Here is a 135,671-nt window from a genome sequence, read left to right as displayed (position 1 = left end):
AACGGATCATCCTCGCAATTTCGGCTGATTAATCTTGAGATCGCTCCGATCCAGCCAGCCCCAAGGAAAAACTAAGCTACGAGCATTAGATTTCTTGGAAGAAGGATCAAATGTATATGAAACAAGGACAGAAAAACGGACGATGCCACACAAATATAAATACAAAAAACAATAATAGTAATATGTATGTATATGTATATATATATATACAAAGATTGTTTTATGGCAAACCATGGAAAGGCCACTCACACAAATCTCTTCAACAGCACAGTCTTGCCTGCAATGCTATACACATGTGAGACTTAGGCCTTGATGAAGAAAGAATAACAATACCTGCTTACAGAGCAGAGAGCCATGGAAAGGTCAATGTTGGGAATCTTGCTACGAGATCACATCTAGAATAAAGAGACGAGGGATAGAACTGGAGTGAAGGACATCATCGCAGAATATCACCACGCAAAGCTATGATGGGCTGGTCCTGTTGTAAGGTTCACTGACAATCGGTGGACCTGCGCAGTTGTGCTCGAGTGGTACCGGCGCAAGCAGAAGAGACCACTCAGAAGACCTCCAATCAGGTGGGAAGATGATTTAAGAAAATTGTTTGGAACTATGTGGAGGAGAATGGTGAGAAAAGGAGGGGAATGGAAGGAATGCTGGGACCAGTGGAGCTGACTCAGCACCAGACGGACTGGCTGATCACCATCACCTAGAAACGGTTGACAACTCCCAATGGATTTAATTCTAAACGGTTGTAGACTACATGTTGCATAAAAGCTTCTAAATATCTCACCACTCCTATATCTTGACCCTATCTCACCACTCCTATATCTTGACCCTATCTCACCACTCCTATATCTTGACCCTATCTCACCACTCCTATGTCTTGACCCTAACTATTTTCCTCTGCTTCTCTCTAAATTATATTAGGCTTAATAAGATATGTATTTTCTTCTTAACTCATTCTGCCATAAATATAACATAAGGAAACAATGTAATTATTTTAGTTTCTAGTATTGATATAAATTTGTTTTAAGAAAAGGTTTATCCTTTATGTGAAGGTGTGTGGCTTAGTGGTTAGGGCATTTGGCTTGCGATTGTAAAGTCGTGAGTTCGATTCCCGGCGACGCGTTGTGTCCTTGAGCAAGACACTTTATTTCATGTTGCTCCAGTCCACTAAGCTGGCAAAAATTAGTGATACCTGTATTTCAAAGGGCCAGCCTTGTCACATTCTGTGTCACACTGAATCTCCCTGAGAAACTACATTAAGGGTACACGTGTCTGTGGATTGCTCAGTCACTTGCACATTAATTTCACAACCAGGCTGTTCCATTGATCATATCCGCTGGGACCCTCGTCATCGTAATCGACAGAGTGCTCCTATCCTTTATGTTGGAAATCTATACGGTCATCTACATCTGAGGAGAGCAATTTCTTTCAAATTGATGTAATGTTTTCATTGATCAATTAAATGGAGCCTTTCAAAACAGCCATAATTGTTTTGATACCTGGACATCCTTGTTACTTATTTACATTCTGTTCACCTAACTTGGAGCTGTCTGGATTATTCCGAACTGGCTTGGTGCCTCAATTTAAGTACCTAATTCAACTGAATCTTAATTATATATATATATATATATATATGTAGCTTTTCTTCTCTTAAACTAATACTTATCTATATTTCCCTTCAATATCAATATTCAGCATTTTTAAAGAAATATTAATTGCAAAAACTTCAATATTTCTGCGCTTTACTTTACTCTTCTTCATTTTAGTGATGAGGACATCAATAATTAAAAGCAGGGGTGGTGGTGGTGGTGGTGTATCTGAATTTCCTTTTAGAATATTCATACAAAGATTACCAACTTTTTACATTCTGTTATAGAAGTGAAAGCATAAACTATAATCACTTCAGTTACTATCATACATACATAGCTTTTTTTGAAGATCAGCTATCATCTCACTCATTCTGTTTTGTGTAGCATTGTTGTAATTAATCAGCAAGTATAACGAGGCGCTGCCATTAATTTATAAGGTTCTTAATTGTAAACTATTCCTTTTTCTCTCTCTTTCTCTTTCCTTGTCTCTAATATTCATTCTTACAGAATTTTTACATTTCAACTGAAAATTTAAACAAATCTAATTTCGCACAAATACTCGATAAAACCTGATAGAATTAAGAAAAATATCTTTCCTTAAACTTAGCATTTGTCTAGACTGGAAGCAGAGTCTATGGTTAGTCCTGAATAAACACCAAAATAGATACAGACCAGTTACTACATGTTTCATATTAGACAGGAACATATAAAACTGACTGCACAGGTAATACATTTTCTATAATTCAATCATGATCAGCTGTAATAGGTAACCTTAAAACATCTTTCCGTTTATATTCATGGCTGTATGAAGAATTATATCTTTACATAAAAGTGCTTTATTTCCATATTCTCCCCCTTTTAGTTCATGAAAGGTAATACCTGCAACATCATCAATATTATAATCATATTCAGCTCATCCATAACAAAAAAAAAAAAAGACAGGTGGTCTCATAATCTACTCTAATAAAAGAGTTTTGGAAACATCACAAAGTCAAATCTGCTATCTATGAACAGAGAAAAGCTGCCTTGAAATGAGTATCAAAGATTGTTTTATGTCTAATTTGAAGAAAAAAAAAAGATTGTTCATCTTCTCCATCATTCCCCCAAACAAACCATTTTAATCTCTAAATGGCAACACAAAAGACAAGGTTATTATCCTTATTGAAGATCTTACTGCTCTATAAATGATTAATTTCAGAAATGCAGACATGTAAATTATTCAGAGCCATAGATGGTTGTGACAAAACGGACTATCAACCAGATGGTCAAGGAATCAAGGAATCATGTCTAGCCATTAGTATTATACAGTGTTGTTCTCTGATTCTCTCTAGTTCAGTCAACCTATCTGTAATATAGATACCATGATGCCTGTGCAGCTTACTGCTTGAAGCATTGGATATAATTAAGCTGTTTAATTAATTAGCTTGCATTTAAGTTCAAGTTTTGCTATTGGGTTGGTGAGAGCAACAGAAACCCTCTCCAGTGTATATTTCCCTGAAAAAGTTTGTTGACTCTTCTACAACTTTCAATTGTGGAAACAAAATCATTTTGATCAATTTTCTTCTTTTCATTGCCTTTTATTCAACCATGTACAGAATCTGCAACATTAATTTCATTTCATAATGCAAACTGCTTTTATTAAAAAAGGAAGAGTTTTTGAATCTCTCATCACCTGAACTAATAATTGTGATGAAATAATTTCGATTTCATTACCTAGAAACAAGAACCTCTGGTTGTAACTGGTACTGAAATCATTTGAACTCAGATTGCAATCTGAGAAAGGAGTGGAATTTCATTTTTTTTTTTTCTTTCATTTATTTATTTGTCGCTCCTGTTAATGTCACTGCTTCTGTGGTATTTCAAGAGTGTATTATTAAATTTTGTGTTTTTTATCTTCAAAGTATAGAATAGTTTTTGGAGTTGGTTCATTTGAATTCTCATTTTAAGACTTGATTTCATGGGCAGAATTGATAAAGTGTGATTGTTATAAGCATTGGCAATATGTGGTATTTGGAACATTTTTGTCTTTTTTTTTTCTTTTTTTTAAATTTTTAAATTCTTTGTATTTTAATCTGTCTCATTTTAACTTAGTCTTTACCTTTTGTAATTACTACCAAAGTTTACAGATAACCAGAGGGAGCAGCAAAATCAGTGACTCATTGTAAAATTTTTCCTTGTTAGTTAACATCCCTCTCTCTTTATTTAACGGGTTTTAGTTCCCACTTTGCCATCAGATTGTTCTATATTGTAATTTTGTAAACGTGGGTGTTTAAGCGTGTCTTCTTTAGCAAATTAGGTATTGTTACTCAATCTGTCTCCCTTGGTCACTGGAGACTTATATGCAAACATAAAGTTGAATGCAGGAGCCAAATATCTAATAAAAGCCTTGTTGCCAGGGAAATATGCATTCAATATCAAATCTCCACATTCTTCCGCAATTATTTGTATTTCATACAAAGCATCATGCTAGTTAATAAGCTCTCTTTGATTAACTGTCTCAAATCCCATTCTATTTATTTTCACGCTCTACAAAGATCATTCATTTCCAAAGGACTTTACCAGCATCCAATTTTTCGACGATGCTACAAATGTTGCTGAGTTTTAAAGCTGATTACTTTAAAAAACAACAAAAAAAACAAACAAACAAAAAAATTCAGTGAATTTTTTCCCCCCTTCTTTCAATGTTGGAAATCAGCTGGATTTTTAAAATTTCCAATGTTAAACTTAAAACCATTTCCAATTTTTTTTTTTTTTACATTGTTGTAAAATTTCAAAGTTTTTTGGGGAATTTTTTTTTTTTCAGTAACACTCCTAAACTGCATGGCATTATTTTTAAATTCATATTAATGTTTTTGACTATTACTATGTATTTTACATAGTTGTGAGTATGGCTAATGTTTACATTCATTGGATAAAATTGCAAAGCTAAAATGCAACCTAAAATCATAAACAAAAATTGTTAAAAAAATATATAAATCATTAATTAATATAAAAAAAAACAGCAAAATATTAATTTCAAGAAGCATTGTTTCGAACTACTAATTGTATATTGGTGTATGTATGGTATTGTAGTAAGTTGTAATGTTTTCCTGATAATTAGTGTTGGTCATATCAGTTATTCATTTAATTGCACAGGAATTTAAGAATAAATAGTATTCTTGAATAAACTTTTTCCCTGAACATCGAAAGCCATTTTTTAAAACCTCCCCTCCATGTACAAGAAGGTAGATTATAGTAATGCTTAAAGTTATACAATGAAATATGATCAGGGGAAAATTAAACAATGATTTGAGAAAGATTCTTGAGATGAAGCTGAGTATAATAGTAAATAATTGAAAAATTCACTGAAATTTATTTCTGATAATAAATAGAGTAGGTTTCGCTTAAACTAAATAGATAAAGAAATAATATAATTTAGTGAAGTAAGAATGAATTTAATTAAGATTAGCATCAAACAGGTCCAACTGTTATGCCTTTATCTATTCCATCTCTGACAGTGCGGATAATATGTTTAAACAGATTCTATTTCAAAGACAATATACTTTAATCTCCGTAAACAATTCCAGCTGCAACATCTGTGACACTGACTCAACAATTTGGTTTTATGGCCTTTTTAACTCGAAATAATTGTTAATGAACAAAATGAAAATTTCAGGAAGAAAAAAAAAATCATTAAAAAAAACTCCTCAGCTTGAACCTGTTGTTGTTGTTGTTTTCTCTTCTTCCAAGTTTTGATGCCTTATTAATTATGTCACACTAATGACTATAATGAAACGAGTCTTTTTTCAAGAAAGAAAGAAAAAGACAATAAGTTAAAGCTATTATTAAATACAGGGCAAAGAATATTCCAGTAACAAACTGAGATTTAACCCTTCTTTAAATATGCAACCATAATAAAGAATGATTTATTTTTAATGTGTGACTCTTCTCAGAATGATTGATTTCAAATGATGTTTTGATATAAGTGAAAAAAACAACAAAAAAACAAACAAACAAAAAATTCAGTAAATTTATAATGATATTTGCTGTCTGCAGAATAAATCACTATAAGTTGTATTCCTGTGTAATATAACAACCCTTAGTTAGTCCAGAATAAAAAAAGATGTAATTTATTTATGATAATTAGTAGCTCATAATTATTTCAGTTTTTACATATCCATAATAGCATAGCTATAAAATTGACAATGGTGACAAATAGGCTCTTCCTTTCTCCCTACAAATTCTCTTTTATAAGTTTTTGTGAACTTCATTTTGGATATATGTATTTATTAATCCAGGTAATGGATGCTAATGAAATAATAAAAATCTAAATTTTTTTCATTCATTTTTAATAAAATTTTCTTTTTCTCTTTTAATGAAAACCTCAAACTTATTTTTCCTCCTCCTCCCCATCAATTTTCAACTGTTTCTTCATTGATATTTTCAACTGTTCTTACATTCGACTACTGCTCAGATTCTTTTCATATTCTCTATTCTGATTTTCTTGAATTTAATAAATTTGAAGAAGAAATATTACCTGAACGAATGAATTGTTTTTATATCGTTCTTCATTTTTACCTTTTTTTTTTCAGCATGTGCATCAATTTATGGTTGGTATTTCAGCCCTGTTTTCTTTTCATAAAAAAAGATTTATATTTTATTGAATGTCTAATCAGTACACCACACTTCACAGCCACATACAAGTCAATATGAGAGCCTCTACTTGGCTGCTTAATCTACTAGAAATAGCTGCAAAATCCTCCTGAAATGATACCTTGTCATCTTGGGTGAAAAATGGCGCAAAGGATAATACAATCCTCAACTTCTTATTGATGGGAAAAAGACTGGTCACAACTGAAATGTCTGTTCAATGAAGACTGACCTGGAGTTAATCAACAACCTATTACCAGCATCTGAGCCCTCAGATACAGCAAGTCATCTAACTGGTTGAAGCCCTGCAAGTTCTTTGTCAACTACCTCTGTATGTTTCACTGCTGATCCATCTGAGACAGTTACGCAAAATATGTTTCGTAAACCTTCACATAACCAAAGCCCACAATCCACTGGTGATTTATCTATGAGGAAGTCATCTACTACGCCCCACTGAGAGGCTTTTACTCATCACCACAACAATGAGCCTTCATTATCTTTTAACATTTATCTTCTTTGCTAATGTAGGCTGAATGGTTTGTGAAGATCCAACAAGTCAAAGGACATATTGTACTGCAATATCTGCTTCGGCATGGTTCTATGGTTGGATGGCCTTCCTAATGTCAACCATTTTACCAAGTGTACCGGGTAAATTTTTTGATGATCCCAGTATTAGTGAAGCCACCATGTAGCTCACAAGATGAACAATCCCCTTTTACTAAGTAGGATTATAGTAGTGAGGGATGTAGCTTTATGCTAGATGGTGAGCATTAGGAAGACGAAAAAATTCCTTCATACATTGCACATCCTGCGAGTTTTCTACACCAGAATTCCTGCAATCTTCTAGACTTTTGCAAATGGCTCCTCCTTTGGGAGGATCAATAAGATAAAGTACAAGGACTGATGTAATCTATTTGCCCCATCTTCCCTCAGTCATTGCTGGCCTTGTGTCAAAATTTGAAATTATCATTGTGTTGAACATTAGAGTTTTGGGAAAATGCCTTGCAGCCCTTTATGTTCTGGGCCCAAATCCTGCTGAAGTTAAATTCACCTTTCACCCCTCTAGGACTGATACAAAATAGTACCAGTCAAATAAGATGGGGTGAAGCAATCAACTATACCCTTTCCTCAAAGCTGTTGGCCTTGTGCTTAAATTAGAAACCATTGTTATAGTATGTTATTTCATTTACATATCAACTTTTCCTTTCTACTATTTAATAAAATAGTAAATAATTTTTTTGCCTGGTAGATATTTATTGTTTAATGTAATACATAGAGAGATTGAATCAGGATTCTGTATCACATTTGCTAAAGATAGTTTTCTTGTTTTTTGCTCTCTTCAATGTAAATCATAGCATAAAGGTTCAAATCTAGCTAAAGTGAAGCATTCCAGTCTCTATTGTTTTTATTTATTTATTTGTTTTCCTTATGCCTCATACTTACTTTATATGGCACCCGTGTTAATACACATAAAAAGCATATACCATCCATGCAAAAAGCAGTTGGCATTATGAAGGGCATCTAGCCATAGAAACCAGGCCAAATCAGGCTGAAACCTGGTACTGCTCCCCAGCTTACCAGCTCTGATCAAACTGTTCAACCCATGCCAGCATGGAAAGTGGACATTAAATGATAATGAAGATATATCTCATAGGAAAATTAGGGAATTTAAGATAACGTTAAATGTATAAATGTAAGCATATAGAAAGAATGAAATGAAATTAAGATGCAATCATATATATTCTTAGTTCACCAAGCTGGACACATTTAGAAAAATGTCAATACCTTTCATTGGGGAAGTTCAATCAAACTGTTAAGTTTTATTTTATATATAATGAAATTATTGTATACAGTGCTCAGGTGCACCACAACTTGTCAGAAAGTGCATATAAAGTATATGCAGTAATGTACAAATGTCTGGAAAGCGAACAGTGTATGAGTCAGATACATACTTGTGTGTGTATGGAGGGGAGAAAATCAGGTGTAGTGTTGGCGAATCTCAGGAAGCATGGAAGTTTTAAAGGATGCAGTGCTCCGACAACTAACAACTGATGCCAGCAGTCTATTCCATGCTTCAGCAACTCTTAGTGTGAAAAAATGTTTCCGAAAGTCATGGGAGCTGTTCTGTTTTCTGGCTTTGTAAACATGTCCACGGGTGTTAGACAGGTGGAGTTTGAAAAGGAGTTATTTTGTCTAAATAAAACAAACATTTCTGCTTTGTAGTAGAATCATGTATTCTAACATGTAGCAATCAGCAGCTAAAAGGTGCTTGTAGTTGGAAATACAGTTGAAATTCTTTGTAATTTGAGTTCTTGATCCAAAATGAAGTTAATATAGCATGTTGCAGTATTCACACAACATCATATCTTTTACACTGAAGATTAATGCAGTTAATAAGAAAAAAGTGATCCTTCTCATATATACAATTGAGATGTATAGCATAGAGCAGGGGTTCCCAGCCATCAAAGAATTTGGACCTGGAGATCTCCATTTCCAGCGACTTCAAGGGCCACCTCCCAGTGGTGTTGAGCGTCAATGAAGAGCCCTCGACTACAACAAGACGACCAAAGTTTTTTTTTTTCCCAAGGTCTGGGGTCTCCTGCCCCTAAGCCCTAGACCATCACCTAGTCACCTTTACCTGTCTTGTAGCTTAACAACAACAACAGCCATCAAACCATGGATTATTTAGCATTGGGTCACATTTTATTGTTTTGTTATGCACAAGATTTCCCAGTCCGTCTTGCATGAAACCAATCTATGGTGCAAAAATGATTATGGACTGCTGAGCACTGTATGCCAAATCTGGAGGGTGCAAAATTCCAGCCAGATCAAGGATGTCATAGTGGTGAAACAGTGAAGTAGACAGAGCCATAAAAGCAGAGACAGACTTTGAAAGACTAGAAGAATGGAGGAAGAGAATAATATCAGCTAGTTTGATGGGGAGCTAAGTTTGCTTAGCAAGGGTAGAAGCAGAAATTAAGAACAAGAAGGTGGAAACTAGAAAGAAAAGAAGCAAACATACTCTGCTGGATGTGCAGTGTCAGTGTACATGAAAGTTAGAATACAAATGTGTTGAGAGAAAAACTGGACATACGAAGAATCAGATGTGGTATGCAAAAAAAGAAGATTGCACTGTTATAGGCATGTGATTCATATGGTCAGCTGTGATTACTGAATATGGAGATCCAAAAAGACAGAGTAGAAGTGGTTAGTGAAGATGTTGAGTCTCACAGATATGACAAAGGACCGCCAATATGTTGTGCTTGAGAAGATCCATCCATCATGGCAAAAGCAGAGCCCTAAAAGCATTATGTTTATTGATATATATATATATATATATATATATATTAGAAGGTTTGGAGATGATGTACAGGTATTATATATTAGAAGAAATGAGGTACTCAGAAATTTGGATGGTTTTATATTTACAGATATTTATTAGTATGTTACATGTTTTTATAAATCATATATCATATATTAGCGCTTTCGTCCACTCTAGTGGAGTTTAGATAACTGTAAATATAAAACCATCCAGATTTCTGAGTACCTCATTTCTTCTAAATATATATCATCATCATCATCTTTTAACGTCCATTTTCCCTGCTAGGATGAGTTGGATGGTTCGACCAGGGTCTGTGAAGCCAGGAAGCTGCACCAGGCTCCAGTCTGATCTGGCAGTGTTTCTACAGCTGGATGCCCTTCCTAACGCCAACCACTCCGTGAGTGTAGTGGGTGCTTTTTACGTGCCAATGGCACAGGTGCCAGGGGAGTCTGGCAGCGATCACGATCGGTTTGTACTTTTTATGTGCCACTGGCACAGAAGCCAGTCGAGGCGGTGCTGGCAACGGCCACGTTCGGATGGTGCTTTTTACGTGCCACCGGCACAGGTATCACAACTACTATTTCCATTTGATATTTATTTCGATGTTCATGTACTTAACTCAACAAGTCTCCTCAAGCACAGCAGGTTGTTCTGAAATCCAAGGTACTTTGAATGGGCTGGGGCTATGCGGAACTGGTGCAGGAAGCAGCCCGGGTCTTTGCAGTCACAGCATATCTCCAGAGATCTCGGTCCTTCGTCATTGCCTCTGTGAAGTCTAAAACTCTGAGGTCATGCTTGACCACCTCATCCCATGTTTTCCTGGGTCTACTTCTCCCCCTGATACCTTCAACTGTTTGGGAGCGGCACTTCTTCACACATCTCTCCTCATCCATCCGCAGTACATGATCATACCATCGCAAGCGTCGCTCTTGCACACCACATCTGATGCTTCTTATGTCCAGCATTTCTCTCAGGGTGCTTACACTCTGTCGTGCGTGCACACTGACATTCCACATCCAGCGGATCATGCTAGCTTCATTTCTTTCAAGTCTACGCATGTCCTCTGCAGTCACGGCCCACGTTTCACTGCCGTGAAGCATGGCAGTTCGCACACATGCATCATACAACCTACCTTTCGCTCTGAGCGAGAGACCCTTTGTCGCCAATATATATAGGCACAACTTTGCCTGTGGCTAATTTGTCCCTGTCAAGCCTTCCCCCATCCTCTCATCTTTCTGTATTTTTCTGCTGCTGTAATTGAATGAGAGCATAAATACATGTTTCACCTCCTTTCTGTGCGACCATCCATCCCTCCCGACCCTTATTTTCCACTGACCATGCTTTCTGAGCTCCCAGTAATCTCCTCCTCTTCCCTGAACTGCATCTTATTGATGCTCATACTTCATTCTTAACGTTCCCTCACATCTGCCAATAATCACCACCAACACCACCTATTTCTTATTTCTTTATTGCCCACAAGGGGCTAAACATAGAGGGGACAAACAAGGACAGACAAAGGGATTAAGTTGATTACATCGACCCCAGTGCGTAACTGGTACTTAATTTATTGACCCCTAAAGGATGAAAGGCAAAGCCGACCTCGGCATAACAACCGATACTGGTGTGTTTACGTCCCGGTAACTTAGCAGTTCAGCAAAAGAGACCAATAGAATAAGTACTAGGCTTACAAAGAATAAGTCCTGGAGTCGATTTGCTCGACTAAAGGCGGTGCTCCAGCATGGCCACAGTCAAATGACTGAAACAATTAAAAGAGTATTGCTTTGAATACTGGCATTCCGTCAGTTATGATGAGGGTTCCAGTTGATCCAATCAATGGAACCTGCTCGTGAAATTAACATGCAAGTGGCTGAGCACTCCACAGACACATGTACTCTTAATGTAGTTCTCAAGGGAGATTCAGCATGACACAGAATGTGACAAGGCTGGCCCTTTGAAATACAGATACTACTTATTTTTGCCAGCTGAATGAACTAGAGCGATGTAAAATAAAGTATTTTGCTCAAGGACACAAGGCATTGCCAGGAACTGAACTCATGACCTTACGATCATGAGTCGAATGCTCTAACCACTAAGCCACACACATTTTGAATAAATCATGAATTATTCTGTAGCTCTGAGATTTCAATGATGCAATTGTTTACTTTTAGAATGACAGTGTAGGGTAGGTATGAAACGCTAGACCTGGCCAGTTAGAACAAAATACAGATTGAATATTTGGGCCAGATATGGCTAGTTTGAATGCTAAAGGATTAAGGGTATGTCCTGACACTTGGTCTCCTCTGTCTTTATCTTTCATTCCAGCTCCAATCCAACTATTTCCACTTATCCTAATATAATGTAGGGTAGCCATGTCACTATCCTCTACAGCAAGAAACTTGTTCCTGTCTCTCTCTCATTCTTGAACCTTTCATCACTTAACATAAAGCCATCTCCCTTTTTCTACTCCCACTCAGTTAAAAGGAATTTTCCCTTTGTCTTGCAAGTTACAAGATGACTTCACCAGTGCCAGTGTCATGAAAAAGCACCCAGTAGCCCCTGTGAAGTGGTTAGCATTAGGAGTCATCCAGTACCCCCTGTGAAGTGGTTAGCATTAGGAAAGGCATCCAGTACCCCATGTGAGGTGGTTAGCATTAGGAAAGGCATCCAGTACCCCCTGTGAAGTGGTTAACATTAGGAAAGGCATCCAGTACCCCATGTGAGGTGGTTAGCATTAGGAAAGGCATCCAGTACCCCCTGTGAAGTGGTCAGCATTAGGAAAGGCATCCAGCCATAGAAACCATGCAAAGAAGACACTGGAGCTTAAGATAGTCCTCTTGTTTATCAGATCTTGTCAAATCAACCAACCCATGCTAACATGGAAGACCGGCATTACATAGAGATGATGGTCATGTAATACACAGAGATTGTCTAAGAGAAACTGACCACTGAAAGACAAAAATAGAAAAAATATGCAATTTATTCAAACAAAAATAAAATACATCAACCAAAGCAATAAGAGCCATATTAAAAACTGTTTCTAGTCTTTTGTATTTACTGAATTTCATTACCTTTGTTGTTCAGCTCTCATTTTGTATTTCAAAGCTACATACAACTTCATTTATCTCTCTCTTTCTCTTTCCCACTCTCTCTCTCTCTCTCTCCACACACACACACACACACACAGACACCCATTGAACATATGCTTTTTTCGGTTTGTTATTTAGACAGATATACATGTATTTTCAGTGTGTAAAATGTATATGAAATAGTAAAGTGAAGGAGCAGTGATAAAAAGTGACTTTTTGAAACTTAAGTTAAAATTAGAAAAAAAAAAAAAGCTTGTTACAAAATTGACCAAAAATTAATTCAGAATAGCTCTTATTACTTATGACAAATTTTACTGTAAAGTGGGTCCAGTTTAAATATAGATAAACTATTGTTTGATTAACTCCGAGTCTGTGGAATTTATTCTGTCTTTCTTTTAAGTGAGCATTATCATTGTAAATAAACATTTCATTAAAATATGAAATTTACTGACAGAAAAATCAAGCAATATCTCAAATGAATATCCCCATCTTCATTTTTTTTTTGTTTTGTTTTGTTACTAAATTATATAATACAGTTGTTATCGCTTGATTTTGTTTTACAAATGTACTTTAAACAATAATAGTGTAATACTGTTGTTGGAACAAATCAAAGCATTTCTATACAAATTTATTTACATATTAACAGAGAAACTGGTTGCAAAAAAAAAAAAATCTGTTAGATTTTATATATATATATATATATATATATAATCGACTACTAGCTTAAAAAATAATTAGAGCAGATTATTTATTTTTTATTTCACAATTAAATTCTCAACTACAATAAATATTAACTGCATATGGGAAGTTTTTAGATTGAACTTAATAAAAATTATTGAAAGTTACTTGCTTTTCTGAAATAAAATAAGGCTTGGTTTTAAAATGCCATTATTTTCAATTTTAGACTAATGATATTGAAGCCAAAAGACAGAGATTAGCAGCAGGCAGCATCAAGTCTTAAAAATTGACTGAAAAATCAAAAATGATCCAATGCCAATTTGGCAATATATTCAATAGGAATAACTATTTTAATTATAATTTTACAGATTTAAAAAGAATAACCTTTTTTGTTTTCTCCTTGTTTTTCTTTTTTTTTTTTTTTAATTGAAATATGTTCTGGTCCATCTTTCTTGTAATAGATAAAGATGTTAAAAAAAATATTCAATACCTGTGAATTTAGAAAATAAGCTGCACATTAAGAAAATATATTTATATAATGTGCCGGATAGTTTAATTTGAAATGGAAATATATATTGAAAATAACATTGGAGTAACAAATGGCAGACACTGTTCGTTTTTCCTTTTTTTTTTTTTTGCCTTTAGAAGATGCCATTGAAATCATACAGAAACAACTTAAGTGAAGAAATTTCTGAAAATAAAAATGCTTTTCAAAAAAAAAAAAAAAATTTTTTTAAATGTTGATATTAAACTGAAATGTAGATAAAAATGTTATACCAATATAAAGACAGCTAGCTTTCCCTCTGGTTATATATAATCCCTCAGCATTAGGATTACCATTTTTATGACGGCAAATAATAAACCAATGGTTTGAACATTTAAGACCCAATACATGTAGATTATTAATATATATATATATATATATTAATAGGTCATATCACTTATAAATATAAAGAAATATCAAACATTAAGAGGAAATTACATATATCATTGCTGGAAATGAAAGGTGTATTTTCAATTATATTTGAATTTTAGATGCAGTTTAAAAAATTTTTTGTTGTTTTAGTAGCACAAAAACCACATTTTTAAGAATGGATTACAGTCAATTAAATCAAACAACAATACACATCTGATACAAATGTTTAACAAACACAGAGGGTTAAGTGAAAGGCGGAGCCAACCTCAATAAGAATCAAGTCCAGAACATGGAGGATTAAACTAAATACAGTAAGGCAAATAGTCAAACACTCTACTGCTCGGTTGAATTTGAATTTTATTAAGTGTAAAGTATTATAGGCTGTCTTCTGGTAAGTCGTCAGTGATTCCCATATTTCAGTAATGTTTTCTGAATAAACCAGAGAACATTTCTCTAGACAAATGAAGAGTTCCTAATTAAAGAATTTGTACATCAAATGATAAAAATTTACATATACATATATATGTATATACATGTATGTATATAGATATCTATATGTGTGTGTGTGTATATATATATATGTATATATATTAATAATAATAGTATGACAACAAAAGAATGAATGAGACCTCGATATTATGTAAATAGAGAATTTATCTGTAATATGTGACAATTATTCAGTTGCCATAATAAAACTCCAAGTTTTGGATGCCAGGGTGGAAATCTGCTCTGGCATCTCGTCAGTTATTAAGACAAACAAAAATGCTATGAAAATGACTGTTAAACAAAGGTAAATTACTACGTAAATGACCGTTATGAAGACAAACAAAAGAGCTATTAGAATGACTTAAATAAATAGCTCTTTCGTTTGTCTTAATAACAGTCATTTACATAGTAATTTCCCTTGTTTAGCGGTCATTTTCATAGCATTTTTGTTTGTCTTAATAACTGACGAGATGCCAGAGCATCTGAAACTCGGAGTTTTATTATGGCAACCGAATAATTGTCACATATTATATTACAGATATATATATATATATATGTTATATATATATATATATATATATGTTTATATATATATGTTTATATATATATATATGTTTATATATGTATATATATATGTATATGTATATATATATGTATATATATATATATGTATATATATATATATGTATATATATATATAATGTATATATATATATATGCATATATATATATGTATATACATATATATGTATATATATATATATGTTAATATATATGTATATATATATATGCGTATATATACATATATATGCGTATATATACATATATATATATATATGCATATATATATATATACATGTATATATATATATATATATATATATATACATATTTATATATATGTACATTTATATATGTATATATACGTTTATATATATGTGTATATATATATGTGTGTGTGTGTGTTGTGTGTGTATATATATATGTTTTTATATATATTTGTATATATGTACATGTGTATATATATATATATATATAATATTTAATTGGCACTTGAGTCACTTTGTAACTTCTGTGAATTAAATATATAAAAATACATATACTGATGTTTTTGTGTTCTATACTCTTGCTTGAGCAATGATTACTGTTTGTGCTAATGGAATATAGAATCCTTCAACATCACATAGTAACCAATGAGTCCTTATTAAATTTTTTTCTGATAATATCTTTTGTAAGAATTCCAGAAAATTTATAAAATTAGAAAAATACCATTTCAGTGTATGTGAATATTTGACACATAACCATTTACTCACTAAGAAGTCAGATAATTCTTATTTGTAAACATGAAGGTGACAAGTTCTGTTACCAAAATATACATAAATTCCAATGGTTTAATAATTTTTTACTACTTCGTTTTACAATATAAAAGAGGTAACAAAATAAAATTGAATTTAAGCCCAATGGTTAGAAATCATATGGATGATCATAAAAGGAATTAACAACATTCTTCAGAGGTTTCAAATTTTCTTTTTAAAAACAAAATAAATCTTAAATTCATAACTGAGAATTTGGTTGTGGTGCTTTTAGAACTGTAAATTATATATGCATATATATATATACATACATATACATCTATATATATATATGCATATATATATATATATATATATATATATATATATATATACACGGAGTGGTTGGCGTTAGGAAGGGCATCCAGCCGTAGAAACACTGCCAGATTTGACTGGGCCTGATGAAGCCTTCTGGCTTCACAGACCCCAGTAGAACCGTCCAACCCATGCTAGCATGGAAAATGGACGCTAAATGATGATGATGATGATGATGATGACATCTATATATACATATATATATATGCATATATATATATATATATATATATATGTATATATGCATGCATATATATATATGTATATATGCGCATATATATATATATGCACATATATATATGCATGCATATATATATATGCACATATATATATGCATGCATATATATATATGCACATATATATATATATATGCATATATATAGAGATAGATATATGTGCATATATATATATATAATGCATATACATATATATATGCATATATATGAACACAACAGTAAGGAATTACAGAAAGACTTCTTGAACAAATAATTAATGATTAGGATTAATTAACTAATGGTATCAAACTGAAATTTTTAATTATAATCTATCTGTTGAAATAAGAACCTAACTATTGTTTTTGTTTTTTTTTTCATCCTAGAAACCTGAGAATCAGTTGAAAAGCTCATCAATTCAGAATTCTGGCCTGAGTACACATGCACTGATTTGTATGTATGTGCAAGATAGACAGATGGTTAGGTAGATTTTAATTAAGAAAAATAGAGGATACAAATATAAATAAAAATGTTTACACTTGAATGATGAATATGATGAACTTTTAACTTTACAATTAACAAAATTACTAATAATAATAATAATAATAATAATAACAAGACATGAAATATTGATACATTTGTTAATAAGTCGAATGCAACAACTTTTAAAAGCATCAATTCAAAAATATAAAGCATCAGATAAACTGATGAGTGAACAATTGTTGTATTTTAATGGAGAGCTTAACTTAGAAATATAAGTGATTTTCATTCTCTTGAATAGAATATAGCAGGGCTTTTTTTGATATCAATTATTGTCTCTTGAAAATGAAAATATATTAAAAATAAAATTAAATTAAAAAAAAAGAATGTATAAGTTTATATCATCAGTTAATAAATCTGTTTGTTCAACAGTTAAAATTCTCTGTTGTGATAGTGATGAATATATGTCAGTTCAATTAGCTTTAAGTAGAGGGGTGGTGGTGGTGGTAGAGAGGAAGGGATAAAGGAAAGCTGCATATATATATATATATATATACGTATATATATATATATAAACATACACTTTGATTACTCTTCTTGGTCAGCATAGCTTGTAGACAGATTGACCAGCAACAGCCAACAAGTAATGGCTACTCATGTGAGTCAGAGTTAGAATCAAGATGGCAATCTCTTTTTATCTGGCCAGCTCAAACAATAGTGGACTATATGACATAATGTTGCCAGTTCAGCGTCATGAATGTCCGTCTTCCAGAAAACGTACTGTGGTCGATTGAGTTGAGGGATTCGGATCAATCTGAAAGACAAATTGGATAACACTGAAGACAAAAACAAATAAACTAAAACAGAAAACAAAATTGGTTAGGCCCGGGCATGGTTGTAGCTTTGGGTTCAGTTCCACTGTGTGGCTCCAGGCTAACAAATGCCTTGTGAATGAATTTGGAAAAGCCAAGGAAAATCAGTCATAAAAAACAACCATGCTGGTGACATGTAAAAGGCACCTGTGCTGGTGACACTTGACTGGGCTCCAGTACACCCTGTGGAGTGGGTTAGTGTTAGGAAGGGTATCCAGCCATAGAAACCAAGCCAAAACAAGCTGAAGCCTGGTGCAGCTCTCTGGCTTGCAAGTTCCAGTCAAACCATCTAACCCATGCCAGCATGGAAAATAGATGTTAACTGATGATGATGAAACTATAGCAACACATCATATGTGCCTTCATTCTCCACTACTGCTTGGCAACTGGTGCTGGTTTGTTTACATCACAGTAACTTAGCAGTTCAGCAAAAGACTTAAAATAAGTACTGGGGGTGATTTGTTCAACTAAATCCAAGCAGGGCTGTAGTCCAATGACTGAAACAAGTTAAGGATAGATCCTGAAAAGAAGATACAATTTTGTTTTACACATTTTATCAATCTCATGTTGCTGCAATTTTCAGCAGAGATTAATGCTGACCTGATACAAATGCATGATCGTTAAATGATAATAGTATAGAAACACTGGTTCAAACCACACTAAGCAATAGATATAGCAGTGTTGTCTTGAGAAATGGACAACCGTTCCACTTACAGTTATGGTGACAGGCATTTTGGTAAGATATCCATCTGTAAAATTCTGGAGGTAGTTGTGAAGGAAAATCAATTGCAGTGTCTAACGGTTACTTTATATTATCAATCCCATCATGATGAGAAACAAAATTAGGGCCAGCAGAAATGGGACTCAGATCAAAAAGAGACATAACTAAATACCGTAAAGCATTTAGTGTGGTATTCTTTCTACCATATAACTGGTTGAGTCAAAATAACAACAATGATAATGATAACAATGGTTTCAAATTTTGGCACAACGCCAGCAGGTTTGAGGGAGGGATTTAAGTCAATTACATCAACCCCAATACTCAACTGGTACTTATTTTATTGACTCTGAAAGAATAGAAAGCAAAGTTGACTTTGACAGAATTTGAACTCAGAACACAAAGACAGACGAAATGCAGCTAAGCAGTTTGTTCGGTATGCTAACAATTCTGCTTGCTGGCCAACTTAAATGATGATAGTAGTAGTAGTAGTAGTAGTAGTAGTAAAATTGCAACAAAATTTGAAACTACTATTATCTTTAGTAAGATAGTAAGCTGGCAGAGTCATCAGCTCATCAAACAAAATGCTTAGTGGCATTTTTTCTAGCTCTTTATGTTCTGAGTTCAAATTTCATCAGGGTCAACTTCAACCTTTCATCATTTCAAGTCAATAAAATAAAATATCAGTAATTGACCATCCACCTCTCTCTAAAATTGCTGGCCTTGTGTAAAAATTTGAAACCTTCATTATCATTATTATTATTATTATATACTTCAAGGCATTTCATCCAATGCTCCAGTGAATCTATCTGTCAATCCGTGAAATGTTACAAGTAGAAATGTTTTGAAATAAAACATGAACTAGATGAAGCAGGTACTGAAACAAGAGCTTAATTCAAAAAGTTAAACCAAAGTAAAACAACACCACAGCAAGATCCCTAATAATATAGATGGGACTACTACAAAAAGTTTTAGTTGGAAATTAGAAAATAATTAAAATAAAACCAGCAGAACACTTATGACTTGATAGAATACACAAACTAAAATCAGCAATCCACAGATTGTATGTATTAAAAAAATGGAACACAAGTGGCAGGGTCCAAGAATAGATAAAGACAGCTGTTCTTGGATTAAAGCCTTTGGCATTCACATTATTCTATCAAAGTTATGCTCATTCATTCACATCGTTTTGAATGAGCCATTTTGTACTTTGAGATTTTGATGAGGTAACTGTTAAATTATAGAATGATATTGTAGGGTTAGTGCGAGAGGCCAGACCTGGCCAGTTTGAACAAAAAAGAGGTAGAACATTTTGACCAGATATGGCTGGTTTAAATGCTTAAGGGTCAAACTTCTGTAAATGATGAGATAAAAGATTAAACAAACAAATCTTGGGATTTCAACTAAGAATGGAAAGGGACATAACTATAAACTGCAACAACAACCTGCAAAACACAAAAAATAAGTTTTATAAAATTTGGGCAGAGGAGTGTACTCCAGGTAAATTTACCTTAGTATATGACTGGTACTTATTTTATTCACCCCAGAGAGATGAGAGTGCAAAAGTCAATGCCAGTAAGGTTTGAACTTAAAATATAAAGAAACCATAACTAAAAACATTGCATTTAGTCTGACCCTATTATTTTACTAATAGTTCCTAATTAAGATTTCTTATGAATGAAGCTGCTAAACTATAAGAGGTAAAATATAATTGATTTAATATTGATTAATTTAATTAACAGCATGTTCCTGGCTCTCTTTCAGTTAATTCCCCTTCTATGGTGCGTTCATTATATCTGAGTTTCATGGAAATGCTAAAGTGTTTAATTAGATGAGATGAGACATTTTGAATATCACTGAGTTTACTGAATTTTGTGGGACTAAAACAACGTAAACAATCCCTGGCTAATATCAATGCTGTCTGACACAACTGGAAGGAGCAAAACTGTCACAAGACACTGAAACAACTTTGATCTGCAGTTGAGAGCTGATGAAGGGAATGCCCTGCACTGCAAGCTGGATATAAAACCATATATATATATATATATATATGAAAGAAGGTTTGAAAATGCAATTTTAAAGATGTTTATTGATTTGACCGGTTTCACTTTTTTAGAAATGGGGGTCTACTAGAATAAAATAATAATCAAAAGGGTCCATAGGTAAAAAATGGTTGAAAACCCCTGGGCTAGAGTAACAAAACACTCTACTCCACTGAACTTTACACTGAATGAGATCAACTGGACAGACCTATCACCAGTTTCCACGGATTCCAGATTTTACCTTTATTTTTATTTTTAGACCCTCACTCAAAGTGAAACAATATTTCATTCTCAATAATAGAAGTTTTTGCTTTCTCTTTTCATGAAGCTGTTGTTAAAATGTTGTTAGCTCAGTGAACCAGTTAAAACTTCAGCAGCTCTTTACAGTATTTGTATGTATCTAATATATATCAGTGTCATCATCATTTCAAAACCCAATTTTCCATGCCTGCATGGCTCAAATGAAATTTGAAGAGGCAGATGTTCTTCCTGTCACTGATCCTCACCTGTTTCTGAATAAGGTTAATATGTCCCCTAATCCTTCAAATATGAACATTACAATGGCTGGACATGTTTTCTGGAGAAGAGTGCAAACAAACACCATCACCAGTATAACGGTACCTTCATCTACAATTAGCATGTGATGTCAAGACAAAGCTGCATGAACACACTCACAGATACAGAGAACTTCTTTCAGCTTCCACCTACCTCCATATATACACCTCTGAATGTGCAAACAAGAGAAAAACGTGCTTGATACGGTCTGTAGAGTTTATTCATAAACTTGAAACTGAGTCTTCACTGTCCGTTGTTATACTAGGTCTCTGCTGCTTATAACTGGGAACTCATAGTAACTTCAGCTTTGAATAAATAGGTACCAATACACACGCACACATAAAAGACCATTACATCAAACCAATGAACAAGAGAAAAAGATTTGAAATTTACCTCTGAATAGGCTGGTGGAGGTCTGTAATCGTATACATATGTATACATTGGTGTATAAGTGAGATCTCCCATATTACATGTTAGATCATCATCTTCATCGCGAATATCAACTGCACCGCCAACACTCTCAGCATATGTTGGAGGTTCTGCAAGAAAGAAAGGAAAAATATATAATAATAATAATGAAATTTTTGTATACAGTGCTCAGGTACACCACAACTTGTCACAAGAGCATATAAAGCATATGCAGTAATGTACAAATGTCTGGGAAGTGAACAGTGTATGAGTCAGATACTTGCTTGTGTGTGTATGGAGGGGAGAAAATCAGGTGTAGTGTTGGCGAATCTCAGGAAGCATGGAAGTTTTGAAGGATGCAGTGCTCCGACAACTAACAACTGATGACGGCAGTTTGTTCCATGCTTCAGCAACTCTTAGCAAGAAAAAATGTTCCCGAAAGTCATGGGAGCTGTGCTGTTTTCTGACTTTGTAAACATGTCCATGGGTGTTAGACATATAAATGTAAATAGAATTTATTTACAAAATTTTTTATAACTTAATCAGAAGAAGAAAGATAGTGCCTATGACAGTTTCTGCAGTGTTTCCATGATTAGGGGAAGTTGAAGAGGAAGATGAAAACATGATTTATAGATTGGTGAGATGGCAGAAACGTTAGCACGCCAGGTGAAATGCTTAGTGGTATTTCGTCTGCCGCTACGTTCTGAGTTCAAATTCCGCTGAGGTCGACTTTGTCTTTCATCCTTTCGTGTTCGATAAATTAAGTAGCAGTTGTGCACTGGGGTCGATGTAATCAACTTAATCCCTGTCTGTCCTTGTTTGTCCCCTCTATGTTTAGCCCCTTGTGGGCAATAAATAAATAAAATTATCAATAGGCCAAAAACTTGGTACAGTGAAAACAAGAAGATATGCTGTCCTTTATACCAGCAGTCTCCAAACATTTTTGCACCATGGACCAGTTCCATGCAAGACAATTCTTCCACAGACTGAGAAAATATGAGGAAAACAAAACACAACAAACTGCATAAAATATGATTTAATTATTACATATAACGAGGCAAAACCACTTTGCAGACTGCAACAGAAATAAAATTTGAAAATATATTCTTTCTGTGCAGCCCGGTACCAAATGATCCACAGCCTGGAACAGATCTGCAGCCAGGTGGTTGAGGATCCCTACCTTACACCACTTTTACTGTTCTTAGATTAGGTCATTGGGTGCAGATTGCATGCAGTGACAACAGCAACCTCATTGTTGTTTCCATCACTATGCTAATTCAAATACGAAAGATGACTGGAAATTTTGAATGATGTCAATCTACACCTAGTCAGAGCAGGGCAAACAAACTCTGGCAGAAACCCAAAGTGCTACTGCATACAACTGAGATTTTCAGAGATAAAAGTAGTAGTGCACTCTCTCTCTCTCACTCCTCACACACAAGAGAGAGAGAGAGAGAGAGGAGAGAGAGAGACCATCATCAACATCATCCAAATAGCTTATTTCCCACATCATGGATTTGCCATTCTCTGAAAGACAGCTACATATACACTTTTTCTTTTTACTCTTTTTACTTGTTTCAGTCATTTGACTGTGGCCATGCTGGAGCACCACCTTTAGTCGAGCAAATCGACCCTAGGACTTATTCTTTGTAAGCCTAGTACTTATTCTATCAGTCTATTTTGCCGAACCACTAAGTTATGGGGACGAAAACACACCGCCATCGGTTGTCAAGCGATGTTGGGGCGACAAACACAGACACACATATATATATATATATATATATATATATATATATATATATACATATATATGATAGGCTTCTTTCAGTTTCTGTCTACCAAATCCACTCACAAGGATTTGGTCGGACCGAGGCTATAGTAGAAGACACCTGCCCAAGGTGCCACGCAGTAGGAGTGAACCCGGAACCATGGAGAACAAAAAAAAAAACACTTATGAATCATATCTCAATGTGTTTGTTAATATTTTTGCTTATACGTTGTCATGCTACTTCCCTTCTTCATTCAATTAAATAATCAGCATTGTGAAACTCAAAGGAACAATTCAAGTGGCTTCAGCTACTAACAATATATACATCCATATATTTGTTTTTGTGTTTGTTTTTCTCATGTCAGCATGGGTTATATAAATATGTTACTTTAACAGTGTTTGTTGGATGCCCTTCCTGATACTAACTTTGACCTGTTTTTCTAGCAACAGATTTCTTATTCCATCCAGCACTGAAGACATGAAATACGCAAATGATTTATTAGAGGGGAAGTGCCAACAACAACATTACTCAGATGTTGTGACTTTCATATAATTGAGAACAGATGTAAACAAAGAGAGGCGCGCACACACACACACACACAACACACACACACACACACACACACACAAGTGCAAGCATGGCTGTGTGGTTAAGGTGTTCACTTCCCAATCACATGGTTTCAGGTTCAGTCCCACTGCGCAGTATTTTTGGCAAGTGTTCTTTACTAAGGCCCCAGGCCAACCAAAAGCCTTCTAAATGGATTTGGTAGAAGGGAGAGGCAGATGAACAAACTACAGAAGTTTTCAACAGTAAACAAAACCACACACACACACACACACACGCATGCACATTGCATAACATTTTAAAAAGAAAATTATTCTAATAACTCTAACCTATTAACTGTATTTTGAACATTTACTATAATTCAACTAATTGTTGATTCAAGCAATTGTTTCTTCAATTGATTGCTGTTTCATTTAACTATTTCTAATCAATTGTATTTTCACTCAACTATTTTCAATAATTTGACATCAAACCCTAAAACACTGGGTATTACAAAAGGAACAATGCACACCTTTGGACCCTCTCGGGACACCCAGGCCGATTGATCAGCACAAGTGATACAAGCTGAAAGGAGTTTGAGGCAGATCCATTGGCCCACTGGAATAAATATTGTGAATGGTTGGTCTTGAAAGCTAATCAGAGACTGTCTTTCAGTAGATGTATCTCAACAGGAATAAAATTTTGGTCTTTTTGGCTTCTTTTTTTCTCTTTCTTTTACTGGTTTCAGTCATTTGACTGTGGCCATGCTGGAGCACCGCCTTTAGTCGAGCAAATCGACCCCGGGACTTATTCTTTGTAAGCCCAGTACTTATTCTATCAGTCTTCTTTGCCAAACCGCTAAGTGACAGGGACGTAAACACACCAGCATCGGTTGTCAAGCAATGCTAGGGGGACAAACACAGACACACTAACACATACACACACATACATACATATATATATATATATATATACATATATACGACAGGCTTCTTTCAGTTTCCGTCTACCAAATCCACTCACAAGGCATTGGTCGGCCCGGGGCTATAGCAGAAGACACTTGTCCAAGATGCCACGCAGTGGGACTGAACCCGGAACCATGGCAAGCTACTTACCACACAGCCACTCCTGCGCCTATATTCTTGCATATATTCTTTTTTCAAAAATGTTAATATGACAATACAAAGCTACAAAATTCAGGTGATAACTTGTCTCTTTCTCTCAGTAACAGCTTTTCTTTCAGACATGCTAGCCTCCTCCTATGTTTCAGCTACGCTTTTACTAAACAACACTTAGTTTCACACATGAAATCGAATTTCTAATATCATCATCGTTTTAACATTCGTATTCCATGCATATATGTATCTTTTATCATTTACCTATAACTTGTTTCAGTCATTAGACCAGTGTTTCTCAACATTTTTACCCTTGCGTAACCCTTAAAATAAATTACATGTCTCAAGGAACCCCTGCACAAAAAAAAATTATATACCATATCTTTCTCATATTTTTCATCATCATACTTCACATGGTAAATATCATGATTAATTCTTGATTTTTATCTAATTTTCATCTGTCTTAATAATGAAATTATTGTATACAGTGCTCAGGTGCACCACAACTTGTCAAAAGTACGTATAAAGTACATGCAGTAATGTAGAAATGTCTAGAAAGCGAACAATGTATGAGTCAGATACATGCTTGTGTGTGTATGGAGGGGAGAAAATCAAGTGTAGTGTTGGTGAATCTCAGGAAGCATGGAAGTTTTGAAGGATGCAGTGCTCCGACAACTAACAACCGATGCCGGCAGTTTGTTCCATGCTTCAGCAACTCTCAGCGTGAAAAAATGTTTCCTGAAGTCATGGGAGCTGTGCTGTTTTCTTACTTTGTAAATATGTCCATGGGTGTTAGATGGGTGGAGTTTGAAGAGGTGCTCAGAGTTATTGTTTGTGTGATGGTTGATAATTTTATGGGTGTCTGCCAAGTCAGCTTCCAGACGTCGGAGTTTCAATGTGTCCATGCCAGGGAAGTAAGGCGTTCAGGATATGGCAAATGCCTGATGGAGGGTATTCTTTTGGTTGCATGTCGCTGAACAGCTTCCAGACGATTGATGTCCTGGGCAAGATAGGGGTTCCAGACCGGTGATGCAAATTCCAGGTGAGGTCTTACCATAGCTATATAAAGCCGCAGATAGATAGCCGGAGAGCGGCTCACAAAGGATTTGGTGAGTGATGCCAAGACACCCTCAGCCTTCTTGACAATTTTAGCGATGTGTTTTGTCCAACGCAAATCACTGTCTTGCCCGCTTATGTTCTGGTGTTCGCTGAATTTTCTCTGGAGAACATTTTTTCTTTGTAGTTAGATCATATGTGATCTTCTTCTAGCGTATGGTTATCCACCTAGTGGTTTCCCTAAATATACACATGTATTGAAATTTTCTCTGATTTTTCAGATTTTTTATACACTAGGCTACTGGTTCGAAATTGATATTGATTAAATTAATAGTCAATTTATCTCCCTTATTATTTAAACATATATATATATATTTCTGTCACCGACCAGGCTATCAGATATTGCTACACGTCGCTGGTCACAATGCGCTTCACATTGTTTTAGCCTTCAAATGATGCCACCCCACTGGCTAAGCGAGCAGGCCTACAGAAGAAAGAGTGAGAGAAAGTTGTGGCGAAAGAGTACAGCAGGGATCGCCACCATCCCCTGCCACAGCCACGTGGAGCTTTAGGTGTTTTCGCTCAATAAACACTCACAACGCCCAGTCTGGGAATCGAAACCGCGATCCTACAACCGCGAGTCCGCTGCCCTAACCACTGGGCCATTGCGCCTCCACATATATATATATATATATATATATACACATATATATAAATCATCATTTAATATCCATCAACCATGTTGGTATGGGTTTGATGGTTTGACCACAGCTGGCAAGCTGAAGGGGCTGCACTAGACTCCAGTCTGATTTGGCATGGTCTCTACAGCTGGATGCCCTTTCTAACACCAACCACTTTACAGAGTGTGCTGGATGCTTTTACGTGGCACCACACGGGCACTTTTACCATAAGTACTTTGTAAGTGTTTGCGCCTCTTAACAGAAAGGAAGGATATATACATAACCTCCCTTTCTGTTAGGATAGTCTGAACCCAAAATCACATGGCTGAAACCCAAATTCTTAAATACAGTGTCATGCATGCACCTGTCTACCCACACACTTCAGCAAAGCATGCAGATCATTTAAGTGAAAATTAAGTTAATACCAGGAAATATTTTACACTTCGAATAAAAATTTACAATAGGTGTAGCAACCAATTTATTAGCAATACTCCCAACTGACCAACTTACCTTCGAATGGAGGTGGTGGGGTAACAGTTTCTCTGTAAGGTGGCGGTAAAGGTAACAGGTTTAGGCTACATGTTTGTGGTTGGAGTGGTCGGCAGTATCGAGGTTCGGAAGAGTAGTGATAAGGACGTGCTCTTCGATAAGGAACAGTACCTATCACTACAGGTAGCTGTAGTGTCAGATTGTATGATCCTGGGATGTGTAATGCAACCTGAAAATAGGAAGATAAAAAAGAAAAGAAACTTTATATATTATTTGACTTAGATCTCATTCATATTAGTCTGCATAGATTCAGTTTTGACAATAAATGCTTTAACATTCAAACTAGCTGAACTTGGTCTCTCAGTATGTTACTTTTGATAGGAGCCAGCTCTATTAAATCCACATAAATCAACCTTTTATTTTATTTATTTGTGTGGTAAGAAGCTTGCTTCCCCACCACATGGTTCAAGGTTCAAACAAAATAAGTGCTGGGGTCAATTTAAAAAATAAATGCACCCTTTTAAAGCCTAGCCAGGTTCATGGGCCCGCACAAGGTGGTTTCCCCAATGTGGCCACAGTCAAATGACTGAAACAAGTAAGAGCAGATATTTAACACTGATACTCATTTGGTAGAAAACTTCAGTCAGATGAAGAAATCATTTTTTTAATGTCATTGCTGCTACACACAAAAATATTAAAAAACGCCTTTTAAATGAACCAGCTGGTAAGGAGAAAACAAAGGACCTAGTTTTGAAGAAATGTTTTTCAATTCCTTAAAAATTCTTCAGGACAGTGTTTCTCAACTAATTTTTTAGCTATGGACCCCTTTGATTCCTATTTTATTCAGATGGATCCTTCTAGCCATTCCATGTTTTAAAAAGACCTTATTATATTTTTAAAATTAAATATTATTACAAATTACTTTTCAAAAATTGTTAAAATATTTTGCATGTTGTAGAAATATAACCAATCTATTTGCACATATATTTTAACAACAAAACTCTTATATAGACCCCTAAGGGCCATATGGATCCCAGTTGAAAACCACTGCTTTAGGACAACAAATGGTTTGCGCAAGTATGCTGCCAGACATAAATCGTCTGTAAGAATTTTGTCATACCATTTTTAAAAAATGTGAAAATTTTATTCTTAATATATATTTCGGTTTTGGATTTGGTTTGCAAGATTCTTTATGTGAGTTCACATGTTGAAGCATATTCTGTCGTGTCTGGGGAGAGTCATTTTCTTTTTGTGCATTATAATTTAACACAAGACTCTTGAAAAGGTTGCAAGATGTAACGAAAATTTTAGGAAAATAAAAATAAATTAGTGGAAATTTTGCCAGTGAGTGTGTTAAATTTTAAAATATTAATTTTCACAATATGATGTTTAAAAGCAAGAATTTTGCAACCATATTCAACCCTTTCATTACTGTATTTCTTTTGAGATGCTCTGTGTTTCTTCCAATTAATTTTAAATATAACAAAGAATTTAATAAAATAACTTAGTTATCATTAAGCTAGTGTTAGGAACCTAAATTGTGATTAAGGTTTGGTGGAAGATTTTAATTCAGAACTTATGAAAACAAGGCATTTGTACTACAGAGCCAGAGGCGGTTTCAGCCGGGTTGTTATCAAAAGGGTTAAAAAACATTTTGTGATACTTTCATCTAGCCATTTGTTGTCCTAAAGCAGTGGTTTTCAACTGGGATCCATATGGCCCTTAGGGGTCTATATAAGAGTTTTGTTGTTAAAATATATGTGCAAATAGATTGGTTATATTTCTACAACATGCAAAACCCATTTGTAACCTTCAGAAATACACTACCTTTGTTTCAATTAATTTTGAAAAGAGTGAAGAATTTAGTAAAATTACTTAGTCGTTATTAAACTGGTGTTTGGAAATTAAATTAATGTGAAATGTTGCTGGCAAGTTTTAATTTAAATCTCTTTAAAACAAGAAGGTTTTATCATAAGACGAAGAACATGCTCATGCAGGTTGGTATCAAAGGGATTTTAAAGAGGTAATATAGGGAATACTAAAGAATTTAGCAATATTCACTTGGCATCACTGATTCCAGAATACATCTGTCAGCTTTAACAAAGCTCATTCATGCAGATGAAACCACTTTAAGCTCCTCCCTAACCAATACGAAGATCAAAACCCAGCTGTGATCAAACAGGGTCTTCTCTAACCTTCTCTACGGCTGTGAGTCCCAGCTTCTCAATAAGACACCAGAGAGAAAAGTGAACATCTTTCAGTAAAGATGCTTGCGTAACATTCACTACATTTCATAGAGACTGTGTCACAACCTCATCATTGTCATCATCGCTTTCCATGCTGGCATAGGTTGGAAGGTGTGACTGAGGACTGGTGAGCCAGATGGCTGCACCAGGCTCCAATCTGATCTGGCAGAATTTCTACAGCTGGATGCCCTTCCTAACACCAACCACTCTGAGAGTATAGTGGGTGCTTTTACATGCCACCGGCACGAGGGCCAGTCAGGCAGTACTGGCGATGGCCACACTCAAATGGTCTTTTTTGTGTGCCACCTGCACAGGAGCCAGTCCAGCGGCACTGGCAATGACCTCACTTGAATGTTGTTTTTCACGTGCCACCAGCACAAGTGCCAGTAAGGTGATGCTGGTAATGATCACGCTTGAATGGTGCTTTCTATGTTCCTCCAGCATGAGAGCCAGTCAGTGGCCCTGGCAACAATCACGCTTGGATGTTACTTTTAACATTCCACTGGCACAGGTGCCAGTCATGCGGTGCTGTCATTGGCCACATCAGCAAATTTGATTTTGAATGTGATTTCACTTGCCTCAACAAGTCTTTGCAAACAACACATAAGTAGGCTGGTTATACTGCTGGCATAGGCCACGGGTTATGGTCTCACTTTGCTTGCCAAGTCTTCTCAAGCACAGCATATTTCCAAAGGTTTCAGTCACTAGTCATTGCTTCGGTGAGGCCTAATGTTCAAAGGTTGTGCTTCACCACCTCATCCCAGGTCTTCCTGGGTCTACCTCTTCCACAGGTTCCCTCAACTGCTAGGGTGTGACACTTTTTCACACAGCTGTCCTCATCCATTTGCACCACATGTCCATACCAGTGCAGTCATACCAAAATTTAGGTTCTCATGTTATGTCAGTTGGTAGCCAGCAGAGGATAAAGTGGCTTGGATATGTGACCAGGATGGATACTCCTATCTTCCACACCAGTGTCTGCAGTGGTCTCTGCAGGATCCCAAGAAGAAAGAGTGTCCAGGAAGAAATGGCTGGCAGTAGTGAAACAAGATCTCATGTGACGACAAGAGCTAGAACAAGGCTTGGGACCTGGCATTTGGCAAAGATGACTGGAAAGCTCAGGTAGCCTGATGTTCTTTGAACAGGAGGGCCAAGTTTACTAACAAACTAACTATTTACACACAGACATTTACATGCAACCAAGACAACTCATATTAAATGTGCCCTGCCTCCATGAATGGATATTTCAAAACCATAGTCTTAACAGAAACATGACAAACAGGTTTTCTTCAACAATACAAAGACCGAATCACTGCTCATATCAAGCAAACAGTATTTATACTTCACGGTTTCTAGACTTGGATGAGTGTTGTATACAATAATTTCATTAGTAAAGCTAAAACATTTAAACGTTGTGGTATCGAACATTTGATACAATTTCTGTGGACCTCTCTTGGCAACCCTACATACACAGCACATCTAAAACTTGTGTCCCAAAAACTAGTGCTTCTTTTCAGGGCCAGAAATTACTTCACTCTCGATTACTTGCTGACTATCAACAAAACCCAGGATCCACAATGGAAAAACATTCAAGACTACATTCGAAAGAAAGTCAACAGACCAGTTGATAAAGGCTTACTCACCAACACATTAAAATCTGGCCCATAAATATATTGACCCCTCACTCTGCCAATTCTATGCACTATAACAACCTCTACTCCGTTGAACTAGTTGTCCGTATATCATCTCTACCCAAGCCCACCCAATGCTCTTCTTATCCTTTTCTCTCACCAACAAGCTCCTGCACTAATAACTATACACAATCCTTTCACTACAAAATGTCAGTCCTCTGAAATTACCATTCTCATCCATGTTCCATCCTATTTCATTATGTCCGTCTTAGTAAGGATGGAGGTATTGTTTTCAGTCGCGTTTGTTTGTCTGTGGACAAGATATCTCAAGAACTGCTTGATGGATTTGGGTGAAACTTTCAAAACTGCTTGGACTTGTGACTGGCATGAACTGATTAGATTTTGGGATCAATCTGGTACCGGCCAAGAAGTCTGGATTATTTTTTTCTGTTTTCTACTTAATTTTTAAGAGCAATCGGGTTCATTTTTAGTATTCTCGTTTGTGAGAGCAGTCGAGTTTATTTCTGATATTCTCATTTTAAAAATCATCTCCGGATACTCTTTGAGAGGACGTTGGTGACGCCTTGGGGGAGGTTTGCGCTCCCTGAGTGCTCCTTTTATTTATGTATTTATTCATTTACACATTCATTTATTTATTCTTTTATACTTTTACTTGTTCCACTCATTTGATTGTGGTCATGCTGGAGCATTCTTTTTAGTCAAATGATTTGATCCCAGTACTTATTTTTTGTTATGCCTCGTACTTATTCCATCAAGCGGTGATGGGGGGACAAACACAGACTCAAATACACACATACACACACACAATATATATATATATATATATATATATATATATATATATATATATATGACAGGCTTCTTTCAGTTTCTGTCTATCAAATCCACTCACAAAGGTTTGGTCAGCCCAAGGTTATAATAGAAGACACTAGCCCAAGTGGGACTGAACCCAGAACCATGTGGCTGGAAAGCAAGCTTCTTACCCCACAGCCACGCCCGTGCCTATTTATTCATTTTGAAGACATTGACTTCCAAATGATTAGGATGGACATTGATCTTGCCAGTATTGGGGAGCCAGAGAAAATCATGGGCACACACAGTTTCATTTGGCTTCTTATGCCATTAAAGAAAAATCATTAAAATCAACCCCTCTTGAGAAAGTTCAAAGACTCTAACATATTAATTTCAAATTTTGGCACAAGGCCAGTAATTTTGGAGGAGGTGTGAATCAATTACATCAACCCCAGTATTCAACTGGTACTTATTTATTGACCCTGAAAGGATGAAAAGCAAAGCGGCTGAAGTTGAACTCAGAATGTAAAGATTGATGAAATGCTGCTAAGCGTTTTGCCTGATGTGATAATGGTTTTGCCATATTCAGATAAAAATTGTCACTGGAAAGGCTGAAGACAGAAAACGATACCTTAACAAAATAATCCACCTTCATAACACAACAATTCATTATGGAAGGAGAGACTGCTGGAATTTTGAGAAGCTGAGATTCCCACATGCCACCACTGCCAGGGGAAACAGGTAAACCTGAAAAAGATGCAAGGAAACAGACACATCATTAATACATCAAGCAAATAAAAGCAATAACATTATCAATCAATATCCAATTTGTTTCATCTTTTACCTTTTACTCGAATCAATGGACTGTGATCATGCAGCAGCATGGCCTTGACAGGTTTAGTTGAAGAAGTCAAGCCCATTACTTTTCTTTATTTCTGTTCCTTATTCTATCAGTTCCCTTATACAAAACCACTAAGTTACGATGTAGACAAACAGACAATATAATATATGTATATTATTATATATATATATATATATTATATTATTATATATACATTATACGTGCCACCTTTTTACAGGTGGCACATAAAAAGCACTCACTACACTCACGGAGTGGTTGGCGTTAGAAAGGGCATCCAGCTGTAGAAACATTGCCACATAAGACTGGAGCCTGGTGCAGCCTTCTGGCTTCCCAGATCCCCAGTCGAACCGTCCAACCCATGCTAGCATGGAGAACGGACGTTAAACGATGATGATGATGATGATGACATATATATTATATTTATATTATTATATATATATATCTGTCCCTCATCCCAGAGTCTCACAGGCCCACACCTCCCACACCCTCAGAGTTGGCACACTAAAAGGTAGGTCTGGTGAGATTGTTGAGATGCTTGAACGGAGATGTGTAAATTTGTGCTGCATCCAAGAAGTAAGGTGGAGAGGAGGTTTTGCTAGGTTCCTCACAGGCAAAGAACACAGGTACAAGATTTTCTGGGCAGAGAACACTGACAGGGTCAGGGGCGTGGGTATACTTCTTGCGGAGAAATGGGTTGATAAGGTAATCAACGTAGTCAGAGTATGTGACAGAGTACTTAAGATTAGATTAGTACTTCACCATAGGTTAGCTACCTTTATATCAGCCTATGCCCCTCAACCGGGGCAGCCGGATGGGCAGAAAGACTGATTTTATGACACCCTATTGCAGATTACCTTGTTGACGAATGACAGGGACCTTCTCTTTGTGGCTGGTGATTTCCATGGACATGTTGGACAACATGCAGGGGCTTCCATGGTGTACATGGAGGCTATGGTTTTGGTTCCCGCAATGAGGAGGGAACCAGACTGCTGGAGTTCTGTGGTGCAAAAGATCTTATGGTTTGCAATACCAACTTCAGGAAACCTGCCTGTCACCTAGTCACCTACCATTCTGGCAGTCACACTAGCCAAATTGACTACATCCTCGCCAGAAAAAGGGAAAGAAGAATGCTTATAAATGCCAAAACTTTCCCAGGTGAAGAATGTAACCCTCAATATAGAGTAGTAGTTAGCGACTTTGGGATCAGGACTAAATCGATGCCCAGAAGAAGACCAGCTTGGAGGAGAAGAGTCTGGAAGCTTCAAGATCAGGCAAATGGACAGAGATTTGGAGACATATTATTCGAAGCCTTTGACGAAATAGAAGGGGATATAGCATCACATAATGTAGAAGACAACTGGAAGTTTCTACGGGACAACCTGCTGAGAGCCACTGACCAGATCTGTCGATGGTGCAAAGTCCCCTCTCGACCCAAAGTAACATGGTCATGGAACAATGTGGTTGACAGGGCTATTAGACAAAAGAAACAGGCTTGGAAGGACTGGAAGAATGGAGGTAGCAGGGAATTGTATCAGACTGCCAGAAGGGAAGCTAAGAGACAGGTTTATTTAGCCAGAGGGGAAGCATATAAGAAAAAATTTGCCAGTGTTCTGTGCCATGAGGACCAAAGACTTGAAGTATTTCGAGTTGCATATATGATGATGATGACTATTATATTCTTTTGTTTGTTTCAGTCATTTGACTGTGGCCATGTTGGAGTACAGCCTTTAGTCGAACAAATTGACCCCAGGACTTATTCTTTGTGAGCCTAGTACTTATTCTATCAAGCTCTTTTGCCAAACTGCTAAGTTACGTAAACACACCAACATCAGTTGTCAAGCGATGGTGGGGAGAGATGCACAGACACATAAACATATACATATATACATACATACATATATATATATATATATATATATATATATATAGTTAATCAAAACATGAAAACACAAAGAGAAAACACAACAATGCAAGAATGTGGAACAAGTATAGTGTTACTGGACGCTCAGGAAAGGAAAGAAAGAAGGAGGATTTAATGTTTCGAGTGGAGCTCTTCGTCAGAAACAATATAACTTGTCTTGAAAGGCACAACAATGCAGAGTGGACTATAATGGCTTTATAATTTAATTATCCACGCTCTGATATAAGGCAGCATTTAGGAAATATTATCTGGCATCCGATTGTTTTGCCATTCAAGACATGTTATATTTTACAAACAATACACAACGCTTCAACCGCTAAGTTATGGGGACGTAAACACACCAGCATCGGTTGTCAAGCAATGCTAGGGGGACAAACACAGACACACAAACACATACATATATATATATATATATATAATATATATATATATATACGACAGGCTTCTTTCAGTTTCTGTCTACCAAATCCACTCACAAAGCATTGGTCGGCCCGGGGCTATAGCAGAAGACACTTGCCCAAGATGCCACGCAGTGGGACTGAACCCGGAACCATGTGGTTGGTTAGCAAGCTACTTACCACACAGCTACTCCTGCGCCTATATATATATATATATATATATATATATAAAACTCCTGCGCCTATATATATATATATATATATAAAACACACACACACACTACAAATATTTTGCTATCTATTCACAAAAGGATTTTTGTTGTGCCGTTTATAAAGAAAACAATGATTCATGATGACAGACTAACACAGATCTGAGCTGTTGCTGCTGCCATGGCTAAGTCATAGGTTTCTACGTAGAAACAGTGATCCATGACACAACAGACAATTGACTACAGAAACGGATATTGTTCTGGAAAAGAAATTTCATGATGTCATATTTTAATGGCCTTACTGAAACACAGATTCCGAAGATAAGATTGAGCTTTTTTTTTGGATTATTTTTATTCTTGTATATTCACTGTTCCTTTGTAAAAGGATTGGTGCTGCATGGTTTTTAAAAAGAAACTGGTGATTTCTTTTAAACAAACATAAATGCCTATTCCCCCCCTCCGTACCTACCACACATTTCCATAAAGTCTTTCTGGATTCTCTCCCTTCGCTGCTGAGCCATACAGGGACAGGTTCTTAATGCTCCCATTTTGACAGCATGATTTTATCTTTCTCTCTTCTCACTATCTTCACTTCATATCCCCTTCTTCCTCCCCCATCTCATTACTCTCCTACAGGTCTTTTTTCTCTCTTTACAATTCTAACATGTCCATATATATCTTTCTCTTTCCATCCTACCTCTCTTAACTAACTCTTTTCTATCTCCACCATCGCCTCTCTTATTTCTCTCTCTCTCTCTCTCTCTCTCTCTCTCTCCTAATCTATCTATCCATCAATGTATCTATCTATATATATACACATATATCTTATTCTGACTTTACCTCATCATTTCATCTGTCTTACTCCCAAATGCCCACTCTCACACTCCATTCTTTCTGTCTCTCTTCCAGATTCTCCTTTTCCCATCTATCAAGACGTCTGATGGTTTCTATAACCTTTTATCACATTCCTTCTCATCTTGCTTCCAGATAACACAGTGTACTTAAAGCTGTAATTTTAGCATTGTACACTGTGACTGAAGATCCACAAGGAAAAGACATGAACTCCACAAGCCACAGCAAAAACAACCTGCTTAAGAGAGCTGTAACTCTGAATAAAACTAACACAACATGGAAGGGACAGTTTAGTCCTGATAAAGAAACTGTCTAGAAGTGGCGGCAAGATAAAACACACCCAATTCAAGTTGTAAAGTGGTTGGTGATAGGAGAGGCATCCAGCCTGTAAAATAATAAATAATCCAGTATATTGACAAAGCTGTATACACAGGACTAGCATTTACTCTGTTAGTGTTGTATACAGTAGTGAGGTGGACAGGAGGAACATCTGAATAAGTGCAACTACCTCTTGACCATCATCAAATAATCACACACCTCACTTCAGGTACAAAAAAACACACCTTGCCTATCAATCCATCCAACTTCAGAAATTCAGAATCATATTTGTCAATACTGACACAATGAAAGGTAGAACTGGTGAGATTAGAGTGATACCAGGGTGAAGGAATGTAGGTGTGGAGGAAAGTGGGTGCAAAGGTGTAATGGAGAAGAGTCTCAGCCAGAATCCTATCAGGTGAAGAAAACAGGTATAACTTCTTTTATGGGTAGGTAACAATGTTGGCTTAAGTGAAATAGGTATACAAGAGACAGAGAAATAGACAAATAACAAAGGATTTATGAAGCCTTATTGTGAACCACTTTGATAAATGATACTAACATCATTTTCTTTATAGGTGATTTCAATGGAAATGTTGGGTAGCATGGTGCCAGCTACTCTGGAGTACATGGTGGCTATGTATACAGTTCTCAGAATGAAAAGGGATCAAGACTGTTAACCCTTTTGATACCAACCTGGCTGAAACCACCTCTGGCTCTGTAGTACAAATGTCTTGTTTTTATAAGTTTTGAATTTAAGTCTTCCACCAAACCTTAGTCACAATTTATGATGTTCCTAATACAAGCTTAATGATAACTAAGTTATTGAACTAAATTCTTTGTTATATTTAAAATTAATTGGAAGAAACACAGAGCATCTCAACAGAAATATGGTAACAAAAAGGTTGAAGTTCTGTGATGCAAATAAAACAAACATCTACAAAACAACTTAGAAAATCAACCAGTCAGCTGCTTTCCTTCCAATCAGGCAGACATACAACCTAGACAGACTCATCAAAAGAAACAGGACAGGCACAACATAGGTACTGACTAGTGACTTTGGAATAAGAATCAGATAAACTGAGAGACAAAAGACATGCTGGAGAGAGACGGTAGAGAAAGGGAAACATCCTTCTGCTACAAATTATATGTTCAGAGCTTCTCTACATAGGTGCAGAAGTCGCTGTGCGGTAAGTAACTTGCTTACCAACCACATGGTTCCGGGTTCATTCCCACTGCGTGGCATGTTGGGCAAGTGTCTTCTACTATAGCCTTGGGCCGACCAAAGCCTTGTGAGTGGATTTGGTAGACAGAAACTGAAAGAAGCCCGTTGTCTATATATATATATATATATATATATATATATATATATATATATATATATATATACGTACGTGTGTATATATGTTTGTGTGTCTGTGTTTGTCCCCCAATGGTTGTGTGTTTACGTCCCCCGTAACTTAGCGGTTCGGCAAAAGAGACCGATAAAATAAGTACTAGGCTTCCAAAGAATAAGTCCTGGGGTCAATTTGCTTGACTAAAGGTGGTGCTCCAGCATGGCCACAGTCAAATGACTAAAACAAGTAAAAGAGTAAATAAAAGAGTAAAAGAGTATATGTTTGACATAAAGGAATTAGAAATTTATAATCTATGACACAGAAGATAACTGGGAGTTTCTTACAGTACAACTTGCTGAAAGTAAGTTCTGTGATCAGAGCCTGATGTAAGGTAACACGGTGGTAGATCAATGCTATCAACAGAGTCATAAAAGCTAACAGACAGGTATGGAAAAACTGGAAGAATGTGGATAGCAAAGAACTATATCATGTAACTAAGGGAGGAACTAGATAATAAATGCACATAACTTGAAGAGAAGTAGAAAATAGAAAGTTTGCCAGAGTTCTGTTGTGAGAAGATCAGAATCATGAGTTGTTCTGTATGTCAGAATATATTAAGATGTCATTAGGGAAAAGTATATTCAAGATAATAGCAGCTCACTTACTCTGACTAATGTTGAGAAGAAAGAAGCTTGGAAATGTTATAATGAGATGGTGCTGAATTTGGAATATGTGGGAGAAAGAGGAACTACACCAAGTCTACCCAATAGAGGGGCCAGCTATTGGACAGGTACAAGAGCAAAATGGCTGTTGAAGATATGAGGAGGTCCAACAGGTATAGTCACTAAAATACTGAAAATCTCTCTCTATATAAAGCTGAAGTTGTCTGTGTATGGCAGGTTTGGTAGCCTTCGACTGACACTATCTCTTCGAGACCCTGCAGCGCAAGTTGACCAAAATTGAGAGTATGATAGAAGAAGGCTTGCTCTTCCTTCCGTAGAAGAAAAAATTCAAATCGGACCATGTTAACACCAAAAATTATTTACATCAAAAAGGTGCTTTTTTTTTCTATGAAAATTCCTGTTTTTTACGATTTTCTGGCTGCTGCGTCGCCATCTTTCAGTGTATTTCAACCAGAAAAATGTTCACTTAAGGAGTATAACAAGCTACATAATGCAAAATTTTTACTTTTCAAAAATTCCAATTCTAAAGGGCCGAAACAAACCTGAGCAATGCTGAGCGATACTGCTAGTGTATGATAAAGAAGAGCACCAGCTAGTCACTCACATAATCAACCCGGTAAACACAGAAGTATTCATACCCAGTGACTACTGTATCAAAATAATCATCAACTGCTGCAAGGACAAAGGAGATGCTTTGAAAAGAGACAATTATTGAGGAATTAAAATGATGGATCAAGTTATGAAAGTAACAGAAAAAGTCTAGACTTTCTTGATTATGGAAAGAAGCCTCTTTAACCCATCCTCGGTTCTATGAGAAACAAACTTCCTGTTTAAAGTAGGTTAAATTAAAACCCTCCTTTGAAATTTCATGTAAATTTATATTCCAAGCAGCAGCTTAAAAATGACCAAAATATATGACTGAATTTTTCATTATCTTGAAAACTAATTCAAACAAAGGCAGCAAATTCCAACAGAAGTTTGTTAACAAAAGGGTTAAAGAGATTTGGTTCAGATTGCACTCTTTATAATGAGATATCACAAAATATTTTTTTGTAACTGAGTAAGCCTCTCTACCTAACATTTGTTGATTTGGAGAAGACTTTGGCAGCGTACCACAATCTATAGTTTAGTGATCTTGGAAAAAAAATTAAGTGTAGATGAATAGTTTGTTGCAAGCCGTGTACAGAGATGCAGTCAACAAAGTGTAAGTTTGCAATAAAACTGAGAAATTTAGGTGTTCCCCAAAGTTCAGTCTTAAGTCCCTTCCAATTTATTATAGTTCAAGCTATAACAGAGGAGTTTATGACTAGCTGTCTGAGGGAACTCCTATATGCTGATGACCTAGTAGTACCTGTGGAAGAGTTAGAGAGTAAATTCCAAATATGGAAACAAAAGCCTAGAATTGAGAAGTTTTTGAATAAATTTGGTGAAGACCAAAGTTTTAATAGGTAGAAAGAAATCAGTACTCAATACCTAGCATCATGGTGAAGGCCTTATTACCACTGTATATTCGAGCTCTCTCTTTACCTAGAAAGCAGAAACAACCTTATGTCAAGCCACCTCCTTTAGTAGCTAAAATCCCCTCACAATATCATAAAGGGACATGGATCCCCAACTGTAGTGAAAGTAACCAATTTAGGAAGTGGGTACTCTGAACAAACCCAACAGCATATGACAAAGCTTTTCTTTGGCCCTTATTGCACAAAGGAAACGTGGATGTCACATGCACAAGCAGAGGCAGCTTCTCTAGGATGAGCCAACAAGGATTTCTTTATGTGGTCACTTAAATTGCTGGAAATAGCAGCCAAATATCCCATAAATCACTCTCTGTGTCTTGTATATTACTAAAAGAAATTGACAGTCAAAATTAGAATACCTTTGATTATCGATCTGCTCAATCAAACAGCAACTCAGATTAAACACTAATAAAGAGTAGAGTGGACACTTTAACCATAGCAGACAACTTCTTTAATGCCAGAGGCATGATAAAATGCATCTAGAGCACGTTGCTATGTGATTAGTAATAAGAAGGACATTCATCTATAAAAACTATACCAAAAACAACATACAAGCAACTAAAATCATTAGTTTTTGTTTTCTCTTGTGTATAATCAGATGACAAACGGTTGCAACAAGTAGTGAGACGCTGTATTGGAACAGACCTAGTCAACCCATGGGAAAAAATAGTTGTAAAACAATGATAGTGCTGCTGCTAATGATGATGATGACAACGATGTCAACAGACCTACTTGTACTCCTTCATCATCAGTGTTAAACATATTATCAGATATCAGTTCTGTCATGTTGACATCCATTAAATATGCATAACAACCATAACATGAGACTCACACGTAAATCTTCATTAATCTCAATGTTAACAGCCTTAAAAGTAATAAAATCTGCCTACTTCAACAGGGTGGAGGCGCATGGCTTAGTAGTTAGGATGTCAGCATCATGATCTTAAGATTGTGGTTTCGATTCCTGGACCGGGCGACACGTGTTCTTGAGCAAAACACTTCATTTCACGTTGCTCCAGTCCACTCAGCTGGCAAAAATGAGTAATGCTGTGATGGACTGGCGTCCCGTCCAGCTGGGGAACACATACGCCATTGAAACCAGGAAACCAGGCCCATGAGCCTGGCTAGGCTTTAAAAGGGTGTATTTATTATTTTTTTTTTTACTTCAACAGGACTCTTTGCTCATGAAGTTGCAAGCATGTCCCTCTCATCTCTCTTTTATCTATTTTATGCATTGGGCTGCAACCATGGCGGGGCACTGCCTGGAAAGGTTTTAGTCAAACAAAACTCCAGTACTACTTTTTTTTAAGTCCAGTACTTTTTCTATTGGTCTCTTTTGCCAAACCACTAAGTTACAGAGATGTAAACAAACCAACTATTATTTTTAATGGTTTTAGAAATCCACCTGTAACCATGCCATGATTTAATTCAGGGCTTCCCAAACTGAAGTAAATCTACTACCAGGGGCAAATTTCACCTACCCAAGGGGTAAATTTGCTGATTCTGGATTTAAACAATTTTTTTTTCAATTATATCATCATCATTTAACATCCATTTTCCAGGTTGGCATGAGCTGGATGGTTTGAACAAAGCTGGCAAGCTGAGTAGCTGTACCGGGTTCCAGCCTCATTTGGTTTGGTTTCTACAGCCCTTCCTAATGCCAACCAATTTACAGAATGTGCTGGGTGCTTTTTATGAGACACCAGCATGGTTGCTTATTACATGGACTGGTACAAGTGCTTTTTATGTGGACTGGCATTTCCAGATTTAAGAAAAATCTGGAAGTGAGAACAAAATATTAAGTATTCCTATTTCGTGAAAACTGCCAATTCAATTTGGTTTTTCCAACCTCTTTTCCATTTAACAATTTGAACTGTATAGTTTTTAATTACTATATTGCTAATGAAATGCTCTTAATTTACATGACTGTGTTTCATTCTAATAGCTGGTCATCCTTACAAATACATGAAATGGCATTATGCTCTATTTTCATTGTTATCTGGACCGAAAATAATGATTTAAAAACATCTCTACTGCAAAACATTTGTTTCTATCTCTCTATAATGTCATTAACCTCTATAAAGCATTTAACCTTTAACTTGGCATACTACACACACCTCAGTTGAGGGAGGATCTTGTGAATAACTCAGTGACTGCACTAGTGCTGAAGCCACATAAAAAGCACCTTGTACATTGTGCAAAGTGGGTGGTGTTAGGAAGGGCATCCAGCTGAAGAAACCATGCCAAAGCAGACACTGGAGCTGGGTGCAGTTCCCTAGCATATCAGCTCCTGTCAAACCGTCCAATCCATGCCATCAGGGGAAACACAGACATTAAACAATGATGATGATGATCTTGCTTTGAAACAAGTTGTGGGGGGTGGGGGGACAGGAAGGGTACTGACCATAGGAAACTCTGTCCTGATATACTGATGCCTGACCCATGCAAGCATGGGAAAGTAAACATTAAAATGATAATTATTAAAATACTGTTTAAAAGCATCATTTCAAATTTCCCTTTTAGCTGTTATTTTATTATTATAAAAGTATCAGCTCAAATTGCTGTCAAAAAAAAAAAGAGGGCAGGAATAAATTTATTAACAAAATGTTGCCAGGGGACAAATGAAATGAAAATGGTTGGGAATCTTTGATTTAATTAAATCTAATCAAGTAACCATTTGCCATTTGTTCCATCCACGTCTAATTAGCCTCGATTACATTGCTCAACATTTACGTAATTCAGCCACCATTAATAAACATCTGTTCACAAACTTCTTATCCATTTTTATTCAATATCTATAACATTAATATTTCTTCTGCAAACAGAGCCAAATGATCTTCATTCCGAATTGATTTCCAAAGCAATTCTTGCCAATTCAGACTATCACTAGTCTACTATTTCCACCGACTAACCTAATAGTCCTGGCCAGTCTATTATATAGATTCTGATACAGCCTTTGTCTTTCATAAAGGTTCTTTTCAATATAATCTATCAAACAGGATGTTTCTACAAATATAGACACTTGTATGAATTACTGAGGTAAGAGGTCTACAACCAAATGGCACAGAGATGGCTGTATGGTTAAGAAGTTTGCTTTGAAACCAAATGGTTAGAAGTTCAGTTCCACTGCACAAACAATGCTAGGTGGTGTCTTCTGTTATAGCCACAGGCAGACCAATGTCCTTGTGAGTGAAATTTTGTGGATGCAAAAACAAAAACAGTCTGTCGTATACATGTATACTTGAATGCATGTGTGTGTGTGTGTGTGGAAGTGTATGCATTCAAAACAATGTGAAGGAATAAGCATCACATTTGACCCTGAATGCTAAAGGGTTAATAAATGGACTAATTACATCAGTAAACTTCAGTCTGATCAAAAAGAGAGGATTCTGAGCGGTTGTTGTTTGTACAAGAAATACAAATAAGTACAGCCAATGCCAGAGTCCAACCGATGCCAGAATGGCAGGTAGATGTTAAAAGATGATGAGGAGAAAGATGACATCAATAGACTTCAGACTGAAAGAAAAAGAGAGGCCTCTGAATAGTTGTTTTGATGTACAAGAAATAGCTAGAAGTGCAACCCATGCTAGGGTCTAGCCCATGCCGGCATGGAAGACAGGTGCTAAGAGATAATGATGAAGGGGAGGAGGAGGAGAATGACATAGTTGTAGTAGCTTGATGTATCAAAAATAGTAGCCTTAAACAAAAAGGAAAATGAAATTGATAGGGTATTCTAAGATATACTGGTTGAAATAAACTGGATGGTCTTGATTGGAAAGCCTTTGATCATAGGCTAACCCAATCAGGACGGATCTGCATCTACACATAACAACATACACTTTTCACCTCTTAGTGTAAAAGTAAGGCTCAGACTCTTTCAAGTATCCTTATCATTTCTTATATTGAATGAGTGAACAGATAAAATCAACAGAATATACAGCATATGGGAGGCTCTTATTAGCATCTCAGTCTAGATTTATAACCCTTAACATACTTTTACCATCCATTATTTCTAGTTAGGATGGCAGCAAACTGGCAGAATGATTTGCATGCCAAACAAAATGCTTTCATCCATCTTTATGTTCAAAGTTCAAATTCCATCAAAGTCAACTTTGCTGTTCATCCTTTCAGGGTTGATAAATTAAGAACCAGTGAGACACTGGGGTCGATGTAATTGACAAGTCCCCTCCCCCCAAAATTCCAGGCCTTGTATGTTTAGTAGAAAGGATTATTTCTAGTTAGGATAGCAGCAAAATAGCAGAATCATTAGCGCGCCAAACAAAATGCTTAGCGGAATTTTGTCTGTCATTATGTTCTGAGTTCTAATTCTGCCAAAGTTGTCTTTGCCTTTCATCCTTTCAGGGTTAATGTAACCTCGTCCCTTAAAATTTCAGGCCTTGTACCAAATGTGACAGTGATCACCGTGACCAACCAGGCTATCAGATGTTGCTTCACATTGCTGATCCCAATGTGCTTTGCATTGTTTTAGCCTTCAAATGACGCCACACCACTGGTCAAGCGAGCAGGCCAACAGAAGAAAGAGTGAGAGAAAGTTGTGGTGAAAGAATACAGCAGGGATTGCCACCACCCCCTGCCGGAGCCTTGTGGAGCTTTTAGGTGTTTTCACTCAATAAACACTCACAAAGCCCGGTCTGGGAATCGGAACCGCGATCCTACAACCGCGAGTCTGCTGCCCTAACCACTGGGCCATTGCGCCTCCATGTACCAACTGTAGAAAGGATTATTTCCAGTTACATTTTTCTTTAAAAAAATGGAAAGAAAAAAAAACATCAAAACTTGTTTCCAAAATTACAATAAATCATCACAAGAAAATATGAAATTCCACAGATTCTGTGAAAAAATAAAATAGAATAAAATGAAAATCAGAACATACCTGTGAGAACAGTAAATTTGGTACGGCGTACTCTAGATTTTCCATTTGCAAAAAATGCTTGTGTTTGATGCAAGGATGCATAAGGTGTGACTGTTCTTGACGACCAATTATCGAACTCGGCTGAAATCGCAATAGATTCTCCTGGAAAGATAAAACCAAAAAAAAAAAAAAAAAACTAATTTTAGATAAGTTAAAGTCTATTGTTAAACTGTAGAGGTACATGACTTAGTGGTCAGGGTGTTGGACTCATGATTGTAAAATTGTGGTTTCAATTCCTGGAAGGGTGACGTGTTGTGTTCTTGAGCCAAACACTTCATTTCATATTGCTCAGCAGGCAAAAATGAGTAATCTTGTGACAGACCAGTCTCCCATCCAGCTGAGGAATAATAATGCCATGGAAACTGGGAAACCAGCCCTTGTGAGTCTATATGACTCAGGAAGGATGTTTATCCTTTTTATCCTATGTTAAATTAATCCCTAAAATATTCCTTGCACATTATATCCAGACAATATGTAAGTTTCAAAACATTACACGCACACACACATACTGGGTCATCCCATAAATAATGCAGTCATTTATACTTCTTTATTTTTCAAAATTAAGATACACAAAGTTCTTTTTCAACCTAAGATATACTCTCCTTCATTTTCTACAATGCTCTTCCATCTATCTGGTAGACTTGCAAGGCTCCTCTCCCAAAATTCACTTGTCCATGACCTCATCTACAAAATTCATATTTTTTCCGTCCAAATAACTTTGAAGACTGCAGAATAAATGATAATCAGATGGGGCAATGTCTAGCGATTATGGTGGGTGGGGCATCGTTTCCCATTCAAACTGCTCCAGCCTTTGAAATGTTATCCTCACTGTATGTGGCCGAGTATTATCCTGATGGAACAACACCTTTCATCTTGAAACTAAAGATGGTCATTTTTCTTCCCACACTGACTTAAGCCGCTCAAGCTGCTCACAGTAGATCTCCTTTGTTATTGTTTGGTTTTGGGTTTTAAAAGTTCAAAGTGGACTAAACCTTTCATATCCCACCAAAACAGATAACACCTTATGTGGGTGAAGACCTTCTTTAGCCTAGGGTGCTGGTGTTTTCCTACTCACTGTCTTTGGTACTTGACATTTTTATAGAGAACCTATTTCTCTTCACCAGTCACTATTCAGTCCAAAAAATGTTCGTTTGTGAGACATGACAGCAAAGAAGAGCACACATTCACTCTCTGCATGTGACAAGACTTGGAAAGTTTGTGAGGAATCCATTGACACAATTTGATGACTTTTCTGATGGCACACTGGTGTCGATGAATGGTTGAATGACTAAATCCAAGCTTCTCTGCTCGTTCCTCTGCAGTTACGATGGGATTTTGTTCCACTAGGGTTTGCAGAATGTCCTCATTGAGCTCTACAGAATTGCTAGGATGAGGCTCGTCTTCTAGGCTGTAGATTCCAGCTTGGAATTTCTGGAACCATCACTGACACTGGCTTATTCTTATTGTCTGATCCCCATATACTGCATTAATATTCCTTGCACTTTCCATTGTGTTGTTGCCTTTGTTGAACTCATAAAGCAAAATATGCCAAATATGCTCCTTTGTCACTTCCATTATAGCTTTGAAAAAATAACTGTTAAAATCGAAGTGCACTCCTCAAAACTTGCACTAAGAATAAGGACAAGGTAAAATCACTAACTGCTTTTGTAGCAAGTTGATGCAGGTAGTTTATCCCATCTCCCTTCGACTTTTAGTTCATGCAGCTGAAAAAAACCACATTATTTATGAGATGACCCAATATATATATATATTCACACTTACACACACATACATACATACATACATACATACATATCAAAACAGATATCAACACAAAAGAAACAAGAACAATAGTTCAAAGCATGTTCCTAGTTACTATCATTAGGTTGATACATAGGGTGGCGATCTGGCAGAATCGTTAACATGCTGGACAAAATGCTTAGCGGTATTTCGCCCGTCACTATGTTCTGAGTTCAAATTCTGCCATGGTCGACTTTGCCTTTCATCCTTTTGGGATCAATAAGTTAAGTACCAGTTATGCACTGAGGATGATGTAACCAACTAACCCACTCCCCTAAATTTCAGCCCTTGTGCCTATAGTAGAAAGGATTATTAAGTTGATACTCACAGAAGGGAAAACATTATAAAGTAAAAATATAATGTTTTGGACAGAGTTCTTTATTGGATACTAGGTGAAAGTCTAGAGAGAGAGACAAGGAAGAGAGGAAGAGTACCAAAAAACAAAAAATGTATTTAGGTTACATTCACATGTATGACCTCTGACATATATGTCCATCTTCCATGTTGGCATGGGTCGGACAGTTTGACAGATTTGATACACACACACACAGACAACAATATCTCTAACTATGAATTCATTATGCTCTGATGATTTCCGTATGTATTCTGTCTGTGAAATAGCTTCAGCTTTCTTCAATTATTACATCTTTCCCTCTGTGCAAACATTTACCCAGAAATATACAGATTTGGCTCACCTTAGGAAACTCCCAGTTTTTCTAAACTCTAGTGAAATTGTCCTCAACAGTAAAACCTACCAAGACAAAGGAATTATCAACTAGTATCTCCTTTATTAAAACTACAGTCAGCAATCTACAATTATCCATGTTTGCATTTGTTATTTTCTATAGAACATTAACTAAGGAATTCTCTTTTATGTATCGGATATCATTTTTAATACATACTTTAAATATACCCAACTGACTAAACTCTCCCTCCCTCCCTCTATCTCTCTCTATCTCTCTGAATATATATATTACATATGAAGTTGAATAGTTGGCTTGGTACATTTTTTTTTGTAAGTCACACTATCAGCAAGTTTTTCATCTTATCACTTCAAGAGATGCAGTCAGCAATTGAGAGCCAGCCTTGGATGTGGCTAAAAAGGCATGATGACACCTGATTAGAGAAGTAATATATAGGTGTGAGGCAGGTACCTGTTTGCCCATAAAGCATGTCAGATCTGCATGACTGCACATTTAGAAGGGTGCTGATGATCCTGGGCTGAAGGAATTAAGATCGAATACCAGTCAATCAATCCAGTCGGTGGGACCTCGTATCAGTGATGGAGGGCCAGTGTGTTGTAAAGCCATCAAGAGGGAGGCCCTGAAATGGTGTCCATGCTCTCCTGATTAACCCTAAAATCTATTAGCATCCTGTATGCAGAGCTTTTGATTGACAGCACTTGTATGACAAGCTGTTTGCAAATCTCTTACATACAAATTTGATCAGTTGCCTTGGCAGATTCTTTATAAGCCACACTAGCAATGAGTTTCTCTTCACATCTCTTCAAGCATTCCTCAAGAGTATCGTATCTCCTTGCACTCATCTTCTCTTGTTAGTAACTTTCTTCCTTCTTTCTGTCAACTTAATTCTCATTTGCTGCTGACATCTCTCTATTCTTGACTATTTTTCAGGTTTCATCCACCAGAAGTCTTAACTATTTTCAAACATTGGATCTATACAATTGATCATCATTCTCCTCCTAATCATTTAACGCCTGTCTTCCATGCTGGCATCGGTTGGATGATTCGGTATGCTGCAGGGCTGTACCAAGCTCCAGTCTGACCTTTGACATGTTTGCTACAGCTTGATGTCCTACTTAATGTCAACTACTTCACAGTGTTCATAGAGTGGGTTGTTATTTCTTTTTTTTTTTTGTGCCACCGACACTAGTGAGGTTTCCAAGTAAATTGCAAGACAGGATAAGAACAAAAAAGAAAAAAAGGAAAATCCCCCCACCCACGAGGGATTGGGGGGGGTAGAGATTGGGAAGGTGAAGGGAATTGGGGAGGGAGGGGACTAAACAATTGCAATGCAATCTTTTCTTATTTCCTTATTACCCATAAGGGGCTAAATATAGAGGGGACAAACAAGGGCAGACAAAGGGATTAAGTCGATTACATCGACCCCGGTGCATAACTGGTACTTAATTTATCAACCCCGAAAGGATGAAAAGCAAAGTCAACCTTGCCGGAATTTGAACTCAGAACTTAAGGACAGACGAAATATGGCTAAGCATTTCGCCCAGCGTGCTAACCACTCTGCCAGCTGGCCGCAATGCAAGCTTTTCTAATGCAGTCGACTGATAATTGCTAAACAATTAGGGAATTTCACTTAACTTGACTACAACGAAGGAAGTCCATGGGGGGAGGGTCAAACCACTGTCCTATATAACAGATAAAAAGAGTACATGAAGATAGAAAGAAGCACAAGGTAATTATTGTGATAGGGAGCTGAAATGGTTTCAATACAGGAGGTGCAGACACAATGATGGGGTAAGAAGTTTGCTTCCCAACCACATGGCACTGGGTTCAATCCCACTGCATGGTACCTTGAACAAGTGTCTTTGAAACCTTGTATGTGGATTTGGTAGATGGAAACTGAAAGAAGCCTAATGGATGTGAGTGTGTGTGTTTGTTTTATATATGTATGCATGCATGTTTATGTGTGTTTCAAATATGGATATGTGCATGCCTGTGCGTGTACATATGTGTGTTACTGTCTCCTTGCCTTGACATCATGTTATAGTTGTTATGGTTACAAGTGAGTGTCACCATCACACAATGAAGTGTGTCATTATGACAGATTCATTTCCACTCTTCCAAGACATAACTGGTCATGAGGAAATAGCAATTTACTGGGAAACAGGTGAGGGTTGGTAACAAGAAGAGCATCCAGCAGCAGAAAATCTGTCTCAATAAACTCTGTGTGACCCATGTAAGCGTAGGAAAGCAGACCTTAAAATGATGATGACGACAATCAATATTATTTCTCTAAACCAGAAATGAAGAAAGGGTATCCAACCCCTCAAATTTTTATTGTCAGAACAATTTCACACAGCCTTTACATACATTAAACATACAAGAGCTTCTCAAAATATAAATAAATAACTTTTAAGAGTCATTAATAGTTGCATATTTATATGGACTGGTAATACATATTGCAAAATTTTCTAAATCCTAATAACATTTCTTGACTCATATCAGTTGACCTTACTTATTGTAGAGTTAATACAGTAATCCAGGATTCTAAGGACACAATCTCAGAGGCGTTGTTGTCATTGCTCTATCAATTGCAAAAAGAAAAAAAAACTATAGAAGAATGCAATTTTATGGAAATGATTGAAATTAGTGACAAAGATTAATGATAAAAACATGGCTAAAAATTATAAATTCTTCTTATAATTAAAATTTTGCTAAATCAACTTCAATAAGTGTCTAGATAAAGTAATACTAAGTTGGGATTTCATTTTCTTAAAAAACAAATGATAATTTCATGTGCAAAAAGCAACAATTTATTTGAAATTGTATGTCTGTATATCCAATTTTTGCAGCAGTGGTAAACAATTTAGGTCTAAAGTCAGGATGACTCTCATAAGAAAGCTAAATTGTATGATGTACATGAAAGAAATATATGGAACACGGCAATAAAATATGATCAAGGAGTGAAAAAGACAGGAAATTTGAAGACAGAATGACATAAGGATGATCTGTTGAACATAGAATATAAATTACAAAACAGAGGAAGAGAATTATAAGAAACATTCACTTACAAAATGAAAATATTCAAGATGTGGATGAGAACTGGGTAACAAGGTCATTGCTATTGTTTAGGTCCAAGTCATCCTTGATCAAGCAATCTTATAATCATCATTATTTCAGACACTGTGCTTTTAAAGCAACATTATTCACTCATTTTTAATACTTAGTTGTTGGTTTAAAATGATAAAATGTCAAACAATGTTGAAAGATTAAAGAATAAGTTTATCCTTTTATGGATAATAAGAGTCCATAAGGCTGATGCTTATCTCAGATTTCTGTTGCATTAAACAAATGAAAGAATAAATATTTTCGGGATACAAAATAAATCAATCACAACTAAAAACTTAAGCAGACAACTGAGGCCATTAAGGACCTTGCCAGAGACTGCTTCAAGTGCTTTGAAATGTCTGCATTTCCTAAACTTGATACCCTACCCACTCAGCTACATGCTTCTACATGATACCCTACCCACTCAGCTACATGCTTCTACATGATACCCTACCCACTCAGCTACATGCTTCTACTTGATACCCTACCCACTCAGCTACATGCTTCTACATGATACCCTACCCACTCAGCTACATGCTTCTACATGATACCCTACCCACTCAGCTACATGCTTCTACATGATACCCTACCCACTCAGCTACATGCTTCTACATGATACCCTACCCATCAGCTACATGCTTCTACATGATACCCTACCCACTCAGCTACATGCTTCTACATGATACCCTACCCACTCAGCTACATGCTTCTACATGATACCCTACCCACTCAGCTACATGCTTCTACATGATACCCTACCCACTCAGCTACATGCTTCTACATGATACCCTACCCACTCAGCTACATGCTTCTACATGATACCCTACCCACTCAGCTACATGCTTCTACATGATACCCTACCCACTCAGCTACATGCTTCTACATGATACCCTACCCACTCAGCTACATGCTTCTACATGATACCCTACCCACTCAGCTACATGCTTCTACATGATACCCTACCCACTCAGCTACATGCTTCTACATGATACCCTACCCACTCAGCTACATGCTTCTACATGATACCCTACCCACTCAGCTACATGCTTCTACATGATACCCTACCCACTCAGCTACATGCTTCTACATGATACCCTACCCACTCAGCTACATGCTTCTACATGATACCCTACCCACTCAGCTACATGCTTCTACATGATACCCTACCCACTCAGCTACATGCTTCTACATGATACCCTACCCACTCAGCTACATGCTTCTACTTGATACCCTACCCACTCAGCTACATGCTTCTACATGATACCCTACCCACTCAGCTACATGCTTCTACATGATACCCTACCCACTCAGCTACATGCTTCTACATGATACCCTACCCACTCAGCTACATGCTTCTACATGATACCCTACCCACTCAGCTACATGCTTCTACATGAAAGCATATGGTTTTGTGTAAATATGAAGGCTAACTTGAGTTTAAACATACATCGCTATATTGTAGTGGGAAATGGGAACATAATAATATACACCAGTACTTACATCTCATATTAATCCAAGATTTTAATTTTCATTACCAAATTAATTTGTATAATGAATTTGATTGAATATTATCTACTACATATTATTCAATTACCAACTAGATTCACTTTCAACATGACAATTTCTTTATTTTAAACAATGATTTTGATTTTTTAATTAAAACACATCTTTAAAAAATCATTTCGCTAGTTACGAAGTTTACTTTAGCAATCAAACAGTTGCAGGTTTGTTCTCACTTGATGGTACTTTGAGATGATCAAAGTTTTGTAAATGAAACTGCACAGATTGAAACAGTGGAAATCTCTATCAGTAGGATAGTAACTGTTCTTAGCTAGGTTTAATCTACTGACCAGTTTGAGACTACCACCACCTGGCCTTGGGGTACTTTAGTAAAGTCCACTTTGTTGCAAATATTTAAATCAGGTCTCCAACCTTAGCATAACTCAGTAACTTGAGGCACTTCTTCCTTCAGTAGCAGCCCATTAGTAATGCTTTCTTCGTCATTTCCACTCCATTAGCCACAAAAGCCATGGAAAAGGTCATGGCCTCTGACTAAGCCATAAAAATAAAAAAATTGCAGAAGCTGTAGGTGTTGAAGCAAATATCTAGAATGTGTTTACTTTCATGCAAAAAAAGAAACTTTTTAGAAAATGCCCATCAAAACAGAAAATAACTGACCTGGGCAATAGCCTTTTCGATCTGTGCGTGCAGTAATAGAAATAGGTCCTGATGTACATAACCAGCAACATAAAGTTTTTTCAATGTTATTTTCAACCTGAATCTAAATGAAAAAAAAAATTGAGATGTCAGTGATTTACAGATTTTTAAACAGAGAAAGAAAGTAATTAAATTTAAAATGAAATAAAATAAAAATTCCAAGGTATATTTCTTTGATATAAGTTAAACCTGAACGATAAAGATTATGATACATTTATATCATGAATATTAATCAAACAGTTATTTCATGTTTTTAAGATCCTTTGGTGAAACTTGAAACATTCACTGTTGTTTTCTCTTAAATCTGTGTAAAAATAAACATAAATACAACAGTTTTTCTCCTTTGTAATTTTCTAAATAAAATTTCATTATTAAAAGACTGTTACTGTAAGACTAATATATTAAGATAAGACCTCAGTTTTACTACTACAACCACAGTACAATACTTGTGAGACTAACGTACTGATGTAAAGGCTATATGGTCAAATAGCAAATCTTCATTATTACTACTACACTCACTGTATTGTTGTTCAGGATAAAAAATGTAACTACTTCCTTTAGGTTTACCTTAACCCTTTCGTGACCAACCCGGCTGAAACCAACCCTGATTCTGAGTACAAACGTCTTGTTTTCATAAGTTTTGAATTAAAATCTTCCACCAAACCTGAGTCAAAATTTATGTTCCTAACACTAGCTTAATGATAACTAAGTTATTTTACTAAATTCTTTGTTATATTTAAAGTAATTGAAAGAAACACAGAGCATCTCAACAGAAATACAGTAACAAATGGGTTAAACCAGGTAAAGCAATCTTTTTCAAGAGGTGGGCCACATGAGACATGGCTCATCATCAGGCAGGTTGCACTACTAAAAAATTTAAAGTAATTTTTCATTTAGATATGTCATTCAAAGCCTCACGAAGAGCCACAGGTTGCCTATGATTGCCTTAAATGCTACTCCTACATCAGAGTTGAATTACTAGAAGCAGAGAAAGCAACAGTCACCCTAAAAATTAAATCAATGATTCCAACAAAACAACAACCATCCATACTTAATATGGAAAGTCTGAAGGAATAGAAAGAAAAGCTAAATCAGAAAACTGATCAAGGTTATTAAAGATTTTCTGTGTTATCAGTAGAATTGCATTTCATAGCACAAGTGTCATATAAATTTGAGATAGTTTAGTTTTCTCTTAACCTAAGGCAGTTGTAGATGGTTTTCTTGTTCGCTCTGTTTACTTATTCCTTCATCATTTCTGATATCTATGCTTCTTTCTTAAAACTTGTATGTCATTACAATAGTTCCACTTTATGTAAGGTACCTAACAGACTAAATCTGTTGCCTACTTTAACACTATCCCCTAGTTCTTGGTTACCTTTTAAATCTTTTGTTACCATATTTCTGCTGAAATACACTGCCTTTATTTCAATTAATTTTGAATAGGCTGAAGAAGTTTTGTAAAATTACTTTTGTCGTTGTTAAGCTGGTGTTTAGAACATTATCATCATAATCACCATCATTTTGATATCTACTTTTCCATGCTTGTCTAGTCCAAATAAATTTACTGAGGCAGATATTCTAGAGCAGGATGTTTTCCAAGATGCCACGCAGTAGGACTGAACCTGAGACCAGATGGTTGCAAAGCAAAATTTCTCAACAGTTACATCTGTGCCAATAAATTCATTTCAAATTTTGATGGAAGGTTTAAATTTAGATCAATTTAAAAGATGAAAAAATATTTTCACAGGTCCAGGACAGCCTGGTGTTGGTTGGGATCAAAAGGGTTAATGTATTCAAACTAGGTCTCTGATCTGAGCATAACCCATAAGCCATGGCCTCTTCTTCCCTTTCTTCCTCATTAGACTCGGAGGCCATGTCAAAGGTCATGAGCACTCTGTTTCTTAGACTTAGGGCTCATAAAGCTGGTTACCTGGTTTCCATGGCATATAAGTGATGGTTATTACATCACTCCTGACAGAATGGGATGCCAATCTGTTGCAGGGTTAACTTCCCAGCCATTTCTGGAACTCATTTTCATCTGAGTAGACTCAATGGAGCAACAGAAAATAAAGTATTTTGCTCAAGAACATAACACACCGCCTGGTCCAGGAACTGAAACCACAAACACAAGACTGTGAGTGCAACATCCTAACCACAAGGCCATGTGCCTTCACTATTCTTCTCACTAAAAAAATGAAAGCCAAAAGTATTGTAGTTGCATGTGATGACCCCAGCATGGCCACAGCCTTTGGGCTGAAATGCATAAAAGAATAAAAGAATAATTATGCATTCACTGGACAAATAGAGTGGTGAGCAGTTATTTCAGTTCAGAAATTCAGTATTCTAAACAATAGAAGAATTATATTTTTGATATAATTTATTTCAATTTATTTCAAATAACTATAGAAAATAATATTCAGAAAACTGAAGGACAAGTAAGGATATAAATAGCAAATGAAATATTTCAAATGTTCAACACTCAGGTTTTGCAATGAATATTTTCTAAGAGCACAAAATAAATAAAGTGTAAAAAAAACTGCATTTTAAGAAATAAAAATAAAATGGTTTATTACAGATTTCTATTTAGAAACAAAATGGTTTACACATTCTACGACTTGGTAATCTAATAAAATAGTATATGACAGTTTAAGTGTTTAGAATAGATTTCCATGCTTAACTCTTTTGTTACCGTATTTCTGTTCAAACACACTGACTTGGTTTTTATTAATTTGAAAAAATTATTTTAAAAAGTCACTTTAGACGCAGGAGTGGCTGTGTGGTAAGTAGCTTGTTTACCAACCACGTGGTTCCGGGTTCAGTCCCACTGCGTGGCATCTTGGGCAAGTGTCTTCTGCTATAGCCCTGGGCCGACCAATGCCTTGTGAGTGGATTTGGTAGACGGAAACTGAAAGAAGCCTGTCGTATATATGTATATATATATATATATATATATATATATATATGTGTGTGTGTGTATGTGTTTGTGTGTCTGTGTTTGTCCCCCCAACATCGCTTGATAACTGATGCTGGTATGTTTACGTCCCCGTCACTTAGCGGTTCGGCAAAACAGACCGATAGAATAAGTACTGGGCTTACAAAGAATAAGTCCTGGGGTTGATTTGCTCGACTAAAAGGCGGTGCTCCAGCATGGTCGCAGTCAAATGACTGAAACAAGTAAAAGAGAGTAAAAGAGAGTTTACCATTATTAAATCTGGCATTTGGGACATAGATGAACATGAAATTTTGACGGAAGATTTTAATCGAGGTCACTTGAAAATGGGGAGTTTATGTCAGAGAACCAGAGACGGGGTTGCTGAGCAAGTTGATCTCAAAAGAGTTACAACACACTAAGAATAATAATACTGCAATTATAAACTTGACTTTTTTTTTTAAATAAGTTACGTGACTGACAACAAAGCTACTAGTTTCAATCTGGGACTTGCAAGCTTTTCATCTGCCATACCAGATATATAAAATTACTAATAATTAAACTATTACAACCGTGATAATGAAATCTCTCAGGAAGTTGCATACTAAATAGTGTGCATATCATTTGGCACTACTTCAAAATAAATCAGCATGTGGAAACAGGGTTTACATATCAAAAAGGTACTCCTGTAATTATATATATATATATATATAAGTTTGTTAAGTGCCAATGCATGAAACTCTTGGACCTTGAGTCACTCTGTTACTTCTGCTAAACATTAATAAATATATACATTATATATATATAGGCGCAGGATTGGCTGTGTGGTAAGTAGCTTGCTAACCAACCATATGGTTCCGGGTTCAGTCCCACTGCATGGCATCTTGGGCAAGTGTCTTCTGCTATAGCCCCGGGCCGACCAATGCCTTGTGAGTGGATTTGGTAGACGGAAACTGAAAGAAGCCTGTCGTATATATGTATGTATATATATGTGTGTGTATTTGTGTGTCTGTGTTTGTTTCCCTAGCATTGCTTGACAACCGATGCTGGTGTGTTTACGTCCCCGTCACTTAGCGGTTCGGTAAAAGAGACTGATAGAACAAGTACTGGGCTTACAAAGAATAAGTCCCGGGGTCGATTTGCTCGACTAAAGGCGGTGCTCCAGCATGGCCGCAGTCAAATGACCGAAACGTGTAAAAGGGTATATATACATATATATTCTTTTATTCCTTTATTTGTTTCTGTCATTTGAATGTGGCCATGATGGAGCACTGCCTTTTAGCTGAAGAAATCAACCTCAGGACTTATTCTTTGTAAGCCTGGTACTTATTCTATCAGTCTCTTTTGCTGAACTGCTAAGTTATGGGGATGTAACATACCAGCGTTGGTTGTCAAGCAAGGGTTGGGGGACAAGCACATACACACACATAAATATATATATATATATATATATGTATATATATATATATATATATATATACATACAATGGCCTTCTCTCAGTTCTGTCTACCAAACCCACTCACAAGGCTTTGGTCGACTCAAGGCTACAGTAGAAGACACTTGCCGAAAGTGCCACACAGTGGGACTGAATCCAGAACCATGTGGTTGGGAAGTAAGCTTCTTACCACACAGCCACGCCTGTGCCTATATAAATTTTTCAGCAAAGTATTTACATGTGTGTGTGTGTGTGTGTGTGTGTGTGTGTAAGATTTAAATATATGGTTTAAATTAGTTTCTTAGAGATAATACACAAATAAAAAAATATTTTTATTAAATCATTATATTAATTATATAAATTTACAATTTAAAAAAAATAAAGAAAGAAGACCCAATAATATCAGAGAACTTGAAACCGTTTCCTTATCAACAAAAATAAGCTTATAATATCAACAACAATATGGAATTTCAGCAGTTGAATCATTTTTACCATCTTACCATCATTTAAAACAATGTTCAGTTATCGCATACAGCAGTGTTTCCCAACATTTTTATTCTTGCAGAACTCTTGAAATATATTACATATCTCAGGGAAGCACTACATAAAAATAATTATGTTTCTTTATTAATCCTTTTGTTTCTCTTTCATAAAGTTAAATTCCATAAGAGATTAAATGGATCATAAAAATGTCTTTGAATGGTTTGGTAGTGTTAAATTTGTCAAATGCTACAAAGAAGGCTCAAGAAATTTAGTCTTAATCAAGATCTTGTTTAGACCAAATTTTCCTACAATCCCAATAAGAAGGTTATTTTATTTTTCCAGTGGGGTGTTTCTTACTACCTATATGTACCAGAATTTCCCTACTTCAGGAAATATGCCTTGCATGTATAATAAAATTACATATAAAGAATTACTTGATCTTTGTACAGAATTATTAAGTTACTGGAAGTTTTGAAGCATTTTCTGACTGTGAGGAGAAGCTCAGTCTTCGTAATGTTGAAGATGTGAGATTACCAAGAGAGATCATAAGAGATGGTGAGGCCAAGCATTTGAAGCAAATTCTGTTGCATATTGTTCATGTTTAGGGGAGGGTGGGATACTAGGTTGCTTTCTTGATATGTGTAGTGACTGTAACTTTGTACAGTTGAAAGAGACAAAAACTGACATGGTTTCCATCAAAGCATGTTTCTGAAGTCTCTTCTCATAGAAGTGCAAGTTTGGCATGAAGTGATTAGGATTCATAGGGAAGACATTTAGGTGTGGAAAGTTAAGGAGTGAAGGGTGGTATCATCGACATAAGAAGTGGGTGTTGTTGACAGTGTATAAGAGAAATAGCATGAGAGACAATGCCCCAGCATTGGGGTACACCAAGGTCAGGTCAATAATGTGGTAGAGAGAGGAAGAGAGAGCTTTGTCAGTGCATGCTGCACTGTTAAGAGAGAGTGTTCTATCAGCACAGATGGTAATTGAAAGCCTCCAACTCAAGAAACAAGAAACGACTGGAACTTATAGAGAGACAATTTAGCTGTGTTTTGAACATCAGATGCAATCAAATGCAACATTAATTTTACGGAATTTCGTGAGGGTTATGAGCCGACTATAGGAGAGCAGATCCCTTGTAGATCTGGCTTGACAGAAGCTGTATTGATAGTTATTAAAGGGGGGAAAGGATACAAGGTGCCAAAGAATGTGGCTGTTAATGACTGACCCCAGTACTTTTGAAATGTTGGCAGTGGTGGGAGTGATGTGTTGAGTTGGTAAGATCAGAAGATTTGCCTTTCTTGAGAACAAGACACGTTGATTGGAGATTGGACCAATTCCTGTAGAGACTGGAGTATAATTATGCTAAATAGCTTAATTATACAGAACTTTTACGATTTAATTTATAGTTTTAATTTAAAATTATTGTCAATTATTGAAGATATTTAAAAAAGAAAAAAAATTACAATTAGCTTGTAATAGATGTTGGCAATTTCAAAATGTACTCTAAGGTGTATATAGGCATGCAAGTATGTGTGTATAAGCATGTGTATGTATACATGTATATAATTTTGAAGGATATACACAAGGGCAATTTTATAGCAGTAAACATACTGATGTTCCTCACAAAGAAAACTTATTGAAGAAATTTAAAGCTTTCAGATTCTTTATGAAACCGAATCTAAAAGAATGAAATTTAAATTGTAGATCCCAATTTATAAATTAATAAGTATTAAGAAAAAAAAGCCTTTCATAAAAGTTATGTTGAAAAAGACAATGGAGCATTAAATAGTATCTCTAAATCCTATCAAATTTATTGAAATATTTATTCCACACAGTCAACTGTAAGATGATTACTAAACAATTTTTTTTAAATTACAATTATAGAGTTTTTAAATGCTAAGGTTGAAAATATTTCTTCATATATTTGTGCATCAAAGAAATTATATGACACAAAAAAAATGGAAGAGGCAGACTGTTTTAACTGGAAAACTTTGAGAATGAAATAATTCTATTGAAAATTTTGATGGATTTGAAACAGGTACCTTCAGTAATTCTGGAAGCTCTTACATCCATGTTTTGAAGTTGCAGCTGTTTGGCTTTTTTTCTGTGAAAAACACACCAAGAATAGATCATCCTTAGGTGGTAAACTTTATTTCACTGCTTGAGTAGCAGCACTTCAATTATCTGAATGTTTGCAAGACTAATTTCTATAAAGCTCTACAAAAGTTACATAAACCATAATTTTTTTCTCTTTATTTTATTTTCAACAGAAATATTTTATGTTTTTTTTTTGTTGTTTCTTAACATAAAATATCAGGTAACTGATTCTTCTGTTTCATAACTAGATTTAATGGAGGAAAAGGTATTACAATATTAACTCTCTAAAAATGAAAACAAAGAAAAAAGAAAGAGAAAATAGCAGATGACAGACATAACATATTTTTGCAATAAAATATATTTCCCAACATTTTTTTCTAACTCACTTATCAGCAATTTTAGAATTTAATATAAACACTGAAATATATTCATTTAAAAATAACAAAAAAATGAAACTCATTGGATCATGAAATAAACACTGCATTATATTCTTTAGTTTCTAGCAAGAAACTAATCTACATATAACCTTCAAAAACATTTTTTAAATATATAATTTGAGGAGAAGTTATAAATATTTCTAAAGTTAAATATATCTACCTGATATTCAGGTTTGTTTATATCAATTGGGGATATTACAGTAAAGGCTTTTTTGGTTTTATGATTGAAAGCCCAAGGTTTGTCCATTTCTGCTTTTAGCCAATATCGGATGCTGCCATGTTTACCTTCAAATGATGTGGCAATGCCTCTGTAATATAAAATATAAATAATCAAGTTATAGTGAAAAAAATATTAAAAGCTGCAACTATTTTCATTAAAAACTTAGTAACAGCTGTATCATAAGTATTACTATGATCATTTTAGAATTATTCTGTTGTGTCTGGGGAGAGTCATTTTCTTTTTGTGCCTTATAACGTAACACACTCACTGGTAAAATTTCCACTTATTTCTTATTTTTATCTTCCTAAAATTTTCGTTGCACCTTGCAACCTTTTCAATAGTCTTGACTCTGTCCATTATTTACACTGCATACTTTTTGTTTGTTTGTGCGCATGTGTGTGGGTCAGTGTGTGTGTGTACCTATGCATGCATGCATGTACGTATGTGTGTATGTATGTATATATGCATGTGTGTGCATCTGTATGTATGTATCCTGTATATTCATGCAAACCAAATCCAAAAACGAAACATTTTAAAATCTCTTTTCCATGTTTGCATGGGTCAAAAGAAAGAGACTACCACCACATTGGAGCAGATGCCTTTCCTGATGCCAACCCTCACCTAATACCAAGTAAAGTGGAAGCACTCCGTTGGTTACGACGACGAGGGTTCCGGTTGATCCGATCAACGGAACAGCCTGCTCGTGAAATTAACGTGTAAGTGGCTGAGCACTCCACAGACACATGCACCCTTAACGTAGTTCTCAGGGATATTCAGCGTGACACAGAGAGTGACAAGGCCGGCCCTTTGAAATACAGGTACAACAGAAACAGGAAGTAAGAGTGAGAGAAAGTTGTGGTGAAAGAGTACAGCAGGGATCACCACCATCCCCTGCCGGAGCCTCGTGGAGCTTTAGGTGTTTTCGCTCAATAAACACTCACAACGCCCGGTCTGGGAATCGAAACCGCGATCCTACGACTGCAAGTCCGCTGCCCTAACCACTGGGCCATTGCACCTCCAAGCAAAGTAATGATTATTGAATTACAAACAACCCAAACATGGTTACTAAGAGAAGTAGAAACAAACAACATGGTTTGCATGAGCTGTTATTTACAACCAACAAACAGACTTAAAGAAAGAGGGAGGGAATAAAAAACACATTCACTCACACAGACATATATAGATGCGGGTGTAGCTGTGTGGTAAGAAGTTTGCTTCCCAACCACATGATTCTGTGTTCAGTTCCACTGTGTGTCACCTTGGGTGTCTTCTACTAAAGCCTGGGGCCAACCAAAGCTTAGTGAGTGGATTAGGTAGATGGAAACTGAAAGAAGCTCATTGTGTACGTGTATGTGTGTCTGTGTATGTATGTGTTCCCCACCACTGTATGACAACTAGTGTTGGTGTGTTCATGTCCCAGTAACTTAGCAGTTCAACCAGAGAAATTAAGAGAATAAGTACCAAGCTTTGAAAAAGAATGAATACTAGGCTGGATTCATTAGACTAAAATTCTTCAAGATTCATAATTGCTTTCGCTGTAACCTAAAGAGTAAACCAGATGAATCAACAGCTTCAGATTTTTATTCTCAGCCTCTCATCAAAACATGAGTAGTTATGGAGCTCAACTACAGCAAGACACCTGCTCTTCTCCCTCCTCTCATGCTGTAACTCCTCATTTCCTAGAATAATGCTCCCCCCCCCCAACCACTGGGGTTTGTAGTCTTACAAACTGCATGATATCCTCACTAGTGCTGGTGGCAAGAAAAAAACAACAACATCCAATACACACTGTGAAGTAAGTGGTTGGTGTCAGGAAGGGTGTCCATCCACCATAGAATCCAAGTCAAAACAGACACTGGTACATGATGCAATCCTTGGCCCCACCAGATCCTCTCAAACTGTCCAACCCATACCAGTATGGAACATCAACATTAAATGGCGACGACGATGATGAAGTAAACTTAGCAGGATGTAGATAAAATGTGTAATTTGCACCTTAAATTACTAACTACGCCATTTATCACAAAAATTACCAGCCTGTCTTACTGCTTAACATGTTCTATATGAAGTATGGAAATTATTTTGATCAAATACCAAAGTAAATGAAAAAAAAAAACTGTAATTTAATTCTTATATAATTAAGGTGTGCACATGAAAGTTTATTTGATACAAGACTCTACTGTCAGTTAATATGAATGATTTACAAATCAGCTTTCTCATCAAACATCTCTGATGTCATTGAAGAGTCTCTGTGAGCTGAAACCAAAGTCTAAAAACACAAAAGTAAAAACAACTTGGAATCATACCGATATAATATGAATAGTTGTTGTAATGTCAATGTAATTAACATTTGAGTATTCTATTCTTGTTTAAAGCTTGGGAGTATAATTTCAAAACGAAATTAAAAATTATAAATGAAATTAAAAATTATAAATGAAATTTATAAATTAACAAGGAGACAAGTATCTAAGCAAGCTAAATTTAACACAGTTTATCTAATTCAATTGGAATTGCATAGAATGATGAAAGATATAAATGTGAATCATTAACAAATGACAAGTCACTTCAACAATTTTGCAGAATAACTTTATTAATAATTGAAATAGTAGAAATGTAAATAAATATTTGAACAAAAAAAGTCTTGAGTACATACTAATACTTTCATGTGAGAAATACACAAGAATGCTTGACCTAAATCAGCATTGTTTTCATATGATATTAAAATACAATGGCAAAGCATACTGATGCAGATACAACTAAATGTGAACACGATAAAGAAATATCAAACACATAAATGTCTCATTTGTAGACAATATTATGCAGGAGGACATTTTAATATCTACAAAATAGAGAAATTTGCTAATCTGCTTGACCTGAATCATTATCACTTTTATATTAGAAATAAGAATTGGTGGTGAAGTATATGGAAGTAGATAAGCTAAATGTGAACAGGACAAAGAAGATACAAGATGACATTTAGAACTGACTAGGATGGTGGAAAGTAAATGATCAAAGAGAGAGATTAAAAGCAAAGCAGATTTGAAAGTTTTATTTAACTCATCACAGAAAAAAACATTCCTGACCCTGGGCATTAAGAAGAACATCATACATAGCAGCAGAAGGACTTTCTGAATTAATTTAGAACTGTCAGTTTTTTTTATCTAAAAGTTCCTAAACTTATATCATTGTGGAATCCTGGTATTCCCAGCATCACAGAAATCATATTACATGGACAGTACACACCTTAATTTTAATAAGACATTAATAAAAAATAAACTGTTTTAAAAGATAAAAATTGCATCTACATGGTGTCCCAAAAGTCACTGATGGGTTTCAATTTCTAATCACTTCTTTAACTTTACAAATAAATGCATGAAATTTTAATGCAATATAAAGGACATAATGGAAATTAATAGGCACAAGTCAAATGTTGCAACGCCACTACATCACATATGAAAAATGACATCTCTTAAATGGCAGCCCTTTTCAGTTTTGCACACCTATGCTCTTCCCAAAACTTGCACCATAATGACCTCAAGAGTTTCAGATCCCACTTCTCTGATTTCTCTATTGATGTTCTCCTTCAGTTGCACCAGGGTCTCTAATTTGTTGATGTAAACCTTCTCTTTCTGGTATCCCCACAAGAAAAAATCCAGAATAGTCAAATCTGGGGAACGTGAAGGCCATTCAAAGTAGACTTCCCACATGCTTCTAACAAGATGGGACAACTGCTCATACTACAAGAGAAACAATGCAGTTGCTATGGTCATGCTTTGTTGAGAGAATAATTTCCTGCTATAGCCATGTCAACTGGCTTTCATATTCCCCAGACTTGACTAGCCTGGATTTTTTCTTAAGGGATACCTGAAACAGACGGTTCAACTGAAGGAGAACATCAATAGAGAAATCAGAGAAGTAGGGTCTGAAACTCTTGAGGGTGTCATGGTGTAGGTTTTGCAAAGCTGAAAATGGCTGCCATTTAAACAATGTCATTTTTCATGTGATGTAGTGGTGTTGCAAAATTTGACTTGTGCATTTTAATTTCCATTATATCCTTTAATAATAAAAAAAATGTGCCCTTTTAAAGCCTAGCCAGGCTCATGGGCCTGGTTTCCCGGTTTCAGTGGTGTATGTGTTCCCCAGCTGGATGGGACGCCAGTCCATCACAGTGTTACTCATTTTTGCCAGCTGGGTGGACTGGAGCAATGTGAAATGAAGTGTTTTGCTCAAGAACACAACACGTCGCCCGGTCCAGGAATTGAAACCACAACCTTACGATCATGATGCTGACACCCTAACCATTAAGCCACATGCCTCCACATTATATCCTTTATATTCTATTAAAATTTCATGCATTTATTTGTAAGGTTAAGGAAGTTATTAAAAATTGAAACCCATCAGTGACTTTTGGGACACCCTGTATATATAAATATAAAAATATTTATTTTGAAAAGACTGAGTACCAACTCTTTATGAAAGAAAGTTTTAGGAAGATTTTCTAAACCCTTCTGACACCAAGTCACCCTGATTCTTTGATACAAATTTCTTGTTTTAACCCTTTAAAATTTAAAGCAGACAGAAGGAGTAGGAAAGAAAGGGAAATGATGTGCAGGTGTGTAGATTGTTAAGAATGTGTGAGAAAAGATGACATAGTGTGTGGGGAGAGAGATGTAAAGTGATAGGAGCAAGTCAACAGGATGTTGCTCAGGAGAGAGGAAGTGATAATTTAGTAGCTCAAAAAGGCGATCAGTGTAAAATGTAAGAGGAGAGTGACAATGTTAAGAATGAAGGATGAATGCCAAGTGAAGAGGTTATGATAAAAAGACAAGGAAATATTGTGCATTCATTTAATTACAGCAGTAAAATGCTGCAGTTTGGCAAGTGATGGACAGATCTATGATAGAAAGACAAGGGATGGATGGTGAGGAAGGTTTGATGAACAAATTGGGCAAGAAGCCCAGTTATGTATATAAAGATGATACTTTCAGATGAGATAGATGGCTATCCCAGCAGGAACAAGAGAAAGGATGGTGGAAATCAGGTGAAAGGATTATACTCTCAAGGTACAAGAAAGTGAAGAGAGAGAGAGAGAGAGAGAATAGGAGCAGAGAATCAAGGAGGTGAAGGAGAGAGACACATAGGGGGAATGTAAGGACAATGTGTGATATATATATATATATATATATATATAAAAGGTGAGGTTGGAGAACAATACAATAAAACTGTAGATAGATAAGAAATAGTGAAATAAAATGACATGTGGGAGAGAGAGAGAGAGAGAGAGAGAGAGAGAGAGATGCAGTGACAGAGAACAGACAGAAATCCCAAATGGAGCATTGGTGGAAGATCTGAGAGGATGTTCATGGAAAAGGGAACTTTCAGAGGATATACAGTGGCAAGGGATGTTGTTGGGAACACAGGATGAATGGCAGAGGAAGTGATTCCAAGAAGCAGGATTACTGGTAGCTCAAAAAAAAAAAAAAAAGGGAGGAGTATGTGCAATTATGTTCTTGTATAGTTACAGCAGCTGAGAAATAGTGCCATAGTTAGAAGGGTGGCGGAAGGGTGAGTGTCTTTTGAAAGTCTTGACAAGAACATACTTAATGTGGAAGTATAGACATTAACGATGTGTCGGAGATAGACAGGTCTTCTCCAGCAGAGTGAATCATCATTCATCTTGGTCCTTTGTCATGCCCCCCATGAAGCTCAACAACACCAAAGTCAGACTTCACTACTTCATCCCATGTCTTCCTGGGTCTCCTTCTTTCATCATGAGTTCCATCTATATTTAGAAGTTGGCATGTCTTCATGCAGCTGGAGTCAACTATTTGCATCACATGACCATACCAACACAGTCTTCTCTTTTGCCTCTTATGCCCAATTTTTCTCTCAAAACAAATTTGCACCTTGCTGTATATGTACACTGACATTGCACATCCAGTGAAGCATGCTAGCTTTGTTTCTTTCTAGGCTTTGTATGTCCTCTGTATTCACAGTGCACATTGCTGTTACTACACAAGCATCATACAATCTGCCATTCACCCTCTGAGAGAGGCCTTTTCTTACAAACAGAAGAAATGGCTCTCTGAACTTTCTTCAGCCAGTTCATATTCTAGCAATTATACTTTCAGAGCACCCTTCTAATTAGGTCACCTAAGTAACAGAAAACGTCAACTACCTCTAAGGATCTGGGCATTCAAGAAATGTGATATGCATGTATGCACGGTGTCTGCACAACAGGTTCTATTCACAAGAAACTGGGTAACTGATGACTATGGTAGAAGACATTTGGTGAAGGTGTCATGGAATTGAACCCAGAATCACAGGGTTGTGAAGCAAGCATTTTAACCATACAGCCATGTTAACAAATGAAAGTAGATGAATAGATTGGGGGACAAAAAGATTCATGGAGATCCTATTTAGAAAGAGTAAAATGATATCTTTAATGAGTATGAAATCCTACCATATTTCTAATTAATATTGAAATATCTACTAAAAGCTTTGGTAATTATTGATTTCATCATCAGAAGACACCAGTAACGATATTACAGAAACGAGGAGAATGAATGGAGGGAGGAGCTTCCCCTAATTAATTAGCTCACCGAGACAGCATTATTATCTATCTACCTTGAAATTCACATGAAAATCAAAAGTAGTTACAAGGCTTAAATTAAAATATTTTTCCCTTTCTCTTTTTTTCTCTTCTTCTTTGCTTGTTTCTGATTCAAACAGTGTGTTTAATACACCCTTTTGTTTCACACTCGTACAAAACCAAACTTGTCTGAACAGATACAAGGACCTTGACAATATTAATAATCAATATTAAATAAACAAGTTTAATAATCAAATAGGCGAACTTGATGTTAGTGTTGTTTTCTCTCTCTTATCACCATGACCACAGTTTTTCCTGATAGGTGTAAAATAATAATGATAATCCTTTCTACTATGGGCACAAGGCCTGGATTTCTGTGGGAAGGAAGACAAACAATCACATCAACCCCCAGTACTTGACTGGTACTTAATTTATCGACCCTGAAAGGATGAAAGACAAAGTTGACCTCAGAGGAACTTAAGCTCAGAATGTAGTGACAGGTGAAATACCACTAAGCTTTTCACCCAAATGAGCTAATGACTGCCAGCACACCACCTTAATAATAATAATAATAATAATAATAATCCTTTCTACTATAGCCACAAGGCCTGAAATTTGAGGAAAGGGACAAGTTAACTACATTGATCCCAGTGTTCCACTGGTGCTTAATTTATCGACCCTGAAGAGATGAAAGGCAAAACTGACTTCAGCAGAATTTGAACTCAAAACATAAAGATGGATGAAATGCTGCTAAGCATTTTGCCCAGTATGCTAACGATTCTGCCAGCTTGCCACCTTAATAATAATAATAATAATAATAATAATAATAATTCATTTTACTAAAGGCACAAGGCCTGAAATTTTTGTGGGGAAGGGGTTTGTCGATTACATCAACCCCAGTACTTTACTGGCACTTGTTTCATCAACCCCAAAAAGATGAAAGGTGAAGTCAACCTCAGCAGAATTTGAACTCAGAACCTAAGAACAGACAAAATGCTGCTAAGCATTGTACCCACCATGCTAACGGTTCCGCCAGCTTGCAGTCTCCAAATAGTCCTTTCTACTATAGGCACAAGGCCTGAAATTTCGGGGAGGGGGATAGTTGATTACATCAACCCCAGTGTGTAACTGCTACTTACTTTATCAACCCCAAAAGGATGAAAGGTAACTCTTTACTTGTTTCAGTCATTTGACTGTAGCCATGCTGGAGCACTACCTTTATTCGAGCAAATTGACCCCAGGACTTATTCTATCGGTCTCTTTTGCCGAACCGCTAAGTTACGGGGATGTATACACACCAGCATCAGTTGTCAAGCGATGTTGGGGGGACAAACACAGACACACAAACAAACATACACATATATATATACATATATATGACGGGCTTCTTTCAGCTTCCGTCTACCAAATCCACTCACAAAGGCTTTGGTCGACCCGAGGCTATAGCAGAAGACACTTGCCCAAAGTGCCATGCAGTGGGACTGAACCCGGAACCATGTGGTTGGTAAACAAGCTACATACCACACAGCCACTCCTGCGCATACTTTGACAGAATTTGAACTCAGAACACAGTGATGAGCGAAATGCTACTAAACATTTTGTCTGGCATGCTAACAATTCAGCCGGTGCACCACCTGAACAATAATGATAGTTTCAAATTTTGCCACAAGGGCAGCAATTTTGGTGGGAGGGGATGAGTCGATTACATCGACCCAGTGCGTAACTGGTACTTAATTTATCAACTCCAAAAGGATGAAAGGCAAAGTTGACCTCAGCAGAATTTAAACTCAGAATGTAGCAACAGATGAAATACCTATTTCTTTACTACCCACAAGGGGCTAAACACAGAGAGGACAAACAAGGAGAGACAAACGGATTAAGTCGATTATATCGACCCCAGTGCATAACTGGTACTTATTTAATCGACCCTGAAAGGATGAAAGGCAAAGTCGACCTCGGCAGAATTTGAACTCAGAACGTAGCGGCAGACGAAATACCGCTAAGCATTTCTCCCAGCATGCTAACAATTCTCCCAGCTCGCCACCTAAATAATAATAATAATAATGCAAGGTAGCTCTTCTTTGTGGAATTTTATTTTGAAAACAGAACAACAGCACATTTTACCATGAAGTTTCCTTGTAGATCTCATATGTTATATACAAGAGTATAGAAAAGCTGTGCAATGATTTATCGGCAAGCTCTATTCATCAATCATCAATCCAAATCTATAAAATTAATAGCTCTTGTTTCAAATAGATTCTGACTATCTATCATGTCTAGCAATGTGTGATATCAATTTTTTTTTTTTTTTTTTTACTGTAAGCTAGCTACGAGGTTGCTATTGTCAAGTCCTAGCAACAGCATCTTGCCTGTTGCTTCTTCGATATTGAACACACTTTCATTTATTTATTTATCTGTCTAGTTGTATGGCCTCGACATGTATTACTTACTTACTGCTTTCAGTAACTGGACTGTGGCCATGCTGGGGTACCACCATCAAGGTGAACACCAGTTTTTGAAAAGGTACAAATATAAACATACACATAAACAGACATACATACAATATATATATACAGTAATACTTCACTTTACAAGGACCCACTTTATGAGACCCCAGGTTTATGAGTTTTATTTCATAATAAATATAAAAATCCAAATTTTGAACAAAGTGCAAGAGTGTCTACTATCGTAACAAATGCTTCTGCGTGTTACTAAGAAATTTATATAGAGTTAAAGAAAGATTCTAAACAAACAACTTTAGACTTGTTTTTTTAAAAAGAAATCTACAAGTCCATCTCTTTACTTCACATAAAATATTCTTTACACTCTACTGTTGTTTTATTGCCATTTATTTATAAGTATTATGTGGCTGTGTGGTAAGTAGCCTGCTTACAAACCACATGGTTCCAGATTCAGTGCCACTGCGTGACAACTTGGGCAAATGTCTTCTACTATAGCCTCGGGCTGACTAAAGCCTTGTGAGTGGATTTGGGAGACGGAAACTGAAAGAAGCCTGTAGTGTATATATATGTATGTATGTGTGTGTGTGTGTATATGTTTGTGTTTGACCCCCAACATCGCCTGACAACCAATGCTGGTATGTTTATGTCCCTGTAACTTAGCAGTTTGGCAAAAGAGACTGATAGAATAAGTAACAGGCTTACAAAGAATAAGTCCTGGAGTCGATTTGCTGGACTAAAGGCCGTGCTCCAGCATGGCCACAGTCAAATGACTGAAACAAGTTAAAGAGTAAAGAATATTTTTCTAAGAACAAATTACAATTTATAACATTGCTACTATGGGAAATTATTGCTCTGTTTTATGAGTGGTCTCCAAGAACAAATTAACTCGAATATCAAGGCATTACTGTGTATGTATGTATATGTACGTATGTATATATATATATATATATAATATATATATATATATATATATACATACACATATATACATATGCATATATCACAATTGTTGCAACATCCCTTTTTCCATGCTTGCATAGATCAGACAAAATTCATTGAGGCAGATTTTCTGTGATTTCCTGTGACTGGATAACTTTCCTGTCACCAGCTCTCATCTGTTTCCAAGCAACATAAATATTTCCCCATGCACAGATGTGTTTTCATGGAAGATTTGAAATGAATGACACTGCTTGCATGACAGTGACACACATTTACAACTACTGGGTGACGTCAAGGCAAGGAGACACCAACATACACACACATATACATACATAGGTTTCCGGCTATCAAATCCACTCACAAGGCTGTGGTCATCATGGGGCTATAGTAGAAGATTCTTGCCCACTGTGTGTGTGTGCGCATGCATATATATATATGTGATGGTGCATGGCTCAGTGATTAGAGCATCGGATTCACAATGATGAGGTAGTGAGTTCGATTACCGGACCGGGCTGCGTGTTGTGTTCTTGAGCAAGACACTTTATTTCACGTTGTTCCAGCTCATTCAGCCACAGAAATGAATTGCGATGTCATTGGTGCCAAGCTGTATCGGCCCTTGCCTTTCCCTTGGATAACATCAGTGGCGTGGAGAGGGGAGGCCGGTATGCATGGATGACTGCTGGTCTTCCATAAACAACCGCGTCCAAAATTGTGCCTCAGAGAGGAACTTTCTCAGTGCAATCCCAGGGTCATTCATGACCGAAGGGGGTGTTTACCCTTTTATTTACACACACACACACACACACACACACACACACACAGGCATATATATAATGTGTGTGTATATATGTGTGTGTGTGCATGGATGTTAAATTTCCACCTGGCTGAAAGCCACTGTTGTTTATACTTTGCTACTTTATGTCCTGTGACTTAGCACTTTGACAAATAGAGCCTGATTAACTAAGTTACTAAACTGAAACAAGCACTGATGGGGTGAGGTTCCATTATGATTGACTGAACACCTAGAAGTTGGTGCCCCAGTCCATGGCTGCAGTCCAATAACAAAAAATAGTAAAAGAGGGGTAAATGTAGGTGCAGGTATAGCCAGGTCGTTAAGAAGGTTGCTTTGGAACCACACAGTTTCAGGTTCAGTCTCACTACACAGCACTGTGGTAAAATCTCTTCTACTACAGTCCCAGATTAACCAATGTCCTATGAGTGAATTTACTAGATGGAAACTGTGAGGAAGCATACTGTGCATGTATGTGAGTGTATGTATGCATGTGTGTGTGAATATGTCTGTGTGTGTGTGTGTGTGTCTTTCTATTTGTCATACACACACACACACACACCCTGATAATGCTTGACAACTGGTGTTGGTTTGTTTACATCTCCACAACTTAGTGGCTCAGCGAAAGAGACCCAACAGAACAAGTACCAAACTTTAAAAAAATAAGTAAGTACTGAAGTTGATTTCTTTGACTAAAACCCTTCGAGGTGTTGCCCCAGCATGGCCACAATCGAATGACTAAAGCAAGTAAGAGAGAAAAAGACAAAAGGCAAAAAACGGTAGAAGCCATATAAAAAGATAAACGAATGAAAGAAAGAAAGAAAGAAGTGTTTGAAAGAAAATCAGCCAACGAGATGTGACAGTGAAGACTACAATGGTAGCTTCCTCATAACTTGATTATGCTTAAAAATTAATGTCGCAGAATTCTACACATTTGTCTATGTATGTATGTATATGTACATGTATGGTATTAAAATTTTGAGTGAATGTGTATACATGTCAGAGTGTATGTATGTGTATATAAATTCAATATTAAAATTTTGAATGCATGTGTATACATTATATATATATTTATTTATTTACATGTACATACACACACAAATGTGTGTGTGTGTGTGTGTGTGTAACATATACACCTATACACACATATATTTATATACATACATACACTACATGCATAACCCATGTCAGCATGGAAAACAGATGTTAATGATAATGATGAGGATGTATACATATATATATACACATACACGCATGCACACATATGTAGCATGTATATACATACATTTATATACACACACATATATATATATATATATATATATATATATATGCAAAGTTATACACACACATATATTTATATACATACAACAGCATGGAAAATGCATGTTAAATGATGATGATGATACACATATACATACATACACATATATACATACACACACATGTACATATACATACAACACATACACATACAATTACAAATTATAGTCTTATGCACAGTTTCCATGTCCCAAATTCTAGCCAATGCAAGGCTAGAGCAAGATACACTCACCAAGGTTCTACACTGAGATCGAACCCAGAACCACATGGTTCCAAAGCAAACTTCTTTACCACACAAATTAATTTTATATATTTATCTATCTTTTACTTGTTTCGGTCATTAGACTGTGGCCATGCTGGGGCACCACCTTGAAGAATTTCTAGTCAAATTAATCTGCCCCAGTACTTATTTTTAGTCTGGTACTTATTCTATTGGTCTCTTTTGCCAAACGCTAAGTTACAGGGATGTAAACACACCAACACCAGTTATCAAATGGTGGTGGTGGGACAAACACACATGCACATATACACAACAGGCTTCTTTCAGTTTCCATCTACCAAATCCACTCACAAGGCTTTGGCTGACCTGAGGCTATAGTAGAAGACACTTGCCAAAGGTTCTACGCAGTGGGACTGAACCTGGAACCATGTGGTTAGGAAGTGAAGTTCTTATCACATGCCACACCTGCACCTATTTGTTACCTTAATTTTTTTAGTTCTCCCATAAAAAGCATAGTTTGATCTTCAAGTAAATATTTCACATCTGAACTATCTTGTAGTAAGTGAAGGCATATGGCTCAGTAGGTTAGTGTGTTGCACTCACAACTGCAAGATTGCTGTTTCAGTTCCTGAACTGGGTGGTGTGGTGTGTTCTTAAACAAAGCTCTTCATTTCACATTGCTTCAGTTCACTCAGCTGTAAGTGGGTACCTTTCAGTTCACTGGGTTACTGTTCAAAGAGTGTTGTGATCTCGGTCACTTATGTGTCATGGAAACCCAGTAAACAGCATTATAAGTCCTAGGACATGAGACAGAAATGTTCAGGGGACTTTTTTTTTTATATTCAGTAGTAAAGTATCTTGCAAGTTACTTGGTTACCTTGCCAGTGCTGCTGCCATCTAAAAAGCATCCGGTCCACACTGTTAAGTGGGTGACATTCGGAAGGGCATCCAGCTGTAACAACCTATTTCTTTACTACCCACAAGGGGCTAAACACAGAGGGGACAAACAAGGACAGACAAACGGATTAAGTCGATTATATCGACCCCAGTGCGTGACTGGTACTTATTTAATCGACCCTGAAAGGATGAAAGGCAAAGTTGACCTCGGCGGAATTTGAACTCAAAACATAGCAGCAGACAAAATACTGTTAAGCATTTCGCCTGGCGTGCTAACCACTCTGCCAGCTCACCGCCTTTAAAATAACCATGCCAAAACTGACCTTGCCTGTGCTGGTGCCACGTAAAAAGCACTCAGTCCACTCCTATAGAGTGGTTGGTGTTAGGAAAGGCACCCAGCCGTAAAAACCATACCAAAACAGACATGGAAGTATGGCGCAGTCTTCTGCCTGGCCAGCTCCTTTCAAACCATCCAACCCATGCCAGCATGGAAGGCGGATGTTAAACAATGATGAGTAAACTGTATCACGATAGTAAATCATAAACCATATTTCTCACCTAACCTAGAAGACTAAAGGGAAAATAAGAAGATAGAGGGTTTCAATTTGTATGGGAACATATCATTCGCATAATATATTTTTCACATTCAGAAATAAGCTACATGCCGAAAGTGTAAATAATTTTTAAAAAGAAGAAACAAAAACGATATCAAAACCAAAATAAATTAACCAAAAACTATCTACCATCTTTCTAAACAGTCGTGCTTAAATAACATACAGGCACAAATTGTTTACCTTTCCTCTGTCATCACCCGTTATCAACTTCAAGAATATATGTGTGTGTATGTATATGTGTGTATGTATATATATGTATATATATATATATATATATATATATATATATATAGGTAATATTTTGGAATATGAAAATATTACATAATTATTTAGATAAATATTCACGAGGAAAAAAAACTGCAGTTAACCCTACTGTACTCATATCACACCAATGCTGGGCAAAATATAGCCCTGAATTAAGAAATAATGAGATGCTTGTTTTTTTTTTCCATGCTACCCTGGGCTGGATGAATATGTACTGAGGCACTGTTTTACAGCCAGCTACTCTTCTTGTTGCTTACATGTTTTTCAAGAAATGTTTGTATTTTTATTTTTCATTGCACCAGTCTTCCGAATTTGAGAAGGGCACTGTTAGCGCTACCAACCTTAATGTTAACTTCTTTCTCCACATCTCCATTACAACTGGATGTTACTGCCAAGGTATGTGAATTCTTCACATTCTTCTACGTGATCATCTACAGAGATTGAGTTCTTAATAGATCATTGCCCATCTCATTACTTCGATTTTTTTCAACACTAATGGTCAAACCTAGTTTTTTCAGCAATAAGCTGTTGGTCATTTCTGCTTTGCCTTCAGCAATAAGCGCCAACTTACAGTGAAATGCAGTCCATGCAAGTCCATTGTGATGACCTAGAAACTTTAGCAGAATATAATCAACAACAAGAGTGAATTAAAAGGATGAGAGTATGCAACCTTGTCTCACACCTGACTGAACTGAAAAAAAAGTCAGTGTCACCTGTCCCTGTTCATACACAATATTTTCAATTTGAGATCCTTAATGAATCTCTAAAACACACAACATCAGTAGGAAGGTCAAAATCCAGCTGTTCCCAAGCATCATATTTTCTAACTTCCTCTATGGCTGTCAGTCATGGCTTCTGACTAAGGCACTAGACAGGAAATTGAACATCTTCCATCCAACCACTGCAGGACAAGGTGATGAAAGATCCAAGTAAGAGAACTGAGTGTTGAAATCACCACCATGAAGCTGCCAGAAAGCCATATGCTTTGGCCATACCTCGGGAAATGGTCAGAAGTGGTTGTTGGAGAATTTCTACAATTCTACCAGTTCCAATTTCTGGCCTCCTAATTCCTTTGATTGTAATCCGATGGATTATTATGTGTGGGATGCAGCTGAGAAAGACACCAACCGTCCTACTTGAAATATCAAGGCTGAGCTGATGGACAAGACCAGGGAGGTGTTTGAAGAGCTTCCCAGGGGGACACACAGTGAGGAGCACATGCACCAGGTTCAAGAGCCAACTTCAGGCCATGTTGAAAGCTGAGGGTGGCTACTTGGATTCAACTGCTGTCTCCCAGCCATAATCTAGTTGACAATTTTCTGATTTTTTCAAAAATATTTTTATCTTTGGATGACATTGTTTCTTTTCCCTTATGTGCAAACTGTCAAATTTAGCCCAAACACTCTGCAGCCAGCCCAGATATTCTATCTGTTTTATGTTCAAACTGGCTAGATCCAAGCTGTCACACATACCCTACAATGTCATTCTAAAAATAAACAATCACGTCAGTGAAATCTTGAAACTACGAGATAATTTATGATTAATTCAAAGCAGTGTGAATAAATAAGTATTACATTTGGCAGAGTAATCTGAATGATGAAGGGTTAAGCCATTACAGAAGAATTATTTAGGAACAATCAAAATAACTCTTTCACAATGTAACTAATTCAGTTTCAACATACAATCCAAGACCAGGTCATTTGCCAAATAAGTAGATTTTCAAAATTTAAGTTGTTAGAATTTTAGAAATATTTTCAAGTTTTACTAAAAGCAGAATAAAATTAAATTCAGTATAAGTTATTTGGCTTTTTTTTTTTTTTTAACAAAACAAATATCTATATAATCATAATAATTTACAGAAAATTTACCCCATTGGGAGATCAAAAGCAAAATTGAACTCATGCCTTCCTTCAGTTAATGTTTCTCTCCCCTCAGACACTTCTGCAATAGAGAAAAATAAATGAATAAATAAATATATAAATAAACATACCATACATAAAAACAACAAAAACAAATAAACAAAAGTGAAAATTAACAAACAAAAAATAAATAAGATAAAGAAATATATTTTTGATAATGCATTCATGTTAGCCACACGTAAATTGTTTTATATGAATTGGCTGACACTGAGAATGCAAAATATGAATAGAATGGACACAAGGAACCAGGAATCATTACAAACAATTGCAGAGTTTTTGATGGGTTTGCTTTTTTTTCTATTATTCAGTCACTGATCACATTTAAAATATCAATACCTGGTGGTCATCCACCAATACAATAACAATACCACCATGTTTCACCGGCATTTCTTTTGAATTCCACACATTATTCATTTGAAATGTACAAAAAAATAAAATAAAACAAAACAAAGGAAAAAAAGGTTAAAAAAAAAAAAAGCTCCACTACTTCTATCCTCAATTGGACAATGACATCCTTCATAAACCATTAGTAATTAACTAATTAACATATATTGCAATCACTAAAACAACTGAAGTTGACTGCTTTTCTAAACAGAAAAATACAAAATCAATGGTGTATGCTCACTTTGCTAGAAATAGCAGATGATTGTTTCTCAAATCCCATCCTACAGCTTAAATGAAAAGGAAGGACACATTGGCTAGCACATAGTCCTAGATACACTGTCTGAATAAAAGATGGGATGGACATGGGTGGAACACCTTGATGATAGGTCTGTCTGTTCTATCAAGGCAACCTGGACAAACAGCAGCAAAAACAAAAAAAAATATTAACTATAATATTAACATAGGCGCAGGAGTGGCTGTGTGGTAAGTAGCTTGCCTACCAACCACATGGTTCTGGGTTCAGTCCCACTGCGTGGCATCTTGGGCAATGTCTTCTGCTATAGCCTCGGGCCAACCAAAGCCTTGTGAGTGGATTTGGTAGACAGAAACTGAAAGAAGCCTGTCGTATATATGTATATATATATGTATGTGTGTGTGTGTGTGTGTTTGTGTTTGTCCCCCTAGCATTGCTTGACCACCGATGCTGGTGTGTTTACGTCCCCGTCACTTAGCGGTTCGGCAAAAGAGACCAATAGAATAAGTAGTGGGCTTACAAAGAATAAGTCCCGGGGTCAATTTGCTCGACTAAAGGTGGTGCTCCAGCATGGCCGCAGTCCAATGACTGAAACAAGTAAAAGAGTAAAAGAGATAAAGGAACAATGGCGAAGCAGATGTGAGCTTAGGACAGCAAACCCTTCAGTAATAAAGGAAAGAACTACCTGTTCAGACAAATACACTGGCTAACACACAGCATAATGGAGTGGACAGTGCAGACTCAAGCTAAACTGGAGAATCCTATGAGCACAGGACTGACCTTACAGATTTTCACCAACACTTTCGGGGATACATATATATACATAAATGTATATATACATATATATATATATATATATATCTTTATATATACAAAACTGAGAATGTGTGTCTGTCTGTGTGTTTCCCTAAAACTTGAGAACTACATAACCAATTTCATTCAAATTTTACACATGCCTTACTTAGGGTCCATGTTCAACTTCTTGTCTAGAGCGAGCCCATAGCAATATCATATCTTCTCCACTATTTCAGTATTACGTGTTAAAAGTGAAACAAAAACATTTCTCTATTTTATGTCAGATACTTTCACTTTAACAATAAAAATAATAATAACAATTGAATTATATGTAGTAAGTAATAATTAAAATCAAACTAAAGTATAATATAATCGTAACATAAAAAAAAAAGTAAAAATAGCAATTGGTATAAAATTGCATCAATGATTTTAACTTGAATAAATGGTTTCACATGAATGGAAATAAATTAAAAATAAAATTAGCGTGCAGAAATGGAATAGTCCAGATGGATAATAAAAAATTAAATTAAAGAAAAGATTATTGTCTATAAAGTATACAACGTAGAGAAAAAAGAAGAGCTAACAATTCCAGTCTGTTATATATTTTGAGTATTGTTATCACTAGCGATATCAAGATATAACTTTGTATTTTGCATTTTATGTGTAGATGTATATATAGATATACATGTAATATGTACACACATATATACACATATATACATGCACTAGCACTATGACCCGGCAACGACGGGTCTTTAACATATATATATATATATATAGCAATTAAGGACAACTACTTAATAAGGAAAACTTAACAAGAAATTGTCAGGTAGATAGCGTGAAAACCTCATAAGAGAATAAATTTCGAAAATAATTATTTCTTATTGAAATTGCATTCGGTGGGATTAGTAATATTTTTGGTAGAAATGACTAATTGTCCCTCTTAGCGTGTGGCATGTATGTATAATGCTCTCTGGCATGTATGTATAATGCCCTCTATATATAAATATATATATATATATATGTACACATATATATACATATATATATATATACACATATATACATATGTTTTCACATATATATATATACATATATATACACACACATTTGTTTTTACTGTGTTATTCTCTTTGTTCTGTCTCTTACTGTTTTTACTTTTATTGTTTTTACTTGTTGTTTTGTCCTTACTGTCCTGTTCTTGTTACTAGTTTTACCCCTCCACAAAAAAATCCCAAATTTTATTTAATTTGCTTTGCGGGAAGGACTGCTTCAACAAAGTCGCATCTTGTCCTTACCTTCAGAACGCGGAGTAGACGAAACAGGGACAACTGAAGAAGGGGAATATTCCCTGTGTTGTATGTCTTGTACTCTGATTTTTCATTGTTTGATAAAAAGTTGGTTTCTATGTTTTCATTTCTCATTGTGTTCAACGTTTTTTTTTTTTTGATGTCCTGTACCCATATATGCATGTATATATACATATAGATGTAGGTATGTACGTATATATACATATATTAATATATTATTTATATTATATGATCGAACGCCACGCATCCTTTTCCAAGTATATATACATACATATATATATATATATATATATATATGTATATGTACATATATTAATATATTATTTATATTATATGATCGAATGCCACGCATCCTTTTCCATGTATATATACATACATATATATACATATATATATATATATATATATATATATATATATATATATATATATATATATACATTCATATATCTATATATATAAAGATGAGAATGTGTGTCTGTCTGTGTATCTGTGTGAATCCCTAAAACTTGAGAACTACACAAGCAATTTCATTCAAATTTTACACATGCCTTACTTAGGGTCCATGTAGTGTCATAGGCAAAAAAATTTCTTAACTTCTTGCCTAGTGCGAGCCCACAGCAGTATCATATCTTCTCCACTATTTCAGTATTACATGTCAAAAGTGAAACAATAACATCTCTCTATCATAATGTCAGATACTTTAACTTTAATAGTTTTAATTTAATACTGAAACTATTAAAGTGAAACTAATATCTCACATATATACAGGTATACATACATATATATGATATATTATATATTATGTATGTATATATATATATATATGCATACATCTGCACAAATGTATATATATACGTGTATATATATATAGATGTGTATATATTCATGTATATGTATAGATGTGTATGTATACATGTATATTTATAGCTGTATATGTATAGATGGATATGTATAGATGTATTTCTATAGATATAGATGTTTACATGTATATATGTACATGTATATATATATATATAGAGAGAGAGATGTACATGTAATATGTACACATATATATACACATATATACATGCATACATATATACACCAGTGTATATATGTATGTATGTTAGTTGTTTTCATACTGGAGTTGTATAGCACTTGTCATCGAATCAAGTTTTCTTTATACTTTTGACGTGGGACGAAGAGAATTTGGTAGAAAAATTATTAAACTTTATTATTGATTATTGTTTGGCTTCCTGTTTTGTATCCAAGCCAGCTTACGCAACAGGACAACCAACTGCTCCATCACAATCAATCGCACAACATTGATACATATATATATATATATATACATACATACATATATGTATGTATAAACACACACACACACACTCATGTATTGAATTCTATTCTGATCATTCAACTAAACATTTTATATATATATATATATATATATATATATATATATATATCTTGATGATGTGTAGATATAGAAGAAAGTATAATCAATAATATCTGCATCTGTCATCAACATTATTCACATTGAATATTCTCTGCTCTGGATATTTTCTTTATTCTTTTCCTCTGCTAGTCTGTCTTCTGTTACGCCTAACTTCCTTCGGATTATTGTGATCTTTCTCCAAGTTATCTTCGACCTAACTTTCGGTTAGAAGAAAACCCCTCCCAGACATGCAAGATTTTATGTGGTTGGTTGGTTGTTGTTGTCCCCGTTTTGACACCTACAGACTCTGGTGTCTACAGGAAAAAATATGGACAGGAAAGGAATTCTACAATGCAGAAATTCTAGGCAGGAAGGACTGAGAAAACAGTTCTGTGCAAAAAAAAAAAAAAATGAAGAAAAAAAAAGGAAGAAAAAAAAAAACCTCAGGGAGTGAAACACAATAGGAGTGAGAAGAGACAGATGTTCCAGATGGGTCTGGGTGGAAAGGGAATTTAACCAGTTCAGAGGAACAAAAGCCTTTGCAATTGTTGTAGAAGTATTTGTGAGCTTGTGTTTGTGGCAAAGTAATAATGACTGAATGTTTGCCAATCAGCTGAATGGATGTTGTGTGTGTGTAGCAGTAGCTCTGCTCTACACGTACTAACCATACTTGCAGTATGTTTAGGCTTTGTATTAAGTAAGAAATTGATCAGGACTGAAGTACTTATTGTCTCTAACCTAATCTTTGGGATGCAATTTTCGTCAGTCTGAGAAATCATGTAATATCTTGGTAGCTTTGGGGATTTTATTTGTGGTTTATGTATAGAGAGGGTGTAAAAGAATTATTGAAATAATTATTCCCTTAATATCATCATCATCATTATCATCATCATCATTTAGCGTCCGCTTTCCATGCTAGCATGGGTTGGACGGTTCAACTGGGGTCTGTGAAGCTGGAAGGCTTCATCAGGCCCAGTCAGATCTGGCAGTGTTTCTACGGCTGGATGCCCTTCCTAACGCCAACCACTCCGCGAGTGTAGTTATGGGTAGGAATTATGTCTTTGTGCTGTTGAAAGGGACTAGGTGGTTATGTTCCAATTGAAGGGTATTTTCAAAGTAATTTTAATAATGAATATCTAAGATGTCTGTGAATGATGGTTGCATCAAAGAGGAAAAAAAAAGAAGAAAAAACCCCAGAAAATAGTTATGTCATCCGCATAAGTGTGTATTGTTTGTTAGACAGGATAGCTTGTAGGTCATTACTAATTGTAGAGAAGAAAAGGTGAGGGTGCATAACTGAAACTTGGGATACACCAGCCTTAACCCCTTAGCATTTGGATTACTTTATCAAATGTAGTAATGCTTATTTATTCACACTGTCTTGAATTATTCATGTATTATCTCAGAGTTTCGAGATTTTGCTGATCTGCTTGATTATATTTGGAATGACATTGTAGAGTAGGTGCGAGAGGCCAGACCTGGCTGGTCTGAAGATAAAACAGGTAGAGTATTTGGGCAGCATGTGGCTGGTTTAAATGCTAAAGGGTTTATAGAATGTAGGTTAGAGATAGTTCTGGCAACATAAGCTATTCTAGAGAGATCTGTGAGGAAATTACAAAAAAAAAAAAAGGATGAAGAAAAGAGCACAGATACAAGATTTGCTTTGAAAAAAAAAAAGGGCAGCAAGTTATATTAAAATTCAAATAACAGAAAATATTGCAGACCAAATAGTAAACGTATCACGATTATTATTTTAATATCTGCTTTTCGAGGATGCTAACATGGAAGGCAGACATTAAACGGTGACAATGATGATGATGTACAGGTCAGATAGGGTTTATTGAAACAGATTTTCTATGGCCAGATACCCTTCTTATTATCAGCTCTCATCTGTTTCCAAGCAAGATATTTCCCTTGGTCAAACATATTTTCACAGAATATTAAAATGAATGACACTGATTCTATGAAAGTGATACTCTTTACAACAATAATATGATATCATAAGGAGACACAAACATACACGTGTACTCATACATACACATATGTTGGGCTTCTTTCAGATTCCATCTTCCAAATTCACTCACAAGGCTTTGACCAAACTAGAGCTATGGTAGAGAACACTTGGTCAAAGTGCCACACAGTAGGATTAAACCCAAAACCACATGGCTGAGAAGTAAAGATCTCAAGTTGATCTAAAGCAAATCCTGTTCTTTGAAAGACAAAGGTAGCTAGTTTGAAAATAAATGAAATGATAGCACTTTCATAATAGCTAACCTTAACATGGTCGGTTGATAGGTACCCAGAGAGCTATTTTTGTGTTTTAATAGAAATAGAACAATAAATATAAAGCACAATAGTTGTGTAATATATATCATGGCATTCAAAACATGAGTTGAACAACTGGTTACCTACAAGTTAGTAAAGATAATCCACACCAAATTAGTTATCTTAGATAAACCTCAACGAATAATGTCAATGACACATCGAAGATAATAACAATACCAAGAACTAAAACTAATTAACTCTTATTGTTGCTAATGTTTAGGTGAGACAAGGATGTCTTGGTTACGAACAAAAAGATTTCTCTGCACTACAAACACTATTGAGTCAGATCAATCCGTGTGCAGAGGAGTGTCTCCGTACAAAAACTAAAACCAAAACTAACATTTTGTAAAGAAAACTACCTTCAGCTGACACCTTTCCAAAAATTGCAATTTAGAGAAGCCAAGTCAGCACTCGGAGGTGGAGGACTAGAAGAGATTCAGTACAAATGAAAATGGTGATTCATGTTACAAAAATCGAGTAAGAGGACAACATATTTAAGATATTTAAAACTTGCAAGAGAGATTCAATATCTTTTCGACTGTAAAAGTGACACTGCATGGTGGCATTCATGGAAAATGCCATGCAAGTAAGAATGGGGTAGGGTGAAATATCAATACTTGGTAAATTAATTGATTGGAAAAAAAAAAAAAACTTCATCAACATGCAGCAGCTACTAACTCATAGATACTGTTTCATCTCTCTGACTATTTTACCAAGACAGCAATGGTTCCTGTAAACTAGATACCTGTATACCGTCTCCATGCAAACCTATCTGACATACTTCCTCTTCTTACTCCTACCAAGTCTTAAACTCAATGCCCCACCCCACCTCCCTTGATCTTGCACTAAATGCTTTTTTCCAAAACTGCTGCCTTCTGGAAGTACAGTAGCAACTGAAGTAAAATATTAAATATGTTTACATTATAAGAAGTAAATTATTTTAACCCAACTTTCTACACACTATTATTTATAGCTTTATCCACTTTGAGTCCCACTGTTAAGGTATAATTTATTTCAGGTTTTCCCAGGTTTCTAAATTCTTATACTATAAACATCTTATAATTCTTGCTGGTAAGAACAAAGCTCCTAAAAAGGACGGAGGAAATTCAAAGTGTTGCTTTGGTATAATAGGACATCTCTCATGTTTAAAGTTGTGGGTTCAAGTCCCATGAGCAACCCTTTACATTTTTTCATCAAAGGAGTATTTTAACCCAATATTCTACAAGCTGTTATTTATAGTTTCATCTACTTTAAGTTCCATTGTTACAAAATAATTTACTTCATTAAATACAATGTTTCATTTGAAAGTGTGACACAGGCACAAGTACACTTTTGTATCAGAGTAAAATTTACCCTTTAGCATTTAAATTGGTCATATTCAGCCAAATCAGTCTAACTGTTTTACATGACCAGATCCAATCTCTCACACCTACCGTACATTGTCACTTTAAACATAAACAATCACATCATTGAAATCACAAAGCCTCTAGATAATCCATGATTAATTCAAAACAACGTGAATAAATAAGCGTTATATTTGACAGAGTAATCTGAATGCTAAAGAGTTAAACAAAACTATTTTCCTTATTTCTTTACTTCCCACAAGGGGCTAAAAACAGAGGGGACAAACAAGGACAGACAAAGGGATTAAGTCGATTACATCGACCCCAGTGTGTAACTGGTACTTAATTTATCGACCCCAAAAGGATGAAAGGCAAAGTTGCTCTCAGTGGAATTTGAACTCAGAACGTAATGGCAGACGAAATAACTGCTAAGCATTTCGCCTGGTGTGCTAACGTTTCTGCCAGCTCGCTGCCTTAGTTAAACAAAGCTATTTAACTAGTTAAACAAAAATATTTAAACAAAACTATTTTCCTTTAAGTTCATATACTTACAGACAAGGAGTGAGGAATCTTTCTCATCTGCTGGAAAAATTTTTATCTAGATTCACATTTGAAACAACCCACTAAAATCCCTTAAAACACCAGAAAAAATGGTTAAAACAACCATAACAGTTACCACTACCACTGTCACCACCACCACCACCATCATCATCATTTTAATGTCCTCCTTTTCCATGCTTGCAAAAATCAGACAGAATTTGCTCTGACAGATTTTTCTATGGCTAGATGCCCTTCTTTTTGCCAGCCCTCACCTGTTTCCAAGCAAGATAATATTTCTCCCATGACTAAACAGGATTCCATGGAAGATAGAAAACAAATGATACTGCCAGTAAGATGGTAACACTCACTTATAACCATCATGTGATTATATGATGTCAAAACAAAGACATGCAAACATATATATATATATATATATTAAAGGCTTCTTTCATAAGGTTTTGGTCCGTCTGGGTCTTTAGTGGAAGACACATGACCAAAGTGCCACACAGTGGGATTGAACCCAAAACTATGTGGCTATGACAATTTAATATTAAAAATTTACAAATGTATGAATTTGTAGAATTTAAGGTTCGTTATTTTTCTTAGAACACATGTGCCCCCAACTCCACTTAGGTTCCTATATTGTTGCAATTCACCCCCATCCTCAATTCTACAAAGGCAACCCTACCTATATTCTAGACTATCAAAATGGACTTAGACATGGTTGAATGGTTAAAAAGTTTGCTTGACAACCATGAAGTCCTGATTTCAATTCCAGTATGTAGTGAGTTAAGCAAGTATCTTTACCAGAACCTTGAGAGTGAAACCAGATAGATAGAACCTGCAGGAGCCTGTCAAATGAACTATACTGGTGATTCAAAAAAAGTAAAGCTTTGTTAAAATGTATCATACCAATTCTACCTGAAAATTACATTAAAAGGTACATGCCTGTGGGATACTCAACCACTTTACATGTTAATTCAATGAGTAGGTCATTCAGCTGATCAAACAATGAGATGTGACAAGTGAAAAATCGATAGGAAAACTTAACCAGCGATCAAAAGATTCATCCCAATCTATAAGAGTTTTCTTGTTAGAATTTCACTCAATGCTTTTGCTGTTCTATAACTTTCTGATTCAGGCACAAGGCCAGCAAATATGAAAGAAATGGGGTTAATCAATATCATTAACCCCAGTACATGACTGATACTTAATTTGATTACTCTTTTCTGTCTTTTATTTTTTACTTGTTTCAGTCACTTGACTGTGGGTGTGAATAAAAGGGTAAACACCCCCTTCGGTCATGAATGACCATGAGATTGCACCTAGAAAGTTCCTCTCTGAGGCACAAGTCTGGGCAAGGTTGTTTATGGAAGACCAGCAGTCGCCCATGCATACCAGCCTCCTCTCTCCACACCACTGATGTAATCCAAGGGAAAGGCAAAGGCTGATCAATACAGCTTGGCACCAGTGACGTCACAACTCATTTCTACAGCTGAGTGAACTGGAGCAACATGAAATTAAGTGTCTTGCTCAAGAACACAACGTGCAGCCCAGTCTGGGAATCGAACTCACAATTGTAAGCTCGACACTCTAACCACATAGATATATATGTATATATATGATGGACTTTTTTGAGTTTCCATCTACCAAATCCACTCACAAGGCTTTAGTCAGCCTGGGGTTATAGTAGAAGACATTTGCCCAAGATGCCACACAGTAGGACTGAACCTGGAACCATATAGTTGGGAAGCAAGCTTCTTACCACACAGCCACACCAGCTTGCCAACCCTCTTGCTATTTTGTAATACTATTGGTCCAAGTGTCATATATTTAACCTTTTCCACACAAAATGTCGCTTTATGAAAAGTTAGTGAAAAACATCTTATCCTCACTATAGATCTTAACCATTACATTCAGCAGGAGCATTGATTAAGATAAAGAGCACAACAAAGAAATATTCTCTTGAAAGAGCTACATTATTGCAATTCATGGCCTTTACAAATGGGTTGAATTCACTACCTACTGCATAGTGTATTGTGAACATTTAGAGTGCAACTATTTTGGCAATCTGCTAAAAATATTACTACACTTTACAGGAACACATTGATTGCATTGTTTATACAGCAGAGAGCTTATATATATATAAATACATGTATGTATGTGTATGTATATATATATATACATTTCCTATATCTAAAGAAACCTGCTCCTTGATGCTTCAGATCTGTTGAAGTCACTCACTAAAACCCTTGCCTTTGTCATATTCACTTGATTACTTTAGTCTCAAGTTTTCTTTCTCTACAACAAAATGATTTCTAAAGTCTTCTCATAAATTCATTCATTAATAGCAATAATTGTTAGCTGAACAGAATTATTCTGAACATCTGAGCATGAATGAGTTTGTTGAATTTCATAACTAATGGACACAGAATAGAATCTTAATCAATGCTTAATAGTAGCGCAAATTTATTGCTTAATAATTCCTCAATTTAGCTCCAATTTTTATTAATTCAACTCTTTTGTTATAAAATTTCTACTGAAATATACTGCTTTTGTTTCAGTTTCTTTTGAAAATAAAGAAGAATTTAATAAAATAAACTGCTATAAATAAGCTGGCAAGGAATTTTGAGGGAAGGTTTTAATTTAGATCATTTTAATTCAGGAAGTTTACATCATAGAACCAAAGATGGTCTCAAATATGTTAGCATCAAAAAAGGTTAATGTATACCTTAACACTTTTTAATCACAGCTAAGCACTTATTATACCCAGGCAAACAAAAACCTGCAATTATTTCCACTCTGTTAAGTAATATAATATACTACTTATACTAAACCAAACATTACTTCTTTGACAGTTCCATACTGCAATACGAAAATAAATACTAACCTACCTTTATAATTACTCTACATAATACCTTCATTATGTGCTCTATTAGTTCAGTACCACATAGTTTACTTCCTTCAGCACATTGTTCTAAATTTAATAACAGTTTTATACAAGAACAGATATATAGGAATAAAAAAAAAGACACATCTAGCAGTACTTAATAATAATCCAACTACCATTGTCATTGATATTAATTAATATTTATATATAACAAAGACTAAAATTAATTTAACCCATATCAACCCTATTTGAATTACCTGTCTGTAACTACCATTGTAAATCAAACATAAGAATTAACAATTTTGTTGTTGTTGTTGTTGCAAATATGTATAATTCACTGCTGTAAATATGGAAATAAATATTATTCAGCTGAAATGTACCTGAAATTCCTTCCTTCTTACAAACAACCATGTAATCATTGTACACAATATACAAAGAGGGTGGAATATTCTACAAAGAGGGTGGGACATTCTCCACAGCTGGTGACAGAGGTCTTTTGGCCAGAAAGAAATGGACAGAGAGAATGTAATATAGATTTGGCGAATTTGTTATCTCATTAATCCTGTCTCAGAAAAAAAGAAGTTGCATACAAATGTCTGATTTAGAATTCTGGGCAACATAAAAAATATAAAGTTTGGGAAAACCTGAAAGATGGAAGCTTATCTTTTATCTTTTATTTGTTTCAGGCTTTAGACTGTGGCCATGCTGGGGCACCACCTTGAAAACGTTTTAGTCAAACATATCGACCCGAAAACTTATATTTTTAAAACCTGGTATTTATTCTATCAGTATCTTTTGCCGAACCACTAAGTTATGAGATGTAAACACAGCAGCACTGGCTGTCAAGTGATGGGGGGTGGGGACAGACACAAAGACATATGCCCATACATACATATACATATATATGATAGGCTTATCTCAGCTTCCCTCTTCCAAATCCACTCACAAGGTTTTGGTCGGCCTGAGGCTATAGTAGAAGACACCTGTCCAAGGTGCCACGCAGTGGGACTGAACCCGGAACCATGTGGTTGGTAAGCAAGCTACTTACCACACAGCCACTCCTTAATTATTAAAGTTTGTTTTTGGCAGCCTTTAAAGTTTTATGCTTCCTACTGTAAATTTTATGTTTTTATAGAATTTTGTTCACTAATACATAATTTTATCAGCTTAGAAATGGTCATTTTTGTAAGTTACTACAAACACTGTTTTTATTTGATACAGCTGTGCAATTAAACATTGCACATGGTAACATACTGCTTTGTTTGTTTGTTTGTTTTTAATGTATCCCTTACTGGGGTGGGGTGCAGGTGGACGCAGAGATAAGTTAGATTCAGAAGGGGAGACGTGAACAAAATAAAAAAAATTGGGAAACCAATTCTGTAGAATATGAGCAACAGAAGTAATGGGAGTAGACAAATCATCCCAGACATAAAAATAATATTCAACAGAAGGAAATATTTGGGCCTTAGAGAGAAGCAGCAATTACTCAGGTGTGGGGTATTTTTTGGCCTTAAAAAAAAAAAAAATCTTCCGAACATAGTTTGGCATCAAACTCTATTAGTCAGCATACAGTTCAGTTCATTGTTTATAACATATATCCAAGTAATGATTCCAGAAAGTATTTAGGATGTTCTTTTATATTGTTCTGTGTAACACCTTGAACTTACAGATTATAGCCGTACTCCACATGGTTAGCAACACAATGTTTCCAACTAACTAAAAATGGTTAACTCTCTTGATACCGACCTGTCCAAGACTGCCCTTGGCTCTATGATTATAATTTGCTGTTTTAAAGTGATCTGAAAGAAAATCTTCCATCAAAATTTCATGTTAATTTATGCTCCAAACACAGCTTAATAAGGATAAAGTTATTCTAATAAAATTCTTCATTATTTTAATAATTAATTGAAACAAAGGCATTGAATTTTAACAGAAATATGGTAATGAAAGGGTTGAAGAACAAATGACCTTAACAGATTTGAAACTAATCTGCCCAAGGCTGCCTTTGGTTGTATGATACAAATTTCTTGTTTTAAACTGATTTAATTTGATTAAAACCATCCATTAAAAGTTCATGTTAATTTATATTCCAAATATCAGTTTAATAATGGCCAAGTTATTTTACTAAATTCTTCATCCTTTCCAAAATTAATTGAAACAAAAGCAGTGTATTTCTACAGAAATATAACAAAGGGGTTAAGTCAAAGGCCATACTTTCTAATTTGTTTAAAATTTATTAAAGTAGAGATTAAAATGCCTGTGAAAGATATCTGAGCAAGCCTCCCAAATAAAACGAGAAACAATATTTTTGTATGTATTGTTCTGTTTCATACACTAAATAATTTTTCTTTTTGTTTTTCACTAATTAACTATATATGTCCCATTCTAGCTCCACTCCAATATGATGTGAGGTGGCCATGTATCTCCTCTACAGCAAAAAAAAAAACAGTTTTTGTGCCTCAGTCATACTTTGACCTCTCAACACCTAGTATAAGGCTACTTTGCTAAACTTCCACTCAACCAAAGGGGATCATTAATCTTGTGAGTTACATGGTAATCCCATTAGTGCTATTGCCATGAAAAAAGTACCTAGTGCAGTCTGTAAAGTGGTTGGCATTAAGAAGAGCATTTAATCAGGGAATTCATGGCAAAGAAGACAATAGAGTTTGATGCAGTCCTCTAACTCATTAGATGCTGTTGAACCAAGCATGGAAGACAGATGTTAAATGATAATGATGATGATGATGATAAAGAATTATGATGTGAGAAGCAATGCCTTCCAAATAGGTTTTATTTTTAATTAAACACTGTCAAATGTGAGCTACAATACAATTTCTGTTGACCAATGCTTAAAAATACTGTAATTTTGATATCTCTTCATATTTTGATAATTCTTCATGATGATGATGATGATAATGATGTGAGAAGCAATACCTTTCAAAAAGGTTTTGCTTTTAATTAAACACTTTCAGATGTGAGCTACAATACAATTTCTGTTGACCAATGCTTAAAAATATTGTAATTTAATAAATCAACAATTTAAAATTTTTTCCGTTTTGATACATAAAATTTTAAAATTAAGATAATAATCTTAATGCCTAGTTAACTACTGTACACTATTTCTAAGAGCAATGATGATTTGTATAAAAAGCCATGCTGTTGCATTTTATTTAAAACCTAATAGGAGTTGTTTGTTCTATAGTAGCAGTTTTATCAACATGTGATTTATCAACATTTCTTTGCATTGAGTTGACAACTTTAAATTGTAAAAGCTGTTGAAAGAGTTTTTCAGAATTTGATATATTAAATTAGTCATAAATTAACAACACAAAAAAAAAGAAGGAAAAAAAAGTTAATCTATAGTGACATAAATTAGGAACACTATAAAAAAATTTTTTACATTCTTAATGACTCGATGAGTCAGACAAGAAATATTTTCAACACAAGTCCTAGGTACGTTGAGAATTTGAATGTTCCAAAAGAGCTAACTGGAAATGATTAAATTACTAAACATGTAACTCGGAAATTTATGACAGACAATCCAAAGAAATGAAAGACAAAGAAATGAAAGACAAAGAGAATATCAGTTCTTTTTTTCACTATGAAATAAGTGGTATCTTTTATTTGTTTCAGTCATTAGACTGTGGTCATGCTGGAGCACCACCTTGAAGAATTTTGGTCAAACGAATCGACCCCAATACTTATTTTTTATAAGCCTGATATTTATTCTATTGGTCTCTTTTAGTGAACCGTTAACTTATGGGGATGTAAACATACCAAGGCAAGTTGTCAAGTAGTGATGGTCCCAGAAGTAGGTGGAATACCAAATAAGGGTAAGAGGGCCTACTAGTGGATAAACACGGGTGGAAGAGATAAGATCCCAGAAGAATATTTGAAAATGAAAGTTGGAAAATCTATCAAGTATAACTTTCTAGCATTAATTCAGCAGGAATGGCTGTGTGGTTAAGATGTTCACTTTGCAAACCACATAGTTCTGGGTTCACTCCCATTGCATAGTAGGCATCTTGAGCAAGTGCCTTTTACTACAGCCCCAGACCAACCAATGTGTTGTGAGTAAATTTGGTAAGTGGAAACTATGTGGAAGCCCATCATGTGTGTGTGCATGTGTGTTTGTCCCCCACCACTGCTTGACAACCACTGTCAGTTTATTTACATTCCCATAACTTAACAGTTCAGCAAAAGAGACCAACAGAATACATTTGTGACCCCTTCGGTCATGAATGACCATGAGATTGCACCTAGAAAGTTACCCTCCAAGGCACAAGTCTGGGCAAGGTTGTTTATGGAAGACCAGCAGTCGCCCATACATACCAGCCTCCACTCTCCACGCCACCGATGTTATCCAAGGGAAAGGCAAAGGGGCCAATACAGTTTGGCACCAGTGACGTCGCAGCTCATTTATTAACGTGTAAATGGCTGAGCACTCCACTAACACATGCAACCTTAATGTAGTTCTCGGGGAGATTCAGCGTGACACAGAGTGTGACAAGGCTGGCCCTTTGAAATACAGGTACAACAGAAACAGGAAGTAAGCGTGAGAGAAAGTTGTGGTGAAAGAGTACAGCGGGGATCACCACCACCCCCTGCCGGAGCCTCGTGGAGCTTTAGGTGTTTTCGCTCAATAAACACTCACAATGCCCGGTCTGGGAATCGAAACCGCAATCCTACGACCGTGAGTCTGCTGCCCTAACCACTGGGCCATTGTGCCTCCACAACAGAAAACATATCAGACTTAAAATAGGTGGAGGATTCAATTTGTTCACCCAAACACTTCAAGGCAGTGCCCCAGCATGGTCGCAATCCAATGAGTGAAACAAGTAACAAATAAGAAAACGAATACTGCTTATAATTCTAAATTTCTTGATACCTTCTTTTAATAACACATGTGCTGCAGCTGCATATTATGCAACTTTTGTTGACCGATATCTAGAAACCAAATTGCATTCCAATCAGGTAGAGGATTGAAAAGACATTAATTTTTTTAAAAATAATAAAATTTTAAAATTCGTTTGTATTATAAAAATGTAGTTTCAATTTAAAGATGGAGAGGTTTCTTTTTTTTTTAGTTTTTTTTTTTGTACTCTATTTTTGTCTGTGTTTTCCATGTACACTTCTTTTTCTTTCTCTTGTCAGGCAACTAAATCCAAAAGTATAGCTGTCAGGATCTGTGGAAGTAATTTCAACTGAAGAATGTTAAGCAAAGCAATAAAAAAAAAATGAAGTATTTAAAAGCAAATTTAATGTCTAAATTACTCTGCAACTGTAGAATAAAGATTCGAAGAAATAGATTAAACTTCGGCTGAAACATGTGTTGTCAATTTACCTTTTTTTGCTTGGTTTAATAACAGAGATAACATCCTTGTTTTACTGTATGGTGTTAAACATTTAGGTAAATCAAGTGTAAAACAATTTAGGGGAGTGTCGAAAATGTACAGAATCTTCAATCTACAAAAGCATTTACAAACTTTTAAATTGTTTATTTAAAGTGAAGAGTTAAGCAATTACTACAGGTGAATAACCAAAAAGACTTGTATAGTTAGTATTGTTATATGCACCGAAGTGGACTTGTTGATGAAAGACAAATAAATATATCTTATAATACACTAAAATAAGATGTCTTCAGATACTGAAATCAATGGATGCATATTCTGATGAGAATAGAGGGAGTTGCCATTTAGTGTTTTAATGTCTGAATAGTTTTACCGCTATATATGTGAAATTAATTTTAAAAAGGTACAGGTGTGACTATCTGGTTAAGAAGCTTGCTTCCCAACCATGTTGTCATGGTGATCAATCCTACTGCATGACACCCTGGACAAGTATCTTCTACTATAGTCTTAGGCCAACCAAAGCCTTGTGAGTAGATTTGATAGATGGAAACTGAAAGAAGCCCATCATATGTGTGTGTGAGAAAGAGAGCGAGAGAGAGAGAGAGTGTGTGTGTGTGTGTGTGTGATCTCTACCACCATTTGATATCTAGAGTTTGTTTACATTCCCTTAACTTAGCAATTCATCAAAAAACATGGATAGAATATGTACCAAACCTCAAAAAAAAAAAAACTAAATAATAATAATAATATGTACTAAGGTCAATTTGTTTAAGTAAACCCTTCAAAACGGTGCCCCAGCAAGACTGCAGCCCAATAAGTGAAACAAGGAAAAGAGAAACAAACAAAAAAACAACTTTTTTTGTTTGTAACATCATTTGTGCTTATTTGTAACATTTGCAAAGAGAAAAGAAAAAGAAAAAATGAATTTTCAGACATGCACATGATGTTGAAGTCCCCCCAGACAAGGTGTAGCATGCCAAAAATGAATAAGTTCTATGTTTAAAAAAAGGGACAAAATGTGGGAGATATATATATATATATATATATATATATACCAGAGAATAAAAACCAAGTACATGTGTGAGTGTATATATATATATATATATGGTTTAAGTAATTGAGATTCAAGTGAATTCTAATGAATTCACATGAATATGGTCCTTAACTAGGATGCACCGGAAATCTATATGGTGTTAACCATACGACAAGTGGGGTGATTACAAATAGGAAAAAAGCAACAAGAATGGATTAAAATATCGGTACAATTGTTTCGTACGAGGACATCTTTAATAAGCTACAAAAAATGCAGTAAATATAGATGGCTCGTACTCGTCAGCCGAAAAAACATCAGAGATTCCCAAACATCAAACTCACACCCTCATTTGTATCTACCCCTTTTGATGTTTGGGAATCTCTGATGTTTTTTCGGCTGACGAGTACGAGCCATCTGTATTCACTGCATTTTTTGTAGCTTATTAAAGGTGTCCTCGTACGAAACAATTGTACCGATATTTTAATCCATTCTTGTTGCTTTTTTCCTATATATATATATATATATATATATATGGATATAAGAAGAAAAGGTAAGTTTGAAGCATTTCCTAATGAGGTAAGTTTTTGTGAAAGCAATGTAGACTATTAATGAATATCAATCATCTGTAATGTCTCTCATTGTATATATATATATATATATATATATTATATATAAGGGCTTAGTAAAATAAATTACTTTGCCACATACTGAACTCATTAGAAATAGCAGCTAAAGAAATTTCTTCAGCTATTTCTAATACTTAAAGAAGATCTCTTTCAGATAGTGTTAGCCTAAACCAACTCACAAAGGTATGGGGGAAAAAACATTAAAAAATCAAGTGCAATGTTTTTTCCCCCATACCTTTGTGAGTTGGTTTAGGCTAACACTATCTGAAAGAGATCTTCTTTAAGTATTAGAAATAGCTGAAGAAATTTCTTTAGCTGCTATTTCTAATGAGTTCAGTATGTGGCAAAGTAATTTATTTTACTAAGCCCTTATATATAATGTAATATTTTGAATTCGCCTAAAATGGTCCCTTTACATACTGAATACTTGGTGAAATTGATTAATAATTAATTAATTTTACCCTCAATTGTTGAAATTATAATTCATCTCTCTCTGTTAAATGCTGCGGTTTTCACCGTTAATACACGGTGTTTGTCAATTTTAACCCACGCTGGTGGAAAGGGGAGAGCAGAAATTCTTCGCTTGCATATTCGAATTTGATAGCACTTTTAGTTCGAGCAGAATTCTAGAGGTGATAAGAAGCCGAAAGGGTATGCTCCCAACTTTCAGTGTTCCCAAATCTGATTCAAGGAATTCTGAGCTGACGAAAGAAATGTCGAATTGACTAATCTAGAAACGTACGTTCTCAAATAACCTTTGCACTTGATTTTTTAATGTTTTTTCCCCCATACCTTTGTGAGTTGGTTTAGGCTAACACTATCTGAAAGAGATCTTCTTTAAGTATTAGAAATAGCTGAAGAAATTTCTTTAGCTGCTATTTCTAATGAGTTCAGTATGTGGCAAAGTAATTTATTTTACTAAGCCCTTATATATAATGTAATATTTTGAATTCGCCTAAAATGGTCCCTTTACATACTGAATACTTGGTGAAATTGATTAATAATTAATTAATTTTACCCTCAATTGTTGAAATATATATATATATATATATATATATATATATATGCAATAAGCGTGTAAGTGCTGAAATATAAAACTGCACAAACAACTATAAAGGGAGAATAACTTTAATTTAACTTAGGGGCCAATCATATTAGTGAGATCAGAAGTCAAAAGTAGAAGAACAATATTGAGAATATGGCAAGATTCTCAAGTAACAGGGTAAAAAATGCTAACAGGAATATATTTAGCTTTGTGCTAAAATAATATTGGCATTATAGCCCCTTGAAAGAACATACAGATCTGACAAATGAGCGATCTCTATTTCAACCTAGTTAGGTCTCATTCAGCTTCAGTGGAGTCAAAAGTATATTGTATCACACTGTGTCTACACCAGTCAACATCCAGAGTAAGATACCCACTGATGCAGAAACTGTATGGAAACCAAATGACATTTAAGTACGTAAAAAAGAAAAAAATTATGAGCCTTCAATAGTCAGATTTGTATATTATCCCCAGAGATTATGATTCCTTAATTATCATACAGCAAAGCTAAATATATGTTCTTATATAGAATTAATTTGTATGTTCTATAGTGGATTAAATAATTGCTCTCAAACATTAATTATAATGTCGTCTACTGTGTTACAAATACTGACTGGCATATAAATTTTCTGAGATTGTTCATAGTTTTGACTAGACCAAAGTTAAAGACTTAATTTGGTCAAAATTAGAATCCTTCAGTTGTTAGACCTATACAACTCCAACATTGTAATACAGTAAAATTTATATATGTGTGTGTACATGTGAGAGAGGGGAGGGGGCAGAGAAAGCGAGAATTGATTTAACAAAGTTTCCCTCTAGAAATGGATGTAATCGTTGGCCTTTGAAGATATTCACAGCATAGTTTGAATTTTAAGCAAGGCAAAGAGTGAACCATAGATGCCATATTGCTGGTAAGATAATTTCATGGAAATTAATTGCCTAAAAATAGCTGAATATATTGATAGTTTGTTGACCTAATCAAAATAGAACATAATTAATTTAACCAACATGCAGTGATTATAAGACTAATTAGAAAACTTGCTTTGGGTGAGTGCCTCATTTAAGATATTACAATTGCATATGGTGGTGCCAGAAATAATGTCTAGATTAATATATCAGGTGAGAAATTTTTATTAAAGGGTCCATTTGCAACACTGACGACAACAGAATATTGTAGAGGCTGTAGCAAGACAAATAGATACTGTGATTGTTATTTAGCCAGGGATAAGCTCTGATTGAGTAGGACTACAATCAAAACCTTTCAATCTGTGACGAATCCAGCCTTCTTTCAAGTAAGGATACATGACTGCTATTTCCAAAAGATTAACAGCACTATACAGAGTTTCCTTCATTGACTTGGTGAGCATGAGGAGGCTGCCATGATATGCAATAGGTATACAAACTTTAATGAGAATACTCTTTTACTTGTTTCAGTCATTTGACTGTGGCCATGCTGGAGCACTGCCTTTAGTCGAGCAAATCAACCCCAGGACTTATTCTTTGTAAATCTAGTACTTATTCTATCAGTCTCTTTTGCTGAACCGCTAAGTGACGGGGACGTAAACACACCAGCATCGGTTGTCAAGTGATGTTGGGGGAACACACAGACACAAACACACATACACATATATATACGCATACATATATACGATGGGCTTCTTTTTAGTTTCCATCTACCAAATCCACTCACAAGACTTTGGTCGGCCCGAGGCTATAGTAGAAGATACTTGCCCAAGGTGCCATGCAGTGGGACTGAACCAGGAACCATGTGGTTGGTAAGCAAGCTACTTACCACATAACCCCTCCTGCGCCTATGCTCTCAACATATCATCATCATTCGTGTTGCTTTTATGTCCTCCTTTCTTGTGCTGACATCGGCTGATCAATTTATATAAGTTAGGCTATATGATGAGCTATATCTGAAGAGTAATGTTGTATAACAGTTAAGTTTAAACTATCTTCTAGCAACAACAGAGAAATCAATTTAGCATGATTTGTTGAAAGTTAGTTGATAAATATGAAAGATAGAATTAGTGAGGATAGAACAAGAAAGATAGCGAGTATCCCAAGCATAGAATGACAGAGGCATTATGACATATGATTAAAGTGGATGATGCTTGAGTGATGAATGCTATTGATAAATAGCTCAAGTAAAAGGAATCTTGCAATGACATGGAATGCAGTAATTGAATGGCAGCACGAACTAAGAATGGAATTATTTAAGGGTTATTAATTCCTCACGAAAATATACAGGTTTGACAACAGAGAAGAGGAAGTGGGGATCACTATTTCTACCAGGTTGGCTCTCATTCAGCTTCAATGAAGTCAGGAGTGTGTACATTCTCTTGCACAATTCACCATCCAAGTGATGTAGAAACCAAAGGTCCAAATTTCAATTCTGGTATGATGAGAATGGATTATATTTGTATGACCAAATGTTGCGAATGGTAGTTGAAGATGTTAATAGCCATTGAAGTGAAAGGAAGCCAATGAAAAGTACTTTGTCTTTGAAGATTGTTTTACAATTAAATTGATTGGACAAAGGCATTTGTAAAGAATAAGAATAAATTGGAAAGATGCTGTATTGCAGACCAAGATGTACCGATGTTAGGAGAGGAATAACAATTTTTATGGATAACAAAAGTTGGACTCCTAAATTATACTTCAGTGCTTTTTTAGGTCATCTAGACAATAGAACTCGTTTTCTATTTCCAGTGAATTATTGCAACATTCCACCAAATTGTTCACAAATTGGAGAAACAATGTTTTGGTTTTACTGATGACCTAGCTTCTAAATTCAGCAATATTTTCTGGCATACCGATTGGTTGCACAGCCTACGTAATATGAAGTTCATCATTCCATTTTGTTAAAGCAAGAACAGTTAGTTCTTACAAAAAGAGATGATGATAGCTCATGAAGGAAAAGAGATAACTGACTCTCAAATAAGCTTCACAAAAAAAAAAAAGAAAGAAAGAAAAGAAACAGGATGTACTTGTCTGACTAATAGTATAATAGTGTCTTTAACCCTTTTGTTACGATAGTTTTGTTGAAATACTCTGTTTATTGCAGTTAATTTTGAAAATAATTTATCAAAACAACTTTGCTCTTGTTAAGCTGAAGTTTTGAACATCATCATCATCATCATCATCGTTTAACATCCGCTTTCCATGCTAGCATGGGTTGGACGATTTGACTGAGGTCTGGCAAACCAAATGGCTGCACCAGGCTCCAGTCTGATCTGGCAATGTTTCTACTGCTGGATGCCCTTCCTAATGCCAACCACTCCGAGTGTGTAGTGGGTGCTTTTACGTGCCACCGGCACGAGGGCCAGTCAGGTGGTACTGGCAATGGCCATGCTCAAATGGTGCTTTTTATGTGCCATCAGCACAGGAGCCAATCCAGCAGCAACGACAATGACATATTAGCATAAACATTTTGATGGGAGGTTTTAATTTAGATGACATTAAAACATGAAATTTGTACAATGGAATCAAGGGTTAGTCCCAGGTGGGTTGGTATGGAAAGGTATAATGGTAGTTTAACTTGATAAGTGTAGTCATTTCATTCTAGGAAACAATGGTTAAAATCAAACTGAACATTCAACAGCCAAAAAATCAAAGAAATAACAAGTGCCAACAAAGCATCATCAACATTTTAATTTCCACTTTTCTAGATTTGCATGGGTCATATGAAATTCATTGAGGCAGATCTTCTATGGCCAGTTGCCCTTCTTGTTACCAACTCTCTCGTTTTCAAGCAAGGTTTTATTTCTATTTCTCCATGAATAGAAGCAAACAACATGGCTTGTATGATGGTAATGCTTGTTCACAACCATTAGATGATGTCAAGACAAGGTTATATACAAATTCACACACACACACACACACACACACACACACACACACACACACGTGTTGTTGGAAGCAAGCTTCTTAACCAAACAGCCAAACATTGATGATAATCAACTTACATAGTAAATACTGGCACTATACTTTTCTTCTTTAACTAAACTTAGTCATTGGACTGTGGCCATGCTAGAGCACCAACTTCTAAGGTATAATCAATTACATTGACTTCTGGTATTAATTTTATCAACCTTGAAAAAATGAAAATTCTGGGTGGGATCTGAACTTAATGTAAAAGGATGTAACCAAATACCACAAGGTATTTTGCTTGATGCACTACTGATTCCGTCAAACAATTACCATGTCAGCTTTTACCAGTTTCATCATCATTATTTAACATCCACTATTTCATGCTTGCATAGACTGGACCGAGTTTATTTGAGGCATATTATGGCTGAATCCCCATCTCGTCACCAACCCTCGCTTATTCCTTATTCCAAAGCAAGGTAATACTCCTCCATAGCCAAACACGTTCTCATAGAATATTGGAAATGAACGACACTCTTTGTCATTTACAACTATCACGCAAGATCAAGACAAGGAGACACACGCACACACATACAACAGGCTTCTTTCAGTTTTCATTGACCAAATCCACTCACAAGTCTTTGATTGGTCCAAGACTATAATAGAAGACACTTGCCCAATGTGCCGTGAGTAGGACTGAACCTGGAATCATATGGTTGTGAAGCAAACATTTAAACTACACAGCCATGCACGTATATTAATAAATGTGATGTAATAAAGCAAAACCAAGAACTCGTTACATAAGCCAGCAAAGAGTCAATTAGTTGGTAACATGCACTAATAAACTAACTTTGAATAAACCAAGTAAAAAGATAAACAGAATCAAATAAAAAAATCAATGAAAGTGACAGAGAGAAAGAGAGACAGAGAAACAGGAAAATACTAGGCTATTGTACATGTCTGACACTAAATCTGTGGATGACAGGGGTCTTATTGGTTGTTTTTATGTTACAAGTTTGATGGAAATTAATTGTACTTTCTATGTATGAGATGTTTTTTTTATTTTTGGTTGTTTTTTGTTTTGTTTTTGGTAGTTTTTTGTTTTGTTTTTGGTTGCTTTTTGTTTTGTTTTTGTTTCTGTTTTTTCACCTTAGCTACCAAACAATTCTCTGGATGGAATTGTGTATTCTCAGCCATTCATTTTACACACTATCTAACACACAGGCACCGCACAAAAATAAAAATAAAACCCTGATCATTAACTGTTAACATTATAGAATTCACTTCCTGCCTGTGCCTTTTTTTCATGTTAGTGGACAACTTAAAGATAGTGAAAATGGACATCAATTGCCCCAGTCTCATTAGCCTCAGAGGATATAAGAAGGTTCTGGGTGAAACTCTTTTCTCTTCGTCATAATCATCAACATTTAACATGTTTTCCATTTCTGGCATAGGTTGGATGGTTTGACAATTAGCAGCAAGGCCAGGGACTGCACCAGGTTCCATTAACTGTTTTGACTTCATTTCTACAGCTGGACGCCCTTCCTTACACCAACAACTTTACAGAGTGTACTGGGTGCATTTTATGTGGCACCATCATCAGTGCCCAAGACACCACGCAGTGAGACTGAACCTGAAACCATGTGGTTGGGAAGCAAGCTTCTTACCACACAGCCACACCTGTTATAACATTTTACCTATCTTTATTATAATAATATACATAGAATATTGATTTATCCCAAGCAGACTAATCAACTGAGCAAACTCATAACATTTAGAATGTTATCAGAAAGTTTCTGGACAGCATATGCTGTGAGTGTACATACAATTCAATGGAAAATGTATGCTCATCTGATTATCATTGAATGCAAACCTACTGAGTCAATCTGCAAATAGGTTTCATGCTGTTTATTCATATTCAGTTATTACACAAGGTTTTGTAACATTGTGTTTGAATAGCTTTGTGGTTTTCATTAACGCTAATGAATTCAAGCAACATCTCACATCAAATTTTGTGTGAAATTTGGCAAACCTGTTACTGAGACCCTTGAAGCTTCTCATCAGAGTTTTTGTGAATATTCTTAAGGTTTGACAGGTTTTTCAGTGGCCCACGCATTTGAAAGCCAGCTGAGCTTCAATTCAAGACGATAAGCATTGAGAGCAACCAGTTGCAAGCAAAACCACAGTAGATGAGGGCAAATTTAGTGAACTTATACATGAGGATTGTCATTGAACAATCCAGCATCTTTCAACATAATTGAAATTGGTTGTGGACTCTGGCAATAGATTTTTCACAGAAAACCTGGACATGCATTATGTTGTGGTGATGTTTGACTTTCAGCACTTGACATGCAATCAAAAGTAGCAGTGTCTTGATATGTGCATAGTTAGCCTTCTCACAAGATTCAAAATAGATATCAAGATAGTATATTTCTATGAAAGAGAATGATCACAGCAAACACAATAAGGAAACTTTGTATAAAGCTATTAGCTATATTTCTATTTGTGAGCAGACTATGCCTAAAGAGAATCAAATAAGATTTGAAACTGGTCAGGTAGAACCATGAAAGAAGCAAAAAAGACATTTGTTTATATTTGTTATAACACAATGAGATATCCATTGCCAAAATGTTTACCTTGTATCTACACAATAGAATGAATGCTGTTTACTGCATACATTAATTTAAATGGCTCCCTGATAAAGCAAAATTTATGCAAGAACTGATTGAGCAAAATTACTATATTTAATGTCTTAGTGTAGTTACAAGTTTTGTAGGTATATCACATGGTATTCCCAGATGAAAATCAAATGAGTGCTGAAACCAGTCAAATGTAGCTACAAGCTCTGTGGATAGATCACATGGTATTCCCTGATGAAAATCAAATGAGTGCTGAAACCAGTCAAATGTAGCTACAAGCTCTGTGGATAGATCACATGGTATTCCCTGATGAAAATCAAATGAGATTTGAAACCAGTCAGGTTGAACTATTTCTTTCTGTCATTGGAGAAGAGAAAGGTATTTGTTTACATTCGTTACAACACAGTGGTGGTTTTGGTGTGTTGCAAAAATAAAAAATTTTAAAAATGATTTTTACATTACAATTCAGATATAGCAAAATTAGAAAAATCTGAAATTCGTATTACATATATCATATTTCACAAGAAAGATACTAAGCATCAGAAACATAGTTCATATACTCTTTTACTTGTTTCAGTCATTTGACTGTGGCCATGCTGGAGCACCATCTTTAGTTGGGCAAATCGACCCCAGGACTTATTCTTTGTAAACCTAGTAATTATTCTATTGGTCTCTTTTGCCAAACCACTAACTTATGGGGATGTAAACACACCAGCATCAGTTGTCAAGTGATGTTGGGGGGGGGGACAAACACAGACACACAAACATATGCACACACATACATATATAATATATATATATATATATATATATGATGGGCTTCTTTCAGTTTCCGTCTACCAAATCCACTCACAAGGCTTTGGTCGGCCCGAGGCTATAGTAGAAGACACTTGCCCAAGGTGCCATGCAGTGGGACTGGACCCAGAATCATGTGGTTGGTAAGCAAGCTACTTACCACACAGCCACTCCTACGCATATGTATAGATATTAGAAGGAATATCACTGGGGCAGGTTTGAAGAAAAAAAATATATAGCATACCAAGACAGGAAAAGGAAAATCAAAATGTATAACAGAACATTGAATTTCAATGTCACTTAAAATATTGCTCAATCTTTCTTGCACCAAAGAACCATTTTCCCATATACCAATTTTGGATTCATCCCACTGCATGATACTTACAGCACATATCTTCTACTACAGCTTCAGACAGACCATAGCCTTGTGAATAGCTTTGGTAGATGGAAATTGAAAGAAGCCCATCGTTGTACATGTGTGCACACATGTGTTTGTTTGTTTACATCCTCTTCAAATGTTGCAACTTACAAGTGATAACACTTGTCATTTCCTGTCAATAGATTTGGCTTCCCACCTTTGAAGGTGTGTGACGTTTGGGAAACAGTTAGGAGAGAGCTACATAAGGCTGTTGTCTCGATAATACACCTGTCTAACCCATGACAGCTTGGGAAAATAGCAATAAAAACAAATGAGCATTTTTATGGTAATCCTCACTGCTTTGTGTGCTTAAGCGCAGTTGCCCCTGCATACAGCCTCGCTCCTTGCAACCTCCTCCAGCTGAGCATCCCTAATCTTGTGGACACGTAAGTCCTGGTGCCATGTAAAAAGCAACCGTACTGGGGGATGCATAAAAGCATCCAGTACACTCTGTAAAGTGGTTGGAATTAGGAAGGGCATCGAGCCACAGAAACCATGCCACAACAAACATGGAGCCTGAACATCCCCCTCAGCTGGTCAGCTCCTCTCAAACTGTCCAACCCATTACCAACATGGAAAACAGATGTTAAAGGATGATAAGGAAGATGGCGGCACTCTTTCTCCTGTTTCTAAAAGTAAACATACTGCCAGCTTGGGACATAAAACGACGACGATGATGATGATGATGATGATGTGTGTGTGTGTGTGTGTGTGTGTGCATGGGTGTGTGGTAAGAAGCTTGCTTCCCAACCATATGGGATTTGGTAGGTGGAAACTGAAAGAAGCCTGTCATGTATATATATATATGTATATATATATATATATATATATATACATACATATATATATGGGTACAAGACATCACCAACTGTGCAAACAACATGAAATACATAAACAACGAGAGAAAAAATGGAAAACGGGACAAGTAAACACAGAGAAAGGACCCTTCATCAGTTGTCGGCTGTCTATCTACTCCTCATTTTGAGCATTCAACAACATGTGTGTGTATTTGTCTTTGTGTCTGTATTTCTCCCCTCCACTACTACTTGACAACCGGTGTCAGTGGGTTTACATCCCTGTAACTTAGCAGTTCAAAAAAAGATAACAATAGAATAAGTGCCAGGATTTGAAAAAATAATAATTACTGGCATCGCTACATTCAACTAAAAGAAATTCTTCAAAGCAAAGCCTCAACATGGCCACAGTCTAATAACTGAAACAAGATATACATATAATATATTTATAAATTTATATAAATAAGGATAAGATCATTATTTAAATAACGAACTTATCAAGTGGTCAGCATGGGAATAAAAACCTTCAATGGTAATAATTATTATTAAAATTATAATTTAGGGTATCTAAGAGATACCACCACGCTGGAAATAGCAGCCAAAACTTGACTCTAAAACCACATTAAAAGTTCATACAGCAGCAGGAGAGAAGACAAAGAGACAAAATAAACTAGCAAAAAAATTATTGGATTCAGTATCCAGTAATTTTTTTGCTAGTTTATTTTGTCTCTTTGTCTTCTCTCCTGCTGCTGTATGAACTTTTAATGTGGTTTTAGAGTCAAGTTTTGGCTGCTATTTCAATCGTGGTGGTATCTCTTAGATACCCTAAATTATAATTTTAATATAATATATATATATATATATATATATATATAATATATATATATATATATATATATTTCAACATGTGACCTCGTGAGCACCGCCAGCAATTCTTTTTCCTCTGTCTTCCCTTCTCGGGATCTTTCCTTCTCCTTTGTTTCAGACGAAGAGCTCCGCTCGAAACATTAAACCCTCCTTCCCTTCTTTCCTGAGCGTCCAATAATACTTTATTTGTTCCATGTCCTCGCGTTGCTGTGTTTTTTTGTGTTTTCTTGTTTGGATTAACTATATATATAATATATATATATATATATATATATATATATATATATATGTATATATATATATATATGCAGAATATGAGGGAAAGAGCTGTACTCATAAACTAACATGCTAGCTTCAAGTGGAAGGTCAGAAGATGACAGTGAAGAGTGAAGTTAAAGTAGTTAATAAAGTATTTTTAAGTGTTGAAGGTTAATTTGACAAGTGAGGTCAATAACCATAGACATTTGAAAATCCCTAACTGGAAGATCAAGATGACAAAGTGAAGTTGGTGCAGTTTGATGATAAATTTATATCTTTGCTTGTTACAGAAAGCATATAAAACAGATATATGTATTTCTGAGTTTGAAGGATTATGACAAATGTTCAGTATATTGCTTGAATAAGTAAAATGTTACTGCTAACGAGGAGGGAATAAAATGCACCAAGTGTGTTTGGCAGGTTCAAAAGAGAAACGACTCTTTTATAGAAGAGCTAAAATACAGCTCAATAACTCTCGTCAAAGGAAAGAAAATGTTTCTGAATGCTTCATACATCTTAGTACTTCATGAAAAGAAAATTCGCAGATGATTCAAATTTATCATCTTTTTAGAGCTTTCTTTTAAGTTTTCTTCCATTTCCGAAAATTATAGGTTTTTCACTCTACCAGTAAATAACTATGTTTCACGTATACAAGATAACTAGCAGTATTGCCCGGCGTTGCTCAGGTTTGTTTTGACCCTTTAGAATTGGAATTTTTGAAAAGTAAAAATTTTGCATTATGTAGCTTGTTATTCTCTTTAAGTGAACATTTTTCTGGTTGAAATACACCAAAAATTGGCAACACAGCAGTCAAAAAATCGTAAAAAATAGGGATTTTCACAGAAAAAAAGCACCTTTTTGATGTAAATAATTTTTGGCGTTAACATGGTCCAATTTGAATTTTTTCTTCTACAGAATGAAGAGCAAGCCTTCTTCTATCATACTTTCAATTTTGGTCAACATGCACAGCAGGGTCTCGGAGGAGATAGTGTTAGTTGAAGGCTACCAAACCTGCCACACACAGACAACTTCAGCTTTATATATATAGAGATATTGCAAATAAGATATCACTTTTTATATATATATAAAAACTTCCAAAAAGCAATACTAATTCCTAAATACTACTTACTTTCAACATTGCTCCAATGATTTAATCTTGAGCAGTATTACTAAAAGATCATCAAATAGACTGTTCTTCCAAGTATAACTATTATAATCCTAAAACATTTTAACTATGAAATGATATGAAGCACCAGACTTGGATCTTTTCGGTTTTTTAAAATAATTTCCACGTAACTAAACACTTTTTAACTTTGTATACTGGTAGAATGTGTTTATAAAACATCTTTTTCTTTTGGCTTTATTGAGAAAATTCTATAGTTTGTAAGATATTTGTTGTTTTTTTTTCTTCAATTTCTACAATTTCAACCAATCAATGACGTCTATTGAGGTGAAAACATTCTGTGCCATATGAATATGTCCCTCGTTTAAGAAACAGATTGGGTTTATTTACATTTCTGAAGAAAAAAGATACCCTTCCCCCCACCCCTAACACAGATTGAAATACAATAGATTGATACTAGGGTCATAATTATGGGTGACAACTTCATATGACACTGCTAGAAAAAATTGCCGTTCAAACCGAAAAGATCCCCAGACTTTTTTCCAGTAGAACATTCCCTACTAATTTACAAGCATTAGAAAGCCTCTCAGTTTTCATAAAAAAAAAAGAAAAGATTCTTCTCTGGAATATTGTAAGTAATAGCCTATTGCTCAGTTATCCAATGTTGCAAAAACAATGTAGTTTGCACACAAAAGAATTTTTAAAATTCCATTTTTCAAAAGTGCATATACTAATAATTCTGACTTGGATTGATTTGCATGTTGAACCAGACATTTTACAAAAGCATATATAAATAAAAGCATTTGATGGTGTATTGTTGATGGAACAATTTCCCTTTCTGTATGAAGTTACCATGGCATTATTTCAAAACATGAAAGAGAAAGAAGCATGTGAATGAAAAAGAAAATGAAAGCAACAATACAAATGGCTATAAAAACGTACTTAAAGAAGCAGCATGAGGTCACAGATGAAGTTTAACAGCCATTGCTTGACCATCCAGATGGTTATTTCTGTCAAACCAGAAACTGAACTTGCAAAAGGTACCTCAGGATAATCAGGCCAGTAATAATATGGAGTTCATAATCCAATCAGTATAATTGTTCTCTTTCCAATGACAAAATGGCTGACTTCAATATTGCTCACCCAATATTTCCATCATACATAAATACTGTCTTGTCTCACAACCACAAAACAATACTGAGAACACTGCATCCTTAGGTACACTGACTTAACCATTTCGTTACTGTATTTATTTTGAGATGCTCTGTGTTTCTTTCAATTATTTTACATATAACAAAGAATTTAGTAAAATAACTTGGTTATAATTAAGCTGATGTTAGGAACATAAACTGTGACTAAGGTTTGGTGGAAGATTTTAATTCAGAACTTTCGAAAACAAGACATTTGTACAACAGAACCAGAGCTGGTTTCAGCCGGGTCAGTAACAAAAGGGTTAATACTTTAGCACTGAGATTACTCAGTCAAATGTAATGCTTATTTATTCGCATTGTCTTGGATTAAATCATGATTATGCATTATCTTATAGCTTTGCGATATTGATGTTGTGAGTGTTTATTTATTTCTATAACAAAATTGTAGAGTAGGTGTGAAAGGCTGGATCTGGCCAGTTTGAACGTAAAACAGAATATTCAGGGCCGATATAAATGCTAAAGAGGTGGCTCATCAAATTAACACAGTATCAGCTCCAGTTAATTCTTCAGCAATATCGGCACAATCAAGAGCAGTGCTCCACAACTGGTATGTCACGGCACACTGGTGTGCCACGAGACGATGCTAGGTGTGCCACTGTGTAACCTGAATATAATTTTTTTTCCCTATACTTTTTAGTTATATTTTTAGTTCAGGTGTGGTGCTGGATTTTGCAAAGAACATAAGTGTACCACAAGTGGAAAAACGTTGCGGACCCTGATCTAGAGAACTGTAACTTACCTAAAATTCTTTTCTGTAAACTTGCAAATAGCATATTTTTCATTTTTCAAATTGAATTGCCAATTTGAAATTACTCTTTTTTATGTGAATGTCTTTTAATAAGAAATGGCTTATTTTCTATGATGCAACCTTCGTAAGTTAACTAAATAATGCTGTCGAGAAATGGAAACAGAAATCTATCAATCTTTATGATGCTTAATAATCTAGTTTTAAGTATTTACTTATTCATTTCACTTACACTGAATAACCAAATCTACTTTTATATATTCCTGGCTTCATCTTCTTTAATTTTCAAATCCCACACCTAAATTTATATTAGATTCACTGAAATGTCAATTTTGTAGCAACAGATTAAATGTGGAAAATAAATTCTAAATTGTTATTAATCAGCTTATTTCTTATTTTCTAGGGAGAGTCTAATAAAGCCACTTAATTTTAACAAAAAAAACAGTTCATCTGATTGATGGTCCTTCAGAAGATCCCCCTTTCCTTTCCCATTTTTTTTTTTTTCACATCAAAAGTATGTGGTAGCAAAAATGAATTTAGATAAAGCTACATGGTACCTAAAATGCTAAAAAACAAAAAATTATACAATCACTTTGTTATCTTGGTGTGATCACCTAAATATTTTTTTATTTTTTCATTAGGAGAGCAGATGTCTTTTGCTGCTTTCACTGCATTAGCTTTGGGAGAAAATCTTAAAAATTGAAGTTTTCCAAAAGCATTTGAAAACAGTAAGAGAGAAGAAAGAGAAAGAAAAGCTGAAATATTAATGATAGCTGTGATGCTCCACCATTCTTTGTCATCTACTGAAATTCAAAGCTTATACAGGACTCCAGAGAAGAGCCAGCAGAAAGACTGTCTGCATTCATCCCAGGTTTACCCAATGCAAAAGATGGCAAATTCTAGGCTATACATGGTGCTATCCAGACAAAAGCAACTCATGAAACAATCCAAGAATGTCACATTGGAGAAAGTTTTATAAACTTAGTTTTCAACAACACAAGCTCAAATTGTAGACAATACTACATTGTTTGTCACCTTCTTGCGCAACAATTTAAAAGATAGGTTCTTTGGCCCACCTGGAACACCACCTTTATCAGATTTTAAACACTGTTGAGCGCTGAACATATTTCACAGAACAGCATCGGTGCTGAAAATCAGTAATTCAATATGGCATTCAGTGGCCACAGATATGGCTTTGTGGTAAAGCACATGCTTCTCAGCACCTTGGGTAAGTGGCTTCTACTATAGCCTCAGGCCGACCAATGCCTTGTGAGTGGATTTGGTAGATGGAAACTGAAAGAAGCCTGTCGTATATATGTATATATATATATGTGTATGTGTGTCTGTGTTTGTCCCCCTAGCATTGCTTGACAACCGATGCTGGTGTGTTTATGTCCCCGTCACTTAGCGGTTCGGCAAAAGAGACCGATAGAATAAGTACTGGGCTTACAAAAAGAATAAGTACTGGGCTTACAAAAAGAATAAGTTGCTCGATTAAAGGCGGTGCTCCAGCATGGCTGCAGTCAAATGACTGAAACAAGTAAAAGAGTAAAATAAAAATGAAAACGCACCTCAAATTGCTTCTAAAGAATCATTTATATATTGCAGTGATAGATTATTTTGTGGTGTAAAGCTTGTTCTCACATCAGAAACAGAATATATTATTCTGCTTTTACGGGTCTAGTTCTGTGAAACTAATTGGTGAGATGATGCTTCTTGTTGACAGTAACACTTTGTCCATATTTATGAAAAACTGCATGGTTATAAGTTTATGGCTCTATTATAATTCAAAAAGAGGATTTATGATTTATCAGTGAAATTGTCTTTTCCTTCTGCACAAAATTCAATGAACAATATAAAAAAAAAAAAACCAGCTATAAGAGAAGTTAGAGAAAAAAAATCTCATAAAACCGGACATCAGGGGAATGAAAACTTTCGCCCACCTTTAACCCTTTCCTTACTGTATTCATTTTGAGATGATCTGTGTTTTGTTCAATTACTTTAAATATAACAAAGAATTTAGTAAAATAACTTCGTTATCATTAAGCTAGTGTTAGGAACATAAATTGTGATGAAGGTTTGGGGGAAGATTTTAATTCAAAACTTATGAAAATAAGACATTTGAACTCAGAGCCAGAGCCGGTTTTGGCCAGGTTGGTAACGAAAGGGTTAAAAGGAGACCTAAATATTGATTAACTGGCAGAATATTTTATATGTGGAGATTTCTGGTGTTTTTGTCATCATATGAAAAGTAAGGCAGCTCAAATTTCAATTTTTCTTTTTTTTTAATGGCACACCCTAATACACACATACAAACATATATAAACATATATGTATATTGTTTTTAGTTTGGTTTTTATACTGTCTTGGTTTGTGTTTGTGTATATAAGAGAATGCTTTGAAATAGGTTGAGTATGTGTGTATATATATAGATATATGTATATTTTTATTTCTCCATGTACGTGGGGGAGGATAGTATTAACTTTGTTTATGCAGCTATAGTGAATATGGTATGCAGTTTGTAATTCTCTTCTGTTCTCGAATTTATTAGTTTTGACATGTTTTTAGACATATTTCATACTTAGCTAAAGGTAAAGTGCTCTGGTTCACTTTGAGAAGGCCTTTGACAGGATTCCATGATCAAGAATATGGTAGTTTTCTAAAGAAATACAGTGTGGGGGAATGGCTTGTAAGGGATGTGTAAGCTATGTACAAAGGCACAATTAGTAAAGTGAGAATCACTGATGAATTTAGTGTAAAGGTAGGGATTCCTCAAGGTTCAGTCTTCAGCTCTCTTTTATACATCACAGTCCAATAATCAAGACTGGTTGCCCATAGAAACTCCTATATACTGATGATCTAGCTCTTATAGCTGAATCTGTAATAGAATTAGTGAAGAAATTCTGGATGTGGATATGAAACCTAGAATTGAGAGCTTTCAAGGTAAACTAAGCAAAGACTATGGTGTTAATAAGTAGGAAAGAAGATAAGACCCTTGGGTCTTCAGGGAAATAGTTTTGCTTAATAAGCAAAAACAGAGTAGGTAAGAACTCAGTCTATTGTACTCAGTGTGAGATATGGATGCTCACAAGAGGTATAATGGAATCACAGACAGGCTACAGAAGAGACAGACTTTGTATGTAAGAAGATGCACAGGGGCAACAAGTACTAACAGCATGCCAGAAACAGATTCTCTTAAATGCCCAAGAGGCTCACCAGAAATAGTTGTTAGCTTCTGTTGCCTAGATGACATGATAAGTTGTGGAGGTAGTTGTTCTGAAAGTACAGTAACCATGTTATGAACAGGTTGTAAAAAGTTCCAGGAATTATCTATTACCTCTGCTGGTAACAAAATGCTTCACTTTAGAATGAAAAGCAGATTGTATGATGCTTGCATTTGAATTGTGATGCTGCATGGTAGTGAGATAAATTATGTGTGTGTGCATGAATGCCAATGTACAAGTGAGCTGAGAGACAACGAGATATAAAGGGGAATCAGACATAGTGTAGAAGAGAGAAGGTTCTGCTGGTATAGGCGTGTGATGCGTATGGAGGATGACCACAGCATAAGGAAGTGCCATGCATTCCAAGTTCATGGAAGCTACAGAAGGGAGAGGCCAAGCATGACTTGGAACAAAGTGGAGTGGGGTTGACCTGAAGATGCTGTACCTTTCAGAGAAGATGATAAAGGACCATAATGATTAGTGATAAGCAGTGCAGCAGAAAGACACCTGTGACAAAGCATGCATTGAAATCAGGGTGGCGACAGAGATAGAAACCTGTGTGTGTATTATCATCATCTTCCTCATCACCATTCGACATCTACTTTCCATGCTGGCATGGGATGGACAGTGTGGGTGTGCATGGGGGGTGACCATTGTCCTTATCATCACTGCCATCATCATTAATGTCCACTTTTCCATGCTTCAATGGGTCATACAGAATTCACTAAGGCAATATTTTTTTTTTATGGCTGGATGCTCTTCACCTGTTTCCCAAGCAAAGTAATATTTCCACATGGGGCACTTGTTTACAGCTTTTGCATAATGTCAAAATATCAAGACAACACACACACACATACAATGGGCTTCTTTCAATTTCCATCAACCAAATCCTTCGGAAGGTTTTGGTTGGCCTGGGACTATTTCCCAAGGGGCCACACAATGGGGCTGAACCCAAATCCATGATTTGAAAGCAAATTTCTTAAACACACAGTCACACCTATGTACATAAATGTGTGTGTGTGTGTGTGTGTGTGTGTTTGTGTGTGTGTGTGTGTGTTTGTTTGTGTGTGTGTTTGTGTATACGTGTGTGGAGGGTCTCTCTCTCTCTCTCTCTCTCTCTCTCTCATAGATAGATTGACAGACAGACAGATAGATATGTTGCCAAAGCAGACCTCACCAGTGCTGGTGCCATGTAAAAAGTACTGTCTACTCTGTAGAGAAGTTGGGGTTTTAGGAAGGGCATCCAGCTGTAAAAACTATGTCAAAGTAGACAGTGGACCCTGACACAATCCTCTGGCATACCAGCTCCTGTCAAACTGTCCAACCCATGCCAGCATGGAAGATGGATGTTAAATGATAATGATGGTGAAATACACACCCTTTGTGCACTTATATAAGAGACCAAAGAAAACAGTCACTATTGAACAGCCAGAATGCTCTCCAGAAGTAGTTGTTAGTTTGCTACCTAGGTGATCTAATTAGCAGTGGCAGTGGGTGTTCAAAGAGCATACTAACCAGAGTATGAAGGGGTTTGAAAAAGTACATGGAACTATTACCTTTATTGAAAACAAAGGGCTTTATTCTAAGGGTAAAGGGCAGATTATATGACATGCATGAGTGAATTACAATGCTGCATGGTAGGAGGGCTTGGGCCTTGAGCAGGTATGAAAGAGCTGAGAAAAATATATGATATAGGGAGAATAAAATGCAGAATACAGGAGAGAAGACTGTAATGGTACAGACACACAATATATATTGAGGATGGCAGCTACATAAAGATGTGTCACGAACACAAGGTAAACGGTACAGGTGGAAGAAATAGACTAAGAAAGACTTGGGACAAAGTGGTGAAAACTGATCTCAAGATGTTGCATCTCATAGTGGAGATGACAAGAGAAAGTGGTGACTGGTGTTTCACAGTGCTGAAGGAGAACCAACCAGAGAATGTCCAAGAAGCAAGTAATACAAGCATCATGACAATCATCATCATGATCATCATTTAACGTTTGTTTTCTATGCTGGCATGGGTTGGATGCTTTGACAGAGAGCAGCCTTGGCTCCAATTGTCTGTTTTGGTATGGTTTCAACAGTTGGATGCTTTTCTTAATGCCAATCACTTTACAGAGTGTACTGGCACCAGCATGGGTACTTTTACATGGCACCAGCACGAATACCCTTACATGATACCAGCATCAGTGCTTTTTATGTGACATCGGCATGAGTACTTGTGACACGGTGTCAGTACAAGTGCTTCTTAAATGGCACTAGCATGAGCGATTACGATGTGGTGCCGGCACAGGCTGTAAAGGGCCTGCCTGTATGCATGGATGGCCACAGTTTTACTTAGCTTGACATGTCTTCTCATGAGGCTCCTTCAGAAGTCTTGGTCCTTCATCATCTCAGTGAGGCCTGTCTGGCAATCCTGTCTCACTTCTACATGATCTACTACATTCTTTGGTAACAAAGGGCCCCTTCCTCACAATGAAAGGCAGATTGTATGATGTCTGTGTACACAAAGCAGTGCTGCATGACAGTGAAACATGGGCTATGACTACTGAGGACCTGAGAAGGCTTGATAGAAATGAAGCCAGCATGTTCCACTTAATGGATAATGTCAGTGAGCATGTGGTGGAAGCACTCCGTTGGTTATGACGATGAGGGTTCTGGTTGATCCGAATCAACGGAACAGCCTGCTCGTGAAATTAACGTGTAAGTGGCTGAGCACTCCACAGACACGTGCACCCTTAACGTAGTTCTCGGGGATATTCATCGTGACACAGAGAGTGACAAGACCGGCCCTTTGAAATACAGGTATAACGGAAACAGGAAGTAAGAGTGAGAGAAAGTTTTGGTGAAAGAGTACAGCAGGGATCACCACCATCCTCTGCCGGAACCTCGTGGAGCTTTTAGGTGCTTTCGCTCAATAAACACTCACAACGCCTGGTCTGGGAATCGAAACCGCGATCCTATGACGCGCGAGTCCGCTGCCCTAACCACTGGGCCATTGCGCCTCCACCAGTGTGCCTGTATGACAGAGTGTAAACGATTTAAGAGAAAGATTGGGCATACGAGGCATCAGATGTTGCATGCAAGAGAGAAGACTGCACTGTGTATAAATGAGGAGAGCTGCATCAAGGAGGAGTGCCATTCTCTAATTGTGGAGGGAACGTGTGGAAGGGGTAGAGCCAGGAACCAAGAAGATGTGGGAGAAAGCATGGTGAATCACAGGCCATAGTAGCAGCGGCATACACTGCTATGGTATGTACCACTGCCTTTACAACTTGTTACCAGCTCATTTCCTTATCACTCACTTCCCTGATACTCTTATCTCTACCATGCGCCCAACCCCCACCACCATCATTTGTACCATTCATTAGTACAGGACCCACCTACATTCTATTCTCCCAACCATCACCCTCATCACTCCAACTTCCTGCATATCTTGAAGTCTATGTACAGGAGATCGCATAAGATGAGCTACGTCCGTCCGGTACACTCTACCTTCACCCTGCCTCCCTGTTTTGCTTGTCATCACTCCATATTTCACTGCCTACCATCAGACTCTTCCTTCTTTATACTCCCACACATCCTGGGTCACCGTTCTATCTCCTGGATCAAATTGCATTCTATCCTTCTGCGGTCCTGTTGGTTATGATGCCTTCAATATTCATACATATTTCTTAATAGTTGCAGGGGTGGTTGTGTTATGAAGAAGTTTGCTTCCCAACCACATGTGTCAAGTTCAGTCCCACTGCATGGCACCTTAAGAAAGTGTCTTCTACAATAGCCCTGAACCAACCAAAGACTTGTGAGTGGACTTGGCTGATGGAAACTGAAGAAGCCTGTCATACATACATATATATATCATCACCATCATCATTTAACGTCCACTTTCCATGCCAGCATGGGTTGGATGATTTGACTGAGGTCTGGTGAACCAGATGGCTGCACCAGGCTCCAATCTGATCTAGCAGAGTTTCTACAGCTGGATGCCCTTCCTAACACCAACCACTCCGAGAGTGTAGTGGGTGCTTTTATGTGCCACTGGCGCGAGGGCCAGTCAGGTGGTACTGGCAATGGCCATACTCAAATGGTGCTTTTTATGTGCCACCTACACAGGAGCCAGTCCAGCGACACTGGTAGCGACCTCGTGCGAATGTCTTTGCACATGCCACCAGTACAAGTGTCAGTAAGGTGACGCAGGTAACAATCACGCTCGAATGGTGCTTTTTATGTGCCACCAGTACGGAAGCCACTTTGTTGCTCTGGCAACGATCACGCTCGGACACATATTTCACATATTTCAATAAAATAGTTAAAGAGAAAGAAGTCATGTTTCTTCATTCACAGTTCAACACGCTTCTAACTTGCCATTGGGCCGATAGCGGCAAGTTATGTATATGTATATATATATATATAGAGAGAGAGAGAGAAGAGACATAGAGAGAGGGAGAAGAGCACTTTAAAAACTTTATCTCCATGTGTGTTGAATGATCAATGTTTAAATAAAACATCAACAATTCTCCTGTATTAACCACGCTAAACTTTAAAATAGAATGAATTCATTTCGCCCACCTTATATCATTTTGTATCAAAAAGAATTGTCAATGTTTTATTTAAACATCGATAATTCAACACGACTGGAGATAAAGTTTTTTAACTGCCCTTCTCCCTCTCTCTATGTCTCTATATACACATATATATACATACATATTATATATATATATATATATATATATAATATATATATATATATATATATATATATAGGGAGAATTCACAAAAAAACAAAAGACGAAGACATGTGGTGTAGACAACAAACAGATGTATTAGTATAACGCTCGGGAAAGGAAAAAGTCTTTAACATTTCGAGACTACGCTTTTCCACAGAAAGAAACGCAGAGAGAAAATAAAGAATGTGTAGTGGCTAGCGATATATCGTGGCGAATCAACAAATATATGTATGTATATATATGTATATATACATACACACATGTATATATGTGTGTGTGTTTGAATTATTATTTCCTTGCCTTGATTTCCTCTGTTGCAAGTTAACAAATGTCACTGTTATGCAAGTGGTGCCCTTTGTTTCCAATCTTCCATGAAAACATACCTGGTCAAGGGAAATATTACCTTACACAGAAACAGGTGAGGGTTGGCAACAGGAAGCGCATCTGGTCGTAGAAAAGCTGCCTCAACAAATTTCGTCATTCAAGCATGGAAACAACATCATCATCATCATTTAACGTCCGTTTTCCATGCTAGCATGGGTTGGATGGTTCGACCGGGGTCCGGGAAGCCAGGAGGCTAGACCAGGCTACAGTCTGATCTGGCAGTGTTTCCACGGCTGGACGCCCTTCCTAATGCCAACCACTCCGTGAGTGTAGTGGGTGATTTTTACATGCCACTGGCACGAGTACCACAACCACAGTTTCCATTTGATTTTTATTTTGATGTTAAACGTGGATGTTAAACAATGATGGTCAGGATGATGATGATGATGATGATGATCTCAGAGTACTGAGTATTCCTGTCATTCATTCCTGATCAACATCCCTCCTATGACACTATCATACTCTGCAAAGAAGCTGGCAAACAAGGGGACACATGGGGTCATGAGTCTCCTTCAGTTATGTCATGCGCATTGCAACTTCTATAGCAATGTCACAAAAAATGCACTCAATACATACACTTAAGTCATTGGTGTTAGGAGGGACATCCAGCCATAGAAACCAAGCCAAAAGTGAAACACGCAAGATGGGATCCTTCTACCCATAATTGAATTTATGCTGACTCCAATCAGGGCAATCCGTCCAACACATACATACAGCATAGACAGTCAACAGAAAACATTAATCAAAAATGTAATCATTTTACCACCATTTTACTCAGGTGGTAACAAGCAGACCCTTGGGATATAGCAGTCATACACACAAAAACACCCTGGTACACACACAGATAGATGCACACAAACATACATGCTTTTGCAGTGAATCTAGAAATCATGATTTGTAGATCCTTCACAGATGAAACATATGTTTGGTTGGAGAGGTTAAGTGAAACTCTGCATCTCTGCCTATTTACCTTGCTTCTCTTGTTAGTGTAGGACATGTTTTCCTACATACCTTCTATGCTGCTACAATTTAACCCTTTAGTGTTTGCATTATTCTGCCAAGATTAATGCTTTTTCATCCACTTTGTTTTGAACTAATCATGCATTATCTTGTAGCTATGAGATTTTGATGAGTTTGCTGTTAATTTTGAAAACGACATTGTAGGATTGGTGTGAGAGACCAGATCTGGCCAGTTTGAACATAAAACAGGCCGAATACTTTTGGCCGTATATGGCCAGTTTAAATGCTAAAGGGTTAAGGGACTGCCAAAGAAAAGACAGATTGTAATGACTACCACTCCTGTGGGGGGACTTATTTTGCTCCTCTTCAAAGTGATCAGTCTTCAGCTGCTATTTAACCCTTTAGCTGTATCTGACCAATACATTTTTACCTGTTTTATATTCATGCCGGATACACCCAGCCTTTCATACTGAGCCTACAATGTCATTCTAGAAATAAACAGTCATTTCATTAAAATCATGGAGCTCAGAGATAATGCAGGATTAATTCAAAACAATGTGAATAAACATTATATGAGTTGGTATCAAAGAGTTCCCAGAATGGTTCATCATCATCATCATCATCATCGTTTAGCGTCCGTTTTCCATGCTAGCATGGGTTGCCTACGCTTAAACATCCTTTGAAACAGTCACCTTCCTCTGCAATATACCAGTCCCAGCATTCCTGCCACTTTTGGAATCCAGCCTGGAAGTTGTTTTCTATAAGCAAGTTGAAGACCTTCTGCGATTCACTCTGAATCTCAACAAAGGTTTTAAAATGGTGACCTTTGAGCTGCATTTTCATCTTTGTTCTTGTTCCTTCTCAAGCCATGCCTGGCTCATATTGGGCCAGTTTCCCAGTCAATCGCAGGTGAGCTGCTAGATGCAGGAGGAAAGAGTGAGAGAAAGTTGTGACGAAAGAGTCAGCAGAAGTTCACCATTACCTTCTGCTGGAACCGCGTGGAGCGTAGGTGTTTTGCTCATAAACACACACATCGCCCGGTCTGAGATTCGAACCCGCGATCCCTCGACCGTGAGTCCGCTGCTCCAACCATTAGGCCATGTGCCTCTTTGGGAAGAGATGGAAGTCTGCAGATGCTAAATCTGGCAAATAGGGCAGGTACTGAAATGATACCATGTTGTTTTTGGTGAGATCAGTGACAGGGAGAATTGTTGTCATGAAGAATCAAATTCTCCATGCTCCACAGATCTAGTCATTTTGCTGAATATCCTCCCTCAAACACTTCAAAATGTCACAGTAGAACTCTCGATTGATGGTCTGGCCCTGGGGGATGAATTCCTGATGCACAATACTACATTTCCGAAGGTGATGCTTGTGGCAGTTCTAGATCACTCATCATCTTCCAGAGACATTCTTCTGCTTTCGAAGCACCCATGCCACTTAAAACACTGCATATGACTAGTTACCTCATCACCATAAGTTTGCCAAAGCATGCTCAATGTCTCTGTAGCAGACTTCCCAAGTTTAACGCAAAAGTTCGCGTTGGCCCTTTATTCCTGACATGACAAAATCACAGACTCCAGAACTAGTCCAGAAACTTCTAACACCACCTCATATTTGATGAAGTAATCTGAATGCTGAAGGGTTAAACTACTTCCTTGTACCTCCAGCAACCATTAACAATGACATGGGTGGCTGTAGAAGAACCTTTAGAAGTTTGAGTCACACACTTATCCTACATGTTTCAGCCATCTTAATTAATGCCTGTTTCATGTGGATTTAATGCAGCAGAGGATTTGGCTGTGTAAGTAATCTTATTTGGCCAGGTGATTGAGAGTATCTTCAGGAGAGACTGCATATTACAGGCCTCTAGGGCAATGGTCCTCAACCATTTTCTACATATGGACCCCCTTTGATTTCTATTTTTACTCAGGTGGAACCCTCTTAGCCATTCAATGTTTAAAAAATTCTATTACATTTTAATAATTAAATACCATTAGGAATTGTATAAAAATACTGTTAAAATATTTTGTGTATTACTCTTAACTCTTTTACTTGTTTCAGTCATTTGACTGCGGCCATGCAGTTGAGCAAATCGACCCCAGGACTTATTCTTTGTAAGCCTAGTACTTATTCTATCAATCTCTTTTACCAAACCACTAAGTTACGGTATTGAAGAAGTATAACCCATTTATTGCACATAAATTTTAACAAAATCTTATATGTACCACCACCCAAGGGCCATTTGGACCCCAGTTGAGAACTGAACCACTACTCCAGAGTCTCAATGCATTTGCTGTATGTCATTTATGTTCTGAATCCATTGAAGAGAGTGAATATAGTCTAACAGATGAAGAACTTAGTCTGGTGGCTTGAGGTGATTGTTTAGAAAGACTCTCTCAGCCTTCAAAAGGATATGGGAAGTGTACAGCAGGTCGTTTTAGAATATCCTCACCAGAGTGCAATCACTGGAATTTAGATACCATCGATGCTGTCTAGGTATCTAAACTAGTGGGGGTTAGGTATTGCTGTTGTACTGAGAAAGTGGAAAAGGGGAGAGTAATTGATAGATGACCTCAGGTTTCACAAGTACGCATGCACGCGCACACACCCCACACACATGCACGCACCCCACACATACATGCACACACACACACATATACAAACATATAAACATCCCCCCCCCCACCGCAAGCGCGTATCTTATGTGTGTGTGCAAGTAATCTTGTCTGACCGGGTGACTGAAAGGATCTTCTGGGAAGAGTGGCTATCAAGGGCCTCTAGGTTTAATGTGTCTGTTGTTTATCATCCATGTTCGGTTCCGATGCAGGAAAGAGAAAGCACAAACAACCTAATAGACGAGAGCCCCAGTAGTATGGAGGCTGGAATAGCTGATGATGAGGAAGCCTCTCGACGTTGCAAAGGATACGGAAGCCAGCCTCAGGCACCTTAGAATAACCCCCGTCGTTTCCCTCCACCACCACCACCAATTCAACTGCGCCCCTCCTTCTATATACCACTATATAAAGTGTGTGTGTGTGTAGAAGGGTTAGGAGAAAATACAGGGAGATAAATAAGACGCACACACAAAATCAGATGATGCACATTGAAAATCAAATATTTCTTGTCACAGCTCCGCATTGTGTGTTTTCAGTACACACACACACACACACATAGACACACATACACACACACACACACACGAATGCTTCAACCGACAAATTCCTGTTTATTAAACTCAGTCACACAAACAACAAATACTGCAACGCCCAACAAGGATGTTTCCTGTTTTCATATTTGACAGATTCAAAACAATTTATTTCAAATCAGAATCGAGAAACGCAATAGACATTTAACAAACCACGAAAACCAAAAAAAAAAAAAAAAATCCCCTATAATTAATAAGAGAAAATGCATAGAATATTAAATTAGATTATACATATGAGTGTGTGTATATATACATATATACACATACATACATACATATAAAAATTAGGTGGGGGTTGTAAAATACCAGCTCGACATATTGCTGTTGCACACCTTTTCAAATTAAAGGTAAGGTTGGAGGAAGTCTAGGTGGTCGACCGATCTGCTAGAAACAGAAGCAGAATTTCCCTCAAGAATCACACCCGAACCGTCTTCAAAAGAGAAAGATATATTTAGAGATTTTATGTAGTCCAATAAACGACTATAAGTGAAATAGAAGACGGGTATATTCGGGGTTGATCACATTCACAGGTTTTTGGGGGTTAAGCAACACCCGAGCATTCTATAAACAATAGTATGCACGTATGTGAATATATAACAGACACACACAAATACGTGTGCATGTACCTTGGTGCGTGTGTGCGCCCGAGTATGTATATATAGTATGTATATATAATTTGCATGCATATATTATGTATGCATATACATTATATACATATGTACGCACATGATACACATACAGATAGATATATATATATAATATATATAAACTAATAAGGGTGAGAAAATTGGATACTAATTTAATAGTACCATCAATTTAACACCAAGACTGATAGAATAAGTACTGGGCTTAAAAAGAATAAGTCCTGGGATTCCTCGATTTGCTCGACTAAAGACGGTGCTCCAGCATGGCCGCAGTCAAATGACTGAAACAAGTAAATATATATATATCACGTATCGTACATATTTACTACAGAATACTACAGGAATTAGTTAAATTACTCTAGCTTTCACCCGTTTGTAAAATAAAATAGTGTGTATATATGCTTGTGTATACACACACACCCATACATACATACATATATATATATTATACACACACACACATATACATATATATTACACACATACATACATATATATTATACACACACACATACATATATATATATACACACACACATACATACATATATATATTATATACACACACACATACATACATATATATTATACACACACATATATATATATATTATACACACACATACATATATATATTACACACACACACACACACATACATATATATTATATACACACACATACAAACATACATACATATATATATATATTATACACACACACATACATACATATATATTATACACACACACACACACACACACACATGTATGTATGTTATCGAACTGGATGTCAGAGGAAGAATTAGCATTAGATCGAACGGTTGAAAGATCAGGTAAATTTATTTTGAGGCGATTATTTGGGAAGAAATCTTCTCAGCCCAAAACCCAACAAGAGAAGAAGCATTCCAAGAAGCAAAGCTTCTACAATTAATAATAAAAATGTTGGTAAATATTTTTCGAGAAATCGTTTTTGGTGTTGCTTTAGTTATTGTTGCTGTGGTTGTTAATTGGGTTTTGTTTGTTGTAATTAAGGCAGAGAATAATCGTTGGTATTTGATCAGTAAATTAGTAATTATAGTAAAATTGGGGAAAGAGGTTTTTTAAATTTGTGAAGGATGAGATGTAATTAATGAATGGAAGAAGAATGATTTTTTCAACGGAAAAGCGTGAAAAAGCCAACCAAAACAGTCGAATGCAGCCATATTCCACTGTTTTTCTCTCCACTTCTGAAGGCTCGGGTGGATGTCGGGTACACATTTCCGCTGTGAACAACTCAAAACTGTCTTCGATGATCATCTATCTAATTAATTAATAAAATATTTAAGAGGCTAATTTTCGCTCGACGGGGAGAAAAGGGGGAAAGTTTTTATTAATCGTGATTTCACGACATACTTTTTTTAATTAAACAGAAACCAACAAGAATTACAGAAAAATATAAACAGAAATGTTTGGATTTGCGTCTGTAACAATTATGCGCCTTCTTGTAGACACAGACGTAGAAAATACCTCTCTCTATATATCCATAGCTGTGTATATACATATATTTATAAATGTATATACATACGTGTGTGTATATATAGATAGAGAGAGGCAGATATTTGTTGTTTCTTAAGTGATTTCTAATAAGGAAATTTCGTAAAGAGACGACTCACTTGAATGAGGTCACAATGAAAGTCAAAAGAAGAAGAAGCACAGAGAATAAAAATAAATAAATAATACAAGAAGAGGAAATTAGGAAAGAAGGAAACAATATATATATCTACCTCCGCCGAACAAGACCTGTCTCTTGAAGAAGTACTCCACTTCGGCATTGTAGTGTTCTGTGTAGGAACCAAGTCTGCTGCCAGTACTGCGAGATTCCGTCCAATGGACCTTCGCCACTCCACGCATAAATACGCGAAGGGATCGCATTTTCATGTCCCCTTTCAGTTCTACGATTACCTGACCGGTAACCCTCTCTCCTGGATGGTAAACAGACTTGTTACTGTCCAAGTAGATTTCGAAACACTTCAGTTTACCCATGATGTCAACATCCCATGCTACCATGGACGGAGGAAGCAACTCACTTTCCAAACCTCTTTCAAACACACAAACCACCAGTTTTTTTCACTTATTTCACTTATCTACACTTATCTGGGGTATATTGATATTTTTTATGTGATTTCAACTGATCTTGAAGAAAGGGGAAGCTCGAAAGTAGCAGAACATCCCATTAAGCCCTCCCTGAAAAAAAAGCGGTGGTGGCAAAACCCATACAAGCGACGACATCACACTCTCCTCCTCATTAGTTCGGAACCACAAAAATAATGACGGTGCGTTGGGAATAAAGCAGAATACAAAACTAACGGTATTCCGTTATTCGCTTAATCTCAGAATCTAAAAATAAACCCTCACTTTTAAAAACCATTAATCCAAAGAATTGTTTCTAACTTAGACTGAAAGTAAATAGGCAAAACGAATTAATAGAATTTGTTGAATTATAATTATTTTTTTTTTGTATAATTAATAAATCAATATACGCTATTTCGCTTTTTTTTTTTGACGAACTATATCCGTCAGATTGCTAATCATTAAGAAAATTAATATAATTATTTTCTTATTTTGCTTATATGAAATTAAAACATTTGTTGATTATTTGTTACCATACGGATATCGATCATTAAAAAAATACAACCAGCCAGTATAAGCAATTGTAATTATTAACAAAGGTTGTTATGTTGTCACATGAGAGAAAAAGTTCAAATGTTCCAACACTTCTACAGGCAATACCCGTATCCTTAGACAAGACACTTTACTCATCTTGCAGGTATAGAGATAAAACCGAAAATAGACCGTTGTCTACTTTACATTGGGAAAATAACAGTTGATAAGAACACCCAGCCTAAAAATAAATCATCACTGAGATTTCTCTTTTAATAACAACAATAAACAAATATCAAACATGAATATATAATTATCAGTGTCAGAAATCTTTTGAGTTATTCAAATGAATAGAAAAATGTTTCACGGATTGAAATACTTTTTTAGTATATAATAGATTTATAATATCTTATTTATTTTATATGCATAAGCACAGGTATGGCCAGTCAAGGTCTTGAGAGTGGATTTAGTTGACGGAAACTGAAAGAAGCCTGTCATCATCAACATCATCGTCATTATTTGCCATCCATTTTCCGTGTTGACATAGGTCAGGCGGTTTGTCAGGAGTCAAGTAAGCCAGAGAACTGCACCAAATTCTACTGTCTGCTTTGGTATGGTTTCTACAGCTGGATGCCTTTCCTAATGCCAGACACTTTACAGAGTGTACTGGGTGATTTTTATGTGATCCTTACAGCAGTGAGGTCACCAAGTAACTTGCAAGGCAAAAAAACCCCTCAACTGAAGAGGGAGGTGGCTTTGTGCCAGGTGATGCATGTATGTGTTCTTGTGTCTCTTTGTCTTGACATCACACATCATATCATCATCATCTTTTAACGTCTGCTTTCCATGCTAGCATGGGTTGGACGATTTGACTGAAGACTGGCGAACCAGATGGCTGCACCAGGCTCCAATCTTGATTTGGCAGAGTTTCTACAGCTGGATGCCCTTCCTAACGCTAACCACTCTGAGAGTGTAGACACAACAGTAGTAAATGAGCATCAATGTCATACAAGTGGCATCCTCTATTTCCAATCTGTGAAAACATGTCTGACCATGAGAAATATTAACATGCTTGAAAACAGGTGAGGGTTAGCAACAGGAAGGGCACCCAGATGTAGAAAATCTGCTTCAACGAATTCCCTCTGAGCCATGCAAACATAATAAAGTGAACCTTAACCCTTTAGCATTTAAACCGGCCGTATTTGGCCAAAATATTCAACCTATTTCATGTTCAAACTGACCAGATCTGGCCTCTTAAGTCTATCCTAATGTCATTCTTAAAAATAAACAATCACATCAATAAAATCTTGAAGCTACAAGTTCGTACATGATTAATTCCAAAACAATGTGAATAAATAAGCATTATCTTTGACAGAGTAATCTAAATATTAAAGGGTAAATAGATTGCTTTTTCTTTTTAGTTTTTCTTCATCCTGACATTTTACCCTAAACCTTACAAAATCAAGCAGTTGGGTGCCATTTCAAACTTCAACTCCTAAAACATGAAGAGAACCAGGATCTATTTTCAAAAGGGTTTCACTGTTCGTAGAAATGTTTAAACACTTACACTCTTGCTTCTTCATAAGACAAAACAACAGTTTTAAATATGAAGAAAAAAAGGATTACTAATGTATGAAAGAAGTATGACTTATGAAATGAAGTAAATTTAATTCACTTACTGTTGTTGTGTAGGCCCCTGGTTACTTCCTAGTTCAACTAGACTTGTTTCAGTCTTCCACACTATCAGATGTGATGGATATATCTGTTGTTTCAGATATATTATATTTCTTATTTCTTTATTGCCCACAAGGGGTTAAACATAGAGGGGACAAACAACGACAGATAAAGGGATTAAGTCGATTACATCAACCCCAGTGCATAACTTGTACTTAATTTATCGACCCCGAAAGGATGAAAGGCAAAGTCAACCTCGGCGGAATTTGAACTCAGAACGTAACGGCAGACGAAATACCACTAAGCGTCTCGCCCGGTGTGCTAACGTTTCTGCCAGCTCACCCTCCTTTTATTTTTATATAAATATATATATATATAAATATATATATATATAAATATATATATATATATTATATATATATATATATATATATATATATATATATATATATATATATATATATATATATATATATATATACATACACACACACACACACACAAAATAAGAAAATGGAGAAATACATCTAAATCAAATATCAATTACCAGATAATACTCAATCACATACTTTATTAAACCACCACATAAGAAACTGTAAGGACAAACATAATAAAGTAGAACAAAACAGTGTACATAAAAAAGTGTACATAAAAGAGTAATGTTATACAATAAGTAGAATATATATAGGAGAATATAAATATAAGTAAATATAAATATAAATATAGATATAGATATAGATTTGTGGTAAAACATTTTACCTTTGCCCATATAATACAGTAAATGAATTGATTGCATCGCAATCCGTAACATTTATGTATTAACCTTGTTGGGTACTTCACTAGCAGTATATTGGATATATGAGGGCCAGTGAGGCGGTACTGGCATATATATATATAATAGATAGATAGATAGATAGATAGACAGACAGTCAGACAGAAAAATAGATAGATAGATAGATAGATAGATTGATAGATATATACATATATATATATATATTCATTTATTTATACAGAGTACAGTGAATAAACTGTTGTAAATTTATTCAATAAAATTGCCATTAGCTTCAACCATGGCCTCCAGATGACTTCGGAATCTCCTGCAACTCTTCTAGAGAGTCTCCTTGTTTATGTTGGTGAATGCTGTCCTAATCCTTGCCTTCAGTTCATCTTTGGTGTTACAAAGAGTTTTGTTGGTCCCTAGCCCAACTGCAGAAATTTTCTGACAGCCATGAGTGGATTCTCCAGCTTGTGTGGGATGGTGCAGAGTCCTGTTGCCAGACATAGAGCCTTCCAGCAACCATCCTCTTCACCCATGGCAGCACTACTTCCTCTGGGCACTTAGTCTAAGCCTCCGTCTTGAGTCTGAGGCCACGTGGGAAGATGAATGGAGGCTGTTTTTCTCACAGACAGTGCCCAACTGACCCTACTATACTGTGTAGTTGACAAAATCAAAAACAAACAATGCACATGTGCGAAATTACTGAAACAAGTAAAAAACAATGACTGAAACAAGTAAGAGAATAAAAGAATGTATACATATATATATATTCTTTTATTCTTTTACTTGTTTCTGTCATTTGACTGCGACCATGCTGGAGCACCACCTTAAAGGGATTTTTAGTTGAAGAAATCGACCCCAAGACTTATTCTTTGTAAGCCTAGTACTTACTCTCTTTTGCTAAACTGCTCAGTTATGGGGGATGTAAACACACCAACATTGGTTGTTAGGGACAAATGCAAGCACAAAGACACACACTCACGTGGCTTTGTGGTAAGAAACTTGCTTCCTAACCACATGGTTCCGGGTTCAGTCTCGCTGTTTGGCATCTTTGGCAAGTGTCTTCTACTATAGCCTTGGGCCGATTAAAGCCTTGTGAGTGGATTTGGTAGATGGAAACTGAAAGTAGCCCATCATATGTATGTGTGTATATATATATATATATATTTATAATTGATATAGGATAAAATTTTTTTCGGGAAAAAAATTTTATCAATGGCCAGCATATCAAAAAAATGCCTTTAAAGGTAAAATTTATACATAATTTACAAGATAAGGGCAGAAGAAAAATTCTGATGCCAGATACGCGGAAACAAAAAATTGTCGATAACCATTAAATTTATGCGTCTCGAAACAAACCGATAGAAATCTCTAAAAAATTCGTTATTACCGTATTGGTCCAATTTCGGGGTTAATTCATAAGAAATTTTCCCCTCTTCAGCGGCAAATACGCGAGATATAAATGAAATACTTATTCATACCCACAGAAGAAGCAAGCACCAAGTCCCGAGCAGACTTAAGTACCCCAAATATATCCAAATAGAAAAATCTTCGGCACACCTTGAGACACATGTGATTCGAACTAGAAACTTTTACAGAGTGACAGAATCCGGAAGTGAACCCTAATCTATTTATAATTAATATAGGATAAAATTTTTTTCGGGAAAAAAATTTTATCAATGGCCAGCATATCAAAAAATACCTTTAAAGGTAAAATTTATACATAATTTACAAGATAAGGGCAGAAGAAAAATTCTGATGCCAGATACGCATAAATTTAAATCATCATCATCATCATCATCGTCGTTTAACGTCCGTTCTCCATGCTAGCATGGGTTGGACGGTTCGACCGGGGTTCTGGGAAGCCAGAAGGCTGCACCAGGCTCCAGTCTAATTTGGCAATGTTTCTACAGCTGGATGCCCTTCCTAACGCCAACCACTCCGTGAGTGTAGTGGGTGCTTTTTACGTGCCACCTGCACAGGTGCCAGGCGGGGCTGGCAACGCCACAGTCAGATTGGTGTATTTTATGTGCCACCGGCACGGAAGCCAGTCGAGGCGGTGCTGGCATCGCCACGAGTCGGATAGTGCTTTTTACGTACCACCAGACCAGGGATCCTGGCTGTTCAATTCGATTTCGATTTCGCTTGCCCCAACATGTCTTCACAAGCAAAGGGGTTGGCAAGGGTGCCTGTCGTACGGTCGCATTGGAGTATTTTACGTGCCACGGCCACGAGTCGGATAGTGCTTTTTACGTACCACCAGACCAGGGATCCTGGCTGGTTCAATTCGATTTCGATTTCGCTTGCCCCAACATGTCTTCACAAGCAAGGGGGTTGGCATGGGTGCCTGTCGTACGGTCGCATTGGAGTATTTTACGTGCCACGGCCCGAGTCGGATAGTGCTTTTTACGTACCACCAGGCCAGGGATCCTGGCTGGTTCAATTCGGTTTCGATTTCGATTTCGATTTCGCTTGCCCCAACATGTCTTCGCAAGCATGGGGGTTGGGATGGGTGTCTGTCGTCGGATGAGGTTCTATATCGACTTCGCTTGCCTCAACCGGTCTTTGTGTATGTATATATATATTTATATATATATATACACATGTGTGTGTATATATATATTTATGTGTGTGTGTGTGTATATCTGTGTTTGTCCTCCCACCATCACTTGACAACTGATGCTGGTGTGTTAATGTCCCCATAACTTAGCAGTTTGGCAAAAGAGACCGATAGTATAAGTAATAGGCTTACAAAGAATAAGTTCTGGGGTTGATTTGTTCGACTAAAACACTTTAAGGTGGTGCTCCAGCATAGCCACAGTCAAATGACTGAAACAAGTGAAAGAATAAAAGAATATGTGTGTGTGTGTGCATGAGTGGTTGGTGTTAGGAAGGGCATCCAGCTGTAAAAATCCTGCCATAACAGTCACAGAAGTCTGGTGCAGGCTTTGGCCTGGCCGGCTCTTGTGGTTCTGTCCCACCCATGCTAGCATGGAGCATAGATGTTAAATGATGATGATGGTCAGGTCATTAGTAATTAAACTGGTGACTCTTACTAGGCTTGCCTAGTGAGGAGGGTTGCTAGGTACTCAGCAGAACTAAAACAAAGGGATGCCAAAGGGATGAATGAACCTATTAATGGCTATCAGGCTATGGCACCAACTTCTGGTGCCAATAACCTCCAGCATGGGCATTGCTGGCATTTTGGATGAGCAACGGTCAGTGATGGTCTTCTTCAGTTACGAGTGGACAACCACCACCGCCACCACCAACACCAGCATCATCATCATCATCATCATCATCATCACCACCACCACCACCACCACCACCACCACCACCACCACCACCACCACCACCACCACCATCATCATCATCATCATCATCATCATCATCATCATCATCATCATCATATATGTGTATGTGTGTGTGTTTGTGTGTATGTGTATGTATGCACGTATGTGTGTACATGTGTGTGTACATGTGTGTGTATATGTATGTGCATATGCTTGTGTGTGTATGTGTCTGTGTGTGTGTGTAGGTTTGTGTGTACACATGTATGTGGTTGTGTGTATTTATGTGTGTGTGTGTGTGTGTGTGTGTGTGTGTGTGTTACTGTCTAGCTTGTTTTGATTTCATGTGATACTTGTAAACAAATGCCACCATCATGTAAGAAGGTCTTTCATTTCCAATCTTGCATGGAAGCATGTCTAGTCATGGGAAGGGGGTGGGGAGTACTTTACTTGGAAACAGGTGAGGGTTGGTGAGAGGAAGGCTACCCAGCTATAGAAAACCAGCCTCAACAAATTCCATCTGAGCCCTGCAACCATGGAAAATGATGATGATGATGATCACAATCAACTGGGATGCCTTTGATCCTTTTCTACTTTAGGCACAAGGCCCAAAATTTTGGGGGAACAGGCCAGTCGATTAGATCGACCCAGTATGCAACTGGTACTTAATTTATCGACCCCGAAAGGATGAAAGGCAAATTTTACTTCAGCGGAATTTGAACTCAGAATGTAAAAACAGACAAAATACCTATTTCTTTACAACCCACAAGGGGAATAAACACAGAGGAGACAAACAAGGACAGACAGACGGATTAAGTCAATTATATCAACCCCAGTGCATAGCTAGTACTTAATTTATCGACCCCGAAAGGATGAAAGGCAAAGTCAACCTTGGTGGAATTTGAACTCAGAACGTAAAGACAGACGAAGTACTGCTAAGCATTTTGCCCGGCGTGCTAACGACTCTGCCAGCTTGCTGCCTTACTGGAATGCCTTTCATCATGAATCTGCTCCCTTAGCATTGACATTGGTAACTACGTTGGATTCCCTGTTAAATTAAAAACATTACAGTATTAACAAATATCACAAAACTCACTGAATGATGCAGAGGAAGGCTGATCAACTCACTGTTACACACACACACACACGCACGCACAGAGGCATATACAGGAATCTTGTTTTCTTAAGCCTTTCACTCCCTATGGTGCAAAAATCAGTCAAAAACAGTTTTCTTCGCTGTTCTCAACTCAGGGCTGTCCTACCTCATTTTGCAAGTTGGACCCCTGCTTTTTCAGCTCTGCCCCAATCCTTTCTGAATTCACTGCACTGTGTCATATGTTTCCCTGAGAAAAGGCCTTCACATTCCCAGGTCTTGTTGCACTAGTGTAGCAAGAGTGTGTGATGCCCAGGACAGTCCTTCAGTGTGCTGCCCCCAGACCCCCACAAAAAATATTGCCTACAGTAGACCCAAAAGTGGTGCTGCCTCCATAGAAGTGCCACACAGGGCAGACTACCCCCTCTACATCTCTTTAGCTATACTAGTGTCCTGTTGATTTTGAATTGCCATCAGTGCTTCTGTGTGACTCTGCTTTTGTTTTTTAGGTAGAGATGTTGGCCTTACACAATCCCATTTAACCTCTGAGAGGAGGTGGCCCATATTAGTCCTCATTGAGTCCTATAGATCTTCCAGGACAAGGCTTGTCTTCTTGGCTTTGTGATTTCCAGGAACCACCACTGACACTGGCTTATGCTTATTTTCTGATCCCCCACATACTGCATTAATATTCCTTGCACTTTCCATTGTGTTGTTGCCTTTATTGAACTCATAAAGCAAAATATGCCGAATATGCTCCTTTGTCACTTCCATTATAGCTTTGAAATAATAACTGTTAAAATCGAAGTGCACTCTTCAAAACTTGTGCTAAGAATAAGTACAAGGTAAAATTACTATTTGCTTTTGTAGCAAGTTGATGCAGGTAGTTTATCCTGTCCCCCTCTGACTTAGTTCATGCAGTTGAAAAAACTGCACATTATCTATATGATGACCCAATTTATATATATATATATATATATTATATATATATATATCTGTGTGTGTATATATATATATGTGTGTGTGTGTGTGTATCAAAATAGTGTTAGAGAGATAGAAATACCCACAACTTCAAACGATATTAACTCAACCAAGCCATAAGATATTAAATGATATACTTACTATTTATATTCATGATCCCCATATTTCCCATAATGCAGTCTACACATGTGTCATGCGGCTTGGTTGAGTTAATATCGTTTGGAGTTGATGAAGTTGTGGGTGCTTCTATCTCTAACACTATTTCGATATATATGAATTAATTATTGAGAGTAATTCAATTTAATATTTTCCCTAATTATTATAATAATAATTATAATAATAAAAATAATATATATATATATATATATATATATATATTTTTATATATAAAAGTCAAGTTGTGTGTCTGACTCCTACGATTTAGATTCCTAACTACTCCCACATTTTGCGGTGCAGTTTAACCAAAACCGGGTATCTTATAGTCGTGATTCATATCGAGCCCTTCTGGGTATTAGTGCGCGTCTACGATGAGTCTATGATTTTTTTAAAAATTGACCATCACTTTTTTCCATTTTAATGCATTTTTTCGCTATTATATAAGGTAAGTAACTCTCTAAAAATGTCTACGATGAGTCAACGATTTAAAAAAAAATTTACCATAATTTTTTTTCCATTTTTAATGCATTTTTTTGCTATTTTTTGGCTATAACTCTCTAAAAATGCTTATATAGTTATTTCCCTTACAAACCCGAGCAACGCCGGGCGATACTGCTAGTATATATGTATATATACTTAAGTGTGTGTGTCTTTGTGTCTGTGTTTGTCACCCCCATCACTGCTTGACAACTGGTGTTGGTGCATTTATGTCCCTGAAACTTAGTGGTTCAGAACAAGAGATTGATAGAATAAGTGCCAGGATTAAAAAATAAGTCTTGAGGTCGATTTGGGTGACTCAAATCCTTCAAGCTTCTGCTCCAGAATGGCTGCAGATAAAAGAATAAAGCAATATACATATTTTTATTCTTTTATGTGTTCCAGTTATTTGACTGTAGCCATACTAGAGCACCACCTTTAGTCAAGGAAATCGACCCCAGGACTTATTCTTTGTAAGCCTAGTACATATTCTATCAGCCCTTTTTTGCTGAACCACTAAGTTACAGGGATGTAAACACACCAGCATTGGTTGTCAAGCGATGTTAGGGTGACAAACACATACGCATACACAACACACACACACACAAACATGTATATGACAGGCTTCTTTCAGTTTCCGTCTACCAAATCCACTTACAAGGCTTTGGTTGGCCTGAGGCTATACTAGAATTCATTTGTCCAAGGTGCTACACAGTAGGACTGAACTCAGAATCATATGGTTGGTAAACAAGCTACTTACCACACAGCCACTCCTGTGCCTATATATATATAACGGGAAGGTTTACGAAAATAAACAAAAGACGAAGGCAGGTGGAGTACAAACAAACAATGTATTAGTATGGCGCTCAGGAATATATATATATGTTAGAAGAAAGTTCGATATATTGGAACTAAGCTCGATTTGAAAACCTCACTGGAATGAGAGAAAGCACTAATATATGATATATGATATAAGTTATATGATGTATAAAAACATGTAATATACAAATAAATATATGTAAATATAAAACCATCTGAATTTCTGAGTACCTCATTTCTTCTAATATAAAATACCTGTACATCATCTCCAAACCTTCTAATATATATATATATATATATATATATATATATATTAAGGGCATTACTATACATAAATGCCTCACGCTAAGAGGGACTCTTAAAGTCAAAACTACAATAATAAAATGTGTTTATTATGGTAGTTTTGACTTTAAGAGTCCCTCCTAGTGTGAGGCATTTATGTATAGAAATGCTCTTAATATAAATAAATATATTTAAAGGGAATAATTAATAAATTTTTCCCTTATGAGATTTTTCATGCTAACTACTTGATAATTTCTTATAAAGATTTTATCCCAATTTTTAAATTGTATATGTGTGTGTGTGTGTGTGTGTGTGGTGTGTGTGTGTGTGTGTGTGTGTGTGTGTGTGTGCGCGCGCGTGTGTGTGTGTGTGTGTGTAAGGGTCTTCTTTTCAGTTTCCATTCACTCACAAAGCTTTGGTCAGCCTGAGGCTATAGCAGAAGACACTTGTCTTTGGTAATTTAGCATATTTTTGTTGTTGTTGTTGTTAATAGGCGAGAGTTCCTTGTTAAGTCCCATAGTTGACTCCCTCTCCAATCAGCTCTCTCCCCATCTGGGCTGGCTGGAAGCTAGACCAACAACAATGACAATGACGACCCCCTTCTTTAATTATGGGACATTGCTTTGTATGAAAAGAAACTGTTGTTTCAAACATCACACAAATACTTTTTTACTTCCTAACTAAAAATCAAATAATGTATAGGCATAGGAGTGGCTGTGTGGTAAGTAGCTTGCTTACCAACTATATGGTTCTGGGTTCAGTCCCACCGCATGGCACCTTAGGCAAGTGTCTTCTACTATAGCCTCAGACCAACCAAAACCTTGTGAGTTGATTTGGTAGACGGAAACTGAGAGAAACCTACCATATGTATATATATATATAAATATATGTGTGTGTGTGTGTGTGTGTATGTTTGTGTGTCTGTATTTGTCCCCCCAACATCGCTTGACAACCAATGCTGGTGTGTTTACGTCCCCGTAACTTAGCAGTTCAGCAAAAAAGACCAATAGAATAAGTACTAGTCTTCCAAAGAATAAATCCTGGGGTCGATTTGCTCGACTAAAGGCAGTGCTCCAGCATGGCCACAGTCAAATGACTGAAACAAGTAAAAGAGGAAAAGAGACAAGCTCTGGTGCAGATTCTTAAATATAGATGAGAAAATGAAATGTGTTTAAATTTAAAAGAAAAAAGAACGAGAATATTTTTTCAGAGTCTCATTGAGCTACATACACCATGCATCTTTCTATTGTAGTAGTAGTAGCAGTAGTAGTAGTAGTTGTTATTGTTGTTTTCTTCCTCCTCCTCAGCTGTCTTTTCCTCCTCCTTCTCCTCTTCGCCCCACTTCCTGTGATGGTGGTGGTAGCGTTGTAGCTTACTTGATTGACATCCTGCAAAGAGACTACATTTTGGACATAGCTATGTCTTTGTTTTGAAGGTGGGCCTCACTGCATGCTTTCAAAGCTTGTAGTTTGTTTAGTGTGTGGTGGTGGTGGTGGTGGCGGAAGGGGGTGTCAGCAGTCCTGGGATAGTCTGAGGATGTTGTTCAGTCTGCGTTTGTTGTTTAGACGTATGTCAACCCACTTTAAACGAGGGGGTGCTGAAAAGATCCTGGCTTTGGGTAAAAGGAAATACAGAAGGACCAGTTGGTTATGATTCTACTGAACTTATGATTTTATGGCTAAGATCAAAGTGTAGTATCTGTTCTTATCAGCTTAATATCTGATATGGTCCCTATTTGGGACCATCAATATTAAATTGATTTTTAGAATGAGGCAAAGAGTTAGGGGCTTGCTCCA

At 36.2% G+C, this 135,671-nt stretch overlaps 1 protein-coding gene and 1 non-coding gene across 2 annotated transcripts in view; one reads left to right on the top strand and one right to left on the bottom strand.

The window, feature by feature from the left end:
• Nucleotides 1-16,930: 16,930 nt before the first annotated feature.
• Nucleotides 16,931-124,070, bottom strand: LOC115210999 (arrestin domain-containing protein 3). Its single transcript, XM_029779836.2, has 9 exons — nt 123,449-124,070; nt 76,439-76,511; nt 60,410-60,557; nt 52,826-52,928; nt 45,000-45,140; nt 32,640-32,755; nt 27,340-27,547; nt 21,652-21,797; nt 16,931-17,885 (listed from the first exon to the last, which is right to left on the bottom strand). Exons 1-9 carry the CDS (start codon nt 123,729-123,731, stop codon nt 17,823-17,825), a joined length of 1,281 nt encoding a protein of 426 aa, XP_029635696.1. The 5' UTR covers nt 123,732-124,070; the 3' UTR covers nt 16,931-17,822.
• An 11,466-nt stretch (nt 124,071-135,536) lies between these two features.
• The window catches only part of LOC115211298, a 188-nt gene continuing 53 nt past the window's right edge, over nt 135,537-135,671 (top strand). The window contains exon 1 of the small nuclear RNA XR_003881574.1: nt 135,537-135,671. This exon is cut by the window's right edge and continues 53 nt beyond it. This is a non-coding gene — a small nuclear RNA (U2 spliceosomal RNA).

Source organism: Octopus sinensis, linkage group LG4, assembly GCF_006345805.1.
Source record: "Octopus sinensis linkage group LG4, ASM634580v1, whole genome shotgun sequence".
In the NCBI taxonomy this organism is placed as follows: domain Eukaryota; kingdom Metazoa; phylum Mollusca; class Cephalopoda; order Octopoda; family Octopodidae; genus Octopus; species Octopus sinensis.
This window is presented reverse-complemented; position numbering and strand designations above follow the sequence as displayed.

What these genes read in the sequence shown, in the direction of transcription:
- LOC115210999 (XM_029779836.2), bottom strand. Translation starts at nt 123,731, where the DNA reads ATGGTAGCATGGGATGTTGACATCATGGGTAAACTGAAGTGTTTCGAA. An exon ending in GCTTTTGATCTCCCAATGGG is followed by an intron (nt 60,558 to 76,438) that starts GTAAATTTTCTG and finishes TTTATATTACAG; the next exon opens with AGGCATTGCCACATCATTTG. An exon ending in AGGTGGATTATTTTGTTAAG is followed by an intron (nt 27,548 to 32,639) that starts GTATCGTTTTCT and finishes TCCTATTTTCAG; the next exon opens with GTTGCATTACACATCCCAGG.